General features: G+C 41.8%; 8 protein-coding genes across 13 annotated transcripts; 3 read left to right on the top strand and 5 right to left on the bottom strand.

Moving 5' to 3' along the window:
- Window positions 1-376: 376 nt before the first annotated feature.
- On the top strand, window positions 377-5,900 carry slc6a18 (solute carrier family 6 member 18; the record flags this gene model as incomplete). 2 transcript variants are annotated; one of them, XM_080862489.1, is made up of 12 exons in its annotated part: window positions 377-752; window positions 1,450-1,590; window positions 1,872-2,009; window positions 3,017-3,198; window positions 3,376-3,486; window positions 3,563-3,675; window positions 3,760-3,888; window positions 3,976-4,132; window positions 4,255-4,459; window positions 4,549-4,708; window positions 4,798-4,960; window positions 5,682-5,900. In XM_080862489.1, the coding sequence occupies exons 1-12, from the start codon at window positions 617-619 to the stop codon at window positions 5,898-5,900; spliced, it is 1,854 nt and encodes a 617-aa protein (XP_080718615.1). In that variant the 5' UTR covers window positions 377-616. The 2 variants fall into 2 exon arrangements, with proteins under 2 accessions (XP_080718615.1, XP_080718614.1); XM_080862488.1 differs by having other exon boundaries at window positions 3,760-4,132.
- On the bottom strand, window positions 4,989-18,813 carry tert (telomerase reverse transcriptase). Of its 2 annotated transcripts, XM_080862486.1 has the most exons (17): window positions 18,521-18,813; window positions 16,607-17,882; window positions 16,330-16,519; window positions 16,083-16,236; window positions 15,825-15,992; window positions 15,527-15,688; window positions 14,472-14,573; window positions 14,301-14,386; window positions 14,103-14,219; window positions 13,888-13,959; window positions 13,407-13,595; window positions 13,048-13,174; window positions 11,319-11,380; window positions 10,315-10,439; window positions 8,085-8,222; window positions 6,742-6,904; window positions 4,989-5,921 (listed from the first exon to the last, which is right to left on the bottom strand). In XM_080862486.1, exons 1-16 carry the CDS (start codon window positions 18,734-18,736, stop codon window positions 6,801-6,803), a joined length of 3,288 nt encoding a protein of 1,095 aa, XP_080718612.1. In that variant the 5' UTR covers window positions 18,737-18,813; the 3' UTR covers window positions 4,989-5,921; window positions 6,742-6,800. The 2 variants fall into 2 exon arrangements, with proteins under 2 accessions (XP_080718612.1, XP_080718613.1); XM_080862487.1 differs by lacking the exons at window positions 4,989-5,921; window positions 6,742-6,904; window positions 8,085-8,222; window positions 10,315-10,439 and adding an exon at window positions 10,455-10,877.
- Window positions 18,814-19,347: 534 nt separating this feature from the next.
- Window positions 19,348-26,732, top strand: rbbp4 (retinoblastoma binding protein 4). 2 transcript variants are annotated; one of them, XM_080863380.1, is made up of 12 exons: window positions 19,351-19,645; window positions 20,957-21,107; window positions 21,208-21,353; window positions 21,449-21,622; window positions 21,868-21,983; window positions 24,330-24,490; window positions 24,592-24,718; window positions 24,899-24,976; window positions 25,732-25,808; window positions 25,938-25,995; window positions 26,079-26,189; window positions 26,378-26,730. In XM_080863380.1, exons 1-12 carry the CDS (start codon window positions 19,627-19,629, stop codon window positions 26,438-26,440), a joined length of 1,281 nt encoding a protein of 426 aa, XP_080719506.1. In that variant the 5' UTR covers window positions 19,351-19,626; the 3' UTR covers window positions 26,441-26,730. The 2 variants fall into 2 exon arrangements, with proteins under 2 accessions (XP_080719507.1, XP_080719506.1); XM_080863381.1 differs by lacking the exon at window positions 24,330-24,490 and having other exon boundaries at window positions 19,348-19,645; window positions 24,554-24,718; window positions 26,378-26,732.
- Window positions 26,733-27,450: 718 nt separating this feature from the next.
- sync (syncoilin, intermediate filament protein) lies at window positions 27,451-31,705 on the bottom strand. Its single transcript, XM_080863379.1, has 6 exons — window positions 31,531-31,705; window positions 28,995-30,577; window positions 28,702-28,916; window positions 28,344-28,551; window positions 28,150-28,274; window positions 27,451-28,077 (listed from the first exon to the last, which is right to left on the bottom strand). Exons 2-6 carry the CDS (start codon window positions 30,519-30,521, stop codon window positions 28,029-28,031), a joined length of 2,124 nt encoding a protein of 707 aa, XP_080719505.1. The 5' UTR covers window positions 30,522-30,577; window positions 31,531-31,705; the 3' UTR covers window positions 27,451-28,028.
- A 12,952-nt stretch (window positions 31,706-44,657) lies between these two features.
- nhsl3 (NHS like 3) lies at window positions 44,658-84,205 on the top strand. Of its 3 annotated transcripts, none has more exons than XM_080862606.1 (10): window positions 44,658-45,163; window positions 45,748-46,156; window positions 75,591-75,749; window positions 75,955-75,998; window positions 76,108-76,243; window positions 78,180-78,287; window positions 78,380-78,543; window positions 78,657-78,824; window positions 78,957-82,392; window positions 82,771-84,205. In XM_080862606.1, the coding sequence occupies exons 2-10, from the start codon at window positions 45,925-45,927 to the stop codon at window positions 82,809-82,811; spliced, it is 4,488 nt and encodes a 1,495-aa protein (XP_080718732.1). In that variant the 5' UTR covers window positions 44,658-45,163; window positions 45,748-45,924; the 3' UTR covers window positions 82,812-84,205. The 3 variants fall into 3 exon arrangements, with proteins under 3 accessions (XP_080718732.1, XP_080718731.1, XP_080718733.1); XM_080862605.1 differs by having other exon boundaries at window positions 78,654-78,824; XM_080862607.1 differs by lacking the exons at window positions 44,658-45,163; window positions 45,748-46,156 and adding an exon at window positions 56,418-56,908 and having other exon boundaries at window positions 78,654-78,824.
- Window positions 84,206-84,342: 137 nt separating this feature from the next.
- On the bottom strand, window positions 84,343-89,552 carry yars1 (tyrosyl-tRNA synthetase 1). Its single transcript, XM_080862608.1, has 14 exons — window positions 89,431-89,552; window positions 88,792-88,865; window positions 88,562-88,708; window positions 88,298-88,473; window positions 88,051-88,180; window positions 87,828-87,908; window positions 86,555-86,647; window positions 86,302-86,437; window positions 86,104-86,189; window positions 85,880-86,015; window positions 85,673-85,791; window positions 85,391-85,584; window positions 85,151-85,292; window positions 84,343-85,037 (listed from the first exon to the last, which is right to left on the bottom strand). The coding sequence occupies exons 2-14, from the start codon at window positions 88,846-88,848 to the stop codon at window positions 84,927-84,929; spliced, it is 1,608 nt and encodes a 535-aa protein (XP_080718734.1). The 5' UTR covers window positions 88,849-88,865; window positions 89,431-89,552; the 3' UTR covers window positions 84,343-84,926.
- Window positions 89,553-96,615: 7,063 nt separating this feature from the next.
- LOC308384632 (SOSS complex subunit C-like) lies at window positions 96,616-97,839 on the bottom strand. The gene has a single exon (XM_080863168.1). The coding sequence runs from the start codon at window positions 97,627-97,629 to the stop codon at window positions 97,318-97,320; it is 312 nt and encodes a 103-aa protein (XP_080719294.1). The 5' UTR covers window positions 97,630-97,839; the 3' UTR covers window positions 96,616-97,317.
- A 2,472-nt stretch (window positions 97,840-100,311) lies between these two features.
- mfsd2ab (MFSD2 lysolipid transporter A, lysophospholipid b) lies at window positions 100,312-114,641 on the bottom strand. The gene is made up of 14 exons (XM_080863378.1): window positions 114,390-114,641; window positions 110,975-111,097; window positions 109,924-110,048; window positions 105,969-106,092; window positions 105,569-105,647; window positions 105,310-105,485; window positions 105,106-105,196; window positions 104,434-104,552; window positions 104,126-104,209; window positions 102,506-102,589; window positions 102,257-102,369; window positions 102,009-102,152; window positions 101,576-101,752; window positions 100,312-101,483 (listed from the first exon to the last, which is right to left on the bottom strand). The coding sequence occupies exons 1-14, from the start codon at window positions 114,477-114,479 to the stop codon at window positions 101,429-101,431; spliced, it is 1,584 nt and encodes a 527-aa protein (XP_080719504.1). The 5' UTR covers window positions 114,480-114,641; the 3' UTR covers window positions 100,312-101,428.
- Between the last annotated feature and the right edge of the window lie 7,255 nt (window positions 114,642-121,896).

Here is a 121,896-nt window from a genome sequence, read left to right as displayed (position 1 = left end):
TTGACTTTTATGTCTGGAAAAAATGCCCAAAAACATCATTTGATTAGATCGACTTTCATCACTTCAGATTTAGGTTTGCGTACATCTATTCTCAAACTAGAGCACAGAAAGACCCGGTAACCTTTTCACTCATTTTGCAAGAAGATTGTATGCGAGAACAATGTTTGATTAGCTGTTCGGCACAACTCTCCTGATGTCTCTTCCACCCTGTATCTGATTGCTCTGATGTAGGTCGGTGTAGCAGAGAAAAGCATCACCAGGTTATCCATTAATTCAAGTTTCAGCACACTCCCATTCTGCGGGAGGGAGGTAAAACCACTAAATCACCCTGGCAAGTGTTTCACCAAACTTCCTGCTGGCTGGATGTCTCAAAAAGAACAGAATCTGCACCTCTGACTCAGAGACGGGAGGGTCGCACAGAGGATGAAAGAGGAGTGCTGAACATCACGAAGACCGAACCAATCAGGAGTGTAATTCATCCAAAGTACGGAGCAGGAGGAGAATTCTGGACTAACCACAAAATATATGCAATTTGATCAGACTGCATGCTACAATTCCATTAGGTGTATTTTTGTAACACAACTGGAATTGCACTGAGTCTTTTTTCCAGCTGAGGATGGGAAAAGACGCTGGGCCGGAGGAGAGACCCAAGTGGGACAACAAGGCTCAGTATCTGCTGACATGTATTGGTTTTGCAGTGGGAATCGGAAATGTGTGGCGATTCCCTTACCTCTGCCAAATCTACGGAGGAGGTGAGATGCTGCCCTTTTACTCACTTTACACCATCGCTCCTACTGTAAGAGTATCTGTAAGAGTCCTGTTTAATCATCCAGTGTAGAGATGCTTTAATCGGTTTGCATTTCCATTTTGTTTCAGTAGGTATTAACGAACAAACCGGGTCGGTCCCTGAACCTGTCTGGAAATGAATAACTTTATGTATACCTGATTAACCATGGGAATCATTACATACTGTTTGTGAGGAATATATCCACCTTTGTTTGCTTCCTCATACTTACCCAGAGAGATACGCCGAGTCCTCATGCCACGGAGTTCTATAGGAGCCTGCTCTGGGTCAGGCTGTGTAAACAGCCAGTCCAGAAAATGTGTGTGGGCTCTATCACCTTCACATATTGACTTCCCAAAAGACTGTTTCTCAAATCTGCTGAGCGTCTGTTTAACTTTGGCTTAGTCTGTTTAATTGAGTCACGTTTTTCTATTGTTAATCTCCCCTCAGATTTGTTTGGTTTGGAGCTCGTACGGTGAAGCAGCGAGGTGACACGAGAAGTTAATAATTTTTTAAAAATTTTGTAAATATAGTGGGTTTTTCTTTAAAAAAAAAAAAAAGTCAGCCCGATTTCCAGCAACCCAGTGTGTTTTCATTAGCAGAGCTTTGCACTGTAATCATAAAAATGCCTAACTGTAAGATAAATATTTACTTCATGTCTTCAGGTGCATTCCTCATCCCTTACCTGATAGCGCTGGTGTTTGAGGGCCTCCCCCTGCTCTTCCTTGAGCTGGCTGTAGGACAGAGGCTCCGGAAGGGCAGCGTGGGTGTCTGGAAGACCATCAATCCCGTAATCGGTGGAGTAGGTGGGTAACCCAAAAAGTAATAGTAAATGTTTTTATGTACTCTACAGTTATACTATTCGAGTGTGTTGCTTTATTTTAACGACATATTAGTTAATCTAAGATTCTTAGTTGTTTTTCAACCCTTTAGTCAACTGTATCATGTACAATAATAAAGTAGAAAGTAAAACAGAATAACCAAAAAATAAATGTTTCTTTTGTTGAAATTGACACCGGTCAAAGATTCCTCATTTTTAAATTCAAAAAATAAAATTAATACCTGAAAAAATCTTTCTTATGTGCAGGCATCGCCTGTTTGATTGTATCGTTTCTGGTGGGCGTTTTCTACAACACCATTCTGGCCTGGGTGCTGTGGTACTTCTTCCACTCTTTTCAGGAACCCCTGCCGTGGAGCACCTGCCCACTAAATGAAAGCCGCATAGGTGAGACAGGAGCACACCTCGGTATTATTCTTGCTTGATAAATTTATGGCCGTACGCCGTGATTCTGCTGCTGCTCCACTGTTTGCAGATTTAATAACAAAGATAAAGTTTAGGATTATCAGTAAAGATTTATGGCTGCCTGCCATGCTCTTGGTAGCATTTCAAGAGAGATTCAGTAAAAAAAAAAAATACTGCTGGACAGCTTTATGGCACAAAGGGAACATTGCACCACAACATAAAATAAAAAAGACAATGATTTTTTTTAAAGATAGGTGCAACTAAGACATGAGATGAACAAGTAAATAGCAATGATGATGCAGTGTTGGGACTGTTGACGCTCTGCTGAATTTGTAATTTTGCACACTTTTAAACAAATGAACAGTATTTTGTGGTAGTTTCATTTTAATGGAGAGACACAATACCAAACACACCAAAACATGATTTAGAGAAAATCCTTGTTGGCAATCACAGCGGTGAGACGTTTCCTGTAGTTGGTCAGCAGGTTTGCAAAATTCTCAGGAGGATTTTAGTTCACTTCTATTTACAGAAACTCCAAATCTTTTAGGTTTCGTGGCTGCTGTTTGGCAACTCAAAGTTTCACTCCACATATTTTCTATAGGACTGAGGTCTGAAGACTAGGAAGACCACTCCATGACCTTAATGTGCTTCTTCTTTAGCCACTGTTTTGTTGCCATAAAGATCTGTTTTGGGTCATTGTCACATTGGAAGACCGATTTGTGACCAACGTTCAGTGTTGCAGCTGCGGGTTTCTCATCCAAGATGTTTCAGTACGTGGGCCCATACATTGGCACCATTTACAGAAAAATAGTCCCAAAGCATAATGCTTCCAACTCCATGCTTGAGGCAATTGTAATTTTATATTTGTTCTATTTACAAATAGTCGCACCAGCAGTTATCTTCTCACCAACCTTCTTGTCGATGGTGCTTTGGCCCATTCCAGCCTTATGCTGGTCTACAAAATCTTTTGCGTATGTGTGTCCATGTAGACTATAATTTGGAGTGTAAGAAAAGCACTCCGGTAAATTACTTCTGGTACCGTGAAACCCTCAACATCACACCTGACATCGAGATCAGCGGCTCCGTGGAGTGGGGGATGGTGATCTGTCTAGCCAGCGCCTGGTGCATCGTCTACATCTGCTTCATCAAAGGCATCGACTCCATGGGAAAGGTCAGTGTAACTACCAAAAACATTTAATATTTAATGATAGGTTGCAGAACACTGGACGCCTAACCCTGTGCTATCACGATATGTGGTTTCTATCTTACAAAACTGTTCTCCCAAGTCATTACATCTGTCATTTCCCCCCAGAAAACATGTTATTTTAATGTTTCTATATATTTTCAGGCTGTGTATGTGACATCTACCTTCCCTTACCTGGTGCTGACTATTTTCCTGATCCGTGCCCTCACTCTGCCTGGAGCTACTGATGGACTGTTGTACCTCTTCACCCCTGATGTGAGTTGGAGTGAAATTTTTAATCTTTTGTCCCACAAACAGCTGATTTCCTAATCAGATGTTATGCTCGTGACAGTGGCAAACCCTGACGAACCCACGGGTGTGGTTGGACGCCGCCACGCAGATCTTCTTCTCTCTTTCTGTGGCGTTTGGAGGTCTCATATCTTTCTCCAGTTACAATGAAGAGAAGTAAGGACAGACACTTCTTAACCTCCCCCGGTGAACACGGGGTGATTAGTAAGCTCGTCTTTCTCTCGCTCTTTGTGTTGTTAGAAACAACTGCGAGAGAGACGCTGTTCTTGTGGGAGTGATAAACAGCGCAACGTCTATCTACGCCTCCATTCCGATTTTCTCCATCCTGGGGTTTAAAGCCACCACCGCCTTTAACGCCTGTAAAGACGAGTACGTAAGCATGCCTATTTTAGGTGGGGTTTTGCAACTACGTCTTTGCCTGATCCTGAGTACTTACTCTTCAAATCTTATCTGCAGGAACATCCTGGCTCTGACCAATTACTTTGAGTTCTCAGACCAGAACATAACCCTGCAGAACTACGATTACTGGTATGAATATCTAAATACGACATATCCAGAGAAATTCCAGAGTCTGTCCCTGAGGGAGTGTGATCTACAAAAATTACTTAAGCAGGTACTCACTCCATCTTATAGTCATTCTTCTATCCTCGAGCCCCTCCATCCACAAACACTGGTCATTTTCAGACATTGCCATTTCAAGTATCCTCATTAGCTTCTTGTTTTTTTTATCTTCAGAGTGTTTCAGGTACTGGCCTGGCTTTTATCGTGTTCACTGAAGCGGTGATATCGATGCCAGGCTCGCAGGTATGGGCCGTACTGTTCTTTGTCATGCTCTTTAGTTTAGGTCTCTCCTCCATGTTTGGTAACATAGAGGGTGTCCTCGCGCCCCTCAATGAACTCAAACTATTGCCCAGGTGGATGCCCAAGGAACTCATATCAGGTACTTGCACATCAGCTTGTGCTTTTTAAGTCAAAAACAATTTCCTTTGAATTCCCTCTTTTAAACTTTCACCTTCTTCACTTCTGCAGTGGTCATCTGTTTGATATCCTTCTTGGTGGCGCTCCTCTTCACCTTGAGCTCAGGCAACTACTGGGTGGAGGTGTTTAATGGTTACGTGGGATCTGTACCTCTGCTCATCATTGCTTTATTTGAGATTATTGGAGTTATTTACTTCCGTGGAATGAAAACGTAACTTTTTCTCCTCTTCTTCCTGAACATAACACTGTAAACTTCACTAACAATCATAATTCATATCTGTTTTACGTCTCCTCTGCCAGTTTCAGTGACGACATCTATATCATGACTGGGAGGAGGCCAAACATCTTTTGGAAGGCGTGCTGGATGGTGATCAGTCCTTTACTGCTCCTGGTGGTGTTTGTTGCCTATGTGATTGTCCAGGCACAGACACGTCCCACCTATCAAGCATGGAACCCAGATTATGTAAGCAGGAAAGCCAAGAATTGAAGAATGAATCTACTCATAAGTCAAGATTTTATTAGGTGCAGTTTGTTTGCTCCTCTATTTATCTTCAGAACTGCTCCAATTTTCTGTTCCATCACATCCCAAAGGTACATTACTGGATTGAGATCTTTTAATTGTGGAGACAATTTGAGTACAGTGAAATGATCTGAGCTGTGAGTCATAGCGAGTTATCCTGAAGGAAGATGCTACTAAAAATCAAACTGACTTCTGAAATGAATCCAGCAGCCAGACTTTTACCTGAGAAGCGACTATCTGTAATGTCTGTTAACAAACAAGCAAGAGTTTAAAAATGTCTATCAAAACCTACATTTTAACAAATATGTCGATTAATAAATATAGACCGGCGGGATAAAATGACAGCTCAGTCCTTTATGGGATTTTATGAGCCTGAAATATCTCTTGGTTGGTTTCGATAACCTTAAGTTAGCCCTAAAGCACTAAAACAGCAACCACTGACCAAAGTGCTGGACACAGCAATAAAAAATAGAATTTAAATAAAGTAAATCAATATAAAAAATGAATTGAATTAGTCAAGCTAAGCTAATTGCCTGCTTGCTGGTTGTTGCGCTCTATTTAACCCGAAGAAAGAAAATTAGCGCATTTTACCAATTTTAAACCATATTTTATAATTAAATAAATAAATGTCCTTCATTGTTTCCACCTTGATCTTTCTTTTCAGGAAAAATTCCCTGAAACTGAAGAGAAGCTTTATCCAGACTGGGTCTTTGCCATAATCATCCTCCTCTGCGTGGTGCCTGTGATTTCCATTCCTCTGGTGGCCCTCTACCAGCTGCTTCGTGGCAGATTCAGAAAGTCCTCGGTTGGGATGGAATTGAATCCCTACGACAACGACGCCTTCGTGACTGACACACAGGAACAGAAGACTCAAAGGGCTTAAGGACTGTGGAGAGTAAAAATGCTGCCATACAGCAAAAATCCAGATGTTTATCACTGCTTTTCATCAAAATTCACTAGAATTTCATACAGATTCTGATGTTTACTTGACATATGAAACATTACATTACTTCCCTTGAAAATAAAACAGGAGTTATTTAACAGTGACATTCTTAATTTTCATTTTACATATTTTTTACATATCATATATCCAATATAACATTATATCCATTACACACCTTTCTTTGACTCCAAATATATGAATCTGCACAGTTGAACATAGTAAAAATAAAAGAAAATAAAAAAAGAATACAGAACCCTTCAGGTTTGTTCATTTCTGAACAACTTTAGCATTATCTAAAGAACTGAGCATATGTGATGTAACACAAAAGTAAAAAAAAAACAATCCTTTGGTGAATGGCTCACAACTTCTGTGACGTATGTCCTCACATGCTCTTTATGGAAAACTACTACAAGGTGTAAATCAAAGTCCACAAAGACACACACAGCTATGGGCTGAGACCTGCTCTATTACAGTAGCTGCATGACTTTCAATTACCGATCTTGACAGGTTGCTGTTGTTTGATTGTGTGCGTTTATGACTGAGGTTTAGCACTTAAGTGTTTTGCAGCACACGACTAAGTACTGTGTTTTCCAGACATGTTTCCTGACACTCTAGATCCGAAAGATGTCATGTATTGGTTTGAGGTTTTTTTGGTGATATATATTGTTAAAACACTTACAACTTAAGAATTAAACAAAGCAAAAGAAAAAAAAAAAAAAAAAGGCTTTTAATATGTTTTTAACAAAAAAGGGGAGGGAATCTAGATTAAATAAATCCATACCTTTAATCTCCGAGTATTGTTCTGCGGTCATGTTGGAAACTGGGACTAGGAATAGTAATTTACGTCTGAATGGCCAAGAAGTCGACTGGAGTCCTGGGGTTAGCGGCCTGCCGCACCCTGGCCAGCCTCAGGTCCCCCAGACGCCGCTCCAGACTGCGCTTTCCTGTAAAAAGATAAAGATAAGAAGCTTTTTATTTCCTTCTTTGGTGACAAACTGTAAAATCAAATGACAGGTGCCAATAAACTGCAGATTATACATGTAAAATGATATGTGTATATTGGCTAAATTAGGTGCACCTCTTACAAAGTCCACATTTAAAAAGAATCAGCCTTCCTGGAAAGCGACAGGAAGGACAGCCTTTCGTAGTGAAATCGAAAAGCTTCATTTTTCCAAACTGTAGTACTTTTATTTTGTTTTTAATTATTCTTGCCTAATTAAGCATCCACACACACATACACACAGGCAGCGGTTATTTTATCCTGCTGTAGTCCTCAAAGGTTCACCACAGCAAACAAATCTGCATGTTTGATATGGGACTTTACACCAGATGCCCTTCTGGATGCCCCTCCTAGAAGTGCACAAACTCGTGACCCCTTCAGGCTGTCTCTTCGTGTCTCCTCCTTTTGCACGTAGGGAGGAAACAAAGAGACTCCTACTGATAGTATGCACATGCACTTCTTTGGATGTTATTTGTGACTCTGCAGCAAATTATTTTTGATATGCAAATACAACTTAATATGTGAGCAGAACAAGAGTCTGCAACTGACAAAAGTGTCAGTGGTGTTGGGGATCGTCAAAATTGCTGGGCTCATGAAAAAAAGAAATGTACAGCCAGATTTTATCCACAATGAAAGATCATCTGGAAAGCATCCAATTGGCTTCAGCCTCATTTTTCAGCAACAAAATGATCCAAGACAGACTGCTAATGCAGTAAAAGCAATGGATAGAAAAAACACACAGTGCAGCACTATCAGTTTTGGATTGGCCTCCCCAGAGCCCAGACCTCAAAGAGAAACAGCCAAGATCCAAAGAAGAGCTGTGAATGTGCTTCAAGAAGCCTGGAGAACTATTCCTGAAGCCTCCTTAAAGAAATTACAAGAAAACGTAAAAGAAAAAAGGTAATCATACCAAATTCCAACTGTTTTAGAATTGCACTTTGTTTTGTCTTGTATTTCCATGTATTTTTGCACATGTTTTAATTCATCACTGTGCCCATTTTCCATTTTAACAACAAAATCTAAAGGAAAACTGAGATGCTCAGACTTCTGCAGAGTACTTTGCGTAACATTTTAATTGCATTTTTTGGAAGAAGAATCTGAACATCACTTTTGAGACTACATACGTTTGTGCAGGTGTGCGAGCAGATCTTTATAGAGAAGACGGTGTTGTGACAGCACCAGCAAGAAGCACAGACAGAAAAGCAGCTCCACTGCTTCGTACTGCACAATCCCCGTCTGGGCCTTATCACCTAAAATCAGTCCTAGAGAGGCAAAGAGAGAAGAAATTAAGTTATTAATGTGTTTGCTCAGGTGGCTGAAGGAAAATGGGTTGAATTTTACATCACAGCTCAGTAACACTGCAGCAATTGTGGGTTACAATCCAGTACTATCCAGTGAATAGTTTAGCTTATCCTATAATAACACATGTTAATGAAATTAACATAGCGTTTACTCACTTTAGTAATACTATAGCAACCTGCTAAAATAAATGGTTATATCAATGCAGTACGTATGCTGACAACATATTGTGATATTACAGGATACCATCAGCCTAATATCCTCAAAATCACATTGAAACTGTTTAAACTATCATCCCCAGCAATTTGTGCGCTGTAAATAATGTTTATATTTATTTAAACATTCAAAAGTCTTAGGGTTAATTAAGCGCACACAACACTGCTGCAAACTAGGAATTTACTATGTGGTTTAGTCTAATGTTTAACTTTCCAGGCTGAATGAGGTTATAAATCTCCTGATTCTCCTAAACGTACCATGAATACACAGAATGAACTATAATGGAAAACAAACGCAAATTACTACCATACATCCTGAACACATGCCAAAATAACTGACAGAAGTAGAAGTACTTCTACTTCTAGAACATCAGAAAATATCTGGCTGTGCAAAAGTCTTGAGCCACCCTTCATATTTTTCTTAGCTGGACATTTTAAGCAGTCTTGAGCAGCAGTTCTCCGGGCTTTATGAAGATCTTTTAAAGTTTTTCTTTGGACATCATCTGCTTTTTCACTCATTTTCACTTCAGTCATGACCATTTTCACAGGACTGTTTCTTTGTTAAGCCACTTGACACTGGCCTGAATCGTTCAACATAAAAAGGGCAGCTAACCCAAATGCCAAATTTTAATAAGAACTCAACTGTAAATTACCGGAAACAGGTTTTCCAGAGTGATTAATCCAAATTTGCAATTTGCTGTTCAAGTTATTGAAGCATTGTGGGAGCACCTTGATAGAAAGTATACTTCTGTTACTGGAATTCCCACTGCCTGACCCGACGAAGCCTCGAACCATGTTAACCATTTGCCACACAGTCACCCTGACGCCACTATATTCCTCGCTCCTTTAAACTGTTTGCACAAGAATAATTAGCACCCCTGCGGAGTGTGGTCTCCGCAGGGGTGCTAATAAAAAAAAAAAAAAAGTATGCATTAAATACAATACCATCTATATAATTTAAAAATAAGTGACATTAAACTAGCACGCAGTGATTAAGAAGATGTAGATAACTGAAAATGAAAAAGGATAAAATATAACAGCTCTGAAAGCGTCCAACTCGCAAGTATGTGGGACTCATTAACTCACAGGAGCACATTAACTTGGCTCTGCTGTTATTTGCCAACATCCAGTTTGGAGAGGAGTAAGTTTAACTGCTGTAACTGATCCTGAGTCTGCCGTTTCATGTAATATAATACATTTTTGTATTCTCTCCTGTTTTCATCTGCTCGTTTAACTGGGAGCACTGACATCTCAGGGTGTTAGCGACACAATTATCACACTCTCACTGAGCTTTCACAAGCGACATCACCCGAAAAGGGCGCCCTCTGCTGGCCACGAGCCTGATGCCACTGCTGTTTGCTGTTCGGCTTAAACAAATCTATAGTATGGTAAACAGGACACCACAGCAGTACTCTGAGTGCATCTCTACCTCTAAAATCCAGCTTGTGTGGCTGCTATCTTAAGTAAATATTAAATCTATAAGGAAAATGAGAGGGAAGCATCCCTGTCACCAAAATGGATCAAACCATAAAGTTCCCAGATTGAAGAGCAACCGAGTAAAACTTGAGGAGCAAAAAAGGCACAAAGTAAAATGTGCTAAGGTCCAAAACATTAAGCACATCATAGCAGTGCTGGATTTTTTGCCCTGGTTGTCAGTCTTCTTATACCTGAACATCTTGTTTTTTTTCCAACTACCCACATTACTCTTTAAAACTGCAGGATCTTACTTCACAATACAACTTGCAGAGATGCTATTACTTGATTTGAACGTGTTTATATCAAACTACTGCCCACTATTACCAATCAGTAACAAAGTGCTGCTGTGAAATGCAAAAGTTGCCTTTGTTGCTGCGTCTGATGAGCTTGTTGCAGTACTGGGCCATCTCCCATATCAGCTGCAGAAAGAAGACGGGGTTCTTGGAAACGGTCTGACCAAAGGGCAAACTTTGGGCACAGACGTGAAATCTGAAGAGGAAAAAAAAAAAAAAAAAAAAAAAAACAGGAAGACTCACACAAAAACTGTAAATGAGGACAGGTTCAGTTAGACATTTACATTTAGAGATAAACAACAGGACAATTATTTCTTTTTTTTTTTTTTCTTTTTTTTTTTTGCCTGTCCCGTTTGGCTCTTTTGCCATCAGAATTATTGTCTAAAGGCGAAGAAAGATGCCCAACGGATTTACTTTACCAAATTGACCATCCCAGCCTTGCCGTAATGGTCCATTTGATTCACCTTTTATTGTTTATTTTATCTTCACTTGCTGAATATGGGACAGACTTGACTGGGGGAAAGAAAGAGGGAAAGAGAAACAGCTGAGAAGAGGGACGGGGGAGAAGGGCAAAAAACAAAAAACAACTGAATGAGCAGAGAAAAAAAATGCATATATCGATCACCTGGATCACCTGCTGAGAAAGAAAAAAGAAAACAAGCAGAAGAGAACAAGAGTAATAGAATAAAAAACATCACAATGATGTATGGGAAGATGACAGTAAATACTAAATATTAAACATTATTGTGCAGCACATAAGATCGACAGCACACAGTGTGCTTTGAGGTAGGAGCCAAAAAGGGTGTAGTTTGTGTGTGTGAGCACCCTTGTGTACACCTGTGAGCATGGACGCGCTTGTTTTTTTAAAAGGTTCCTTCATGTAATGATCTGCTAGAGAGTGTGGGGAGCCACGGGACAATTATTTCTAATCTCGGTGCAGGTACTGATTAATATAACCCAGATTTTTACCCAACTGGAAGCGATTCATGTTGAAGGTTCCCAGTTTGTGTTTATTGTCCATGTATTTTGATGTTACAGGTGGGTAAATGCACCAATCTGACACTGACAACAGTACCTGTACGCATGCAGCAGCACCATCTTGTACATGTTCTTGTAGACCGCTTCAAGAGAATTAGTCTGAGGAGAAAAATTTATAGATTAATGTAACGGAAAGCAAGTAGTTTACTAACATACTGATACAAGATTTCTTCATTGATTGCTCAGGTCGGATTTTCCTGTTAGTCAAAACAGAAAGCAGCTCCAAACCCTGCTGCTCCCTCTGCCATGCTTTACAGCTGGGAATTGAATTTGATTGCTTTATGGTCACTTTGGTTTTTCCTCAAAAGTACAATTGTATAAAAAGATGGACATCGCCTCAGTGATATCGCACATTGGTTTTAGGCTGTGCATTTTGAAGGCCCAGTATTCGAGCTTTGACCAGTGCCGTCCTGTTCTGAGCCAAGTGTGACCAAATTTGAGTAAGAGGGAAGGAAAAAAAGAAAAAGAAAAAAAGAAACATGGCAGCGCAGCTTAGCTTGACAAAATTGCATTCGAACAAACCACAAGTCTTCTGGAACAATGTGCTTTAGACAGATGAGACCAGACTGGAGATTATTTTGAAAAGCAATAATCTCCAATTTGTTTGATAAAAACAGCACATCAGCACAAACACCTCATGCCAACGGTCAAACACGGTGTGGAGGGGTGATGATTTGGGCTTTTTTTTGCAGCCACAGGTCCCGGGTACCTTGCAGTCATTGGCTGTATCCCAATTAAGGGTCTGCAGCCTTAAAGGCCGCATTTTAAGGCCGATTATGTCACAGCGACGCGACGAAGGTTGTCCCAATTCGAAGGCTGCTCGAAATGCGGCCCTCAAATGCGTCCTTCATTTCCCTGAATTTTAAGGATGTGGCGGTGTAGACTTCGTGGCCCAACATATCCCAGAATGCATAGCGCGGCGCTGGGTGTGGATAATTTTGCCGAAAAAAAAAAAAAAACAGCGGATGACGGGCTATATTCCGTACTTGAACTATAAGTAAGTACTGAATATTATGTCACTTATTTATGTGCAAATGTTTAATAACGAAGAACACTAAAACATTACTGTTGGCCACATGTCGGCAAAGTTATGTGACGTTTGTACTAACTTGGTTTTAAAGCCTTTACTTTAAAATACACGCCGTCCAATAGCTGACCTTAATCCTACAGAGAATGATCAAAGCTCATGTAGAAACAAACAAACAAATGAACAAAAGATTTTCTCCTTCATTTCTGTCAAACAAAGCTGTATGACACGTTTCCAGCTGTTAGTATCATGGTTGCTAGGCAACCTTGGCAGCACGACGGAGGCTAGACCATCCCATTTTACAAGCCTCGCACTTCCGGCGTTAGCGGTCTTTAAGTACGCGGCCCTTGTGGGCTGTTAAGGCTGCGTACTTTTAGGCTGCAGACCCTGAATTGGGATACAGCCATTGAGACGATAAACTCCCGTGTATTACAAAGTACGCTAGGATCAAATGTGAGGGCATCTGCCTGAAAGCCAAAGCTTGGCTGAAACTGAGCCATGAAACAAGACAATGATCTCCAGGATGCCAGCTAATGTGCAACAGAATGGTCCAGTCGAACATCCAAGTCTTGAAAAAAAAAAAAAGAAAAGCTTTAACAGCATGTTTTGATCTGTGTACTCAGCTTTTGCCAAACTGCACCTTCCCATAATAGTCCACAATCATCAGATCTAAAAGAATGTGTCAATGTTTAACAGTTACGGCATTCTGAAACGTCTTAAAAATATTTTTGTTCCCGACCTTCAAGTCAAAGAACAGGGCATGACACTTGAGCCTGAGGATAGCCATTAGTTTCCTTTTCATCTGCTGTCCTGCAGAGTGGGATGAACCCAGAGTAAGGCTGTAGCGCAGAGACAGTCCAGCATAGCTGTGAAACAAGGAAAAAAGCAAGAAAATTTAAAAACAACAAAACATTCAGAACTACAGAGAGATTTTTGTTTGACCAGAGGATCATTCATCTATGCCAGAATTGGCTCACGTTTATGAGTAGGAACAAAGTTCAGCCATAAACTATAAAGCCTTGACAACAGGCCCAAGGAGACACCACAATATAACACAATAACTGTGCAGTATAATTACAGCTGGAATGGACCTTTCACCTGGAATAGTCTTTATAGACGTCCAGTGTGTGGGTGTCCAGCAGCAGTCCACACCAGGGGAAGAGGCAGCGAGGGGGCAGCATGCGAATGTCGGGACAGGAAGCCGCGCTTCCCGATACCTGAAAGTTCAAAACCACCTTCTGCGGGTTGACTGCCAGACCATACTGTGGCACTCCGGCCAGCAAGATCCTACACACAAAGAGCAAGCGGCATTATAAATGCACTAAAATAAGCAGCTTTGCATGATTTGCAGTTTGAAAAATAAATAAATACATGTAAAAACTCTCTATTTCTCTTATACTGAGACTTTGTGCAGCTCACCAGGTCATCCACTGTCTCAAGCAAGCTGTTCAGAATAACTATATATGTGGATGCATTTATTTGGGGTTATACAGAAAACTGCAAATCCCATTCCAGTCCCCTACTCCAAAATATATTGTGCAGTAACACAGAATATTTAAAACTGAACTGAAAGTAATACTTGAGAAAAGCTTGTGCTTCATGTTGGTCTGGTGTAATCAGAAGGAAGTCATCCACCAGTCTCATCAAACACCTGCAGGACACAAGGAGAGCAAAATAACAGCCACAGTGGACCAAATCAAGAGCTACAGCACAGAAAGAGTGCCCTCTTCTGCCCATGATGGGTAATATGTATACAAGCTGGAGCTGACTGAAATACAGCGAGGTCTAATGTACCCTTTGTGTCCTGGAATATCTTTAAACAGGAGATTCTCCATGTGGCCGTAGCAAAGGCAGCAGAGCAAACTAGATACAACCGATCCCTGAGGAATCCCCCGGAACTGACGGTACGTCCTGAAACATAAAGGGACAAAATAGACGTAACTGCCTTGATGACATCAAAATGTTTTAGAAAACGGTGTTCGAGAATCTTACTTTTTCCCATACTGAACAACACTCCCAGTTAGCATTTGGGTAAAGAACTGCAATGCCTCTCTGCCATGAAGATCTGAGCAAAAGTGCTGCAGCAAGGAAAAGTAATGCGTTCAGGACTTAAGCACACAATTTGCCCAGCCACAGCAAACCACGCGATGAAGCCAGAGTTACCTGTTCAACCAGGATGGCGTGATGAACTTTGCCTTTTCTCTGCAATGACGTCGAAAAGCCCTTCATGTTGGTGGATCCTATGTTATCCTCCAGGAAATCTGCCTGTGTTAACCAAAACAAAAAAAGACCGACTTTCACTCATAAATAATGTTTATATATGGTGGTTTTCACAGATTCTTCTTCTTAAATTGAGTTTAACTTAGTTTGATGGCCATGTCTGCCAAAGGGTTCAGCGACGTGTTTGTTGACCTGTGCGCTTAGATCAGGGTGTGGCACACATTAATTTCCATCGGTTAAAATTAATTGCCCACTGCTGATCTAGATGGTTGTGCTGGGTTATTTGTTGGTCATAATGTCAGTATAGCTGGAGTGACTTGGTTTAACCAGACATGTAACTATATTTATGATAGGGAACAGGCATACATACACTAACTCCTCCTAGATGCACGGATCAATCTGGATGAAACTCATTATATAAACTGGGTAAGGTCGCAGGATTATCAACATCTACATCGCTTATAACACTCTAATCCTTACAAATTACATATAATATGTCTAGCAGCTGAACTACAGCAACATTAAATGTATGCTGCAGGCATGTTGTTGTTCATAAATACATTTTGTTAAATAATTTTAGTACAGTGGCACTTTGAGAGTCACTGGAATGTGTTGTCAAGCATAACTGTGCCTGTGTTCATCTGACGGTGACACTGACAGTAAGTTACAGTGTCTAATAATCAGTCCGACTGACTAGTTTATATAATGAATATGTAGTTTGCACAGAAGAAGAAAAATGTGGGTTTTTTTTATTGATTTGATTGGTGCTTATGAGCAGCCCTTTTTGCAGTCGCACTGTACGTAGCGATATAATAAAAATAAAGAATAACATGTAAATTAAAATGTATGCGTTTTAATCCAACAAATACACCAGGCTAGCAGGTATAACACTAGTTTAAGTAATGTGATGTTAACTAATATTACCATAAATGTCATTTTTGGACTAATTAATACTATGTATGCTCTCAGATAAGCATGTTTGCAGATCGGATGGCTACCTGTCTGACAAAGGCCTTTTTCAGGCCTTCGTGTGAGTCTGCCCAGATCTTGGCATAGCGGCGGATGGTAAAGAGTTCATCGTGGACAGGTGACAGGGCTTGGCCAATCACCTCTATGAGTTTGTCATGCGGCAAACTCTCATAGGCTCCACTCACGTCCATCTTAAACAAAGAGGAAAAAGCTAAATTATACATTACCTATACAATATGTCCATATTAGTGTGCTGAAATTTACAGCTGTATTATCCTTAAAATAAATTGAAAGTTCTCTGCCAAACTATTAAATGTAACAACTCACCTTAACAAAATAGAGGGGTTGTGGTTTTTCTTTCTGCGCTGGTGCCAAAGAGCACAAAACTTTGTGGATGTCAGTCATCCCCCACACTGTGGATCCCAGTAGTGATGGAGTGGCACGCACACAGGCCCGCAGCATATCCAGCAAGTCCCTGACACGACCTCGGTAGAGCTGTAGGGAGGACCAAAGAAAAGTTGAAAAACCAGCCCATGGACACAGGATGTAATAACAGACAAGTCTGAGGTAACTGTTGGTGCGTACCCTTGTTTTGGCATCTGCTCCTATGACTCGTGTGATAGGCCTCATGCCATCAGTCTTGGGAATGAAGCGAAGGCGGGAGATGACGGTGCCTTTGGGCAGGGATGCCACCTGAGCTGGAGTCAGCTCCTCCATCTGGCCTTTGGAAAGGTGACCTCTACATGAAAAGAAAATTTTGTTCCTTTTTTTTGGAAGTATGCCTCATGTCTGTATGTATGCTGGCTACTGTAGTAATGTTGTGTGAGTGTACCTGAAGGCCAATTCTTGCAGTTTGGTCCAGACTTCCTGCCTGTAGAACCTGATGGCGTTCTTCTGCCCAATACTCTCTGTTGCATAGAAACAGGCTCTCACAAGGCCTGTAACATATCCATCCAGAAGCCAAGCCAAGAACTGACCCAGGACCTGTGTCCGATACGCAAGCTCGCTGGGTGGAAAACGGCCTGCAGATGAGTTACATTAGTTAGGTCGGGCATGAAACACGAAGCCATGAAAAAAAAAAAAAAAAAGACCATTGGTGCTAACCTCACCTGTTTTACTCCTCTTCAACCAATCACAGTCATTCACCTTTATCTTCCACATCAGTTCAGCCAGTGAGAGCCTCTCAAACTTGCCACTTTGCAAGAAAGTCCTGACCCTGGCAAAGAAATGCAGCCGGTTTTGATCAGAGCCCCACAGTTCTTGTGGGATCACAGAAGAGAGGCATTCCCGGACAAACAGGTAAACCCTGTGCGGTGCACAGTGCTGAGGTAAGAGTGAGTTTAGTTCTCCCTGTCCTGCATTGCTCTCCTCCATTGATGGACATAACCTCTGTAGTATTCTGGTGTAGGGACATCTCCTGTGTTGTTGTAAGAGCTGCCTAAACAGGGGGACCAAGCCAAAGAACCGCTGGGAGAGTTTTTTAGGCTTCCTCTCTACTCCATTCAAATGCGCTAGTCCCTCGAAGAAGACTATTCTTACCAGATCTTGTCCTTGAAGCCTTCTGGATCCATGAGCAGTCTTCTTCCTCCTGTTAAGAAGAAAGCCACGCATGCCCCTGCCCCCATACAGGAATCCCAGGGTACGGATAAAACATTGCGAGGGTGGTAAAGGGGGGAAAATCCCTGTTCTCCAACTAGGACCACCCTCCAAGGGAAGTACAAATGTTGGCATTTCAACAGGCTGTTTGAAAGCTGTAGGTGGTGCTGATTCCACAGCCACGGCCTGTCCTTCCTTTTCAGAGCCAACTTGTTGGATCGCCTGTTGATGTTCTACAGATGCTACTCGCCTCCTCTTTCTTGAACAAACTGCCACCTCCTCCTCTTCTCCAGTTTCCCGTTTTCTTTTCCCTTTTGTCCCTCCTTTATTCCTTCTTTTCATCTTCTTGCTTGCAGGAGTCACAACTGTGCGTTTCTGTTTCAAACTCACTGACCCTCGACAGCTCTCAGTCTTGGTACGATTATGTTTCCTGACTCGCGGCTGGAGAAAAAACCCACAAGAGGCCGTGGTCATGGACACCCTGTCATAGACTGGAGGGCCGCACACCTGGAAAGCACACGAAGGAGGAACTGCCACAAACACAGAGCAGCTCTCTAGGAGATACTGCGTGATGTCTGTGCCCAGACGCGTTATGACTTTTTTCCACAGGTCACTGCCGTGGATGTAGGCAGCACTCTGTGTTACATCGCCTTGGAATTTGAGGAAATCTGCATCCCGATCCTCCTGAGCCAGCGTCTGAAAATTATACCCATGTGCCAAGACATTCCTTTTTCTTTTTCTTTTTAGAGTGTTGAGAACAAACGCCAGTAGTTCAGGCAGACTGCAGATCTGTGGAAAGTATGAATACATAAGAAGAGGCCATCTGCCATTAAGCTGTTAAATCTTGACGAAGGCAAACTCTTTGCTATATTAGCCCAGAGACAAAACAATAATCTGAGTTCTTTATTCTTCTATGTAATTAAAATTACCTCAAAGTTACAGCTTGCCTTACTAACTAGAGCCATTAAATCAAAGAGTCATGGCACTCAAAAGATCCTGAAATGAAATATCCCACGTATAACTTAGCACAGTGAAAACCCTTTCAGAGTATTATTCTGGGGCCCGCCCCGTGTCCTAGTGTAGAGCCGGACGAATATATCGGGCGATATTAACTATCTGTCATTATAACTGGATACATTTAAACATGTCTAATAAAGGAGAAAAGGGGGGGTGCCCCAAAAGAAAAAAAGAGGACCTCGCTGAAGCTGAAATATCCTCCAGCAGCGCACATTTTACTCCCAGCTTAGTTTCAATGAGAAAAAAAAAAATATAGGAGTGTAACATGGTTTCCTGGCTTTAACATTATAACAGCATGGCAGGCAGAGTTAGCTACACCGCTTCAAACGTCCACAGAGGAGTGCGTGTCAACTCCTCAGGACTAACCTGGGAAATGTACATGTATACTTTTCAATAGGGCGAAACGTTACCTGTTTGCAGCTCGCTACCTTCTGTAGCTCCTTGTCAAAGCACACAAAAACACTCCTAACGAACGATTTGAAACGGTTTGTATCTGTCTGCTCAATGAGAGCTGCTTTCTGTCCCTCTCTGAACACGATGCTGTCCGAAAACTCCTCCAGTGTCTGCGTGTGCCGGTACAATAACCGAAGGATATCCAGCACACCGGACATATCAGTCGCAGACATACCGACTGTGTTCGGAGCACTTGGACAGAGGTTAGCTACTTTACAACTGGATTTAGCTATGTTTCACGTTTTAAGGGCCCGGGAAAGCGGTTTATTAGAGCCGGCCAATCAAAAGTTCTCATACTAAAGGGGGGAATTTACTGTTGACCAATGACAAACAGGTAAAGGCTTGTTGTCTTTTGGCACGAGTGTAGTGGAAAAAGTGACAGTATCACGTGCTATGAGAACTGCTCACCAGAGATCATTCATTCTGTCACCAGCATTATATGGGCACCACAGGCGGTTAAAGCGACATTTGTTTATGACCTTAAAATTACATTTTAATTATAAAAAAAAAAAAAACCCGCAAACGAAGCCTTCAGAAGAACAACAACGATAAAGTTTTCTACCTGGTGTGCCTCTGCCAAAGTCCACAGAAATGCCAAGAAACACAATAAGCACACGGGTGGTGTTTACCTTCATAACGTCCAGTTTGTAACAGTATATTTTAGTAAGGATAACAATACATTAGTTTTCTCAGTATTCGTGTCTGGTGTGCGTGCTTTGACGTAAAAATAGTGTCATTGTTCCTATTTGCTATGGCTGGTGCTCTAGGTTGCCATCGAAATTACTTGCAGCTGCACCGGAGTCTGCGATAGCCACGCGCACAGGTGCTGCGCCGTAATTGGTGGGAAGACGCCCCTCTTTGTACTGAGCGCGCGAATGCACCCACGTCTCTCACAGTCGGCTGCTCGGTTAGCTAGTTCTTAGCGTGCCGTTGTACTCCCGTGGTTTAAACGGTACCGGGGGTCTGCAGGCGCACCGGAGGACCAGCTTGGACGAGGCTCAAGGGGCTCTACACCTTAACCACACTTCAGCTTTCAGTTTTCTGTCAGCTACGTGGGAGAAACATGATGTCAGACAAGGAAGGTAGAGTGAGTACTTTAGTTGTCAGCAAAAAGAAACGATTCTGTTTGATGCCCCTCAGCTAGTTGTCAGGTTAGCTTAGGTGGCAGCTAGGGCAAGCTGCCCGTAGCTCTTGTGTTTTACTCTATAACAGTCAACACAAGCGGGGGTAATTTAAGAGTGTGAAGGTGAACTTTACTGATGTCAAAGCTCAGTTATTGTTTGGGCACAGTCTCTGAAAAGTTGGGGTAATTTGTGTGTGAATACCGGGCAGAGGTGAAGAAATGAGTTCACGTCTTATGGTAATGCTAACGCTGTAGCAAGGTGCGGGAACAATGAGAAGTTTCTCATAACACTGATAAATACCTAGGCCTTGTCACGTTAACAGTCAAATCACTTGATAGCGAAATTTGTTGACTGTAAAGACCAACTTTTAAAGGTTGTTGCCGATTCACCTGAATAATAAACTAGACTGGAGCCACAACACTGATGAACTTTACAGGAAGGGTCAGAGCAGACTCGACCTGCTGAGGCGGCTGAGGTCATTTGGAGTCCGTGGGGGCGCTTTTAAAGACCTATGACTCTGGTGGCATCCGTCATTTTTTACAGTGTGGTATGTTGGAGCAGCAGTTTATCGGCAGCTGAGAGGAAGAGGTTGGATAAACTCATTAGGAAGGTCAGCTCTGTTCTGGGATGCACCCTGGACCCAGTACAGGTGGTTGGGGACAGAAGGACTCTGCCAAAATAACATCTCTGATGGACAGTCTCCCACCCCATGCATGTAAATGTTGCTTAACTGCAGAGCTCCTTCAGTGACAGACTGCTGCATCCTCGATGCATGAAGGAGCGCTTCTGCAGGTCCTTCCTCCCTGCAGCTGTCAGACTATACAATCAAAACCGCTCCCAACAAACATAGTGCAAGTGACAGCGCTGATGTAAACCTCTATTTTATCAACCGATTCACACTATAACCAGGGTTTGCCTCTTAACTTTATTTAATTTTATTTAATTTAATAACGGTACAGTACTCTGTTTTTGGTAACAATTGTCCTTGATGTAAATATGTAAAAATTGTGTATGTTTCTGTTCTCTGTCTTGTGTTTGTTTGTATATGTGTCTTTCTTGCTGCTGTTACACCCAAATTTCCCCTTGTGGGACAATTACAGGGTTATTCTATTCGATTAACTGTAACAGAAATAAATCTAGTATAAACTAACAGCTTGAGTTAGTGAAAGCTATGGATATATCTGACAGGTATTTGTACTTTTTATTTAGTTACAGTATTACTGTGTGGCCAATTATCAATACTGGTTCTGTGACCACTTTGTCTTCCAGCTGGTGCTTTTGATGATGCGTTGGAGGAGAGGGTCATCAATGAAGAGTACAAGATCTGGAAGAAAAACACCCCCTTTCTTTACGACCTGGTTATGACCCATGCCTTAGAGTGGCCCAGCCTGACTGTTCAGTGGTTACCTGACGTCTCAAGGTGGAAGCGCTTACACATTTGACCAGTTAATATATCTCAAACATGCAAGAAAGTGGTATTAATGCATTAAACCTTTTTTTTTTTTTTTTCTCCCTACCAGGCCCGAGGGAAAGGATTACAGCGTACACAGGCTCATTTTGGGCACTCACACGTCTGATGAGCAGAATCACCTGGTTATTGCTAGCGTGCAGCTGCCCAATGATGATGCCCAGTTTGACACCTCGCACTACGACAGTGACAAAGGAGGTGGGTATATTGATAAAGAGAGAATGTATAATGCATTCACTTCATATTTTATATACTCACAGCTTGCAAACATATTTCTCTATATTTCCCTGAAGAGTTTGGAGGCTTTGGCTCAGTAAACGGCAAGATTGAGATTGAAATCAGGATCAATCACGAAGGAGAAGTGAACCGTGCCCGCTATATGCCCCAGAACCCCTGCATCATTGCCACTAAGACCCCCACCTCAGATGTGCTGGTGTTTGATTACACCAAGCATCCCTCAAAGCCAGGTGCAACAATCACACAAAGCACAACACACCGCTGAAGATGGCATGTTCTTGAGTACGTTATGAAAAACTGGATTGTGATTGGTAGCTTGCTGGTATTAAAACAATTATACAACTTCATCAAAACATAAATACTGGGCGTACAGAATCGCTAGTCAAAAACAAACTTGTCTGTTCAGTTCTTTTAGACTCGCACCTCTCTTCCAGTGTCTCTGAATTGACAGTTGATTTTATTATGTCGTCTTTAGATACTCCAGGAGTGTGTCGCCCTGATCTGCGTCTCAGAGGCCACAAGAAAGAAGGCTATGGTCTATCCTGGAATTCAAATCTGTCAGGAGCTCTTCTTAGTGCGTCAGATGATCACGTAAGAGGAAGTAGTTCTTGTTTTATGAAGAAATGGTGCTAAATATTTTTCTGTTTTTAATTTTTAGCAGCAGATATTTCCAACTAGGGCTATTTTACAGATTTGTTATATTAGTTTCAATCACTATATTTCCAGTACCATAAATAAAAGTAAACTGCTTTGCCAAAAAAGTCACACACACAGATATTTTGGTGGGCCGACTTCAGCCTTCATGACCGCTTGCATTCACTGTTTGGTTCCAATCCCTCAAGTTGTCTGTGTGACGTGCACATGGAAATGCTCGTAATTTAACTATTAAACTGCTCTCAGCTTTGTTCATTTGCAGCTTCTATTACTGTAGTTATCACAGAGCATTATTTCTACGATTAGGTTATTGAACTAGCATTTCTGATGCCAGCTGGTGAATTAAATCATTTACTCAGCTGATCCTTTACATCAGGGGTCTCAAACTCCAGTCCTCAAGGGCCGGTGTCCTGCAACTTTTCTACGTGTCCCTGTTGCAACACGCCTGAATACAATTAATTAAAGTCATTAGCAAGACTATGCAACTTTTAGACTGCATGCTGAGGTGGAAATTCAGCCGTTTGATTCATGTTACAGCAGCTTGTGAGTGAATGAACATGGTGCAATAAAAGTACTTTTAGAAGTTCATTTTTCCAAACACTTACATTTACTTAAATTTAGCATGCAGGTGAGTTCTATATTCTCGCTAATGAGCTACTAATTTTATTCAGGTGTGTTTGCAACAGGAACACCGGCCCTCAAGGGCTGTGTCCCAAGTAAGAGACTGCACGCTTGAAGTACGCGCACTACGTACGGTGCGTACGAGAAGTGTGGAAGTGAGAGGCTTGTGAAATGGGAGGGTATACGCTTCGTCGTGCTGTTCAGGTTGCCTAGCAACCATGATACTAACCGCGAGACACGTTACATACAGCGTTGTTTGACAGAAATGAAGGAGAAAATGTTTTGTTAGTCATTCATTTTTGTCATGACATCACTTTGATTAGTTGAGTATCTGAGGCTGAGACCACGGGACTGTAAAACATGATTATTGGGCTTCATTTCTGTGCTGAACAGTCATTTAAGATTAGTTAGTAAATAACAATTAGTTAATGTTGTTCATGAGACTAAAGTCAACTCACTGTGGTGATGTAAATATAATATGGCCAATATTATAGTATTGTCAGAATATTATGAGATTTGTGTGTATATCGATCGATCGATCGTCATATTCAGTACTTTTGACAGTTCACTCTTCGGCCGCTCCATCTTATTAGGGAAATTCCACATACATAAATGTAAATTTCAAAACTCAATCCCATCATTTAATTTGTTTTTGATTGAAATTGAATATTACTTAAACTCTCTTAAATTAACTTCCAATAAAAAAGGTTTATCATTGATTGAAATTCGTTCAGCAATGTTCAACGAATGAGCTGTCACAACTTTCAAATACAAAGTTGTTATGAAGTCTGTCACATCCCCCCCCTTTTTTTTTTTTATCCTTTATTTATCCTTCTTATTTCATTGTACTGTATATTGTTACTCTTATTTGCCTTGTATGTCTACTGTACAAACTGAACTGGAATGACTGACTGTTCGCTTTATGGTTTCAATAAAGTTTGGAAGAAAAAAAAAAACCTCTTCAGCCGCTCGCCTCTGCCGCATTTTGCGGCAAAATTATCCACACCCACCGCCGTGCTATGAATTGTGGGATATATGGGACCACGAATCGTGCACCGGACCACGCTTGATATTTGGGGAAATGGACGGCGCATTTGGAGTATGCATTTGAAGCACACTTCGAATTGGGACAGCCGTCGTCGCTGACGTAACCGCACTTAAAATGCGTACTTCAAGCGTGCAGTCTCTTACCGGTAATTGGGACACAGCCAAGGACTGGAGTTTGAGACCCATGCTTTACATCAGGGGTGGGCAATTCCAGGCCCCGAGGGCCGGTGTCCTGCAAGTTTTAGATCTCACCTTTGGTCAACACACCTGAATCACATGATTAGTTCATTACCAGGCCTCTGGAGAACTTCAGGAGCTAATTTAGCCATTTAAATCAGCTGTGTTGGTTCAAGGACTCATCTAAAACCTGCCCTCGAGACACCGGCCCTCGAGGCCTGGAGTTGCCCACCCCTGCTTTACATTCATAACTACAATGACTTCTGTCTAAATGTTTTTCCACAAATGCTGTCAGAAACTGACCTTAATGAAATGTCAGGAAGGTATTAAAAAATGTGCACTGCCAAAAACCTGCTGTTAACAATCATTTTCCAATTTGACTACGTTTTTACAAAACTGAAGTGCAAACATGAGGTTTGATGTGCTTTTGTCCCTTAGACAATCTGTCTGTGGGACATCAGTGCTGTTCCCAAGGAGGGCAGGATAGTAAATGCAAAGACGGTCTTTACCGGTCACAGTGCTGTGGTTGAAGACGTCTCTTGGCATCTGCTTCACGAGTCGCTCTTTGGATCTGTAGCAGACGACCAGAAGCTTATGATGTAAGGCTCTCAGTGAAATACCACGCGCAGGTGAAGCACACTTACAGTTTTTTTCAAATGCAGCAAAAGGATGAGCGTCACCCTGTGTCTTGTCCTTTAAGTTGGGACACTCGTTCAAACAATACCTCCAATGCCAGCCATGCAGTGGAGGCCCACACAGCAGAGGTCAACTGTTTGTCATTTAACCCTTTCAGCGAGTTCATCGTTGCCACCGGCTCAGCAGACAAGGTGATATAATATTCCAACACTTTTTAATTGGTATTGTTTTATTAACAGCAGGACTTTTAACTGAGTGCATTTTGTAACTGTTGACTAAATAATCCTCATGGTATTGTTAGTTTTGTAACTGCAGTGTTGTTGCCGAAAATGTTGCAGGCATGTTTTAATCTATATCTGTGCCGCCCACAGACCGTGGCTCTTTGGGACTTGAGAAACCTGAAGCTAAAGCTACATTCCTTTGAGTCGCACAAAGATGAGATCTTTCAGGTAAGATGTTTCTTTATATGAATGAAATTGTACTAAAATAAGGACAGTATCTAGTGGTGCAGTGATATAATTTTGTATATTTTATACTGATTTAAATTTTAAAATAAAGCACTGAAATAAATCTTATGTAGTATATGCCTCTTTTGACTCAACCTGCTGCCTTCAGCCTGCAGCAGGTTTGGTAAATTTAAATATTAAAGTAAGTTAGCAGTCTGTCTAAATAATATATTTTAACTTCTGCAGCTTTTGTTTTTGTTTGTATCCTACAAACAAACTTCAGTGGCTGGGAGAAACTGGAAAAATGCTTTTCTTCACCTCTGAGCTCGTTGAGCAAACATGTTGGTTTGATCAAGTACTGCTGCTAGTTCTCTTACCTGTGAGGCTTTTAATCTCGATTACAATAAGACGCGTTGCTGTTGTGGACTGTAGAAAAACTCCACCCAAACTCACCGTCTTGGTCAGAGCACCGCTTCTTTGCTTTTTGCTGTGTAATGGCTCAGCTCGGCGTTAAACTATGACAGCAATGACTTTGCTGCTGATATCAGTGTTCTTGTTGAGAAAATAGTGGCTGTGTGGGTTTCAATATACACTTCTGCATTTTGATTATTATTAATATTCCTGATGATCATTCCGATGCAGATGCCAAGACGTTCTTGTAATTCCAAAGCAGTGAATCACACAGACAGTAACTCAAAGATTTACTTTTATGATGAATGAAATGCTTTTCACCTTCAGCGCCTTAAATTCTGTTTTAGGTTCAGTGGTCACCTCATAATGAAACCGTATTAGCATCTAGTGGAACAGATCGTCGCCTCAATGTCTGGGATCTCAGGTACACAATTATTTGATAAGACCTTCTTAAAACAGATGGCTTTAAAGACTTAGTTGACCCCGGAAATGTGTGGCACAGTGTAGTGACATTGCCTTGTATAAAGTTTAACTCTCATTTCTTCTTCTGTAGTAAAATTGGCGAGGAGCAGTCTCCAGAAGATGCAGAGGACGGCCCGCCTGAGCTTCTGGTGAGACTCGCTGAAGTCTGTAGAAGTGTCGCCATCTTGCATTGATGTATGCCGAAACTTGAAGCTTCTCTTCTCTTTACTAGTTTATCCACGGAGGCCACACAGCCAAGATCTCTGACTTTTCCTGGAACCCCAATGAACCCTGGGTCACCTGTTCTGTGTCTGAGGACAACATTATGCAAGTGTGGCAAATGGTAAGACAGCTGTGACCACATGTTAGCTTTCAATCCCTCTGCCTTGTACCATACGATTTTTAATGCTTTTTGTGAGTGTGTTGTTCCATCTGCCAATTATTTTATTTATTTAGACATATTTTTACTAAAGGTTTTCTCACAGCTAATATTTTTGAGTCTGAATAACTGACACTGATTTGTCCGTGTAGGCTGAGAACATCTACAATGATGAAGAACCTGAGGGTACAATGGAAAGTGAAGCTACCGCGTAACACCTCCACGTGTCGTGTGCATTCACCTACAAGCCTGATCACAAATAGTTCCACTCAGCTACTCCGCCATCCTGCTCCGCTTCCATCGGGACACTAAATGCTAAGAACACAGTGTGACTAAATGTAGCGCTGGATTGTTTTGGGACACTGAAAGTGACTCGTTTTAGTAACTTACTGCCTCAAGAATTTCACTTTTTTCATTTTTATTTCTTTATTGTTTTTTTCAATGCACTTATGTATAATCTGTATTTTTGTAATTAACTGGCTCTTCCTTGTACAATGCTATATTGTAAATGCTTTCTTTCCCTAATAAAGTGTTATTGAACAATTAAAAGTGATTATGTTACAACGTTAAGTAAAATGCCAGCTAGAATTTGACGCAGTCCACAGAACAGTGGCATTGAATGTGACTTTCTTGAAGTAACGTTCCTGAAATCTTGTTGCTCTGGTTTTTGTGGACTACAGATGATTATAGAAGAGAGATTTAGAAGGTACTGTTGTCATTTTCATCCTGTTATGTTTTTTGTTTTTTTTTTTACTGGAAATGACAAGCAATGACTTGTGATAGACAGGTTGTTGGTCTATGAGCACTGACTGCACTGGACACTCCTTTCTGACCCTTACAGTCACCCTAATTTATTAACAAAATGAACTTTGATTCTTTATGACCTCAAAATAGTAACTGAGTGTTAGCAGACTGTTTATCTGGACCATAAAGCAAAGGAGTAGAGGCCTAATTCCACACAGATAAAGCCAGAAGTCTTCAGAGTCATCGCCCTCTGCTGGCCATTTAAAGAAATGCAGGTTTTTACTTTTCAGGGTGAAAAGTTACTGTATGGAGGGCCACAAGTGCCAAAATGAATGAAATAAATCCCTCATTAAACAATTAAACATGATTGATTATTTTTTAAAATGAAATGTCATTAATTAAAATCATAAAATTTTAAAGTGACATGAATAGATATTTAAGTTTATTTAAGCCATACATTTAATGACACTAAATTATTGATATATTATTTGATTCATTTTGGTACTCATGGTACAGCATAGTTTATTCTCCTTCAGCCACAAACGTTTTTTGCATGTTTAATATTTTGCATGTTTAACATCCACTATGCCTGTAATTCTGTGAAAATGAGGATTGTCTCCTTGTCAAACGTGAGCAGTCACAGTTTTTAATCATTTTAGTGAAAGAGTTGATGATGCTTCGTCACACTTTGCTCAGGCCTCTTTTGTGTTGTGATGTTTTGGTACTTTTTCCCGTCTCTGAGGCTTACTCACCCTGTTCGTCTGTGTCCCAGTGTTTAGTTCTTCAGGCACGTTGGCCTTATAAGTACAAGAAATTCAGTCTGCTCTTCAGAGACAGACATTAACTCATCAGTGGCACTTAGATTACAAAGAACACACTGCGTTTATTCATAACAAAAACTTTCCTACAAGCTGCAGTCTAGTTTATCTTTACAAAAAAAAAGATTGTCTTGGTTTTGTCCTATAACAGCATGTATGTTTATATGTGTTAAAGTGCACTGATCAAACCTTTAGTTTACTATGTTTCCTAAAACACAAGCTCATTTTGTGTGAAGAACAGTCATGTTTCCTCCTCATTGTCACCCATGTTATGGTCCTGAATGGCATTTCTGTAAAGAAAAACAATCTAGTTACAGGCTTAAAGGTTTAAAGGTGTGGTACAGACTTGATGAACGGATTACCTGTAAAGTAGGAGCTGCTCGTTAAGGCTATCTCTCAACTCCTTGATCTCTTTGGTTTTTCGCTTCTGAATCTGTAACTCAGTCTTCAGTTCTCTGCTGCTCTCCTCCAGACAGTGCACCGTCTCCTGAGAGGCAGGCATAATGTCAGTGTTTTTGTCGTCATGCCCTACTTTTTCCTCAGTCACCTTGGTTACCTTGTACTGCCCCACGTTTTCTCTTCTTTGCATGTGGATTAGATTGAGTTTCTCCTCCAAACAAGCCCTCTGCAGCTTCAGTTTTTCTATCTCCTCCATCAGAGGTCTCAGCTGGGCTCTCAGCTCCTGGGCCTGCTCTTTGGCTTTAACGATTGCGCCAGCTGTTGCCTCTCTTCTCTTCAACAGTGCAAGCAAAATGGGCTCATACCTGGACAAGCAAATCAGAGAAAGCTTTAGTGTTTTATAGCTGTAACACTGTGTCAGTGGGTTTTTATGTCTTAAAACTACAGCACTACCAAATGTCTGTGTGTGTCAAAAGGAAGAAAAACACGTGTTTTGGTGATTCCACTGACTGCACCTGTCCTCCAATGCTTTCAGGCCACCCTCCACATACTGCTGTATGTCCCCACATGAATGCCTCCTGCATTCAGTCAGCTCCTCTGCAGTGTTGGTAGTCTGACTGGAGCTCTGTTGCTGGAGCTTCGCTCTTACTACTGAGAGCTGTTGTTGTTGGGCCAGCCTGAGCTGGCAGCCCTCTTCTATCAGCTGGAGCACCAAGGACTTCAGCTTCTCCTGGAAGAAATTCATTTAGAAGAAGATGAATGAATGGTTGGAAATGCATGATGGATGGAAATGTAATTATGTTCTTACCTCTTCTCTCTTTAGTATCTCCACTTCACGGCGCTGGTTGTTCAGAGCTGCCTGGCTGTGGGCGCAGCCCCTCGCCATTGCAAATAGCCTCCTCTTCAGCTTTCTAAGCTCATCTTGTAGCCCCTGTCTCTCCAGGTTCACCTTCCACATCCTTCTTTCCTCCTCTGCCCTCTCCTCCCTGAGGATCTCTCTCTCCCTCTTTCTTTCTCCCCTTCTGCCTTCTTGTTCTTTTTTGAGCACATTCATCAGGTCTGCCACTTTGTTATCAATCCGCTCCTCCTCCTCCTCCTCCTCACTTGCCCCTTGGCCCATTTCCCCTCTCAGGCACAGCACCTCTACCAGCAGCTCCTTCCTCCTCTTCTGTAATCGCTGTACCCCTTCAATGCAGTCCTCCATCTGAGTCCCCAAGGCCTCTAATTCTGTCACACTAGATCCCAGATCTAAGGTGTCTCTCTTGAGTTCTTCTGTCTTCTCAGACAGGAGTTCATTGGCATCTACATCAATCTCAATCACATCTCCTGTTGTTTCTGTGCTTTCATCAAATATATGTCCAGGCTTCATTCCCTCGCAGTACATCGTGTTCTCTTTTGTAGTATCTATGGGTGTCTCTGAAAAGCCGAACACCTTGTCTGTTTTTAGATGACCTGGGCTTTCTGATCGGTCCACAGAGAGCTCACCCATCATGTCATGGCCAGACAAATCTTTGTGCTGGCTGCCATGTGTTGCTGAACCTGCTGTCATTCTTTTCCCGGTGTCCTTGGAAACTTGACCTTCTTCCCAGGAGTCCAATTGCATTGGCTGGCTCTCCGTCTTTAATAGCCTCTCTTGCTGAATGGGCACCAGTGTTGTGCCTCTATAAAGCTGAGGGTTCTTGTTGATGTGTACATATTCTTGGCTTTCATCTGTAACCCACTCTTGGGGTTCAAAATCCATGCCAGTTTCTTCTATACAGCCCTCCAGCATGGCTAGCATCCCCAGCAGCTGGCCTTCATACTCCACCATGGTTTTGCTCAGTTTGTTACCTGCTGATGTCAGAGGCATTTCTGCCTGGCGACAGCGTTCTGTGGTCACGCCACACCTGTCGATGACAGTTCCCATGCAATGCGATTGGCCCTGGGCAGGCTTTTCTTCGGCACTGGTCCCATCTATGTGTGTGTCAATGTAGCTAGTTGAAAGATAGGCTTGGGGGTGTTTCCATGCTTCTCCACACTTTTCCACTGTTACTTCCTCTTTTGCCTGACCATGACTGGATTCATTCAGATTTGTTTCAGTATAATTTGCTGAGTACTGAGAGCCAAATGAAATACCGGTGAGCTCTTCACAGCTCTTCAGTAAGTCATCCATCTCCTGGAGGTATGGCTTTATCAAAGCTGATTGCTTTAGCTGTGCGCCTGTGAAGGTGAGGTCATGGAGGTTTGTGTTGCATTCTCCTTGTTCCATGAGGGATCTCTCTGGATTCCCCTCCTCTTCCTTAATGAAGAGTGGCTCAAAACCAGAGGATGAAATGTTATCATCTAGGTCATCCATCTGTTTGGCCTAATTCCCGTTGCCCGTTTTGATGTAGAAGTCCCCTTCAGAAAGGCCTGTTAAACCAGATGAATACGTTAGGCAGTCTCAGGCCTCTTAGCTATATATTAGGTCTGGCTTAAAATGATAACATGTGAGCATACAATAGGGGCTGGGTTAATGTTTTGGCTGGACTTGCAAGCTATGCTGATGTCATTAGCACATGTGGGCATGTGGAGGCATGGTTTAGCAGGGTATGTTTTTGACAGCTGCTCCCTTAGGCTAGGTGCCACGGGCACCAATTCAGTGCATGGCCACGGTCAAACACACCTCAGACAAGTATGCATTCAATGAACACAAAACCTCTAGTGATATAAACACACACAGACAGTTTTCATCTGAAGTTCCAGCAAGTGGCATTACAGAGATTACACCAGCAAGCAGATTATCATAACATGTCATTGTCCCTGTCGATGGATGGGCACTTGGAGTCTCCCCTGGTGAATAATGCAGCTGTAACTGTACCCTTTGAGGTGTTTGCCAAGACTAGCCAGATACTCCCCAAGGGTAAATTGATCAAATTGACCCAATAATGTCATCGGGTAGAGATTTGAGACAAGAGAGACAAGATGCATGTGATAGATGCTGTTTCTTGGTTTGAAACCAACTAAAAAAAGCAAAGAATCAAGCTAGAACTCTTGTGCTTGTATTTAACTAGGTCATTTCATGTAATTAATGAGCATATTTTAGAAGCTACATTTTGTTGTTCTTTCTTTGACATGTTTGACTGCTAACAGAACAAAGCTCAGTAGAAGATATGACAGGGACCAGCTGTCTCACTGCAGGACAGGTGCTGGGATAAGGCACAACACCCAGAGACAGCACCAGCATGCGCCTGATGTCCATCTTACACAAAAACATTTACTTATCAGTTAAGCAAAAGGCCACAGTAAAAATAAAAAACTGCATTATGAACAACAACAGAAAGTTCATGAACGTATAATTAATTTAAACCATCACAAGAACTTACTTCTCAACATATGATTCCTTTTTTCTGCCTTCCTGCTGTATTCCGATGATGAATCTGCTGAGCAAGAATAAAATCAAGGCGCTCTGGTTCAAACGACAAAAGTAAAGTGAGTGTTAAAGAATGAGCGGGAGCAGCGAGTACAGATGAACCGAGAGAGGAGGGGGGATAAAGACAGTTGACCCAGCCTCCTCTCACTCAGTCACTGTGCTGCTATGCGTGACCATGACTACCCCGGGTCTGTTTATGTCTATTAATAAACACTGTGCAGGGGGAAAGAAGAGGCACAGCAGGCTGCCTGTTTCACCCCGAGAGTATGAGGTTCCATTTGTGTCAAAATTTTGCTCATGTGCACAATTTTTACATCGACTGAAAATGTGACAAAACTTTTGTTTTTGAGCTCTGAACTGTTTTTCAAATACTACGAAACTCTTTAACAAACACACCTGCCAAAGCAATTGTTTGTACCAGGAGCTGTAAAGTGCTGAAAACTGCAGTTGTGTGCTGCACTCTGAAGCCCATTCTTTTCTGTGGCTTGCAATAATGTGTTTGCACTGCATTAAGTAAAGTGCAGCATAAGTGCGCCGGCTAAAGAGCATTTATGTGTGCTGCAGCTGAACTTTGACTGCGGCCATGTTTGACTTGTATGTGATATGCATCCAAGTAGACGGGAAGGCCATGAGCAAGAGATTTAATTATGTTGTACAGGCAGGGCTTGGTGACCAGTGACCACAACATGCCATGTTATAAAAAATTAAGAGGTAGGTAACAACAGTGAATATGACATCAATTTGATGTGAACTTTGCCATTTGTGAGGCACCGCACGACGAGTATAAAATCCTAATAGTCATCGCAGCACATCCCACTTCCTGTCTGAAAGATCCTTTAATGTGCTGATCTTTACAGTATGATAAGGCATGTTTTCTGGCTTGTATAGAAAACATTACTTGCCTCTATGAAAAGGGAGGTGCCAACTGTTGACCATCATTATTTCCTAACCGCACCCCCCTGTAAATGGTGTCATTGATTTGTACTGCTGAGGTGTGTTTGTGGTGTTGATGCCTTTTGGTGCTTTATTGTGAAATTATCTGAAAGTCATATGTCTTACGGTGTGGTATTGTTTGTGCTTCAGTTTTGGTGAATGAGATTTAGGGATTTTAGTCTCATCTTAATGAATACTATGTTGTCCGTGTTGTGCTCATAAAGCTTATAAATCTTGGTTAGCTAGCTTTTAACCAAGCTAGCTAACCATGCTTGCTAATAGAGATTGACAGACCACGTGACTTTCGCGCATTGCATTGTAGGTACGAGGGCAACAAAATCAAAACACTGCATCAAGCGCTAGCATTTCCAGCACCGGTAATCATTAATTCTGCGGTTTTAATCCCTACTTGCATTTTATTTGCCCCAAAACCAGTTATGTACAAAACAACGGAGAACACGGCAGGTCTGTACAAAGACAGACTTGACGAAAAGGCAAAAAAAAGTATGAGGAAAAAAAATCAAAGGAGTGAAAGGGTCAGACCCATACAAGTAAGGACGTTAGCGTGCTGCCCGACTTTCATCATGCACATATTTATTATTATATGGTCCTAAGTGTGAGTGCATACACTCACAAAATGTTTAGTAACTTCAGATCCCTGCAACAAGCCCAGGTCCAGTTTACTTTGGTGATTTGGACTATTCCATTTCACAGCTGTTGTTAGATTTTTTTTTCTTTATCTCCTGTACAGGCCAACGCAATCTATTTGTCATTTCAGGTTGTAGTATTACACAACATTTTCGGATCTAATAGAATAAAAAGAGTTATTATTATTGACCTTATTTATAACTGGCATTATTATTTCATTCTATTATAGAATCTTACAGGAAAGACACAAAATTGTGTTCCATTGTGCTTTATCAGCTGCTTCGGTGAAAAACAAATCAACAAAAACACAACATTGCAAAACAACATACTGGAAAACAGTTATTCATCACTTGATTGCTTCAATACAACACTTGGGCACATATATGCAGGACTTTTCGTGGCTGTTTTGATATTGCTCTCCCTCTTAACCGATCAAATCTCGCTGTGGTAGCAGCTTTAAACTCGGTATGACCCAGGTTGATAGAGAGTGCACAGTCTGGATCGCATTCCAGCATTTTGTAGGCTGGTTTTCCTACAAAATACAACAAACATTAGCCCACAAAGCCACCGCGAACAAAGCAGCATAGCGCAACGAATTCAATTCAAATTAAGACTTATTTGTAACCTACATCAATAATTATGTTATGATATATTACGTAATAACTACAACAGAAGACTGACCTTTGTGGGAATGCTTGGAGCAGACTAACATGTGAGCTGGAGTGCTCTGGAACGTTATATTTGGTCTTCGAATGGCTGCAATCCAGGCCATCCGTCGGCTCTTTGTTACTTTGGAAACATGGCTTAAACAATTTCTCTTCCACGACGTAATCAACAACAAACAGCATGTCAGGGCATTATTCTCAACATCCAAATGAGAGGAAGTGTAACAAGATAACAGTATAGTTTGATTTACACAAATGCGAAACAGTGTTTTGTTCATAAACAGTATAAAAGATGGATGTAGGTAGCTACTGTGAAGTCCATCAATATTCATCCGTCAACTGAAGTACAACTACATATTCAGTGGGACGGCTGCACATTTAAACATAATTTTGGCACAAATAGGACCCCATACAGGACAGATAATGGCCTTTCCAAGTAGAAAGTTTATTAGTTCTCTCATTTTAGCTCATTTAGCTGTTTTATTTTCTTGAATTATTCAACATAATCTTGGAAAAGTCTGCCTTATTTTTAATTGCTGCTGTATAGTAAAAACAAGGCCACCAAATTCCCAGGAATCTCTTAGTCTTGACACCTTAGAGATCAGGGAGTGTAGATGCATCCGTTACGGCTGCTGAGAGGCGTGGGCATGTGTTTATGATGAAAGAACACAGCTCCAGGATTCCACCCCTGCCATCTCATTATCGAAAAGTCTTTAAATAGCTGCCTGCATTTTTCTGGCTGTTTCCCAGAGGAGGATCGTTTTCCATCCAAACTCCTGACCCCCAACAATCAACTGGCAGACAGGTGCTGCTCCGGACGAGCAGGGAATGACATGGATACAGATTATTTGGAAAATATGAGGCAGATGAAAAAGAAATGAGATGATGGCGATGATGCAATAAAGAGAAAGATAGTAAAGAGCAGATATTACTGTGACCTAAGCAGCAAAGAATTGCTTTGTGGTTTTTTTACACCAAAAACTATTGTTTAAATTCCCTTTGAGTGACTTTTCTTTTTATCTAGAACTTAAAAAATTAATTCCCTGTATGAGTTTTTTGTATACTGTTGTATTTTGTCAGATTTTATATCTTTCATTTTACACTACTCATATATTAGTACTTTCGTATTACAGCTAAACACCACTAGATGGCCTCATAGCTTAATTTGAACTTTTATGACACTGGGTAACATTATAGAAAATATTTAAGATTTTCTATAATGTTAAGAACAGCTGTTTTATGTTCTTTAAATGCAGAAATGTACTCCCAGCTGTTACTATACCATACTGTGGTTTTTCTCTCTTTTTCGTTTCACATCATCTCAGCTTGCTCAAAACAGCCAGAAGAAAAAGATGGACTCAAACTGTCAAAGATTAATTTACCACGTATCCCCCTGTGATGTGTATTTACTTGACCCTGTCTACTAAATATACTTCATGTGCAGTTAACACCCTGTAAAACAGTGACGGTCGTTCCCCTGAGATCGTGATTCAGTGTTTCCATTGCAAACGTATGTCCCCTGTGCTCAAGAGAAGATGTAATGTTTATCTAATTCACCCTCCTCGACTGCTTCAGCTCTGTGTTTTGGCAAGTCCCGGCTTAGGGAAAGAGACGGTAATTTACGTGACGTTATGTCCAGGGCTGATCTGTTTCAACACATTGTTTAACACTGGGATGATGCACACCCACGCAGCCACTGGGAGAGAGGCTTAGTGGCGCTCCCTCTCTTCCTCAGTTCCTTGCCTGAAAAATGATTAGAGTATAGATGGAGAGGTGATCAGTGTGTGTGCGTGGGTGTAGAGTAGGGCAAGGGGGAAACCAAATATTCAAGGGGGTGTGGTGGTTGGAAGCCCACTGTCCCACTGAGATAGGCCATATGCTGGACTTGCTGCTCCAAACTGCAGTACTTTCCAAACTCACCAGAATGTCCTGTCAGTGTGTCGTCCTCTTTCTTCTGTTTCTCCTTTCCTTCATCTCTTTCATTTTCTCACAAACAGCAGTAAGGTGTCACTAGCAACAGAAAGCTGAACTAGCTAAATATACCTCTTAAACAGCTGTTATATTGTTATATATTTTATTTTCCAGGGTTTCTGGAAGTACATTTTGTTCTATTTCATAAACACTGATGCCATTTGGAGGAAGCAGTTCAGTTTGTTTGGCTTGCATACAGACCTGCAGGACCACCTGTGTGGCACGAGCACAGTGGAGATCACCTGCTTTTAGGTTTTCTCACTCCTGCTCCTGAACTGCATTAACTTCTTCTTTGTAACACACCTAAATAAACTAAATGTGCATTGTCAGCTGTTAAAAAAAAGGAAAAAATCAGGACAGTTTGGGAAAATGTTTCCTGGTGTTTCATGTTGAAGTGTCCTATATGGGTCATTTGTTTGTGGTTGTGCTTGTGTTTGGGGGTCTGATCACATTTGCCATACAGGGAATTAATATTGTTCTTGTTATAAAGTCAAGATTGAAACAAAGCTATAGCACTGTGCAAAAGTCATGAAAAGAAAAGCACCATCAGATTTTGATCCACCGTGTAATATCATCTGGTTGCATTTGATTTGCAACAGCTTCATTTTTTAGCACGATAATGATCCCAAACACACTTCCAGTGCAGTAGAAGCATGCCTGGATAGAAAAACACACCGTGGAACACTATCAGTCATGGATCGGCCTCCCCAGAGCCCGGTCCTTAACATTACTGAAGCAGTGTGGGATCATCTTGACAAAGAAGGGAGTTAATGCGAGACAAATCCAGTCCAGCCCTGGGCACGACACGCAGTGAATTAATCTGAGAAGGTGCATTAAAAAATAAATGGCCGCGCCAGCCGTGCACATCGCAAATTGGATTCTACAAAGACCGGCCCACCAGGTATTAAAGCCATAAAGCCTTTGAATGAAAACAAATGCTGTTGTGACAGTGATGTACAGTCTTGTTGGTATATGTATGATTTCTATACATTTTACATCAGATAAAAACTTTGGTTGTAAGCTTAAGAAAACTATTTAATAACAGCCAGACATTTTAAATGAGAATAAGAAAGAAAAAGAAAAGTATTTCTTTGTGCCCCCCTTTCCCTGTTAATGTTCTACCTGGCCCCCCTGGCAAAACTTTGCTAGATCCACCCCTGCACAGTTACCAGCTGTCAGCTACATCGAAAAGGATCCTGGTGTTATTTGTCTCTCAGAAACAGTTCATAACTTCCCTTCAACTCATTCATGTCACCTAATCCACCACCTTTCATTGTTTATACCGTTACAAAAAAATAAAAATAAAAATAAATCATCGGCCCATAAAAGCAAAAATTCACCATCGGCCCACCGAGCAAATGCCCGGTATGCCCGATGGCCAGTCCAGCTATGGTCGTGCCATCAGTTAACCCTTTGACCCCTGTCTTAGTCTCTGTCTGTGTTATGTTTCCTGTTTTACTTTGGTAGTCTCTTGTCACGTGTGTGTTATGTTCAGTTTTGCTGCCCTTTGTCTCATTTGAGTCGACCTTTGAAGTATATTTTCTCTCTGGAGTCCTGCACTGCTGTGTGGTAGGTGAGACTACACAGCTGAACCATGACAGTCATGGTGGTAGCTCAACAAGGTTTCATTTTGGAAAATATTTAATTAAGAAGACAATTTGAGTGGTTACAATTTTGTTTGGGTGTTTGTAAGCACAAAAGAAATCCAGCTGTGTAAAGCCAAAATAGAACCAGACATGATGCACATATGATAACACTTTTACTCAGAAACTGTTTATGAGGAACTGCCAGTAATGATGAAGCGAGTAACTAGTTGCTGCTTTGCCGGACTCTTAGTTCAGTGTCTTAAAATAAAGTTGCATAATTTGTTATTTTGTGGCAAAGAAACTCAGGAAATGATGGATCCACATCTCTCAATCTTGCCGTTACACATGGGTGTTCTCCTGAACATCCAGTCAAAGTGAACTGCTTCTTCAAACGCACTTTAAAAATGTGTTCTTTCACAGCCGGTCTGGAGATCTAAAGCGAAGACTATCTGTTGACAACCAACTGCGTCCTCAGGTTAGACTACTGACTCGTGTTGTTCCTGCCCATCTGTCATGTCTTATAGTCGTGTCTTACTACAGCTGAGTGTGTTTTAATGACAGTGACCTTATGTTGTGTTTACTTTGAACAGAGTGCTTCTGCTACGTAATTGTCATCTCTTTACCATCTTCAGTCACTCGCAGTCTGTACCAGTAGGCTTTTTATGGTCGTAAAGCATCACTTAATATGATGAAGTAGGCAGCCTCGTGACCTTTTTTCAGTGTGTTTTTCCACTGTTCTGGATTAAGCTTGTTTCCTCCAGTTGACAATGATGAACATGCTTACCTTTAAAAAGGCACAGAGCATCCACGGCTTGTTTGACCCCTTCATTTATCTCACCCCAGCCTCCCTTCAAAGACAATCACTTCTCTTTCAAACAAAAGCAGATTTTTTTGGTATTACATCATCTTATTGTGACTGCCGTTCAGTGTAATCCTTGTAGGCTTCTTCACAGGCACAACCAGTTCCCATGAAGGAACGCTGCAGATGAAAACAGCTGATAAGGAAAGACGACACAAGCTACGCTCATGTTGACAGTCAGGATCATTCAGTGGCGTTCAGTCACCGGTGACGGAGCTTCGGCACAGAGTGAACAGAATCAATAAAGAAAATCATTATAGGATATGTTCAGCGCAGGTCTTGCGTTTTTAGATTTAGAGATTTTGTGTGTTCATGAGGTTGTTTGTCTGCTTGAGCTTGCATGTCAGCTTAACCTTTGCTGTAGGTGCGTGGAATTTTTAGCAAAGGAATTCATCTGATAAGAAGACATTTCTTTGAAGTGATCTTGATCAGCGATGGAAGGAGGATACTGTCGCAAGAACTGGATTTGCAGCTCATTTGTTTTAGGGAAGTGTTTTTGTACTGTGAGCCGTGAAATACCTGAAGCTGACAACAGCAGCGCGTCTTAAAAAAAGCTTTCAAATGACGACTTGCTGGGATCTTATCTAAGGGAGAGCATCCTCTGTTTGGACTGAAGTGTCATAACAGCATTTAGTGCTAATACTACTAAACTACTACTCAGGATATCACTCATCTGCTCTCGTCACAAGAGGCTCAATTGGTGCCACTGTTTTTCACAACTACAGTCATTTTAATACAAAAGCCCCTCTTGCCTTTTAAAGGGTTTACATTACAGGACATAATAAAAAATAATCTGTCCATAACAGGTGTTAAAATTAGATGACTACAAACTATAAAATATGACATATTATACTGTGTTAGAATTAAACTGAAATGCCCAACAGTGTGTGGAAATCTAAGTACACCCTTACTCTCTCCATTGAAATTAAGAGGGTAGCAACCACGTTGTGCTAATTAAATGCAACTGTAGTGTTAACTGATCATCAGCAAGTGTGAGCAAATCTATAAAACAAAAGGTGTCAACAATCAGCTCAGAGAAGCAGTTGTTGCTGGCCATCACAGCAGTCCATCGTTCTGCAGTGAGAAAGATTACTCAGTTATATTTTATTTATTTATATAGCACATTTAATTACAACAGGAGCGTTGACCAAAGTGCTGTACAAGAATACAACATACCTAATAAAATAACTTAGAGTATTGATAGCACTTTACCACTCAGAAGTGGAAAACATTTAAGACAGCTGCTGGGACCAGCAAACTCACCTCACAGTCATTCTGCACAATGCTCAAAAAACTGCAACAAACCCCAGAGCTACATCTCAGACTCTACATGCCTCTGTTATTGTGTTAAATGTTAAAGTTCATCACAGTACAATTAGAAAAAGACTGAGCAAGTTTGGCTTGTTTGGAAGGGTTACCAAGAGAAAGCCTCTTTTCTCTACAACATGGCAGCATAGCTTAGGTTTGTCACGTTGCATCTTCAACCACAAGACTGGAACAATATGCTCTAGACAGACAAGACCAATGTGGAGATATCGGACCATAATGCACAGCACAGCGTTTGGAAAAAACCCAAACAATACCAACTTTCAAGCACGGTGGCAGAGGAGTGATGATTTGGGCTTGTTTTGCAGCCACAGAACCTGGGTACCCTGCAGGTATTGAGGCAGATGTGAGGCCATCACTCTGACAGCCGAGACTTGCCTGAAATTGCATCATACAGCAAGACAAGCACAGCAGCAAAGAATAACCTGATTGAAATCAATGGAGAGACCTTAAGAGGGCTGTGCATAAACGAATACCTGCAAACCTCAATGAACTGAAGCAACGCTGTAAAACGTAGGCCAACATACATCCAGGATGACTGAAAGTCACAGAAAATGAGTCCTTTTAGTTATCCCTGCTAAATGTGGCTCTGCAAGCTACTGAATCATGTGGTGTACTTCATTTCTCACTTTTGTAGTTTTTGTTAAATAATTAATGAAACAGTGTAATATGTTATGTACTGTTGTTCATCCGAGGTTGTATTTAAACAACCTTTAGTGGGTGGTAGAGGCTAGATGATTATTTTTCAGTCTTTAACGAAACAGTTTGTTGTTTCAAGGCATTTAATGGTGCATATGTAATGCACATGACAATGCAAAGGTTAATAAAGATGTTGTGCACAAATCTATTAATCCATATTTTTAGATATGGATTTACTAGAGAGTGACAGACTGCTGTTTTCAGCTCTCCTAATCTGATGTTGAGCAAGTGGCAATCCTGTTATTTTATTAGAGAACTGGCTGAGGTCACCTCAGGTTTCCTGTTGTGAGGTCGGAGCCTCATCTGAACGACCCCCAGGGGACGCTCAAAACAGGCAGATGGGGAAAGAAAGACAAACGGGGAAGAGAGACACAAAGAAAGAAAGAACGAGGTGGATGGAAAGCTGAGGCCTGTTTTTGTCCAGCCCCAACAACCCAGCGGTGACCACACCCTCTCAGGAATTCCTGCTGCAAAAATATTTCATGGCATGTTTTTAAAGGAGTAGTTCATCCTTACAAATATCTCATTTAAAAAGCCTTCATATTGAGGTTAATGCTGCAATATTCTGCGTGCAAAATGTGATGCAACAGTAAAAACACACAAGGAAAAATGAGGACAAAAATAACAGTAAAAAATAGTTTAGAAAAACTTGATGCCAGAAAATAAGGAGAATGAAAAAGTGTTGCTTTCTAATGTAACTCAGTTAAAGTAGCGTGCTCATGGGGCAGTAAAGCTGAAACAAAAATAGAACAAAAAGTAGAAAATTGGGTGTTATTATTTGAGTCAATTCTGCATGTAAGTGTGTTTTTCTGTATGTGCGTTTGTATGAATTGCAGGCCAGATGGCTCAGTACACAGCCAGTGTGTTTTGGCTCTGACTGCTTCCAGATTCTGAGAAATACTTTGAAAACTACAAAAACAGCATTATTCCTGACGTCGGACACGCAGAGCTTTGTGTGTTTGCCTGGATCGTGTTTTATTATTTTACCATCTGCCATTTATTTAATTTGCTTAACCCATGGCCATGTTTGTGTATTCAAGAAGGGTCATGTCAGCTTAAACTGGTCATCTTTACATGCTTCCTCTCATGAAGGCATGAAACAGAAGTAAATCCTTTAAACGCTGATCTTGGTTTAGTCACAGGTTTAGTGACAGTCATTTATAATAATGACAATACAGATATCCACACTGCAGCACTGAGAAACTGATTTCTTTCGGTTTCACTGTTTTTCGAAATGACCCCTTCATCATTCAACTCTAAAAAAGTGTTTCCCAGAGGCACAATAAACTCTTCCAGCTTCATTTTCAGTAGGTTCAACCCTGTATGACATGACTCAGTGATATTTCTGGTACTTTCCTTTTGCATTTAGAGGCAGTAAAATGGGCAGCTTCTTCTAGCTTTTACAATTTATAACCCAGTCTTTTTTTTGCCTACATAAGAGTGGGGTAGTAACAGCAAGTTGTCCAAGAAGAAAAGAGACATGCCAGGAGAGAGAAAACCAGCATTTTTATTACATTCTCCTTCTTTTTCTTTGCACTTTTCCCCTCTCAGCTTAAATTTCTTTATTTCCAAAATCCCTTATCAAACCGAACTCATTGCCAACAGAGTCTCTGACTTCTATTATAACCATAGACTGGTTAGACAAAGCTTCCTCTGTACAGAGGAATCCCTTCTGCTCCCTTCACAGCTGAGTATCAACCTGGAATCTCTCCCCATGCTTTAAAACTATTATTACTTATCACAATTCTCTCTCTGTCCTCATGGCTTAACATCATCTTAGCTGGTTGATGTTATAAATAATTGGACTGTGGAATGTATTTGGACTTTTTTTGGTCTTTTTCACTTCTAAATTAATTCCTAGAAATGTATTCCTAGATGACGAAAATGCACATGTTAGATTAGAGTAGTTAAGACCTATTTTGGTGTTTGGTTTTATTTTGTGCGTTTAAATGTTGTATATGCCTGTTTGAGAACTGGATAGAAACAGAGAAACAGTCGGTGCAGAAAGAATGCGTCTGTCGCAGGACAAAAGCAGGTCGAGAATGATAATGCCGGGTCGAGAGAGCTGGGCTTATCCCAACCGGCAGTATGGATTTCCTGCCTGCAGCCTCCTTTCAGTCACATCCAACACAAACACTCGCACACATACACACAGGTCACTCACAAAGTGTTGTGCAACTGTGAAATTAAAAAGTAGCTTCCAAAACTTTTTCCAATATCTATATACTGCTATAGTGTTTAATAAACATCTCCTCTTGGTGTTCCATTTCTACAAAACAATTCAACAAGATAATTTACACTTAAGTTGCATATTTAGAAGTCATTTTGAGTAAGATGCAACTCTATACCAGTAGCATTCTCTCAGGGCAAGCAAGGAAAGCAGTGCTTGTCCAGTGAAAGCTAAAAATATACATCTATTTAAAGTACCAGAGTGCATCTCTTCTCGTCACAGCTCAAACTGCATTCAGGAACCGTCCCCCACCTGGCACGATCTGATATCGTCGTGTTGGTGTTGTTCCCAGATCATCATAGTAAATGTTCCAGGATCAACATTGCAAGTGAACAATCGGAATGTTGTGACGTCATACTTTTGCGACTTCGGGAAAAAACGCCTTAAAACAAAAAACTGTACTTAAGCTGCGAGAAACCGCCTCTGTCCGCCGAGGCAGAAAGTAACGAGCGAGTTAACTCCCAACACTGGGGAGGAGTACAGAAGTGGATTTACTCTTTCAGCATATATAAAAGAGTAAAATGAATTATAAAAATATTACATTTAAATAAATTGTTTCAACTTAAGCTTTTTTGCCCTTAATGCCATAACATTATGAGTTTTTGAGACCTCGAGTAAGACCATCATCACTTCACTTGTCTCTTGTAATGCTTGTTAAAGGATAGCGGAGCATATGTAGCTGCAGTTGTTACACAGAGAGCTACATATGGGAACAGAATGAGGGAGGATAGGTGACACATTACCCAGCAGGATCATGATGTTCTCGTGGTTAATGATTTTTACTGCACATGCACATTTCACACAGGCGCTCCGTAGCCCACTTGCAGACATATTGAGGGTAACTGTTTTCTCTTCAATTGCCATAGAAACCTTAAAACATTTCAATCTGTTAGGCCTGAGTGAACTAAACGATGACTCATTTTAACCCCTCCCAGGACTCCAACACACACATCCAGCATGGACCCCTCCACCACTCTCTCCCTCTCACACACACTCACCAAGCAAAACCTCACCATGAATCATCTCACATTCATAACCGGCACACAGGTCGAATTTTTGAGAACAGCTAACCGACTGCCGCCCTGTCTTTACTGCAACACAAGTGACACGGTGCCTCAAAGCAAATTCCCTCCACATGTTTTAATTTACTTTTGGCTTGCTCTTTTCCATGATGTGAGACAGAGAAAGACCTCTGACGAGCGCTGACAGTACATGATCGGCTTGAGGGATGACGGTCATTAAAGCTGTTAAATATGAGAACCATGTGCTGAAAGAAAAAAAAAGCTGACTGACAGCGATATCTTTAGATCGTGTCCCAGAAATAACCCAGGAATCCCAAGAGACAGGTAATTTAGCTGCCTCATCTCAGGAGCTAAATCAAGACCGTGGCCCACAGCTCATGATGAGGCCGACCATGTGAATAAGAAAGACTTTAATCCCGTGTTGTTGGGCTACTTGCGTGTACACGTGTACCTGAGGAGCTTTCTAAGATCTGCATCACAATTATACCTGCGTTTGGCATGGGATGTATTAAGTGATGTTTTTGCTGGATCTCTGCTCTAACCAGCATGTTTACTCTTGATGATGATGAGTATTTGTGTGAGTTACAGGCTACAAAATACAAAAGGTTGGTTTGGGTGCTCATAGTATAAAATGCCAAAATTACAGTAAACTCCCTTGTTGCCAATTAACCAGATGCATGCGAGACTGCAGTCACAGGCTTGCCTCAGTCTGTTCCCAGAAGGCTGCGACACCACCTTCTGCTTCCTCTTCCTTACCCTACTGGGTCTCCTCCACATTCAGACCAGACGAGCCAGTCCCACAACACAACAACATGCTGTTGTCGGCTCGGCTCGTTCCCCACCACAGTGAATTTTGAAGCTCAGGTCAGGTTTCTGAGGTGAGTACAGCTGAATGCTGCTTAAAGGTGCTCCCCTGTAACTTGCCTTATTGCCCTAATTTCTGTGTGTGTGTGTGTGTGTGTGTGTGTGTGTGTGTGTGTGTGTGTGTGTGTGTGTGTGTGTGTGTGTGTGTGTGTGTCACATTTAACAAGTGGTGTCAAGTTTCTACCTGGCCAGAAAGAGGTAGAAAAGAGAAACCCTGTCTTTCAGGTGAAACGGCTGAATCACTTCACCCTTGACAGGTGACTGTTCGGTAGTCTCCCCATGGAGCTTTCCTTTTCTCCAAATAAATAAGACAAAATGAAGCCCAGGAAGGAGGCACAGTAGTGTTGAGCGCTCTATTTATGGTTACACGGCTCCAAAGGGTGTATTTTTGTTTCAAAGCTTCAATGATGGATCATCACACCAGGGTTCCTCTCCAGAGGGAGACGACTGAACCTGATCCACAGAAACGAGGCTGGGAGGAAAGACAGAAAAAAACCTAACTGTGCAGCTTCAAGTAAAGGACTCAACACGAGAGCTAAAATGTGACAGCTGGCTATGAACATGAAGAGGAACAAGCAGCGCTGTAATGGCTCACTCCTACCAGCACTGTAAGAGGGTGGAGGAGAGGCTGGCTCCGATACAGAGGGAGGGACTGTGTTCAGAGAGCATGGAGCTTCATTCACTGTGCTAAACACACACACACAGACACACACATGCTCTGTAAAGCTGTTCTCAGGCGGAGAGAAAGGAGTGGAGCAGAGGAGAGGACAGCATGCTCACGCTGTAAGTTTACAAATGTTTGATTGTTTGTTAATGTGACACGTACAGGAAGCTTGTGTGTGTGCGTGTGTGTGTGTTGTTTGTGTGTATCTCTTTTTAAAGTAAAAGAAATAGTTGACTTTTAAACTTTTTCTTCCACTCTTTCTCTTCTCTAACTCAGCCGTACGCACTTTTCTGCTGATGTGAACCACATGGCTCACGTGCATGCACACACATACAGAGACGCTGCAGAGGTCTGGAGCTCCCGTAGGGCCAGGACATATACAAGAAAAGTGAGAGAATAGAAAAGGGAGAGTGGGGGCGACTGAGTAACAGGAAAACTTTGGGAGAACAGGGTAGAAATACTCTCGGTTCACGGTTATACTTTCTTGTTTTCTCTTCTTTTCTGTTTATGTTTTATTTCGATTCCATTCCTGATCATCTTGACTGGGTTTGGATATTCTCATTAACCCAGCCTTAACTTTGTTCCTCTGTTCTTGAGTTCCCATGCCACTCTGTCCTCCCTCTGACTTTCATTTCCAGCCTATTTTTATATATTTCTCTTCTGCGCTCTTTGTCTCATCCTGCTGATCTCATTGTTGTCCCAGGTGGTGACAGACGGGGGGGGGGGGGAAAGGATAAACGGACACTAAGAGAGGCCAAACAGGGAAGGGAGGTTTCATCAAACCCGACATACCAGGGAGGTCCAGGTCCTGTGACAAACAGTAAGACGCCTTGATCCAGGTGGAGGTACAGTTCCTTAGCCTCCAGGACCAACCTCCAGGATGTCCCGGAGGAGGTCTACAGGTGACCTGGTGCCCAGGGACATCACTGAGATCTTAGCCCGTGAGGCGAAGGCTCAGCGTGGGCAGAGGAAGCCAGGAAGCTCCCTTGGAGGCGCCTTCAGCTGGTTAAAGGGGAGCCGGCGGAAAAAGAACGCCGGCAATGGACTGAACCGCAATGGGAGTGCTGTGACAGATGCCAAACTGGGACACCAGAACCATGAGCCTGCAAAAGGTGAGAGAGGAGTCATTTTGAACTTGACCTTTTTTAAGTGTCGCCAAACACAGTAAGACTAGAAGAAATTCTAGCTCATAAACAGTTTGCTGGGGGACATTTAAAGATTTTGAATAAATGTTTTCTTAATATTTAATATAAATAGTTTAAAATAGAAGATAAAATAAATATTGTTCATCACACGAGGATTGATAGCTTTAAATCAGAATGATTTCCTATTTCTAGTACAGTTTGCATTTGTAAGCAGCATTTATACTCTAATTATACGTTTGCACTAACAGTGGATCAGATTATGTTTCTGTTGTTCAATTATAAGATGTTGCTTGTCGTGACAAACCTACACAGACTCTGCAGTTCCCCTCAAATCCGTGTAGTGTTTTATCGTCTTTTAGCTCATCCTTTTGGTTTTACGGCATGTAACTTTCCCTTGTTACCATAGCAACATGCTGTTTTCTGAAAAAAACAAACCAAACAAACCCAGAGACAAACAAAAAACAAACAAAAAAAATCCCATCTGAAGCTTGAGACAGTTAGCTACTAGCTTGTGGACTCCCTGTTGCTACCATTTGAAGTAGTGTTATTGTTCCTAGAAAGGCAGAGAGGACTGTTTTAACTTACAAGGACTGATAAAGTCCCTGTTTGGAAGCAGAGCCTTCAACCAGCAAAATATTAGTCCGTGTTACTTTTTCTTTCACTGTGTGTTTACTTTTGTTTTTACTCAAAGTCTAGTTGGCTTGAGGCACAAACCCCCTTGTTTGCTGATTGGTTAGTGCAAAAGCACCTTTCAACATTGGTGAACATGCCAGAAAGTGTCAGAGAGAATTCTTTACCTTATAATCTAAAGTGTGCTGAGATAACCCTTTTTGTGAATTTATGTGACGTAGGGGGAAAAAACAAGGCTCAGCATCTTGAAGCCACTTTTGGTTTGTCTGGTGAGTCTGCCGTATAATTTTGTCCTGTTTTGTTTGTCATGACCGCAGACTTCGTGGTCATGATGTGTTTTTGAGGAATGTTGACTTTGAGATTAAGATGGAAAGTTACAAGAGATTTTGTTATCATCGGGACATCAGTCTTTAGATTTAAAACCTGGCAAAACCGACACACACAAAGTCTGACTCCAGGGTCTAATCCCCTCTCTTCTGTTTACTCACTGTTTGCTTGCTCTACAGCACAGAGATTACCCACAGTTCCCATTTCCTGTTTTTGTTCCACCTCTAAACCCATCCATTTCTCCTCTGTCATTGCACTTGTGTGTGTTACTGTAGCAAGTCTTGGAAACCCAGATTCTGAGTCTTTTAAACTTTCTTGGTCACCTCCTTTGTGGTTTTTGTGCCTCTTCTGCCTAAATAGGGCTTCCACAATCCCTTACCGTGCCTAATGCTATGGTTTTGTCACATCCGTGGAGAACTATGACTACAGGATGGGTAACAGACAGTGACTTCATTTGAAAGCAAAGATTAACTTGTAGTAGTGCTAATAATTCCCGGGCAAAGGATGTGGTCAAAGGCTGATGCGAAGAATGTGTGGGAACCCTGGTTTTGGCATCATGTTTTTTTTTCCATTATAAAGGCTAAAAAGGGAGTGATGTGAATATGAGAAGACTCAGATTGCAAACAGAAAATGAGCACACATATTGATGCAGCTTTGTGTTCACTAGCTGTGTTCTCTTTGAGTTCAGTTGGTTAAGATGGACTACAGTGGGATCGTAATGCAGCTGCACATGTGTTTGTTATCATCTGAAAGTTTCATTTGAAAGAAATCCATGATATCTGAAAAGCAGAAATTGGAGCATTGACAGGACATAGTTCCCTGTTCTAATCCTCCAAACATTGCTCAAGCAGCTGTTTAAATTAGTCAGCATCTATTCAAAGTTCACATGCATTCACCATGCACAGGGGGTCTGAGGCCTCTGCACTTCCATCTTATTCTAAGGGGAAAAAAAACAGTCGTGCTGTTTCAGAAGCATGAACTGCAAGTGCTTTCTGTCTCACCTGTGGTTGTGTGTGCATGAACACATCGTTAGACTTGAACTGCTTTTGTTTTCTTTGGCACTTGGTCTCCTAACTGTCAGTAATCGGTGCATTGCACCTTTACTTTTCTTTCACAACAGTTCATTCTTTCAGAACCAGCTAGGTGACTTTTTCAATCCGAGGAAACAAAAAATCAGTCTCCACCAAGAAAAGTGCACTCACACACAAAACTCCCTTTTAACAGGAAGAAAACTCCAGCAGAACCAGGCTCAGGGAGGGGCGGCCATCTGCCAAGACCTGAAGATAAAATGAAATAAAATAAAATCAATATAATACACATTACTTGTTACTTTTGTTATGCATTATGTTACTTAATTACTGCTTGGGGAAAATAATGTTACATTATGTTTGCATTACTATGTAACATGGCCTGTTAATTTAATAATATAATACTAAGGTTACAGTGCCGCACACTGACACAAATTGCCATCTTAATGAACATACATACAGTCTTTGTTTTAGTGATTATGTCTGAACACAATGCAACACTGAATCCCAAAGAAGCGTTAAAGTGACAACCAGTGTAATTTCACTGTAGAAACAAGTGCTAAAAATGGAGGCTAGAAGCTAACTGCGCTTCGCTGCTTCTCTTACCGACTAAACTAAAGTCTTGTTGCAGGGCTGAGGTGCACATACATCCAGCATCATTCCTGGTTCTTCCCTGGCTTTGTGCTGGCATGCTGTCTGTTTTTTAAAGGGCAAAGAGTTGCCCTGTTTGTTTTTGTCCTGGGCGCAGTTTTCACATTATTGTCACGCTCTTGTTCTTTAGTTCACAAAAAATAAAAGTTATCTTCAAATCTCCACTTACTTCATTTCGGTTTTTTATTGGTGTAGTGTGTCTTGAAAAATATCAGATTGTGCATTATGACAGTAAACATGAATGTAAGCACTGGTTTGTGGATGAACATCATGAAGCCTTGTGTCTGGCTTCAAGTTTGTCAGTCTTGTTGGTTGGGCATATTTGGTTAAGAGGTTATCGACTGATGCTAGCTAGCTTGATAAGCAAGGACAAATGTCTGCTGACATTTAAATAAAATACCCTTTGAAGCGTTCTTAATGGAATTATTAGGCAAATATAAATGTAGCTTGCTGTGCAGTGAATACTATAAACAGATCAAGCTCAAAGCCACTGTGACATTAAAGTCTTAAAAAATGTCAACTTATTAAAAATTATTTGTTTTCTCAAAGGCGTAAATTAAGTGTAGAAGAATAAAACAGTTTCCTCAACCCGGTTGCAAACATGTGTTTCTCTGCTGTACAGTTGGGTGCGTGGTTGAGACAAGGGAGCTAATGGGGAGTGAGTCGCCTTTGAAGCCAGCCTTGTGTGACCGCAGGAGGGACTGAACGAACCAGACTCACGTTGCGTCTCCACTGCATACGAACGTTTGCTTAAAATCCCATAACGCATTTGCAGTTCCTGTAAATTACAGTGTTTCCATTTGTCTTTGTTGATCTGCTGCACTTTGCGTCATCCGTGCACATCTTTGTTATGTGCGGCACACTTACATCTTTGCTGGTTTACATTAGCTGCGTCATCCGTGCATGACTGATTCAGACCGTCTCCTCTGAAAGGGAGCGCTCTGCAGTTCAACACCGACTGCTGGCTACATTTTACAGAGACTCCTCTTCTTCTTAAAAAAAACAGAAAAACAAAACTGTCTTTGATGTGCTGAATTCCTGGGAGTCTTGTATCACAGCGGATTGTGTGTGTGTGTGTGTGTGTGTGTGTGTGTGTGTGTGTGTGTGTGTGTGTGTGTGTGTGTGTGTGTGTGTTAGCCTGGATGCCAGATTGGGCCTAGAGTTATGTGATGTAGAGGAGAGATTACAACGAATCACAAAGCTCCATTCAGCCTTGAGAGGACTCTTCGGGAACACTCTCTCAATGCTTTTTTAATTAGAGCAACGTCTCAGCACAAACACATGCACTCAGACACACACATCTCTGTGTCTCCTAGGTTTTTCAGCCTCTTTTCACACTCGTTAAAGAATATTTTTATCTTCTAATCACTTCTCAGATTGCTTAACGCTCTTTTCAGCACCGCTGTGGGTGTGTTGGCCTTCGCTGATTGTTACTGTGCAGTCAGCATGTGTTTATAGTTGGACGTCTGCTGAGCTGCGTGTGAGGGCGTGTGACCGAGAGCTGCCCTGTATCAGAGGGTATCTCTGTGTTTGTGTGTCAGCGGCATATTGCTGGGCTTAGGGCGGCGCCAACATTCATTACATCACCTCCACAAAGAAACACACACACATTCGAGGTTGAGTAGAGCCCCCCGCAACTACCTGCTTTGTCCAGCACAGCCCATCTTTGGTTGCTGGCTTTTTGTGCAGTGAGGTCATTTTGCGCAATCCCCGGGATTCCACACGAGTGCGTCTGTGTGTGCAGTCACTGTTTTCTGCATGTGTACAGCCCCGTGTGAGCCTTTCCTTTTTATTTTCTTTTTTTTTCCATGTGGCTTTCTAAATGTGTTTGCAATGGAGCCCACTCAGTACTTGAGTTTCTGGATCTGCTACGGGTTTATATGTGTGTGTTCGGCTGCCACATCACAGAATACAGTCAGGGTGTGTATATTCACAAACTGGGATGTAGATTACAGACCTAGCAGGGTAATAGAAGAGCAAACATCTCATTACATTGAGAACATTGTATACAGCCCACGCTTTATTACAGGCCACAACTCAGGGCTGGTTTAATGCAGTTTGACAGGATGAAGGCAGTGAGTGTCGGGCAACGAGAGGGTGTGAAAGTTTAATGCATCCCCACTGCGTCCCCCCTCGAACATCATTCATCACCAATGCGCACACACTTTGATGAGTGTGTGGTAATTTCACCTGGGTAAGCAGATACCTCATCCATCACCACAGACCTAAAGCCATGTCGCTGAGGTAAACGTCTCCTAGGCAGCAACACTGTGAGGAACGCGTTGCTGTGGCAGCAATAATAGGGTGATGTTGTCGTGAAACATTAAGCATTTTCAGGTCGTGGTTAAGGTGAAGCGTACCTCATTCCTTGTGAATTCCCATGCAGGTCACATCAATGCTTTATATGTACGTAGGAAGAGGTTCCTAAAATTACTTGTGATCATTATCCGATGTGCTTGCAGGGGTTATGTTTATGGAATAAAAGGTAATGGTTGTTTTATAGGACATGGAGTGTGTTTGATGTGGTGGGGAAGCAGCTGGAAGACATCACTGTGGGACTAAGGGAGTGGGCATCTGTATATACAGGGAAATACAACTGATTTACCCTCAAGAATGTGTGTGTGTGTGTGTGTGTGTGTGTGTGTGTGTGTGTGTGTGTGTGTGTGTGTGTGTGTGTGTGTGTGTGTGTGGTTCAGTTATGTAATATGTTGTAACAGATACACCTGTTGAAAGCTGTTTACAGGATACAGCTGCGTCTTTGTCCATTTTTATTTCTGTGAAGAGAAGAAGACAATGATAGCACAACTCAGAACTCAGCGAGCCTCGAGTAAATTAAGGACTATAAAGTTCTGATAACTTTCACTTGATGAAAGACCTTGGAATAATAACTAATGTCACCAATGTTTGTTTCTAATCTAGGCTTTTGCCAGCTTCTTGTGGTTCAAGCTTAGATATTTACCAGGCTGCAGTGTTGTCAGGTTGTGCTATCCCACATCGGCACTTGTGCTTGACAAATGTTGATCTGGAAATACACTGTGGGGTCAGGTCTTTTTCATAGCGACTTTGACTAAGACATGCTAACTACTTAGCTTGCTATGCTGACTGCCTGTTGGTTTTCAGAGTGTAGCTTGTTTTTGCTGAGATTAATTATTCATCATGTTGTTAAAGTTAGCACGTGGTAGATGGTTTTAAACAGCTGATTCATCAAACCACCTGCCAAGTATTTCTTTGAAACTCCCAACTCTTCTCAAACAATTTACAAGGTCCACTTCCACGACGCTTGTGTGAGCTTGATATTTACTTAATATCTCCAGCCATGAGGAAAATAAGCATAAGTGATGAGAGTACATAAAAATACTTGTTTCCTACATATAAAGCCAAATTAAATTCTAATATGACACAGACTTTGTACTGGAGAAATCAACACCAGCATAATGTTGCTTTTGAATATTAAGTTCTGTTTGGTTCAATGAATTGTCACTGGTTTTCTTTCAGCAAACAAACATGTACAAATTAATCACTATACTCTTATCTCTAGTATATGTGAAATAGCACACAACTGGCCTGGGCTTAATGTTAACCTTTTATTTAGTTATTTCATAAATTTGACCAAAGAACCAAGTTTTAGTTGTTTAGAGCTTTTGCTTCACCAACTATTCTTGCAGTGGCATGTGTTGACTCTTACAGAAAGGCAAGCAGAGACATTTGTGCTGTCTGTCTGTATGCTACATGGACATGTTCACCTTTCTGCACTCTTTTCTGGCTACCACTATAGTTAAATAAATATCTAGTAAATTATCTGTTACCAGGACAAATCATTGAAGCTGGTTTACTTGCTAATGCTAGCTGTGTTTCCATTTGAAGCGCAGGTCGTAACTTTCTTTAGTTCACAAAAAATAAGTTATCTTCATATCTCCACTCCTGAAAAGTTGTAGACTGCTCCCCCATTTCACTTTATTTCATTTTTTGGGGGTGTAAAGTGCTTTGAAAAATATTAGATTGTGCATTATGACAGTAAACATGAATGTAAGCACTAGTTTGTGGATGAACATCTTGAAGCCTTGCGTCTGGCTTCAAGGTTGTCACAGTCTTGTTTTATGCCCATATTTAGTTAAGAGGTTATCGGCTGATGCTAGCTAGCTTGATAGGCAACTGCACAGGTGAATCGGACAGATGTCTGCTGACATGTAAATAAAATACCCTTTGAAGCGTTCTTAATTAAATTATTAGGCAAAAATAAATGTAGCTTGCTGTGCAGTGAATACTATATACAGATCAAGTGAGTGAATCGCTTTTGAAGCCAGCCTTGTGTGGCCGCAGGAGGGACTGAACGAACGTTGCATCTCCACTGCATACGAAGGTTTGCATACAAAATCCTATAACATATTTGCAGTTCTTGTAAATTACAGCGATTCCATTTGTCTTTGTTGATCTGCTGCACTTTGCGTCATCCGTGCACATCTTTGTTACGTCTTTGTTACGTAAGCGCAGCTCAAGGCTCCATGCACACAATAACTAGCAGGCGAGGAGCTTTATCACAGTGATGTCTGATATGAAAGGAGAGAGATCGCATTACTTTGATAAGTTTCAAATTATGTCTATTTTTAGATTTGACACGGCAAGCACTGCTTACCTTGCTTGTCCCGTTGGAATGCCAATGAGGCGAGACACTGGTTGGGGTGGAAATGAGGCAGGTATAGGTTTGAATGAGGATCTCTAGGTGACCAGAATGAAATGAGGCGAGTCATTCCAGTCAATGTAAAAGGCAGAATGGCAGAAGAGAGCTGACACTTAAAACACAGAATAGAGGCTGATTGGCTCACAGAAGGTAGGATTGAAAATGATTAGACCAGATTGATGACGACAGAATGAAAAGTGATGCAAAGAATAGACTGGCAGGAATGCAGGCTGACACAGGAATAGATATCTTTCTTACTTAACTTGCCCATAAGCTTGAGTTTTACATTTTGACACTTGCCATCCGGTTTTCTATCTTTTAAGCTGGACATGGCCATATTTGGAGAAGACAGTAGAGCTAGGGAGTTACAAAGGAAAACATGTATTTCCCAACCAGTTGACAAAAACCTCCCTGACACTGCTAACACCAGCATATTGTTGCAGTTGTACTTTGAAAGGAAGTGGAAGACTTGTCAACAAAATAAAAGGAAAAATCTCTGAAAGCTGTAGTACAAATGTGAAAAGTGCTACACAAACTTTTTGTCCCCCTTTTTCAAGGTTTGCTACCACTTGGCTAGTAAGTGTTTGAAAACAAACATGAAAAAGTAGAGGCAACCGTAGCAATCTGCTAGCAACCAAAACAGTCAGAAGGAGTCTTTCGTGCAACACCTTCTTTACAAACGATTTCACCCAACCACATCCAGGAGCCTCTGCCTGACAGTTTCCCAAGCAACTGGTGGTTGTATGACATCCACTATGGCAGACAACTCTTGAGCGATGTGCTCATGAAATCAGCTCAATGCCAAAGAAAAATACTTCAGTTGCACCTGCTTTTTTAGTCAGCAGATGTCACCGTTTAGACGGGAACTTCAGGATCATACCTGAAACTTTCACCTTCGCTAGTCTGCAGCTCTGCAGCTGAATGTTAATGACAGAGTGCTTTTGCAACACCAGCGTTGTTTGTCCTCAGGAGTTTAAATAGTGATAGCAGAGCATTGCCACAAGATGGAAGTGCTGGGCTGATGTAGGCAGAATTATTGAGCTTGAGGATTTCACTCTAAATGTTCGTGCCACGGTGAAGGGATAGGATCAAGGTCATACAGCACAACAACGTATCATGACGAGGAGGCTTTTAATTTGCAACTTCTTTAAACAGATGCTGTCTGACGGGGCGCTTTTGATGGGACAGATATGCTCACACACACACACACACACACACACACACACACACACACCAATAAAAGTGTAAACAGTAACATTTAAAGAGAGATTCCTTAGTCCTGTTTTGAGACTCTGGTGATGGTCTCCATGACAACAGCATTCCTCTACACAAATGTCCTTTAATGTACGCATGCGCACATGCACGCACATGCACGTGCACGCATGTCGACTCCCCTTTGCATGTTTCTCTTTTTTCAGTTCCCTTCAACTGTCAGATCCTCAACTGTCTCCTGACTCTGACACACGCTTTCATCACGCTCATATTGAAATGTATCTAGGGCACGTTTGCCACTATGCTTTGCTGCTCACAGGTGAAGGCATGTTGCAGAGCATCATCCCTGTGCGTGACCTGAGTGAGATCTCATAGTTTTATGAGGGATGAGACGAGGAGCTCAGTGTACTCTACCAGCGCAGATGCACTGGGTGTGGTTGTGTTGGCGATGCATTAGGAGGCAGCACATCGTTCTGAGTGTTTTAGTGAAGATCGTTTTACACTCTGCAACAGGAAGCTTGCTGATATCATAAGCGCACTTCTCTCCTTTCTCCTTCCTCTGTATGCAGACACAATCTAACACACATATAGCATGAGCATTCATATTTCATATTTGGAAATTCCCAGTAAGTCCTCCTGCTCCTCAGAGCCAAATCGATTCCTCTTGTAGAAAAAGAAGGGATTGTAAATTCTTTGCCCAGCAGCTCTCCCGATCCACGCTCCCCCTCCCCTGACAGTAAATCTGCTTTTTTCTTTTATTGGAGCCTTTTTTTTATCTTCTTCTCTACACATCAGAAGGAGCAAGGGCTGGAGGGCTGTGCATGAACAGGGCTTCGCTCATGAGAAGTGCGCATTTTTTCTTCACCGAAATCTCACTTTCACCTGATGGGAGCACCGTGCTACGTGGTGATGGTGGTGATCATCATCACCATCTCTTTCTCTCCACACGCCTTCCTCTCTGACCTCCTTCTGAACAACTGCAATCGATCCACAGGCTCTGGGAATGGTGTCATTCCTATCTGGTGACAGCAGAGGTCATGACATCATCACTCCAAGACACATAACCTGCCAAATCGTCACTCGGTGTTCATTTTTAGGGTTAGACGGGGAGGTGGGAGGAGCCAGAAGGAAAGGGAGCACAGGGAACGAGGAAGAGGATGTTACAGGAAAAGATTGGACTCGACACAAGTGATTTAGTTTCCCCAGAATTCCCCATTATCCCTATTTCTGTAACTCATCTGTCTGGCTCAGCATTTGTATTTCCTCTAAGCGTAGTCGGAGTGATCTCATATCAAAACAAGCTTTGATCCTCTGACTATAGTTTTTATATTCGGTTTGTGTTTGTGTGTGTGTGTGGGATGAAGGGGAATTTCAAAGAGTGCCAGACAGAATATCTTCACCTGTCAAGATCGGCTGAATTATTAAGCATCCATATGCTGTTCTAAGCCCACACTCTTTCCTTTATTTCAGTATTTATTACTTATTCTGTGTTACTCATTCCCAGGCAGTAAATGCTACAGACCACCCTTCTCATCGGGCAGCTTTTGGTTTCTGTTTGCGTGTGAGGCTCGAAATGATGGAAATAAGTCTAATGTGGTGCTTGTGTGAATCCTCTGCTTTGGAGCACAGCGATCACAGTGGGAGGGGCACACACACATACACACACGATTCCACGCATACATACGTACACACCCACAAACTGAGGCTTGTCAGTGCTGAGTGTGTCTTCAGTGGCTGTGCTTGACTAGCAGTGGTGAACGGCAGATTTGAGTGGACATTTATGATTTATGGAGCTTTTTTTTGTTTGTCGCACAGGAATGGTGTCAGTGGGTCTTTAGCAAAGATAGTCCACACTGTGGCATGTGTGTGTGTGTCAGCAGGACTGAATCAGCAGGAATGATTTGAGCTTTATTGACTTTGACTCAGAGTGTATGCTCATGCTGGAGTAGAAAGGATTTAAGAGTAAGGATACAGATGTAATGTCACAGGAGGAAAACATGGTAGAGCCACTCTAGGGGCCAGAGGACTGCCCCCCTCTCTCAGAAAAAAAAAGAAAAAAAATGGGAAACGGTATCCAGAAGAAGAAGAAGACAGAAAAAAGCTCATCTTCCTCTCCATCCTCGTGCCTGAGTCCCAACAGGGAGAAACCTAAAGGCGTCTGGCTGTTTGGGCACGCGGACAAACTGACAACAGGTAAGGTTTTGTCATTTGCTTATTGTCATTTTAAAACTGAAGGAGGAGTTTGAGAAGAGATGAAGCTGACTTTTAGTTGTGGCTACTCATGCAAGGTTGTGCAAAGTAGTTCCCACAGTCAGCTTTTTATGTGCAGGGTGAATATTCCCATGCTGACTTCACCTTAGTCAGCTGCAAGGGTTCCTGCTTATTGCACCAGTGTGCACAGGAGGACTGTGTGTGGGTAAAGTTCTGTGTTTGTGTTGTGGAGATTTCTTTTCCTGCTGACAAATGATCAAGTTAACAGAGCGTTTTATTTTAGCGCTAACTTTACTCTTTTTGTTCCTCACTGCTCCTCTACCCCACCCTTCCATCCATCCTGAACCACCCTCAGTGTGTGTGTTATCTTTGGGCTGAGAGTGGGGGATTATTTTATGACTGTCTGACCGCTATACCTGCTGTGGAAAATAGAGCTTGGCCTGTCCCACACTGATCGTTGTCTCTGTTAACTGTCCCCAAAGCAAAAAAAAGGAAAAAAAACCCTGACAAACAGGTTCAGCCCTGACACAAACAGATAGATAGTCAGATAGCGCTCTGCTACTGAGATTTGTTTTTCCACCAGGGCGCCATGGCATAATCTTTTTATTTATTCCTCTGGAGTGGCTTTGTGTTTCATGCTTTCTTCCCTGAACCAGTCCTATTTTTATTCTGCTGTTTGTAATGGTGACTGATAAAATCTGATCACTTTAGCCTGTCTTCTTCTCTGTCTCTGTATTCTTCTTTTAAAGTTAAGAACAAACTAGATCTGGGGTTGTTAGGTTACAACACACATGGTTTTATTTTGACTAAGCCTGGGTTTCCTTCATAGACTGTATATAAAAGATGGGCACATCCACTGTGACATCACTGACTGGTGTCTGGCTCCACAATTTAGTCACCAATATGTTTATATTTTCAGACTATAAACATGGTTGTTTGTGCTGTTTAACATGGGAGTCTATGGGGGATGGAGTTGCTTTTGGAGCCTGTCTTTTTCATTATGGGGAGATTAAATTGTCAATGCTGACCTTGCAAGATCAGAAACTAAAAAAACACTTTATGAAGGCAGCTGGCTCACAGTCTCGTAGACATCCCACTCTCAACAAACCAAAGTGTCTTCATGCTTGTTGCTGTTAAAAATTTGAACAAACTGTGTGGTTTACTGTGTGCTTGCATACACGTCTGCGCTCAGGGTGGTCAGTGTCTTTGCGAGCATGCGTGGTTATCGTCTTCTGTTCTCCTGTTCTCATTCATGGGGGGGTTTATTCAGAAAGACTGTGAATGCATTCCTACATTCCTGCTGATTTACTTATGCATGAGCACTCATCCTGCACACAAACCCACAATTTTGAAGAGCAAGTCAAAGTGAAGCTTCTGAGGTGATTGTAGCTGCCCTTTGCAACACAAAGAGGCAAAATAAAAACAGCCTAGAGAGAAAGAGAAAGGGAAAGAGAGTGTTGTATTGCATACTGTTGAGCTCTGTGCTGTAAGTGTAAAAGGGAAACACACAGAAGATGAACTTGGTTAACTATGTTTCTGTCTCTGTGGTTCTGGGTACGTTGCAAACCGGAGCCCTGCCTCGCTTTCATCTAACACTTGAGAGCTTTATATCTGGGATTTTGGCACCCGACAGAGTGAGAAACGACTGGATGTCACACCTACACCACCTCACTTGTTCTGTATTTTTGATCAAGGTCATCAACTGGAATGTGGGATGTTTCCCAAGGCTGGTCAAACTCTGTTAAACATCTCAGACTACATAATGTGAGAAAAAGCATTTGCCGCTATCCTGAGTTCTTAGTTTTTTGCTTATTTTTCAAACTTACATGTTTCAGATTGTCAAAAAAATCTAATATGATAAATTAAATAATCCAAATAAATACAAAATGTAATTTGTAAATGATGAGTTCATTTATTGAAGGAAAAAAACTATCCAAATCTGCCTGGGCCTGTGGGAAACAGTAATTGCCTCATACTGTTAAATCATGAGTTAACTGTGACTAGCAACACCCAATCAGGAAAGGAGCAAATGCTTTGTCATGGCACAAGATAAATATATATGCACTGTCCTGCAGAGCCCTCAACCCCTTGAGCCAGCTCATCACCAAAACTGGATATAGATTTACGAGTCGAGTGACCATCAGCCACCTCCTGTATATGGATGACATCAAGCTGTACACCAGGAACAAACAAGGCATTGATTCACTGATCCACCTCACCGGGATGTGCAGCAAGGGCATAAGGATGTCACTCAGGCTGGATAGGTGTGGCTGAATGGTTGCAAAGAGAGGGAAGGTGATCCAGACTGAAGGGGTGGAGTTACAGGACAGCTCCAAGTACTAGCAAGCTGAAGGGTGGTAATAAGATTTGAGTTATCAATACAAATGCCATACTGGTCATCAGATTACTATGCTGGGATGATAAGCTGGCCACAGGAGGACATACATGTCACTGATGTCAGGACACCAAAACTCCTCAAAAGCGCCTACAAGAGGGCCTCAGGCAGCTGAAGACAGATGGTGATGAGGAATAGGAAGAGTGGGCCGATGGCGCGATATGGCAGCCTCGCTTTTGTCAGTCTGCCCCAGGGCAGCTGTGGCTACAACTGTAGCTTGTACCAGTGTTCCTCCACCAGTGCTTGAATGTGAGAGTGAATGAATAGTGGAACTGTAAAGTGCTTTGAGGGTCTCAAAAAGTGCTATATAAATGCAATTCATTATTATTATTATTATTATTATTATTAAACACACACACACAGCCCAGGAGTGTGAAACAGAGGTTTTATATACAGGAAGGATGGATGTAGCCACCACTGCATCGTGTACTGGTTAGTAAAGTCTCACGGTGAAGTCTTGACCTGAGGTAGGGAGGGATACTGGGAGGGACACCGCATAGTCACAGGGTAGTGACGAGTTAATTACGCACTTAAGTCATACCTTGTTCTTCCTGACTTGTTGGTTTTAACAGGAATTATAATTTACAAAATAAATGTAGTGTTCTTTCCACTGGATTTCTTTTTGCAACCAGAGGACCAAAATAAACCATGCTGGTTTGAGGCACTTTTGCTTTGGTTTCATTTTTCACTCCTATCATTTAAATACAGTCTGTGTTATTAAGTAATTCAATTATTTTTTTCTTGGCTTTATCGACCCTGACAGAACATATTACAAGAAAGCCGTTGTAGCAGATTTATGGCACATCCACTGTACATCCACTGATGTCAACTGTAGGGCAGTGGCTACAGTGGATTAGGTTAAATTATACACACACAAACACACACACTGACTGCTGATGGGCTTGCAGATGTTTCATATTACTTTCTAATAACTGTCCACTGTGCTGGAAGAACCTCACAGCTGGCTTTTATCACGGGGAAGTCTGAGTTCATCTTCGCTACGATGAGGTGTCAAATAACACATGGAACAAACTGGTATTACTGTAAATTTCAAATATCAGTACATATCCTTGAACCACACCACTCCTCTAAATCTTAGTTCGGCTTTCACTCCTCTGTTTGGTTATCTTCTTAACCTTGGACTCTTGGCGAGTTATTTATCTTAGCATTCAAAAGGACAGATATTTACCCTGGACTGGGCAAAACGGGAAAAGAATGTGGTGTTGTAGCTGATAAAGGCCAGAAAAGTGAAAGAACGCAGATGACAAAATTAGGGTGGGAGAATAGAAAGAAGGTTATACTGGTAGAGGATATAATTGGGACAGAAGAAGAGAGGAACACATCGTATAAATTCGTGACTAAGGCTGCCAGTGTATTTCCCTCCCATTCTTATTACAACTGTCTTGTGCGGGTAGTGATATTCCATATTCCATTATCCAGCCGGGTAAGGCTTGCCTAAGCCTTTTGATTTCTGTAAGCGGGGCTAAGATGCTTTCTTCCTGGTCCTCCTTTGAAGATCTCATTTACTGTGCGCCACTGTCAAAGTCACGGACTCCCTGCAGAGGAGCTTAGCAACACACAGTTGGATAAAGACTAGATGACTCTTCATCTCCGCTATCTATCCCTCCTCTATCCTTCTCCCCATCTGATCCTTCAGCACTGATCGGTTACATTGTGCTGATGTTTCTGTGTGCATCTCCTCTGGTTTACATGCAGCTAAGTGACACAGATCAGGTTATATTTATAGTTCACATCTATTCACTTCCTTTCAGTTTCTTTCCTGCTCTCTCAGAAGCTGCGTTTCCCACCTTATGAGAAAAAACAACGGGGAGAAACAGGCTGATATTGCCATTCTTAAATCTCTTTCCTCTTTACCTACAACTTTGTGTCTGCACGTCAGTACAGTTTGCAGAGACAGACAGACCCCTGTGTTTCATCGCGGTTTCTCACAGGTATTACCGCCTTTTAGTGTCTGCCCGTTTTAGCAGCACAGCTTCCCACCTGTAACATCATGTTTTAACTTGTTGCACAAAATGTCACAAAAGTGATGAAAGCGGATCGTTACCTCCTTCCTTTAGCCTGTCCTCCCATGCCCTTTAACCGTAGAAACGTTTGTTTTCTTGCCCTTGAGGAAGGGACAGTTTCGGCAACATACAATTGTGGCAAGTCTGAAATTTCTAGCCCTAGATGCCATTTCCAGAATAGTTTGAAGCAGGCATGCTAACTGATATAGAGCCAGTTTGCAAATGCTTTGCATGCAAAAAGAGAGAGGAAGTGCAGTTGGTTTTGATTTGTATCACTATTTAGTTAAGTTTGTGCAGTAAAACTGTTTGGCTGGAATTGAAATACACAATTTATTATACCAGTGTTCTCTGTAAAGGGGGACGAGCACACATTTTCTATGCACTCGCTCATTCTCAGGGCTGCTAGCTCTCTGTAAAATACAGTTGTAGGTCCCAACAATACCCTGCACAAATACTGACCACTGCAGTTACTTTTAGGGGAAGATCATCTCAAAATCTTACATGAAGTTGAGGCACATTCAAGTCATTGCTAACTGATTGATGCACTTCCTGATATTAGTATCAACGCTGGCTAGAGCTGATGTATATCACAGTTGAAAATCTTGTCTTGTGACTACATGTCACACTGTCTCTGAAGCAGAGAGTTGAATAACGAGCTTGTAGCAGAGAAAAATAACAAGATGTTTAAGAAAAACTAAACACAATTGTTGCAAATTGCATTAATAAAGTTTCACATGTCCTTAGATACACTCCTAATTCGTGAGATTCATAACTACTACTTAAAGTAAAGGACTGCACGTTACTGATGTAATAACACTCACTTCCAGAAGGGGGAGACAAAATTGGCTCTTAAATGCCGTCATTTCAGCCGTGCTAGCATTACTCTACTTAATTAGGTCAGATTCATTTGCAACTTTTTTTCCTAATCACTGCTACAGTCGTCTAGAATCCTGCATTAATAATAACTAAAATGGTGTGCATCGTGTCTAAGAAGGCCCTGCAGTAACAAACCCACAGAGAGTTTTCACACAGCTCTGCAGTTCTTCACTGCTTAGGGCCCGTTTTAGTTTTCTCATAATTGTCTAACCTGCAAAAGTGAGTTGAAATAACACAGTTTCCTGAGGCAGCGTCTGACCGTTTGTTGTTGTTGGGTGTCTTTTTTTCAAAAACTTGAAAAACACCGGCGTCGTGTTTCACGCGGTCCAAAAACACAACATTAAACAAATGCTTATGTTTAACTGTATCTACACCGAATATGCGAAATGGCAATTATTCCAACAACGAGTGGTGATTGAAGTAATGTATTAATGAGTAATTAATGTTGCTTTCATTTGGAGAAAGGGCAATACTTGTGTTATGGGGAAAAGCAGTGTTGACATTGTTGGTTAGAGCTGCATCTCTGGATTTTTGAGTATATTCTGAGTAACAATCCATCGGGTTGCTAAAAATCTTGTAGCTTCAGTGCAGCTGAGTGATCCCTCTGTCTCCAGTGCAGAAAGAGTTCATGCATTAAAACATAAATTCAGTCAAAGCGTCTTCGTCTGCACAGACAAATGCAACCCATGGTGTTTGTGGGAGAGACATCGTAACTCAGAGGTCCGTGTTTTTGCTTCAGACGTGATTGTAGAATTGATGGTTTAATGATCACCTTTTTAAAATAAGAACAAACTCATACTTTATGCTTTCCTTAAGCCTCGCTTTCTGACATCACTCTGTCCGATCTTTAATTCAAAGCTTGCGACAGTTTCATTAAAGCTGGTCCTGCCGAGCCAATAGATGAATTTTCAACTTCACCACAGTGGCTTTAATTCAAGTTAATCATCCGTGAAAGGGGCTCTTTCATATAGATTTGTCCTCTTATGTAGATAAAATAAATCTGGTTTGTAAGCTGCTACAATTGCTGCTGGTGAATGTTCTGTCCAGAGTTAGAGGACTAACATAGAAACTTGGAGTTATTTTGCAAAAGCATCGAGAAAATTTCACCAGCAGCTCAAACAAACTTAAATTTCTTCTCCTTATCCAGTTAAGTGTGGCCAAGCATTGATAATATAAATGCTGCTGATGTTGGACACATGTGAGACAGCATGTGAAAACTACTACATTAATATGCAAAAGGCCAGATGTCATTCATCTGTTTCTGTGTATTTTCTATGAATTTTTAACTAGAAGATGTCAAACTGTGTCCAGTCTTTGATTTATTGTGGTTTGCCTATGAGCCAAATAGATAAACATTCATTTGTAGCAACAAGAAAAAATGATTAAACCTTTGATAAAAACATAACAAGGTTTACAAGAACCGGTTATCACACGGCATCATCAAAAGTTGCCAGTCTCAATAAGAGCGATACATTGGCTAATTTGTGGTGTGTGTGGCTGCAGTGAGTGTGTCGGTTTCCCCCTGATAACTGAGAGTTTTACTGAATGAGCATTTTGAACAGAAGTGAGCTGTTTGTTTTTAATTTATCCATCAGAAATTGTCCGGTAAGCTAAAGTTTTTCAGGCATAGTTTTGAGAGATATTTGCAAACAGTGAAAAACACTGGAAATTTTGGAAAGGACAGTTCTTTGTGATTGTGTCATTGCTTGGCTGTTTATTGTGGACAGTCGGGATTCTGCGTCTGCATGCATCTCTTTTCCCGTGCTGTGCCACATATACAGAATGTTAGGATAAAAATGTGCTGTTTTTACCCCTCAGCTGTAAAAGGACATGTTGGCGGATGGGTGAGCGGTGAGGTCACTCATGTTTGTGAATGAAAGTAACTTGAGAATGAGGATAACTTCAGAACGATGTGGGATTTTGAAATTCATACCATAGATGCATCTACAAAAAATCTCAGACAACTTCGAATCTCAGTGACCTTGAACTCAAAGTCAAGGTCAGGTTTTCTGAAAATCTTTGAATGTGATAACTTGTGAAGGATTTTCAAATTTACACCATATACTTGCACCTATACTAGCAGGCTGACGGGAAGCACTGGCAGGTGCCAGCAGGGGTGCCACCAAGGGGGGACCGGCAGGAGGTAACTGCCCCCCCCAATACTTCCCTATGTTGATAATTTTAATAAATGCGAGCACGAGAGAGAGGAAGATACCCTACAATGAGCTGAAGCATTAGCTTATTCTTTATTGTTATTTATTGGGCTCCATCACTTTGCAAATTGGGCAACTTAAACAAGATGACATGTGTGAAATTGGTAAAATAAAAAATAATTATTTGTGGCTGTAACTAAAATGCGAGCACCATCGCTTCATGCTCGACTCTCGGGGTTCAGTAAAGCTCTCTTATTGCATGTTTATGGCGGCAGGATGGATGTTCACAATTAAATTTATTTCATTCACAACCAATTCAGTCTTCCTGTTTTTGATCAAATTTTCCCCCGTCTGGTCGCCCAATTAAAAAATAAATAAATTCTAGAAATGCCCCGGGTCAGGAGACCTTGGATTCATGCAGGCACAGGTGTTATACACTGAAGCAGAAGGCTGTGAGGTGGTGCCAGCTTCAGCCTCTTTTTCTACTCCAACATTTGGCAGCAGGTTTACTCAAACGCCTTTTCACACACATTTAAAAGTGTTTTCAGGCCGATTCAGTCCGAGCGGTTCTGACTTGTTTACGAAAGGGAGGCTTAGCTCATCGGCCGTGCATAATGGGATCTCGCAGAGGAAGAGTGATGAGCAAGAGAGAGTGTTTCTAAGACTTTAATGAAGGCTCACAGCTAGCAGAATGAGCTGTTGTTCTCAGTGGCTAGAAGTCACTCGCAGAAGTTAGTAGACACATGCTAGACTCATTCTCTGCACTGCTGGTACATTTACGTGTGTGTTTATCACATGTGTGTTGTAGTGTACGCTGAAAACAGGCTGCGTCTGTTCAAGCCTAATGCGAACGGTGTGATTCGGATGACGTGCACTTAAATGAAGATGTCCGCCCCCTCGTTGCACCTCACAGCCCTCTGTGCAGGATGTCAGCAGATCCTCTTATTTATTTATTTTTGCTCCATGTAAACTCTGCTTTTCACATTTAATGGTGGCAATACAAACAAGTTTATCTAAAGTATACCACAATGCCTTGGCATATTCCACAAGTGGACTTGAAACACAGCTATGACATTTTCCACAGCTTTGACAGCCTCTCTCACAGCAGCTACTGGCTAACTCTCATGCATTTATCCATCATAACAGACTGATGATCCATTTAGAGGAGAAAAACAAGGGGTGATTGTTTTGAAGAAAAAGAACTCCTTTAACTTCTCGAGGAAAATAAGTGCCTAAAATTATAGAAATGGCATTTTGGTTAAATAGGAAAAAAAGAAAAGAAATGCAGACATAGCTTTTGTCAACCGATGAGTCAAGCCAGAGTTTGACATTTACATTTTGTGGCATTGCTGTCATTGAGAAAAAAGGTCGAAGAGGTTGGGAGTTTGAACAGCTGCTAAACGTCAAGCAGTTTACTCTTTATCTCGGCTGAAGTTTTATTGTGAAATTTCAGACAGGATCCTTATCTGAGACAGCGGTCACGTTATCCTGTGAGCTTTCATTTTGCAAGCGAATTTTGGGAACGTTCCGAGGAAAATGATAAGCATGAACATGAAACACGGGCTGTGACAAAAATCAGTTTTCTTTGTAAAGCTTACAAATTCAGATAAAGGAAAACGAAAAGAATTATGCATCAGAAACCTGCATAACTGTGGCCATACCATTGTGCAGGAAGATGGTGGGCTGCCCCCTACAGGTGGATAGCGAGTTAAGTTGTAAAGCGCTATACAAATACAGACCATTTACCATTTACCAAGTTAACCACTTAAATTGATTTCTGGTGTCTTCGGGCAAACCCTGCAGATTTGGACCTTGGTTTTACTTTTTTGTTTTGTATTTTTGCTGATCTATTTCATTTGCAATCACATTTTACTGTACTTTGCTGCATTTGGGTAGGTTTAGCCATTAACAATTGCTTGGTTAGTGTCCGGAAAAGGTCATGCTTTGGGTTAAAATGCACCCATTCACAACAGCAAACCCCACACTGAAAAATTATGATCCAGCCCTGCTCAGAGATGAGTCCTGACTCCTCACCATTACAGGTGCATGGGCTCAAACAATCTGCCTCACCTGTTTCCGTTTTCATATCCAGCTGTTTCTTTCAGGTACATTAGACGTAATAACTCGGTTTCACAACACACGAAACTCTCATTTTATGTTTAGTTCAAAATGAACTGAATTTTGATCTAAACAAAAAAGTGAGATGCCACTTGTAACAGTGGAAGAATTTTCCAAGGTTTTAGCTTCTGTGCAGTTGTGGTTTTGTCGGTCCATTGGCATCCACCTCTGTGTGACTGCACACTGGGCATTATTATTGCAGTATGCTTTACACTTGCACCCTTTTGTCTTCTCCCATGGCAGATTTCTCTGGAGGCCCACATTGCTCTGCAGGAGTCCGGGGTACCCCTGCACTCCCTCCCACACACCAGTTGGAACGAGATAGATTTATTATCTTGTTTGGAGTTTGTAGATGAATGTGGCAAATAGCGGGTCAACTGTGAGTGTGCTGTGAAACATCCATATGTGTTTATAGAGCTTTCAGTCTGGCTCACAAAAAGCTTTTAAATGGAAGCGACAGGCAGCACAAACAGCTCACGACTCCTTCAAGAAATATATGCACAATCCCCTTATCTGGTTAAGAGAGACAGAGAAGAGACAGAGGGGGGAAAGAGGGATAATTACAAAAAGAGTGACGCTTTCTATTTTTAAGCACAGTGGCTGGTGTGGCTCCTAAGTTTGGCTCTGTGTTTGTGTGTGAGTCCATTCACCTCGGCTGAGGTTTACACCTGCTTCAGGTCGGGATTAGGAAAAGCAACAAATACAGGATTTATCTCCGGTAAATAGGCACCGGTGGGTTAAGACGACACATGAGCTAACAAGGCATTGCATTAATTTAATTGTGCTTAAGCTAAGTGCAGAGAGGGTCTAAATGAACCAATTTTACATTTCAGAACCTGTATCAGTATTTGTTTGAGATCTCACCTTTATTACATGTTTTTTTGTGTATTGTTGGCCCCTGAGTCCTAATTTGTTAAGTGATTAGTGCTGGTAAAGCACCTGTAAATATTCTATTACTGGCACTCACTAAACCTTCACTACAATATTTCAACTATGAGTAAAAATGTTGTTTTTCACATAAAACCTATTTACCTACTAAAATCTTGACGTGCAATGGCTAAACAGTAGCACACTATAGAGTTTGCATTTTAAAGCACCAGCATTAGAGTCTTTCCAGCAATGATCACTGGTTGTACTTCAAGTTATCCGTGTTTGATTAAGTTTGGTTAAGTGTAAAGTTACCAGCTAATTCCATCGAGACTGGTTAGTAACCTCCAACCATAAGCTGCCATAAGATCAACACAGACATAGATACCTACCAATTAGCGCTAAATTACAGACTAATAAAATACTAGAATTTCATGTACAAAAACCAAAATCCAAACTTCTATGGCAGGCAGAACCACACAACAAGGCATTATTTATCAGATAATTCCTTTAAAAATGCTTGAATAGGTACCAACATCACCAAAATAATGATAGCTAGCAAACCTAGCTGATAGCTAGCAAACCTAGCTATCAGTTAGTGCTGCCTGTGTTGGTACACATGCTAGCTTTTAGTCTTAGCAAAATCCAAATGTTACAGAAAAAAAAAATCACCCACCTCTTCTTCGTAGAGCGCTAAATCATTGTTTTTCTGTTTTTCTGTAAGTTAGTTGTTAAACTACCTCATATCGCTGAGTCACCAGTGATGCTGACAAATGGGAGTTTTTGCCTGCCTGGCATAAAATCTGGGCTCATTATTGATGTTTGTGCCTAACCAAATAACCTGTAGTTAAATGATCTAGAAACTGTCATACTCTTTCAATGACATAATTTTGACCACAACTCTTCAGATCCTTGTTTGCTTCAGTGTTTCCTTTGCCCTTCTCATCCTCCTCACCACATCTATTCAACCCACTGTCTTCCTTTCATGTTCCCTCTTCAGCTCACCACCTCTGTTTCTCACCCAGAGGAAATCAGAAATGTGGGTGATTCATGGGTAGCGACATTTACCGTACACAGTGATTTATGTCCTCTCCATATCCTCCTGCCCTCTTCCCATTTCCTCCGCCCCTCTCTACCTTCCTTTAGTCCTATTTTCTTTCTTCTGCTGTCATCTTCGCACAATCGCCATGATTTTTTTAGTACAGGTTTTCGTTTTTGTCTGTTTGCATTTTTTTTCGTACTCTCTGAATGTCAAATGTAATCAGATAAATAAAGTGATAAATGAGCATAATATAACAATGCAATGTTTCCAGACACATTATCACAACATACATGAAATATTCCAATAGATATGTGTGTAAGGGCTGTCGGGCTAGCCTTCATCTCTCCTTCGCCCTGGTAAATACTGCACAACTAAAAGCTGAGGGGAGCTCATAACTCAAGTCCACTACAACAACCACTGAATACAAATCAGGAGTGTAGCAGCCAGCTTGAATAATGACACCTGTGTGTGTGTGTGCTCCTGTGTTGGGGTGATTGGAGGTTTATTGCTGGTCACACTTTAACCCTCTCTTCCTGTACTGTGGCAGCTTCATTTGTGTGTACAGGGATGGAAAGATCAACCTTAGAAGACTCAATCGACTGCAAACCTTACACTTTCTATCTGCTGATAATCACTAAACGCTGAATCATAAGACAAGGCAGGTGTCATCTAAAGTCCTGATTGTGTTACTCTGTGGTATAGAGTTCAGTTTTTGTCCACAGACTATTTATTGAAAAAATACAGATCCACTGGCTGGATGCTGTGCTCTATGTAGTTTATATGTCACACACCACTGTGCTGCTGTAAATATTTACTACTTCAGCAAACGTATGTTTATCTGACTGAAAATAGACTCCAACGAAAGCTCTGTTTACTCCAGCTTGATTATCTCTGCTACAATCTACTGCTAAAACATGAATGTTTTGTATCTGTACCTCAAAGGGAGCCTATCATGATCATTTTGAGCCTCATGTTCTTGTTGTTGTTCTCTGCTAGCATAGCTTTGTGTCATTCACATTTCAGAGTCATCCTTATTTATCCTGGACTGGACTTTGGAGCGGCTCCTTAGTTAATTCACTGTCTAAAACAATCCATTTTTAAGTCCATTGCTCCACCCTTTGAGCTAGCTGTCTTCTAATTGGTTACTTTTTGTTAAACAGAAGTTTTGAACAGAAAGTGGGTGGGGCTTCTGTGCTGACATCATACAGAGCCATGAGTGCAAAAAAATGCCCGAAAGAAAGCATTTAGAGACTCAGATCTGACTAAAAGCACTTACTTATCGTACATTGAGCCTGGTCCTGCAGGAGGTTTCTTCCTGTTAAAAAGGATTTTTCTTCCTTCCCACTTTCACCAAGTCCTTGCTCATAGGGGGTCCTCTGATTACTGGGATTATCTTTCTAATATTGGAAGGTCTTAACGTTACAATGTAAAGTGCCTTGTAAAGCCACACACAACCAGTGGAAAACATTACTTCTACATGCCACTGTCACCTGGTGTCCCCCCCTCTTTTTTTCTAATGAGCCCAGTGTTAATGTAGTGAACCATACACCCAGTAATAAACAAAAGCACTTTTGAAACCCAGCCAGGCATGAAGTGGAAACCCTGTACCTCGTTGTGGTCCAGTGGCCCATGTGCTCACCTGATACGGATTTTGAGGTTGTGACAAAAGCAATACAGCTATCACTTCTTAGTCTCTTCTCCTCATTTCTGCGGTGTGCAGCAAATGAGAGGGTGAGCCGAGGATGTGTGATGAACCACTATGAAAATATAAAATTTTCCATCAAGGGTATTTATTTCTGTGTGTGTTAGCATCCATGGTTGGGCTTGGTCAGCTCACTGGGAGTCATATTTTATATTCAGCTGCTTTTCTTTTGCCACTATCAATGCAAAGTGGCCATGTGTATCTGCTGTAAACATCCTCATCGAATGACCTGCTTTTTTTGCAGTCTCATACTTGCAGTCCAAGCAGAATCAGAGCTGATATAGCACTCTCTAGTGGAGCAAGACGCTATATGGGTGTGTTACATGTTTACCAGAAACCATAAAAAGCTTATGTCTGTGTGCTGCTCTGAGAGATAAGGTAGCTGTGTATAGTAACATTGTTATGCTTGCAGCTTGTAAAGTAGGTCAGTTTCGAAGTTTTTAATAATGTATTGTCTGTTTTGTTTATTTTCATATTTGAAGTGATTTTTTTTATTACAAACGGGCAACTTTGGATAAAGAGTAGAGTTAATTAATCTCATTAGTTTGGATTTAAAGATGCTCTACAGTTGTAATACACATGCATTTCATTTAATTGTGATTAGGGCTAATCTATCTGCTCAGATTATAGACTTTACACACAATATCTATGAAAATAGAGGCTCTAATGATAGTTTGGGAATTGAAGGAGTCAGTATTTATTATTTATTTTGTTCCCAACCTAAAACCCTGTGTAGTTTGAAAGCCTTGTCCACTTCTAGGATAAAAAAGAAAATAATATTGGCCAGGACTAGAACTAATAATTGTTTTCCTCTTAAATAATCAGTTGTTACATCACTAAACAAAGCTGCTAATGTAGCAGCTAACTGCCCAACTTAGTTTCCTTCCCTGATAATGTTATCAGTAGTTAAATGTTATTTAAAGACATATTGTAATTCAGTGTTTCTGCCACTTTGGAGTTTGTGTTGGAATTGTTTGTTGATGTTAGTGGTCAGTACTGTTTCTAAGCTCACTGATTAATATTATTCATTTCCAATTTAAATTAACAATGTATTCATGTATTTTGTGTTAAATACATAAAAAAGCTGAATCAACTTTTTGGGATTTCTTTACCTGAATGATTGAGCATGCATCAAGACACATGAAAAATGCTTCACGTGGTTACACAGAGAAACTTTGAATGTGTGGTTTTATTTGATCAGCAGTCAAACATCTGTAAATAACAACCCTATAGGAAGGTTTATTATGACAAATGAGTGTGAGAAGAGATCTTAAAAACCATAAAATATTGAATTTAAATATATGAGTTTTAAAAAAATGGGATGTTCAAATAAACAAATAGACATTTTTCTTCCAAACTCCACACACTTTACCTTTTCAGCAGATCACACACCTGGCTGGAGCTCTGATACAAGATGTAAATCAGAAGGCTAAAGGAAAATAACATCCCAAGTCATTATCGTTATTTTAAATGTGACTGTTGCTAATGAAGCATGGGCTGTATTTTTGTGCCTGTGACCTTTTAACAAGCAGGTTTTGTTGGCTGTCTGAGCTCTGATTATTCTTTCACAGACTATTTGACCTGCAAACAAGCCCAACAGTCTGGCACTGGTGATTTATGATATTATCTTTAGACTCACAAAGACAAGGCTGTAAAACAACCTCTGATTGTCCCCTAAAAGGCACACCAGTTGATTTAAAAGTGCTGAAGGAAATAGGCTACGTAGCACTTTACAAGTAAATATTTGGCTTTTTTTCCCCATCTTTTGACCTGACACCTTGAACTGATTTGGAAACCTGCGTTAGAAAGGCTTTAGTGTCCGTTAGTTTCTGTTTTGTTTAGCTTATGCAGTGGAATGGTTTGTTGTGTGTACTAAAGGCCCTCGCTCCCCTCTGCCCTCTCCACCAGGACCAGATGGTGTCTCTTTAGGCATTCTAATGAATATTGATATGAGGGGTCTTAGTTAACAAGAGGGGGGAGGGTGCATATGTTGGGCCAGGGACCCCCAAAACTGGCATGTAGTAAAGGTCTGTGGTGAGGGGAGTGGGTGTGCAGGGGATTTATATCTGAAGAAAAGGAACGTTTGCGACTTGCAACAAAGCTCCTTTCTCATGCCCGTAAGCTCTCTCTTGTCTCATATTGGTAAGATATTAATATGGATTAGACAGTGATGAGACTGAATTAGTTGCCTGGCGATGTCATCCAGACACTTGAAGATGAGATGCAGAGCAAAGATGTGGTGCAAAGTGTGATATGGCATAAATGGGTAAGACAGAGAGATGACAAAGGTGAGGCAAGTGGGAGCACGAGGTGAGGAGATGGACAGGTTAATCTGGTGGCAGAGTTAATCCTCTGGCACGGCTCCCAGGTCTAAAGCTCCTGAATGCCTCTGTATATTCCAGCCTGGGCTCACCACACTGAGGTTGAACCACTGCCAGCACCCCGGGCTGGGCAGTCTGACCCTGGGGCACTGGGGTGCAGATTTCTTTACGGGAGAAGCTCCACTTTTATTTTACCAGTGCCAGGATTCCTGTATGTGGAGGGATAGCAAGTGAATGATTGAAGGTAATTGCATTACTACCCTCCAGCTGGTGCAAGCCAGCTGTAGCCCCCTGCTGTGACCCTGTTATTGTAGAAAAACCCCCATTCAGGGGGCAAGAGAATCAAAGTGCTGCATCTTCACCAGCAGGAAAGCAATCCCGGGATGCAGTACTGATCGTTTGTTTGGCACCGAATCCACATTAACTGAGTTGTCCTGAAGCCGTGTTATATTTCATACCCTCTGCAGTTTGTCAGGAAACATTAGCAGGAACTCATCCGCAGACAGATGATGAACTGAGGCGCTGTCAGCTATTTATAACTCAAATTAGACCTTTGTTAGATATAAGGCTAAAGGGGCAGGCAGGAAGAAGGAAGAACTATAGAAAGATGTAAAGGAGTTGAGATTGGCAGAGACAGGCAGGGGAGTGAGGGTACTGGGAAAAAAGTGATGGAGGGAGACATAAGAGAATAAAACTGGAACGGCATAGCTTTTCATCGTGAGGACACAACCTTTACTGTCAAATGCAGCCCCTGTAGCCCTTAGATAATGAGACACAGTGTCAGACACATGCATACTGCTGAAGGCTTCCAGTAGGGATGTAGAAGCTCCACAACTTCAGATTATATCAGTGACCAAGCGGGTAGTTTTAGAATCTATGGTAGAATATGCAGAAATTAGCTCTCTTATATTGGAACATTTTTCATGGGTAGCTTTGTTTTAATTAGCATAAGGAAGCTTTAACTGGGTTTGCACTGGTGGAGTGTGTGCACAAAGCTCCACACGTGTCTGTCTATACTGAGTGAAGTGGGGGGCTGGTCGCCTCCTGAAAGCCAAACTTTGACAGCCGTCTTGCTGGCGGGAGGGGTTCATCATTTGACAATGGGGAGGGAATAGCAATGGAGGGAGCCTGTGTGAGCAAAACAGACACGAGAGAGAAAGAGCAGCGGGGGAAGGGAGGAGGGTATCAGACTCGGGGATAAGGCAGCTGGGCTGAAAGCAGATCTCATTGTGCGCTTGTCCTTCCCAAGTCCCTCCAAGTCTCTGCAGAAGCACCTGCGATCATTGCTGTCGAGCTCTGCCTCCTCAGTCGAGGCATGCGGATCTCAATCGCAGGTCAAATTGACAGAAGGACGACTTGTTAGACTCTGTTTTGCTTTGCTCTGGCGTTTTGAGTGTGGGTTTTGTTATGGCACTGGTGTAGGCATGGTTGTTTACTTGAGGAAGAGCATCCACTCTCTGCTGTCCATCTTCAAGAAAAAGGGTGAGTGCCGACTCACGTGGAGGCTGCAGTAAATCTCTTTAACTTTGCTGTGATTGATTGTTTAACCAAGCTTTTTATCATACTAAATATACCTTAAAAGCAAGTACTGTTTTTTCATTTTAACTGACATCTACCTCAACAGTTCACAAACACACCGATGTGTAAGAATTAGTGTTGAAGGTAATTTGGAGGTCCTGTCTAATGAGATAAAGCTCTTTGCTGACTTTTTGGGGGGGAATCGTATTAATCAACCCAAATCCCTAAACCTCCTGCAGGGGTCTGGCAGAGTATCAGGGAGGGCTGCTTCTTCGGTTATTTGTTGCTACTGGTTAAAGTGTTACATATTTGAGTAATTGTCATGAGATGCTCACAGTTGTCAAGTGGAAGTTTATAGACTAAACTGAGTGTAGTCCATCCTAACTGGGAACCAGTGGGAGCGATAAAGGAAGGAAAAGGAACAACTCACGCTGACCCTTGCTCAGCTAAGATTTTAGCCAATTTGCATGACTGATTTCCCATGGAAATGACTTCCCAGTTCATACACAGTTGTGCAGATTTTCATGAATTTGTGGTTCAGAATCCTAGATGTAGCACTGTGATGTAGCTGCCATCACTGTGGTTAACACAAGAAGGCAAGAAGCCCCAATTTTATCCCACATGCCAAAGACATGAATGTTTGGTCAGTTGATTCTACGTTAGCTAAAGGTTTGTATTATTGCTTTTCTCTCTTTTTGTTTGCCTTGTGATGGACTGGCAACCTGTCCAGGGTGCCTCTTACCCAGTGTCAGCTGGGATCAGCTCCTTAGCTGTCATTTGACGTCGTGCAAAGCAGTCCTGCAGAGAGACAGAGCTTGGTCCAGTTCCCACACAGGAGTCCTGTTTTTGTAATAGTCTGTTTATTTGATCAGTAAGAGGTATGTGTGTTGTAGTTAATATTTCAGCAGGGTTTCTTGCAGCATCCTTGCATGAGGACAGATTATCGGCAGTAATCCCTGCGGGGTTTACAAGGAAGCAAGATACTGCAGGAGATTAGCCAGGCCATAGTTTACTGCCGAGGGCCTGGCCAGACTGGGATGTCTGCACGCCAAACTTGGATGAGGAGACTTAATAAGTGCGCTGCATTAAAGGTGCGCTGACAAACGCACATTCTTATCAGGTGGAAGTGAAGCAAGTTCTCTGTCAAGTTGATAAATGTCTGTATTTATGCTAACACCACTGCTTTCATTGGGATAGTGCAAAGAGTTGATGTCTCACTATTGTTTTAATTCTGAATAATTCTGGATAAATGCTGTTGCCAAAATTAGTAGTTCTGATGTTACAATATGTGTGAATAAAGGTTCTGTCACACAATAGGGTTCCAAAACAAATTGATATAAACTCGATATAACTCCAGTTCTGTGAGTGTGTTGCCCCTGCTCTAACAGGCATAAACCGGTGGTTTTGTGTCTTTGTTGTTAGCTGTGCCATCCCATTGACCTTGCCCTTGAGCAGGACAGTGATGGGTAGACATCACAGTTGTTGCAAGACATGGTTGGAGTGCAAAAATCGTTTTTTATAATATACCTGGACGTTTCAGTGCACGTTACAAAATTAAGACCATTCTTTTTGGTGAATTTCAGGCATTTAAAGGTATAAAATACCAAATAGATTTGACCTTTACTATTTTTTCTTATTATATCAACAGCTGGTCCCAAGGTGAATGAAGACCAGAAGAGGTTGACAGTCCATTATACAGCCTCGCAGCACTACCAGGAGAATGTTTTCATTGAGGGCAGCAGGCCTCAGTACTTGGAAGACCTGCACACTGAAGCTCAAGAGGGACTCAAGATACAACAGCAGGAAGGTAAGGCACATTCATTTGATTCTTCATATCAATATGACATAACATAACATTTTGTTAGGTCTTAAACTGAAGATTTTTGTATATCCCACTTTATTTAAAAAAAAAAAAAAAAAATCTATGGTTACATAAATGATTGCATGTCTATATAAGAGTGATTGTATATGGAGCTTCAGTTTTTTCAAACTTGTCTGTTTTGATCTCTCAGAACACAAGAATGGAGGGAACTTTCCTGACAGTGAAAGCATTGCTGTAAGTGCCCTAAAAGCTCTGTGGATCATTTTACTCGTTATTCCTCAAAGCAAAGACAGCTACCTAACTACACACCTCTATGTGTGTCGGTGTGTGTGTATCCCTGCAGTCCACAGACACTCTTCATCCGGAGGATATCAACTCCAAGGATGGAGATGCATCTCCAGAGTCAAGAGCCAACTCTGGGAATACTGATAGCACAGTAACCTTTGCTGCGATGACTAGACCTGCACTTACCCGCCAAGGCAAGAAACAGCTCTGCTTGTGTGTGTAGAACTTGGAAAGGAGGGATATGTATTGCCTTCATCTTAGAGGAATAGGAGCTAATCATAGTGCCCATGAGAGCAGTTTGAACTTTGTTCCTGAATTTACTGCTTTATGGTGAATCATAGGTGGGTACTTATTTAGCATGCACGTCTCATTCCAGCTACTTGGTGCCTCTGCAGTTATGGTGTGAAATCAAAGGAGGAGGAACTCGATACACAGACACACACTCATACTAACATACTCTTATGCACAGCTGAAGATTTTTTTTCTGTAACTCAAAGAGTTCTAAACATCTAAAGACATCACAGCAGCTCTACACATCACAACTGAAGGGGAAAGCGTGCCATTCTGTGTGTGCATGCAGGGAGTCTAATTGGTATTCAGATCATATATTTACAAAAAAAAAAACTTAATTATCAAGAAAAGAAAAGTGCCTAATATATTTTACTTTATATATAATATATTTCACTGCTCCCAGTATTTAAGCACTGTTCTTACTGGCCACTTTTTTGGGTGCACCTGTTCAACTGCTTGTTAAAGTAAGTATCTAATCAACCAATCATATGACAGCATTCCATGTAGGCATGTAGACATGGTCAATATGATCTTCTGAAGTTCAAGTCTCAATCTCTGCTGCCATATTAGGATTAGGAAGGTCAGAATTTGGCATAAATAACATGGAAAGCGTGGTTCAGGTTGGTGGCAGTGGTATAATGGCGTGTTGGATATTTTCTTGCCACACATTCTTGCCCCCTAAGTTCCAAATGATCATTGTTTAAGTACCACAGCCTCGCTGATTATTGTTGCTGACCATGTCCATTCCTTTATGACCACAATGTGCACTTCTTCCAACAACTGGAGGTTGAAATTCCATGTCACAAATCATTTAAAATGGATTTCCTTAATATAAAATTGAGTTCATTGTACTCAAATAGCCTCTAAAGTGACCAGATTTCAATACAGTAGAGCACCTCTGGGATATGATGAAGTGGGAGATTTGCATCATGGCACATCTGCAGCAACTACATGATGCTATCATTTCAATACTGAGCAAAATCTTTGTTTCTAGCACTTTGTTAAATCTGTGAATTAAGGCAGTTCTGAAGGCAAAAGATGTAACTATTAAAGTGTCCAATGAGTGTACAACTTTTTTTAGTCATGCCAGCAATCTGGCCCTAAGATTGATCATCTCCCTTAAATATGTCAGTACATACTGGAAACATTACCATTAATCCTATATAGATATCCATGGCGCCTACATATGTTGTTGAAACACTGACCTTTCCTTGAGTGCCATCATAAAATGTGCATACATATTTAGAATAAGCTGCTGAAACTGGCTGCCAGCTCGGAATATTTAGGCATTAAGTATTTTTCTTAAATTTGTTTTTATTTTTCCAGAATCTGTTATGTATTACTTGAAAAACTAATGACATTTCCATCCATTTTATTCATACTGTTTGGTACTAATTGTCACTCTAATGGGCTACACCAAAAAGTAGAAGATTTTTAACCGCATACTTGCATCCCATTACTATGCTAGGATAATCATTATAGGCATGCTAGCATGTTGGTGGTAACATCTAGCTTAGGTAGAGCCTTAAAGAGCTGCAAATATAAGAGTAGATTCTTAGGAAGGATTAGCATAAACTTGCTCCTTCTCCCTGGTTGTGGGAATACCTGAAATTTGCTGCCACATTTGTCATAATGACCATAATTAATCACTATAAAGGACAGTCAACAGAATTTCAATTAGCAGTTAGCATGAACATGAGATGGGGCTTTGGCAGTTCTACAGCACAACCTGCAAAGCAAAGAATTCACAATTCAGTTTTTAATGTGCGGCGAAAAATCAGACCAGAATATTGAAGCCTGAAATGTGCACATGTGAAAGTTTTGTTTTTTTACTTACAGGTTCTACATTCAAGCCCCTGAATCCAATCAAAAGACAAGATAAGAGCAGGAAGAAGACCAGGAGAACCACCATCATGGGTATTCCCAACCAGGTCCAGAAAGAACTTGGTACGCTCAAAGTATTGTTCTTTGTTGATGATGAACTAAAACTATATTACCATGTTACTAATGGTGCTAACAGTGATATACCTTTTTCACAGGCCTAAACAGAAACTCCACCTTTCAGCCGCTTGTTTCTACTGAGGTCTCTGTCAACACACAGATCAGTAACAGCCAATCATCAGGTGTCATCACCATTTCTACAGATGATGGGACTCCAGTCGCAAATAAGTTGGGAGCAAGGGTACATGTTTCAGAGCTGGAGGTAAAGAGTTATTCAGAAAGAACCTATTCATTGTAAATAGCTTTGATATATGTTATAAGTTTAATATGCCTTTTATATTTCAAGAATGGTCCACTCCACTCCACTCTAAGCAGGCATTCAGAGGTGAAGAGCTGGTGAGGAAGCATCTCCAGGACCACCAGGACTTTGGTTCCCAGCTCTTTCCCACCTCCAACCTAAGACCCAAGTCTCTTGCAGTACCTGGCATGACAACATCCACCTCTTTATCTCCTTCAATGTTTAATTTCCTCCAGGAACCCCAGGTAGGAATTAAATCAAGCTGTTAGATAAGAAAACTGTCTTTAAATTAGTTGTGTGAACTTTGTTTTTAATTCCTAGTTGATTATTGGCAATTTGTCACATTTACATATGAAACATTTTCTGTTTTCTTTCAGGGGCCAGTGATGTCTATCTCTCCACAGGCCACTTACTTGTCTACAATCATTCCTAATGCTGTAATGCCAGCATCGATTGAATTCATTGAGATTGACCGCAGTACCAGCCGGACTCGTGGCAGCAGTGTCAACCATGGCAGCAGTGTCAACCATGGCAGCAGTGTTCGCACTGTAAGCAAAAGCAGCCTGGCATCTGGGGACTCGGCAGTCAGCCCCTTGCTATCCAGAAGATCAGATGGTGACACTTCCCAGACAAACCATTATCACAATGACTCCACACTGGCCACATCAGCTTCAGGGTCAAACTGGAGTGAGTCAAAGTCTTCTGAGACCATTATTTCAAACTCATCCCCACTGTCCTCCAAGGGTAGCACACAAAGCAGTAACTCTTCACAGAGAGTATGTCTAAATGGGCAAACCAAACAAACTGCTGGGGATCAGGACCTTGTTAGTTTCCGTAGCTCTGTTCATGCGATTAGCAGCCCTAGCGGTAAAGGTGAAAACCTTGTTACAAGACCAGCAACAGAATCTGGTGAATCGGTGGCGGTGGCTGCTGGAGAAGAAGCAAAGAATAAAAAGAAACGTAGCCTTTCAGTTATGAAGACCAAGCAACCTCCAGCACCACCACGTAGATCAAACTCTCTGCACAGTAATAAGATTAGAGGTAACTCCAGGGTGGTTATTGTGGATAACAAAAGTCTTAATGACTCTGCTTCTGGGGAGGTGACATTTACTAGAGAGAATATTGTACCAGAGGATGAGACAAAGTTGGTTTCTACAAATAGCACTAAGATACCCGAAGATGTATCAAACTTCCTTAGGTCAAGCTCTCCAGATTCTTCCACCAATCCTCTGAGTTCTGCTAAGGCATCTTCAAATGAAGATGGGCTATCTCCAGAATCTAGTTCCTCCCCACAGAAAGTTCCACCAGAGGATGGGAAATTTGAACGGACCATTTCTCCATCTAGTGGTTATTCTAGTCAGAGTGGCACGCCAACACTTTCTCCAAAAGGGATCTCCCCAACCTCCCCAGAGAAGCAGAAGAAGAAACCAGTCAAGCCGGAAAGATCAGCGTCGCGAGCCTCATCCTCAGCAGCATCTCCTTCATCCTCAGTTACGTCTTTATCATCTGGAACATCTGAGCTTGCCAATACAGAAGTTTCTGTGTGTAGCTCAAATCAGCCTCCACAGGGATCTTCACCAACTGTTGCTACAAAAGACCTTGCACTGAAGAACAATACCTCAACTTTTAGAGAGGAAGTAAATGAGCTATTGAACATCCCACCACCTCCTAAAGTCAAAGCACCATGTCCTCCTCCTCCAGAGACATGGGTCCACAGCAGACGCACCTTGGAGCTCCTCTGTGGGCCTTGCCCTAATGTTAAACAAAAAGCAGCACAAGTACAGGAAAGCACAAGTAACGACACAGGAACCCAGACTGAAACTAGGAAAGAGATGCAGGTTTTGGATCAAATTCAAACAGCTACAGACAAACCTATCATAGAACTGTCCAAAACTCAAGCAAAGCCTGAGTTACTATCAACAATGCATCCTGACAGAGTTCATGTGGTGCAGGAGGGTAAGGAATATCCAGAACAAGAAACATCTTTCGTCCAGGACAAAAGAAAAGCAAGCGTAGATGTTCAGCAGCAAGAACAGAGTAGTAGCTTTGTAATGAAGGAGCCAGAGAGTCAAGGGACAACTCCAAAGAAAGATCCCCCTCCTGTCATGAAGAAACCCATGACACTACTGCACAAAGGGGAAATGGTCTTGGCGGAGAAGTCAGTGGAGAAAGAGAACAATGTAACGAGTGGCACAGCAGAGGTCACTATATCTGTGGAGAACTACATGTCTTTAGAGAAAGGTGTGACAGCTTTATTTGACGAGAGCAAGGCTGAGATGGACAGAAGTGAAGTCCAGTCCATGCAAACACTTTCAATAGAGGTCCCCAGAATCAATAAGTTTTCTCCGCCACCTACCCCTCCCCCAGCATACCACCCGACACCGCCTCTATCAAGGAAAACACCTCCCTCAGCAGTATCTACACCTCCAAATGATTTACAAAGGGTACAGGAGGAGATCCACATTGTAGAGTCCTCCTGGCCACCTCCACCACCTCCTTTGGAAGGGGACTCTGTATTTGATGGAGTGGATGAGGTTGACTTTCCTCCACCTCCTCCTCCATCCATCATAACCGACAGTGCACCAGATGTGATGGCTGGTTGCGTCACAGAGTTGGGCAACCCTAATGTGCAGACTGTACAGAGTTCAGATTTGCACCCAGTTGTTCCACAACCAGTTATAAACGACACAGAACCAGTGATTGACGTGCAGGTTCCAAAATCTATAGCTTTTGAGGAGATTTCTTCATCTGTTTTAGAGACTGTATTGCCTCCACCAGTGGAATCGCCTCTTATACCAAGTATGAAAAGAGCAGAAAGCCCAGTACCAAACACAGCTGTAGATCCTCCCGGCAGTTTCCAGAAGCGAGGTTCTCTGCAAATTGAAGATCCCCCTGTGTCCATCAGTACTCAGTTTTCAGCTCTGACTGTGCCTGTAGCGCCTCCTTTACCGTCAGATAATTTAACTCATGGAGTTAATTTCAGAAGACATTCCAGCCTAGCAAATCGAGATGCCAGGACCAAGGAGCTCCTCTCCCGCCACAAAAGTGTTCCCATTCCCAAAGAGGATGCTAACATACCTCTTGTCACCCCTTCCCTGCTTCAAATGGTTCGCCTGAGATCAGTCAACATGACCGAAGATCAGGTGCAAAGTCCGCCAGAGGACAAGTCCACAAATGAGGAAGCACCAGTTAAGGATAATTCCCCAGTTTCTATCCAAGGATCTCAAAACATTCCTCAAAAACCCATCCGCAAGTCTTTGTCACTGAAATCTCCCCCTCAGGCCATTAAATCATCCTCTGTGACAATGACCAGTCCTTCAATGCGCTTACAGGAAGCCATACGAATGAAAACTGCAGCAATGTCTTCAAGAGATGGTCTGCCCTCCAAACTGGGTGTGAAATCATCGACATACAGCTGCGTCAGTGACCCAGGAGCTTTGCCACGGAAATCACATGAAGGATATGACATGCACAAGTCTCCAGCTTCTACTGCTAGCTTTATCTTCTCTAGGAGCACAAAAAAGGTTGTCATAGAGACTGCCTCATCCCCTGACGCTCAGGCAAATCTAAAGCAAAGCTTGGCAGCTGAGCTCATGCAAGTGTCCGATCAATCCAAGGCTGCTGTGTTTACATTTGATGGAGTGAAGTGTGATAAAGTTCCTCCACCTGTAGCCAAGAAGCCGACGCAAAGCAGCATCAACTCTTCACCGAGTCTTCCGAATTCTTTGTCAAAGATGGAGGTCAATGTCAAAGGGAATGGAGCAGTAGTAGGAGGAGAACATAGGAGTGGAATAAACCTGTCTGAAACAACAAGTAAGTTTATCATTATATTTGTGCCTTCATTGGTGTTTTTGCTGCTGAGTTTGCAACAGCTTCAAGGTTTGTTCTGTACCAGCATGAATAAATAACTCTTCCAACTCTTGCCATGAAAAAGCAGAATGCAAAGCAGAGGTTGCAGAATAAGAGTCACCTCCGGCACAAGCCCAGTACAGATGCTGCTGGTTTGCCTACAGACTTTTTTTTTCTCCAGTTAAATGCGCAAGCATGTGCTTTAATTAACCGTAACCTGAAGCTCGTGATCATGTCTCAGTAATTCGATTAGATTAGGAAGGAATACTCATCAAGCGTGTTCCTGTAACTGTATTATGGTGATGCTATAATGTCTAACCACCACTTGTCTTCCCCCTCCAGCAACCAGAGTAACAGCGGACACAATTGAAACACTGTTCTGAAAGACTTCTTTGGTGATTAAACAAGAACCAGGCTGATACCAGAGGAACAGAAAAAGGACAACTCACAAGAGAGACTGACTGGCATTAAGAGACATTAACTAAGTGTTTGTGTGCATTTCCTCCAAAAAGCCTTAGCCTGTATTGGCCTTCCTTAATATTTATGCAAAAAAAAAAAAAAGTATCACTCCCAATTTCTTAAAATAGCTTTATTCTGGAGTATTTTTCTAAAAATATAGTTTATGTCCTACTGAGGCCCCTCAGGGTGAAGCACTGTACATTGGCTGAATTGCAAATATTTAGCTTGTGTTAGATCGCCTCCCAGAGGTTCCATTAGGTAGTTGTAATTTCAACTCAGAGAAAACGACTTGTCTTCGAAAAAAAAGCATTTCTGTACATAGATGGTCTGTTTCCCCCTCCTCTTGTATTATATATATTGCAATATTGTCTGACAAAAGCATCCACTGTAGGACAGGATATCCATTCCTTACTTAGACTGAGTGAAGAAATTACTGAGCTTAGCATCATTCACGCTTTTTGGTGTGGAAAGCATTTGTCAAAAAGGGATGCCGCATACTTAAGAATTCAGTGTTTTTGTTTTCCCGAGATGCACTTTTGTAAACAACATATGCTAAATAGTTCAGACTTAACAGAATAAAAGCATCTAAATACGGGAGTAGGTGAAATATCAAGTAGATGCTTTTTTTTCTTTTTTTTTTAGCAATTCTTGGGTGACTGCAAAGCCAGCTCATCAGTATCCTATTTATTTATGTGTGATTGTTTTCACCAGTAGCACTGTCAGTCACCTTTTCCTACCAAATATGAAATATTTAAGAATTTGTTTCATCTGAAAACCACCTTTAGGGCTACGACTGGGGTGACTGGCCCTGGAGGACCATTACACTGGAGCAGGATGTCAGTGTTTTCAAAAGCGGACCTATTATTGTAATCCCTGTGAACCAAAAGCTCAGACATCACGCCTCAGTTTCAGATGGCATTTTTTAGTTTTGGATGTTAATGTAAGTGAGAGTGGGGAATCTCAGGCACACAGCACTGAGTACACAGGCCTGTTAAGGAGCAGCCAATCAGGAGAAAGTTTGCTTAAACTGAGGGGAAAGAGACAAAAACAACTTGTTTCAGATGGTTGATGAATTAAAGCCTGGGTTTTAAAAAAAAAAAATCATTATTATTTTGAACTGTGAATCATGCAAACTACTTCATCCATTGATAAAGACATGCAGCTGAAACTGAGCACGATGGGTCCACTTTAATACATGTTCTGTAACTCTGTAAGCCTTTTTATGGTGGAAAACAAATACAGCTCAATATATTTGCACAAAACTTTCCCCCTCTCAGAATCATTGATGAGTGAATTACACGGACTCCTCACACAGGGTCAAAAAAATCTCTGTTTTGCTGATTATAGAGAAATATGTGCAGTTATTACTTCTATAAATAAAATTTAAGTGTATTAAACTGTTTCCTGTGTTCATAGTTCAAAAACTTTCTCACGGATCACAAATGATATTCTCACTCAGACTTCAACCAGTGTTTATTACACATTAGAGATGATGATGCATGGTTTGATTATAACAACTAATGTTCAGATCTGGATTTCTGTGCAACATTAGTCAAAATACAACCGTCATATAGTACAAGGCATATTGATTTTTAGATACATAGGATGTTGGGAACCCATAAAACTATGCTTAGTAAGCAGATTTGGCAGATTGGCCACAGTCCTGATGTTCACATTTACCATGAAGGCAAACAGTAAAACAGGTAACTAAGGAAACGTTCAGTCCCTTTTAGGAAACCCGAGATATTTTTCATTGGCTACTTCCACGAATAAGCTATAAAGACCAGAGTCCTTTAACTGAAAAGGCCCTTTCTTCCCCCATATGTGTACTAGTAACACTAAACAACTTCAAAGAAAGGAAAAGTAATGAATCAGGTTTTCAGAATTTGTCTAAGAGAGTTTAAAACATGTAAGACACAAGGCATCATGTGCCGTCACTCTTCAGGAAACATCCAAATGAAGCTCGATGCTGCTGCCATGGCGACTCGATGGAAGTACTGTTGCTGTGGCGAGCAGGAGCAGCTTCAGCGTTTGCGTGTTTAACTGATGTTCCCTCCTTTGAGCGTCTTACATGTGATCTGCCCCAGTTTGGTCATCAGCTGCTTGTCTTTCCACTGAGCTACACACTCGTCTGATATCTTTAGGTCAACCTAAAATACCAGATAACACACATGATTTTATAGTCTGTACTTTAAATGTTAGCTCTTTAGTAGAGGGGGAAAAATACAGCGGTTTAACGTTAAACATACATAAAGAAACATACCTGGAGTTTCTCCCACACCTTCTTCTTTGGGTTAAGTCTATCATCTGGCTTGCCTGACTCATACCCTTCCACAAAGACCCTGTCCCCTGGCAACGAACCTTCTGGAGGATCCAGAGGCTCCACCTTTCTGGGCTCGCCCTCACTGGAAAACAAACAGAGATCGGAGGAGTTGGAAATTTAAGCTAAATTTCACTTTGTGCAAAAAAACAAAACAACCCAGCCCCCAAAAATGAAACTCACATAGAGGCACACAGCAGCATGGCTTGAGACTCGATCCCACGCATCTTCTGGGGTTTCAGATTGCACAGCACCAACACCAGTCTGTCCTGCAGGTCCTCCTGTGAAATGTAGGCCACCAGCCCACTGACTACCGTCCTCGGCTCAGGCTCTCCTACATCGATCTTCTCCAGGTACAGAGACTCAGCGTCTGGATGCTATAGAGGGGGGAAATTATTTTTAAGTTCCACAGTGATTATCCAATGATGTAAAAGTTCTGATTATAATGAAATGACAATAACTTACCTTCTCCACACTGAGGATCTTTCCCACTCTGATGTCCAGTCTGGATGGAGCCAGCTCATCGTCCTCTCCTCCACCACCATCTCCTCCTCCTCCGGCCTTAACGCCCTTCCCTCCTGCTTCTAATAACACACAAGTAAGACAGCATTAAGTCTCAGTATGAAGCCACTCCCGCTTTAAGCAACAGCAGCCACACGGTTTGACACTGACTTGTCTTTGAGGGATCAGGATAGGCGTTGCTGGTAAGTTTACGGAGCTCAGGAGACTCGAACTTCTTTCTAATTGGCTCCAGTAGCTCATTTAGTGCATCCTCCACAGAGGCCTTCAGGTCTCCAGGGTGGATCATCTATAAACAGCAGTTAACTACAGGTTAAACCAGAGCTCGTTACGGGAAGACTTCATTGTTCAAATAAACCAGTTAAGGCGTCCTTCACCTCTGCAACGAAGTCCTTCTCCACTTCCTCAAACACACTGTAAACTTTGTCTCCGCCCCACTTTGCATCTCTCTTGATGGAGAACACTGAAACACAACAGTACAAATGATCAACTCATTTGATTATTCAAATTGATTTGCCGAAAAAAAAGGAAGTCTGAAGCCAGGTTGCAGGAAGAGATTGAAAAATTGTTTCTACCTCCTCGTAGAGGGAAGAGGACATATTTGACAAAAGAGAGAACTCCATTGTTCTGGATGTTGCCCGGCTCACAGAAAGCCTTCTTCAGCTTCTTCTTTACATCCTCTTTGGAGTCCAGGAGATCGATTTTCGATTCCTGGAAGCAAAAACAGATAATAAAATGAAGATGGACGGAGTGTTGAGAAAATTTCCCGTCAAAATCTTGAACTCCAATCACTTCCTTCCATGACAAACTAAGTTTATATGACCTTACCTCTTCTGAAGAGCTCATCTTAGCCCCCGTCAGCCCCGGCACCATCGGGTTCATCAGGTGGGCACGTTTAGCGTAGCCGAGAGAGGGCAGGTACTGCCGAACAACACAGGTTAAAAGCTTGAACAGCTGAACGTTATCAATTCTGTACTAGTCTGTTATCACACTTTCATATGTAACTAAATATAGAAGCTGACATGAGAGAAAACCTTAAAATTCTCAGAAAGGTAAAGAACTGGATCTGACGCTCTGATAATAACAGAATAAATGTTCTACATCTTCTATAACAGAAAAACTCGTTTGGCTTTTTGTGAGAGCACCACGACCTTTGAAGCATCAAAGTCAGGCTAACTTCGGGGTTAAAAAAGTAATCCCTACAGCACACTACATTCATAAGAGTGCAGGAAGAGGAAAGTAAATGAACTTCCCATTCCTCTCTGGATGTAATATAATATATACAAATAGCTCAATTATGAATATCCAGAATATCACAGAGATGAAATATATATGACTGACAGTTAACTCTAACCAGTAAAGTTGGTTTATTTGTTACTTTCACTTTAGAACATGTTTAAAAAGGGTGTAACTATTGACTTTGTACTGTGCCTTAGATGGACGAGTTGTACTGGGATATAAGCCACAAGCAGGAATGATTTCTTTTGTCACTCGGTGGTGCATTTGTGGAATCTCAGTCTCTCGTTGAACGTGCTCCTGTGACTAGCCAGCACGTCATGGAGTGGGTGGGAGGTATTGTCCACTATTTTCCTCATCTTATATATTATAAGAGATATTTTTATATCTCTCGCGGATTTCCTCCTTCAACTTTGTTTTCATATTCTCAGTGCGTTTTTGCATCAAGTAGTGAAACCGGTTTGATGTTTACCGTTTACTTTCATAGTTTGCAAAGTGCGTGCCGCTTACAGGCAAACCACTACCACACTATTGGCATACAGCTGCTCCCTTTTTAGGTAACAAATCGTCATTGGAAGCTCACACACCGCTCTCGCACTCAGACATAAGTGGGCTTAGGCCATTGCTGCCCACACTAGCAAACAGAAATGCATCACTATATCACCAGTTTCACAAGATACACCAGTGTTATTGTGGAAGGTATGATAAGTCACAGCACTAATGTACTGGATTCAAAGGAATCCAGTACATTAGTGCTGCTAATGACTAAAGAGTCATTAGCAGCTGTGCGCTGCTGGGAGGCTGCAGAGGACTTGAGCTAAAACTAAAGGAAAAACCTCTGTAAATGTGCAAAGGTGTAGGATACCTTCTCTGCCAGAGTGAAAATCTTCCTCTGGTCAACACCTCCAAACTGAGCATCCACTTTCAAATACTCCTCATCCAGAGCCTGAGGGCATGAGGAAAAACACAAGATACAGTTACTGTGAATAATACTAAGCTGTGACACGGACACATCTGAGAAACTTCAACTACTGCATTGTCACAGTGTGATGACACCAGCGTCTCAATTCTATGAACAGCATTACTACCTGTAGGCCGGGGTACAGCAGACCACTCAGGAGAGGATGCTCCACCTGTTTCACCACCTCAGCTCCAGCCTTCTTAGCATCGTGCTCTGTCACCATGGAGGACAGGCGGTACACATCCAGAGTGTACTCCCTGGAAAACATGGTAACACCTACATGTTCAGTATGAGCTGCAGCTACAGGCAAGTTTTAAGAGACTGTAAAGTTGAACGAGTGGATGTCAGATCAGCCTCTGAATCAGCAAACAGACCTGCTGAGCTGGAAGTCAGTTCCTTTGACAAACTTGAGTTTATCCAGAGGCACACTGATGCTCTCCAGCATGGCCTTGATAACCTGCTCATAGTATTTGACCCTGAGCTCCAGCAGCTCCCAGGGAGCTTTCATGTTGTCTAGGTAAGCATGCAAGTCTGCAAACAGAACAGTGACCTAAGGAAAGGTAGAAGAGGGAGTAAAAAGGCTGTTTTAATTTAATAGCAACTACAAATAAAACCATAGTCAGCTCTGCCACACCCACCTCACATCCAGCTTTGAGGAAGTCTGCTATCTTAGACATGGGGACAAAGTAAGCTACGTGGGGTTTGCCAGTGGTTGCTGTGCCCCAGTAAACCCTGAGCGCTCTCTCCTGAAGGACCTGCTTCACCTTCTCCTCTCCAAGGACCTCCTGCAATACACACACACGAGCAGAAACATGTGAGTGTGACCTGTATGCTCCAGTAACAATGAGCAGCTGCCTGCGTGTCCCACCTGGAGGTTCCTGGTGATGAGGTTAAATTTCTCATCTGGACTCAGCTGATCTGCCATGGCGCTGGGTACTCCGACTGTAACACAAGCACAGTGGTCATCCTCCTGGGGTTCTTAATAAGGGAGTTCCAGTTAAATTGCTTTCGGTTTATTGTTGATCTTGGCTACAGACAGGTATGACTAACATTCGCCTGACTGCCATGTTTTTTTCCACTTAAACAAAACAGTAATGCATATAGATTTTGCGCGTTTTAAAAAATTAAAAATACTGCAGCTCAGTTTGCTGTCTATAAGCCGTATTCATGTAATAAACTTCACTTTGATGCTCCATAGGCTGTGCAGGCTAGCCAATGAACATAACGGTAGTTTTGAAAAAGACGCAATTAACCCAAAAATAAAAATGAAAAAGCACATCTTTCCCCGGTAAATTTGCTAAAATTCAGCATGTAGCCTATAAATTTAGCTAACTTCCACCGATGAATGAAGGATCTAATTATCGAGAAAACCATGTGCAGCTAACGTTACCTATCTCCTGTGGTTATAATCGATTCAGCTGCTTTTTTCTAATTGCTACATTTTTTTTGTTTATCTCACAGCAATGTCGTTCTACGGTAAAATCACACTGCACAGTAGCCGACTTACCTCAAAACCGTCTCCTTTCAAAGAGTCCTGGGTGAGAGAAACCGGCTGAACGGACCGGTCAGTGTTGCATCAGCGACAGCCTCCGCTCTGCTATCGATTCTAGGCGGAAGTAATCGAGTTCAGAGTGCAGGTCCTACCGGTTGGTAAAACTTTTTTCTTTTTTGCCCTCCAACATCCTTACACTAGGAAATGAGATTTATTGGAAAAACAACGATGATAAATCATTACATTTCATATAATGATCAGAGTGTTAAAAGTTAAGTGTTAAAAGGCTCTGTCCACTTGTTTTTTGGTTTGTTTGTTTTTTTAAGAATTGTCTAATCGTTGTCTGAAACTGAAAGTTTAATTCCTGTCAGAGTACAGTACTCACTTATATTCTAATTTTTTCTTCTACTCTTGTCAAGCATTTCAGAGAAAATCTTGGGAGTGATCAGGTAATTATGATCTAATTACAATTGTGATACTTAATAATTTAAAGACAATGGCAAACAAACTCTTTTTTTTCTCCCAGGGTGGCCAGAGGTTGATGGATTGTTGGGGAAATGCTGGCAATAGTTCAATGCACCAGAGAAGAGTCGCTGACACCCAATGCAGTAGCAGTAGAACCTGAAAGATTCCTCCTCTTTAAAAAACAAAACAAAACAAACAAAAAACAGTCCTTGTTAGGACTGTAGGAAGCTTTTTACGCACTTTTTTTTTTACGCAAGACAGATATATGAATGAACAGAGAAGCGTTCCAAGTAAAACTGGTCTACTAAAGTTTCTGACATCTGAATATTTGCTTAGACTCAATTCTTTCTCTTGTCAGATAAGTCTAAAGGGCCTAAAGAGTTCACTCTGCCACTTTTAGATCTGTGCTTGTAGTAAAATTAAGAACTCATTCTGCTGTTGGAATTTGAATTTCAGTCACCTCCAGGATTTCTTGGGTGCGCTTTAAAAGTGCTCCAGACCCTCCTGTCACTAAGGCACTCGGTGTGTTGTGTGTATGACCAATGTCACCCTTGACTTTTAGTGAACTGTTTCTGGAGCAAGAAAGAGGCGGACCCCAAGGGCGTAGATTTGGCATGAACGGAAGGGACATGTCCAGCGATTATTGAATTGTCCCCACCAATAATTTGATCTCTTCGAGTAAAGAAAAACAAACCCGATAGAAAGAAAAAAAAAAACGATCTGTCAACGTCTCATTCACCCAGTGGTGCAGAAAGAGTCCTACGTCATGTGACAAATATGGCCAATGTGATTGGCTGTGCCTTTCAGGGAGCTCTGTTTAGTTTTAGCAGCGGCAAGCCTGCGCAGTGAGGACCTGCAAGGAGGAGAGCAGGATGGCAGCAAAAAGGAAGAACCTGGATATAATAAAGTATTTTTCAAAGAAACCTGTAAGTCACTTAAAGTCAAGTTCACTCATAAAATGTGTCCGTCATAATAACGTTACAGGCTATGCTAGGCTTTGGCCCACATCAGTCTAAAATTGTATGTAGCCATGAATAACGTGTTTTGGAAACTAACTGCACAACAGGCGGCACTATTAGTTCTCTCAGTCTCAGAGTAGCATTTCTAATTTTGATTGAAATTGTCAGAGAAAACGGCAGCCTCGAGCAGCCAGGATATTAGTTTACAGAGGCTGTTAAAATTATACGTCTAACGTTAAAATGTTGGTGACACAATAATTTCATCCTAATGGCACTGACATATTCACAGGGTTAATTTTTGAGACAATATATCATGAGGTAGTCATGATTTTACAAATATTCCACCTTGTAGTGCAGTTTGCACAAATTGTTTTACAAATGCACTCACCCTACAAACATTACTGATGAGTCAAGATCTGCACAAATTGACAGAAACACTGAAGCAGCTCCACATTTTATTCTTATTGTCATGTTTGTCCTATTTGTCAGGTGACAGAAGAACCAACACAGAGCTCAGAGAGTAATGGTGATACAAGATCACAGGTGGAATTGGATGATGACTTGTTGGTTCATGACTGTATTTGAAGCACATGTGTGACTGCATGTATTTGGAATGTCTCACTGTTGTTTATCAGGTGACAGAGGCAGCTCTGCCATGTTGTAGCTCGGACAGAGGTGAAGAGGCGAGGTCACAGGTGACTGACTGATGATTTGGTGCTATAGATTAACTAGTATTTATTATCATAACAATTGTTAGGCTGCTGATGTAAATATATTCATTAGTGTACATTTGACAAAGAATCTGAATTGACATGTCTCACTTTTTATATGGCACGAATCAATGTGTTATTTTATCAGGTGGCAATATGTCCTAGTGCAGTCAGAGGGGAAGAGCCAGGGCCAAAGGTGAGGCACATCAAGCACATAATAATAATTTTAATCTGAGGATAAAACGCAGGTACTGAGGCTGAAAGAAGCTTCAGTGCTCTCAGAAGACTAAAAAGATGGCTACGGTTAACAATGACTCAAATGAGATTAAACAATGCTGCTGTATGCCATGTCCACCAGGAGAGACTGGACAGTATAGATGTAAAACAAATATGCCAGCAGTTTATCTCAGTTAATGAGAGGAGAAGGCATGTGTTTGGCTCCTTCACATAGTGGACATTGAGTTGTTGTGTGGGGCACCAGTAGCTGTAACAGTAGTTCCTGTTTAGAATAAGAAATCCCAGCTCACTGATTTGATCGGGGCAGTAGTGCCTAAAATGTTGCATAATTTTGCTGAGAGATCTTTTACTTTGTGATAATCTTAGATGAGTAGTTTTATGGACAAAAACCACCAGGTCATTCAGTGTTCCCTTAGTGCTATAACAGGTGTTGGTGCACTATAACTGAAGTAATGTTGTTAAGTCCTTAAAGTCATATTCTTTTATTGTCATGACTGTATTTGAAGCTATTGTTATTTTTGTATGATACCTGATTTATATGGAATATGGCTGAAGTAAACTAAAGCCTAAAATACTTAGTCATTTCTTTAATAGTAATTTAACATTATATAATTCACATACAGTGGGGCAAAAAAGTATTTAGTCAGCCACCGATTGTGCAAGTTCCCCCACCTAAAATGATGACAGAGGTCAGTAATTTGCACCAGAGGTACACTTCAACTGTGAGAGACAGAATGTGGAAAAAAAATATCCATGAATCCACATGGTAGGATTTGTAAAGAATTTATTCGTAAATCAGGGTGGAAAATAAGTATTTGGTCAATAACAAAAATACAACTCAATACTTTGTAACATAACCTTTGTTGGCAATAACAGAGGTCAAACGTTTACTATAGGTCTTTACCAGGTTTGCACACACAGTAGCTGGTATTTTGGCCCATTCCTCCATGCAGATCTTCTCGAGAGCAGTGATGTTTTGGGGCTGTCGCCGAGCAACACGGACTTTCAACTCCCGCCACAGATTTTCTATGGGGTTGAGGTCTGGAGACTGGCTAGGCCACTCCAGGACTTTCAAATGCTTCTTACGGAGCCATTCCTTTGTTGCCCGGGCGGTGTGTTTTGGATCATTGTCATGTTGGAAGACCCAGCCTCGTTTCATCTTCAAAGTTCTCACTGATGGAAGGAGGTTTTGGCTCAAAATCTCACGATACATGGCCCCATTCATTCTGTCCTTAACACGGATCAGTCGTCCTGTCCCCTTGGCAGAAAAACAGCCCCATAGCATGATGTTTCCACCCCCATGCTTCACAGTAGGTATGGTGTTCTTGGGATGCAACTCAGTATTCTTCTTCCTCCAAACACGACGAGTTGAGTTTATACCAAAAAGTTCTACTTTGGTTTCATCTGACCACATGACATTCTCCCAATCCTCTGCTGTATCATCCATGTGCTCTCTGGCAAACTTCAGACGGGCCTGGACATGCACTGGCTTCAGCAGCGGAACACGTCTGGCACTGCGGGATTTGATTCCCTGCCGTTGTAGTGTGTTACTGATGGTGACCTTTGTTACTTTGGTCCCAGCTCTCTGCAGGTCATTCACCAGGTCCCCCCATGTGGTTCTGGGATCTTTGCTCACCGTTCTCATGATCATTTTGACCCCACGGGATGAGATCTTGCGTGGAGCTAGTGATGGCCCGCTTGAAGCTGAAGCTCCGGCGCGTGTGTCAAAAAAATCAACACACTGCTTCAGAAGCACTGTATCGAAGCTTGATTCGTTTGGCCAGAGTCACGTGATCAGTGACGTCCGAAGCTTCATTTAGAACCTAACTGCTTCGATGTCTGATTCAATGGTTTATAAGGAAGAGAATCATTCACGGGATTTGTGGAGTGTTTTGATGGTGACAGCGAACCACTGATCATTCCACTGAGAGATTTGGAGCCAGCGAGGAATATAGAGGAGGTTCTGTTGTGTGGGAGAATTTTGAGTTGATTTTTGTCAATCGGGTGGGTTTTACAGCTTTGTGTTCTGGCCGTTTACTTTTGTTTTGTGCGTGTTTATTATATCTGAAAACGGGAAAAAGGTAAAATGTCAAAAATCTGCCTCCATAATATAAATATCATTAAATAACTTTAGAAAAACTTTCACTTGACTCTTTACATGTAATGTTGTAAAAATATATATATTATTGTTTAATTAATCTGAAAATGTTAGTCTGCCAAATGTGCAGCAATTGAATTTATTTATTCTCTTTAGCTGATAGTTTGTGGGGCCCAGGTAGACTGTAAAACTGCATCTCTACCAGTTTCTCTGCACTCCAGCCTCCTCTGGGCCATGTGAAGGGATTTTCCTTAAGGCAGGATAAATGATCTCCACGAAAAGGAACAGGTTCGGCCATCGCACATTAGAACAAATTCTCTTTTTAAATAAAAATGAAAAAGGGTTACCTTAAATGCATCATGTTTTTAATTTGCAATTTCATAAGCATTTTCCTTTTCCATTTCACAATCAATTCTACCCCCAGGTCAAAAATATGTCTGGGAAAATTTCCCTAATATAATATTATTTATAGATACACCTGTCTAGCGATTAATTGCATAAGTGCATGGAGGCAGGACCTCAGAGCAGAAGCATACTCCATAATGTGTTGTACATTATTATATGTATATATTATATGTAACGTGGTATTTTTCAATTATTGTATTTACTAACATCAAGAAGTCACAAGCAAAGGAAGACCACACCATGGTGCATATTTAAACAAGGAGAGTTTACTGGTCAAAACGATTTATTAAACAAATAAAACACATTTTTTTAACCACCAAAAAATACACGTTCAAAGCAACACAACAGCGGCCCAATATCAGACAAAACTCCACTCTGTAGAGTAGGCAATCATAATGAAGCAGTTGGTTTTATTTTGTGGATTCAAGCTGCTCTTCATATTTTTGGCCACCAGATGTCACCAGAGAGGACTGTTGAAAAGCTTCGAGTAATGAACCGTTTTTCAATACAAGCTTCAGTGCTTCAGAAAGCTTCATTTGGCCATCACTACGTGGAGCCCCAGATCGAGGGAGATTATCAGTGGTCTTGTATGTCTTCCATTTTCTGATGATTGCTCCCACAGTTGATTTTTTCACACCAAGCTGCTTGCCTATTGTAGATTCACTCTTCCCAGTCTGGTGCAGGTCTACAATACTTTTCCTGGTGTCCTTCGAAAGCTCTTTGGTCTTGGCCATGGCAGAGTTTGGAGTCTGACTGTTTGAGGCTGTGGACAGGTGTCTTTTATACAGATGATGAGTTCAAACAGGTGCCATTCATACAGGTAACGAGTGGGGGACAGAAAAGCTTCTTACAGAAGACGTTACAGGTCTGTGAGAGCCAGAGATTTTCCTTGTTTGAGGTGACCAAATACTTATTTTCCACCCTAATTTACGAATAAATTCTTTACAAATCCTACCATGTGAATTCATGGATTTTTTTTTCACATTCTGTCTCTCACAGTTGAAGTGTACCTCTGGTGCAAATTACTGACCTCTGTCATCATTTTAGGTGGGGGAACTTGCACAATCGGTGGCTGACTAAATACTTTTTTGCCCCACTGTATAAAACTATGAATTGTGATTTTAAATGGTTTAAAAGCATGTAGAATAGCATATGTAGGCAAGTATATTTCTCCTTTTTTTTTATCAAGAAGCAAAGACAAAAAGGAAAAAAATAAGAAACAGGGCAGAGTTCAGTGGTTGAATCATCCGTCCCCACCAATGCCAAAACCAAATCTACGCCCTTGGCTAATACTGTAAAAAGCAACCATTAGTTTTCTTTGTAATATCGGAACATTTGTTTTGATAAATACATAGGTCAGTATCAGGGTTCATATGAGCTATTTTAGCAGTAATGTTACACCTCCACTATGATAGTATTTAGCTGTTAATCATGTTAGCAAAGAAGCCAGGGTTTGTAATTCATTCTTAATTTAGCCACGCTGCATGAATTTGGATGATAACATTTTTGAAAATGGCAGTTTACTTTATCGGGCAATTATAAAATCACATTTCTTAGGCTGGCTTTTAAGGAAGGAGGAAAGGTATGTATCAGGTGGCTGAGAAGAAAGATGGAGGTGGAAAGGATGTGCAAGCTATGGGACAAAGTTTCTGAGACTAGGTTAAAAAGAGGTGATGATCATGCTGTTCTTGCAACAGCATGAGAACTGACAGAGGTGAGACAGCAGAAAAGTTTTTATTTATTTTTTATAATAAGTTAAGGAATTAAGTGAAGAACAGTGATTAATTAAATTGTTTCTTGCATTTTTGATTTAAAAATGAAGCCAACAAGGAAGCGGCAAAAAAAAGAGAACTGCTGTTCCTCTTTAAGCCACTTGAGGCTGTCTCAGAAAGAGACAGTGAAGTGAGGGGAGTGGTTGCTTTGACTGACAGGTGTGTTGACACAGGTATGTGTGTGAGCACTCGCTCTCCTCTCTCACTCTGCATTGCCTGCATCAGTCTTCTCTGTGGCCCTGCTCTTTTCCTCCTGCCTGGAAGCTCCACCTTCAGCATCCTTTATACCACCGCCTCTGTACACACATCCTAGCAGGTCTAACTACTATCTTGTAAACATTCCCTTTCACTCTTGCTGCTATCCTTCTGACACACCCACTCCACCCTCCCTTCTCTTCTTCACCTGTAGGACACTGTCCTTCGCTTTTGGATATCCTGATAGTCTTCTGTGTAAGTTGTTATACAAAGGTTTCAAATCTATTTCTTTGGAATGAACATAAAATGAGGAAATGCAAAAGAAAATTGTATAATTAAACATATGAATTATGCCAGAATATGTTTAACAGTTTATTTAAACCCATCTCATGTTTGTGCTTCCATAGTAAGTCATCTGTTGAGGGATTCTGGGCAAATAACTGTTGTAACCTACACAGATCTCATAGATTGCAATTATGAGCCCAGATATTCACAAACCAGTCAGTACCCCTGGGCTGAAATGTGCTATGTTAATAATACTGTGACATATGAAAGTACAACACACTTAAAAAAAACGGTTCTAAAATACCAGGAACAACAAAATGAGTTGGTGATGCAACTGTATGCAGTAAACTTGGGGTTTTCGGGCTCTTCCAGGACGTCGGTAACTGTTTCCATCTGGTTATCCAGACTTGCATCTTCAGTATTCAGTTCCTTTTGAAGACACAATTTCTGAAACTCGTTTTACATCCTGTTGCTTCTTTGGATTTTTTCCAACTCTCATAGATGAAAGCACCTGCCACGTAAAATCTGTTATTATGCCAGCAGCAGACTTCTCATCCTGACTCACACTGATCTGAATGAAACAGTCATGATCGCATAATTAATGAAGAATAATCTGTGTGAGGGCTTAACACAGGACATTACGCTCAAATATTTTATTCTGTCTGTGACGTCTTTTAGTCTCCCTGGCAGAATAAAATATAATATCAGTCATCAGATCAACAATACCATAAAATAACCAGTTTTAATGTCTTAGGGGTCGGGGTCAGAATTTAGAGTCAGAAGTCGGGCTCCAGCCGGGGGAGCACCGGGAGGATGAGGTTCCCAAACGAGGAGTCCTGGGTGATGAAGAACCCGGAGGAGTGGACGTGAGCGTGCTGCAGGGCGGCCTTCTGTTGGGCTGCGATGTGCTGCTGCTCGGCGCTGTCCCTCACCTCCTTCAGGCTGGGTCTGGACGACAGCGGGATGTTGGCTCCGGGGCTGTTCATGGACTGGCTCTGCAGCAGCCGCCTCTTCTCCTTGTCCAGCTCCGCCAGGATGGCCACACGGGTCTTGTTCTGAAAGCCCTGTCCCGGCGGGTTAGCAGCCATGTTAGCTAAGCAGTTAGCAAACACCGGTTTCACGAGTCCACGAAGCACATAAAGCCGACTGCCGGGATTGCTTCTTTAGGGTATGTGGGTATATAGAATATCTTCGCTATGGAGAAACACAAAGCACGCACTGTCAGAGATAAGACATAAAATACCGCCTTTAGGCAAAGGAACTGGACAACTTCCGGCTAATAGTTCTCCTTTCAAAATAAAAGTTCACGGAAACGACATCAGTTTTTTTTTATCGTTTTATCTTACGGCAACACGCAGATGACAACGGTTAAATGTTTATTTATGTAATGATGTTTTTTTTTTAAAGTATAACTTCTACCAGGAAGAAAATATTCATCCAAATGTCGCCGTTTATGTGTGCGAAATAAAACCAACATTCACCAAACAGTTATTGCAATTTCGTGACTGAACACTAGATGGGATCAGTTCATTATGAATCATAAACCATGTGAATGTGAAAACTGGGTTTCACTAGAGCCACACCTGAAAATACGACGAGGACTCTCGTCATAGTTGGAGTGCAAAGAGTGGCCAAATTATATCACTAAATACACCATTAAGCAATTAAATGGATGAGTACGTAATTAAAATGGAAATAAATAAATAGTGTATTAAATACATATGTCAATTAATCTTTTTTGAAAACATATTTTATTATTTCACCATTTAATTGATTATTTCATGGTTCCTTGGCAATCTGCAATCTGTCAGCCTTACCCATTAGAGCCAGGGCACAGGGATGACGCTGATCTGGTCAAATATGTCAGCAGGTGTTTCTCAATACTAAGTACACACAGTTTGTACTTGTATACTTGCACACTCGCTTCCCCGTTTGAGGACGGGAAGACACGTCTTGGAGGCAAACAACACAGCTGATGACATAAGCTGGGCCTCATTGTGTACTTTACTCCCCCTTTCCCCTTATAAATATTTACAATAAAAATAGCAAATAACAGCCTAATTATGTTATATTTTAAAAATATGCATAATCATAGTACGATTCTCACCTAAAGCCTCATTGATGTCAAATTACTTTGAAAGGTCATAAATTGATTTGAAAGAAGTTAGTAACGAATTATGTATCATTATATGAAATTAAACATTACTGATTAATCAAGACGACACGGTTCAGCAGATCTCTCTTAAAACGCTTAAAATACAGTTGAACTAATATCAAAACAGATCATATCACTCTTCAGCACCTAAACTGCAAACAGCTGCCTCGGGCTTCTCTAATCCCATCCACCCAGCTCTGGTTATGTTTAGGCTTCGCACTGTGAAACACCGTAAACCTAAAGTTCATTCATTCGCCTGCTGACACACTAACACTTTTCATGGAGTTCATGGTGGGTTTTTTTTCCCCTTTTTGGTTAATAAATTAGTATAATTTTGACTGATGCTGCGCCTCTTCTGTTACCTGTTATTACTCATGACTTTTCTTCTCCAGTGGGTTCCACTATATATAATATGGGACTAATTTCTTGTGCAGAGTTGGTAAATGACTCCTTGACATATTTGACCTGCTGCTGAGCTGTGTAACCACTAGATGGTACTGCTGCATCGTGTCAATACAGCTGGGGTGACTTTGTTTGGACAGAACTAGGTATAATACTGAATTTTTGTATGAAGGTATTGCTATCAATTCCACTGTCTGGTCCTCATGTTTCCCAGACCTGAATCCTTGTGAGAACCTCTGTCACATCTTCTGTGTCTAGTCCCCACACTCTCCTAGAGCTCCCTGATGCTATAATACATGTCTGGGAGGATATCCCCTAAAACACCATCCACCGTCTCATCAGTAGCATGCCGAGGTATTAGTGAGAGTGCATCAGGTCATTATTATTACCAGAGGCCCAAACCAGTGTTTGTGCTGGCTATAAACTTGCTTCAGCTCTACAAATCCTGGACCAGAAAGACCAAAATCCCCTCTGATCATAGAGGGAGACAACTGATCAGCAATGCATCTTGGAATCTCATCCATCCACATGGGATGTGTGGATGGAGAAGAAGTTCCTTATTTTTAATCCACACAAGGAGGAAGTAAAGACTACTGCCAATTTCTTTTTCCCCCACAGTGCACAATGGACATTTATCAGTTAGTGTTTATTAACATATTTTTCCTCCATCACAGTATTTTTTTTCTTAAATAGCTACACCACAGTGTAGATGGGTTCATCCCACTTGCAGACACAAATATAACAAAGATATATACACAAGTATATACATATGCACAGGAGGCGCCTGTGTGCCTTTGTCGGGATTAAAGCTTCACACATTTGGCTACAGCCTCACTCAAGAGTCAATAATAAAAAAAATAAAAAAAAAAAACAAAAAAAAAAAAACTACACAACAAATTAAAACAAGACAGCATTTACAGGATGTAGACTAAACCTGTAGTAATTGTAAGGATGTACGTTCTCTGTCCTCTTCAGCAGAGGGTAAAGAAAACGAGCATGAATGAAATAAACATTGGCAACTCAGTTGTCCGAATCAAATGCCAAAGATGTAACATTATGTATAACATATGACACTCAATGTACACATTTCCATATCGACAGACATGAAACATAATCCTCGTGATGACAGATTGGCATGTGCTTCTCCAATAAAAACATATATACAGATAAACATAAACACCCATCGATAAGAGCTCCGCTTTCTATCTTCATCTTTTTCCCCCCCCTTCTTCTTTCTCCAAAATGATGCGCTTCCCTTTTATAAAATGCATATGAAGCAAAGACCGCAAAGGAGGTTAAACCTGAATGCCCAGTTGGCAACAGCTTTACAGGCCTTAAATAGAGTTAAATAATCCAAGAAGCATGGCTTTCTAGAAAACATGAATTTGAAAAGGAAAAATGAAAACTAATAAATATTTAAATAATGATATCACTAAATTACAGGGGCCTGTAGTAACTTAAATTTAAAGCATTGAGAGAGAAAAGGTTTTTCCTGCCATCAGCAGCTGTCCTTATAAATAATGGAAATAATGTAGCTGCTGAATATACAGACATCAGTTATGTTTTTGAAAAATAACTGCTTTCACTCCTGTAGTGGTTTCAGTGTGACGGTGGAGTACTATTAGAAGCCCTTTAGAGCGCAGGTGTTCCTGTTTGGCCACAAGTTCAAACATCACCATTATTTATAACCTCTTATAAGAAAAGCCAGTGGGATGGGAATAAGATGAAACAGGCTGGCTGATTGGATTGTGTAAACTATGAAGTGAAAATGTAAAAATACAATTTCTATTTTAAAAAAAACAAAACAAAAAAACCCCCCCCGACGTTTGCATCAGCTTTTTAAAACCCCGTAAACGGGGGAACAAATTAAAGTTGTACCGCTGTTCAAGTTCCTCGTGTCGAACGCTCACATCTCAGAGCCTCCTGAGGTCGCTCACGTTCGACGTGCGTACATAGCACCATTAATACTAATGAAAACATGCTCTTAATGCTTTTCATAGTTCTTGTGTGATTTTTGACTCAGAGAAAGACCAACTAAACAAAGAAAATGAAAAGGATCTTTTCACAGTACATCTAAAAAATAAGGCTTTTTTTCCCCACGAAAAACAAACAGAGAAGTGTGCCAGGAAAATATCACAGATTCACAGATGGGAGGGTTGTCTTTAGAAAAGGCCTCAGGGTGGCTGAAACAATGACACTTGAGTGAATCAAGTACTTCTGGAACAGCAGCATTAGTGGACAAGGCAGTGATCCGACAGTCGCGGGTCTGTTGGTGCCGTCCGGTGCAAAAGTGCCATTCGTTCACCCCACTGGTCTGTCTGGAAAATGAGCTAGACCACGTTGGCTAGTTCTGCTGAGTCCGTTTCAGAGTCCGCCTCATTCTCCCTGTGAGACGAGAGACTTCGGTTGGAGGGTTGCCTCACACAGATGCAACACACACACAGAAGATGGTGAAGCGTTTGGGTCTGTGCACTTACCTCAGGTCCTGTAGGAGTTTGCGGTTAGCTTGCCTCTTCTCCTCATTGATCGGGTAAGAGTAAATTATGGACAGGCCAATCGCCATCAGAGCTATGGGTGCCGCCGAAACCAGTAATTTCAACGTCAAGTCCACTTCCTTAGGTTGAGAGCAGCCTCGGCTGATGTAACCCGCAAAGCTAAAAAGAAGAGAAATAAAATTATTAGCTTTTAGCGCAGCAGAGATATTGATGTGCAGGAAAAGTAACAAATTACTCATCAAATGAAAAACACTGCTGTGGTTGCTCATGTGATATGTACCCACATGCACTCTATAGCCTCACTGTAATCTAATGGAACGGAAAGGAACTCCTTGCTTTGATGTGGGATTTTAGGTGCTGAGAAATTCAACTAAACAAATCGCTGCAAATGCTTAAACTTGGTGCCAGTGCTTACTCTAAACTAAGAGTAGAGATGCCGAGAGAGACTCCAGAAGCAAACTTGGTGAAGAAGACATAGAAGGAATAGAAGAGCGCTTCGTGGCCGGTGAAGTCAGGATTTTGCACTTGGAAGTCGTCGACGACATCGGGCAGCATAGACCTGAACAAACAAAACGTGAGGCTTGGTCATTTATGTGCATTCCTGATAAGAAAAAACGTTTTTATCTATAAAGTCATCAAATACGAGCCAGCGGAGAGGCATACCAAGGTAGCAGGAAGGCGACAGCCACTCCAACGCCAGCAGCAAAGGAGCAGATGTAGGTGACAGCCAGGTTACTCTTCAGGGACACCACCAGGATCATGAAAGGAATCACAGCCTGGAAATGACAGCAGTGAGAGATTTAAATCCCAAAACAGGTCTCTTAATGATACTGCATCAGTTTTCCTATGAAAGAAAAATTCCCCTAAGTTTTATGGTTTGTTTATACTTTTAACAAGATTTCAGGGACTTACCAGTGTGCCAACGTAAACCGCTGTCTTCTTTCCAAAACGAGTCAGAAACCACTGCCAGAAGGGAATGGCCAGAGTAGCGGAGAGCTGAAAGAGGGGGGAAACAAAAAGCAAGTGTGGTTAACCAACTGTTTTACCAAAACTCAGAGAAGTTCCTGTAAGTTTCTCCAACGCCCCTCCGTATTCCAGGTCAATATCGGGAAAAACAACAACAACAAAAACCCTACTTTATCTGTGTTATATAAAAGAAGAGAAGCATGTTAGACATCTGATGATGCAGTCACAAAGCACTTCAGATATCATCTGACCTAAAGAGGACATGAAGAGGCGGGACAGCCCCCAGATCGTCGTGGCGAGAACACCCAGCCATTGTGCACAGTGTTCTCGGTATTTCCCCACCTCTCCTTCTGAATGCCTTCGATAGGAAGTACATGAAGGACTCTTCATGTCCTTCATGTACTTCCCGTCACCTCAGTCTCTCTGTGCAGTCATCTGTAGCTTTCAGACTCATTTCATGTAGTTTCACTTTAGTATACGAGCACACACTCTGTTTTAAAATGTATGCACTTGAAATTAGTCTTGCTGTTCTGCAAACACTTCTCTCAAACCTTTGCCCCCATGAGCCTCGCTGTTTTTTTCCTTAGAAATCAAATATCAACATCACGCATCAGCTTTCATCTTCTAAACCAACTTTGAAGAGAGTTTCACACAAACTGCCTTCACTGAAACTGAGCAGCACAACATTCTCATACAAACATCCTTAAGAACGACTGCACGTGCTGTGCATCCAAGCTGGATCTAACATGAACAGGCGCCACACAGGAGGCTTTTTCTGCCTTCCTCCTCTTCCCTCAGTTATTCATTACTTTTGACCTTTGCTGCTTTTGCTCCTTCGACTGACAGCCAGTGTGAGGTACATGTGCTTTTATAACGTGTGCCAATTTGATTTGGTTTATCTTATCGTTGCCATTATAAGATAATGAGATCACCTCACACATCATCAAGGATTACCATCTCTCAGTGCTGATTAAACAAAGTCATTTCAGTGACTGCACGTACTGGTTAATGGTCACTACCTTGGCTACATAATCCTGTCCGTGAAGTAAAGGCTCAAAGCATCTAATCTCTTCACCCTTGCTAACCTGCACTTTCTCACCCCATACCGTTGCGTGAGCTCAGCACATCTGTGGATTAATTAGCTTTAATACTCGTCGGGAAGTTTGCGTGACTCTTTGATATGAAAGCTTTTTGTTCCCCTTATACCACAGGTTTATATAAAAGAGACATGAAAGCAGAGGTGACTGTGGCTTCTTTACGGTCTGTGGGAACGGGGTGGCATTCGGGCCGAGTAGTCACACATCACTGAAACAGCCATGCAGGAGCCTTCCTTTCTGACCGAGTACAGAGTGGATTTTGTAATTGAAGACCATTTACAAGAGAAGGCTTTTGTCTGCATGCTGACGTTAATGGCTCATTTTGTTCCGCACAAACGGGCTGCTCTGGGTTTCACCTGCCAGGGGTGGCTGGAGTCATTTCTATGGGAACAGTGCACCTAGCTGTCTGTGTCTATGTGTTTGTCACAATAAACCACCTCCCGGTCACCTCCTCTGTGTCTCTACTCACCATGATGACCAGCAGAATATTCTGGAAGTCGTTCCTGAAACCCAGTGTGGCGCTGCAGAACAGGGCAAAGTTTCCCTCCAGGAGCTGCAGGATGAGACAGAGAGGTCACTCAGTGTATTGCTTGAACACACAAACACGCACACACATGCACATGGGGCCAAGAAAACTCTGGCTGGGAGCACAAACATGCGAGACACTAAACAGGCTGAAGTTAGTGACTGAAAAACGCAAACATGGAAAGTTATCCTGTATACAAATTCATTTACAGTAAAATATACAGAGTGTGTGTGGCTCTTTCATGTACGCACCATGAAACCTAGTGAGGTAAAGAGGAAGGCCATGACCAGTTTGGCATATGGTCCATACCCCATCACCAGCTTAATCCCCTGAAAGAAGGACATGGGCTCAGACCTGGGACGAGAAGACTCTGAAAAGAGAAAAGACACGAGGGAGTGAACCAAGATGCAGAATTCACTTTGAAACGTTCTGATGTCCCGTTTCTAGCTCAGTAGGTAGAGTGGTCGCCCCATGATCGGAAGGTCGGGGGTTCGATTCCCCTGAACAGCTACCCTGAGGTACCGTCCCTACACACTGCTCCCCGGGCGCCCAATGGCTGCCCACTGCTTCACTGAGTGAATGGGTTAAATGCAGAGAGGGATTTTCCCCACGGGGACCAATAAAGTACACTTTCTTCTTCTTCTTCTGAGCTTTTTTACTTTAAATGACACTTTTCATGTGCAGCTGCCTTTAAGCCTCACCCTGAAATAGCCAGACATCTTATTACGAGGTCATAAGGCTTTCACTTTGAGCAAACTTTGTGTGCTTCCTCAGCCCATAATCATGGAGCTGTAATCACACGAAGGAAGCGTACATGTGCGGCCCATCGGGAATCTGACATCAGTGATTTTGGCTTTGGATAAAATCTTAGTCTGTTAAAGGATCCAACAACAGAAGGATGGTTGATTCTGATAAACGCTCACCTTTTTGTTCTCTCACACCGAAGAACAGCACGACAGCACAGATGATGTAAATCAAGCAGATCACACCCGACGCGATCATGTAGGCTGTTCTCTGCACAGGAGGAAGAAATGCGCAATGAGTATTCAGAAGATTTCACAAACCGCCGTCATCAGCTCGCATCTAATTAGACGAACTTGTTAATTAGCCAACTGATAAACGGTTACCGTGTGCTCCAGGGAGATGACAGGCTTAGACTCATTAAGTCCAGGGGACGCAGAGAAGTTGCTCGGCTCCGCCAGGATATCGGCGGGCCCCGGGATGCAGGGAGCGTTCGCCAAGCCGACGATCTGGCCCTGGATCGCCGTACCGAGCAGGGTGCCCAAAACCTCCACCGTCATCCCTGATGAGGAGACAAGGAGGCATCGTAAAGAGGCTCCAGGAGGTTTATCTAAGAGGACGGCGCTTTAACATGCCGATACTCACTGTAGGCAGTCGCAGAGTCTCTCTCTTTCTGCTCTGAGCTGATGAACATGGTGAGGGCTGAGTATGGCACATGGAAGCACTGCGGGAAATCACAAAGAGTATGAAGGTGAGAGAACAGCTTCAACAAATGATCGATACTTAGATACCACAAGCGCTGCACGAAGACAGGAAACTGTTTAAGTAATCCAAATATATCAGACTTATAAAGAAGTTGGGGTTAATCTTCCCATGAGGTGCTACATACTAATATTATATATACACGGAAGAAGGAAATACAGAGGGGAACATTCTTTCCCTCCGACATCACCAAAGACCACAGTTAGGCTGCAGGCCATACTCTGAGAACCCTACAATGAAAGGTTATAGTGAACATGTTTGTGCGTGCACATGTGGTACTCACAGTTTGGAGGCTCTGGAAGAGGCAGTAGAAGAAGAGGTACCAGATGATTTTGCCATTCTCAAAGGGAGGAACGTACCATATGAGGAAGTAGGAAATCACAGCCAGAGGGGTTGACAGTACGATCCTGCAGATGAGATAAAGCAGGAGGGAGGGGAGTGGAACAGGAAAACATGACAACAGCAACAGCGTCAGTCGGTGTAAAACGTGATCTATTCAAAGTGTGGAACATCTCATTTTGTAAACAGTTTCCAGGCCTAAAAAGTCTCTCATTGCGTAACTACTCATGGCTTTTCTATTCTGCTCGTGCCAACACTTCTTCAGTGATTCTGCACTTTAGTTAACTGTCTCCTGATGAATATATTGTGTCTATGTACTTTACATGCAAGGAGGCTGAGCCTCAGATATGGCCTGATCTGAGGGTTACTAGAGGATGAATGACTTGGGGAATGCTGCTGAACGACATTAAAGGCACCTTTTGTTTTCATGAATTCACACAACATACAGGAACTTTAACTGAGCATAAAACCCCACAGAAGTGAAATTCTTTTACACACTTCCCACCCTCCAGTCACCTCCTTCCTATGGTCAGACAGCTACAGTCCAATGAGATGTGAGATTTTGCCCTGCAGTTACGCCTCTGTGGATGCGTCACATTCCAAGAAATACACATGGAATATGACAGTTCGTGCCATCCTGCCAGGCCATTCACTGACAGGTCCTGTCTGAAAAGATCAGACAGCGAAATCATGCTCGAGTCAGAGTGGCCCAACAGCTAGAGCAGGCCTAACTTCTCTCCACAGTGCTCAGAAAGCTGAACAACTCGCTGCCAATCAATTCGAGCCCTTGCGAACAATTATCAACATAATCACGCACCGCAGCGAGAGTTTGAAAGAGAGAGAAGGTCCGGCGGAGCAACGTGCTGTCTGCTCTCTCGCCCATGTGATGTGATTAACTGTACCCTTGTTTGAACACAGTGTGGGAGTGTACAGAAAGGGTGGACAAGCTGGAACACATGATCCATCCACATGCAACAATGCGCTCAGGAATGCTTGCTCCTTTTTTTCCCTCCTTTTTTAATACAGTAATCAACTCCAACCCATGAGATGAACACAAACGCAAGGAATGTCATCCACACAAGTCACCAGCAGAAACTGTGTTGCTTGGTTTGTTTGTTTTTTTAAGGCACGTGTTCACTGTCTGCAAGCCTAAGATAAGCTTCGCACCATCCTTGCAGAACTCCGGAGGCACACTGGGCCATACAAGCATTGACCTACATCACATTTAAACATCTTCTGAAACAGCCGTGCTGACAAGAGCGAGCGTTATCTACTTTGTCAGCGAATTAACTCAGCGAGTGGCAGCTTTAAGTCTATCAACAGTTTAGTAAGAGTGAAAAGCTATCTTAAGAGCTTCTGCGTGTGAGAGTGACACAGTTATCTCTCCATTTTCTCATTTTTGGCTTGGCGGCTGAAGCAATAATACATTTTTAAAATTCAGTTTTTGACTTTGTGCTTTCATAAGTCAGAAATCACGGCCCCCCCCCAAAAAAATTTATATCACTCTTTAGGTGAAAGTCTTCAAAACTGGCTCTTCATACTGTAGCCAACTGCAGAAGCTGACAGTGATATAAGATAAGCAACAGGAAGGCCTTCGGTCTGAAAATTCACTGCTAGAACTTGAACTCCAGTAACCTCCTGGATTCCTCAGTCACTCTTTAAAACGTAATACAGGCACTGAAAGCTGAGCAGCTATTGGCTAAAACTAGTGGTGTGTTGTGGGCAGGACCAATGAGAAGCTCAGCTCCGGTCACCCTCCCCCCACTGTGGCTTCCAAGCATTAAAGACAGAGCAGCTCTGACTGCATCTGCAGCTTCCTGCCTGCTCTCTGCACATGTGTCTGAAATGAACTGAGCCATAATATAACCAAAAATGCCAAACCCACCCCCGCTACAACCAAAAGCCCACGCCCCATTTCTGACGAGAAGTGGAGGATGCACTTTATCCCCCCCCCCCCCTTCCTCTGTGACCCACTTTTGAGATTCAAACATCAGCATCTCAGCAGTAATTACAGTAACGAGATAAAATCCATCACCCTCTTGCACATTCGCTTCTCAGTCAAAATTTTTTGACAAAGAAATAACTCTTAATATAATTTTTACATCATCGAGTTCAGCGCTCCTTTACGGGAACTCCCATTAACGATTTCATCACTGGTGAGGAACATTTCTATCACCGTCAGCTCTGCGAACCTCAGTCTCGCCATTATGACATTTCTTCTGCATTAGTCATGCAGGTCTACTTGCGACATACACACCCACATAGGCTGCAAGATTAAAGCTAAAAATCACAGCCACAAATACTTAGATTATTTACCACAAACTTTCTTTGAATGAGCTCTAAAACCACGGCCGTTTAACTAGAATTCATTTGAGCATCAGCAAGAAACTGTCTTTCTAAAACATTACATGACCTTTACCTCCTCTAGAAGATAGTTTCTACAGAGCCAAGCTGAACTACGCGGTGACAAAAGTAGCTGCGCTCTACTTGTAACAAGCTAAAATTCGAGCTGTATAGGAATTATTGCAAAAAGGAATTTTATCTTGATTATCTGCTTTCATAGCCTTTTGCAACCATTTACCAAGAGGTTGCATTAACACAGGGAAAGACAGTAGTGGGCAGGCAGGGGACCCTCTCCTCCCACTCGTGCCACTTCCTACCCAACGCTCATTTCCTAACCAGCTTGGGAAATTATATGTTTAATCAAGGAGGCAAGGGAGTAAATACACAGGTGCAGCACACACCCCACACCTCCTCGTGGTGGTTATTAAAGAGATGCCTTTGCTCTTTTGTTGTTCTTGACATATCCTCTCTCTCTGATACCTTTTACCTCCGGTGGCTTATTTCTACCCTCGTCACACTACAGAGTACTGCATGTACTGAAGGGACAGTGGCTCTAAAACGTCTTCTGTGCTGACAGCTCTATAACTAGCAGCTCCGCTGACACCCCAGTAGTCTCTTACATCAGCGGAATTATATCAATTACATCTCCGTTGACACAGACCACAGGTGTGCAACGGTGTGGGGAATAGGGGTTTAAAAGTCATTAGACTTTAGAGCTGATAAGACTGTGCAAGATGCCCATAGACAGAACAATGTGGTGGTGGGGGGTGGGTGGGTCAAATCTGAAAAGAAAAGCGATCAGTAAGCCTTTTCAGGCATGCTTTACAGCCCTCCTACACACAGACAAGCTGAATTCAAACCTTAATACAAGATGGGTTTTCATATTATTCTCTGTATATTTAAGGTTTTATGTCAAATAACCACACAAAGAAGACTTCCAAAGAGTCTTTGTGCGCTTCCTGTAATGCGCTGGAGTTGTATTTGTCACCAAAAACTACAATGTGGGTTATGTGCAAGAGTATCTCCTGAAGCAACTTCCTGTTTTTGTTTAACTTAAAAAAGAAAATGGCTTGACATCTTTAGGGGGTTTATAGTTCAAACAGTAGCAGTTAATGTGGTCCACTTCACCTAAAGACAGTTCTCAGTATGCTATTCTAAATAGCAAGAGGTGAATGAGAGACGGGGGAAGGAGAGTTTGAATGGACACATCCGCACATGCTGGCAATGAGGAAGTAGTACTGCAGCAATAGCATGACGCGTAGTAAACCCTCCTGAGAGAAGTCTCTGGCTTTTCAAAAGTAGAGAACAAAGCCCCGCCCTCCCCAAACACTGACATCATACAGTTGGGAAACTTCCACCAGGGCTGATGGGAGACCCTGTGATCACATGCTCCAACAGCAAATACGCAACAAGTGTTTGAACTGCTTAACCTGGCTTTATCAGTAAGGTAAAGGAAACAGTTTGTCAGAGACCTCACTAAGGAAGTATATTTGTTATGCACATCAAATCAAATGGACTGTGTAGCACCACGAAACTAGGAGGGAGTAAAAGCTCACCAGGGCAGCATGCGTCCAAAACGCGTCCACGGGCTTCGAGAGACCAGGAAGCCCACTGTGGGGTCCGTTACGGCGTCCCAAGCTCGCCCAACAAACAAGATGATGGAAGCATAGAAGGGATCGATCTGTAAAAGCACAAGAAAAAGATTAGAGATGTCGACACGTGGCTGTTATACACATGTATCAGCTCAGATAAATGAGCACAGGTTATGTGGTCGTATAGCTAAACAGTAGCAGTGAAGCTGTAAAAATATGGGCATTACACTTCGCATTACAGTGGGAAAGGTTTAGTCACTATCTTTTATTAAAGGCAGCAGTGAGAGTAACTCTTAACACATATTAGTTGCCAGCTGGCTGTTAACAGAGGGGACAAACTCAGACAGGGTGATGAATGTGTGACTTCTAAATGTACAATCTGTACCACACTGTGTCACCCCATAGACTGTTAATTAATAGCCATGGAAGGCGAACAAGACCGAACCCTGGGAAGCCTTTGACTATCACTGCCATCATGGCCATGACCATCAGATTACTGTCAGAGCTCATTAATGCGAGCTCCCCCCCTTTATATTGTGCCACCACTGTACCCCTCCCAAAGCTTTTCAGAACAAGCTCCTGTAAGCCTCTTAATACACTGGAGCCCCATCATCGAGCCAATAATAGCAACAAGGCAGAAACTTTTTCCACAACTTTGCTCTGATCTGTGTAAAGTCCTGTATGAGGGCTTATAAGAGCAGGGCTTTAAGACTCAGCATTACTACATTACAGAGAACAGACTGCACACTTTGCTCTCAATCCCATTTAACCTTGTGAAGTCTAACCTTACTCCTATCCCTTAATGTTTTGGACACATATAGGGTTAGGCTTTCTTATTGGAAAATTTAATAGTATTTAATGAGTGTTAAATTGAACATATATGTATTTTTTTTTCCCCTAACCGTCGAAATTGACATATTTTGAAAGCACAGGTTCAGGTTACTTATCACTGATGGTGAAGCCAGGTGGCTTCATTTATCTCTTTGGAGTTTGGAAACAATTTCAACCTCCTCACCTGTGCTACGTCCAGTAGATAGATCTGCAAAAAGAAGCCCAGGGCGCATCCTGTGATCTGGTACGGAGCTCCCCCGATGGCATAGCATATCTTGTTGCAGACTGATAACCTGTTCTGCTCATGCTGCAAGTAGGCAATAAAAAGAACAGAAACACAGATTTAGAACGTGCTCAAATACATTGATCGTAAAAACAAAAGTAGGATAAGAACATTTTGTTCAACAGGCACACCTTAGAGCAGGCCTGAGACCTGCTTGTCATCTGGGAGGATCTCGCTTGACAAGAGGCAATAAACGGCTTCAATGATAGCAAACTTTTGAGGAAACTGCCCTTGGGTATTTGCAGCTGTCTGCAAACGTTTTTGGACTTCAGCGGGGCCAAGTTTTTGTAATTATAGGAGAGGTCACTTCCCCGGAGTGGCCAGCAGCAGCTTAAGCCTTACACAGCCACTGCAACACACCTACAAACAATTACACTCCCCCTGTCCCCAGAAGACAAAAAAAGAAAGAAAAAAAAAGAAAAAAAAAAGGAAGCAGATTATAAATCGGCAACTTTCTCAATTTCTGTCTGAGGACTTAATCTGCAGACTTGCTTCTTTCTCACCAGTCCCATTAAACAATAAAAAAATTTTCCGAGCCTCACGAGGAACGTGGCCTAAATTCTTAATCGCCAGAGGGTCTTAAGAGCTCGTGAGTTCTGCTGGCAAAAAGCTAACCACAGTGTAGTGTATTTGGAAGGTGTCGGGGACAGCCGCCAGGGAAACAAGAAACCCTTGGTTCGGTAACAAGCGCTTATTCTTCAAGAGTTTCTCCGCTGAACATGTAATCATTTCCTCAACAGACAGACTCCAAACAGATCTCCTAATGGCAACACAAATCCACGATTGGTGTGAGCGTCTGACTACACCATTGTGTCACTCACCCCAAAAGCCAGGGCGACAGCACCTTGGCATCAGTTTGAGATGGCTTAATTCCTCAGTGGATGACTGCCACTGTTTGACCAGAGCTTTGACCACTGCTGCCCAAAGAGAGGCGAACACACACCCTTATCCCCGACCAATCAAAAGTTTGAGTTTTCTGCTGCTTAGTCTGACCCCTCTCTCTTTATTTATTTTTTTTTTTTAAGGGGGGGAGGGGGGGGGGTTAATCTCTGGTGCTGAATGAGAAAAGGGCTCTTGCTGATAACCTTAAGCAGAAGAAGAAAAGCAGAAAACCTATATCAAGGTACAATCTGTTTAAAGTAACCTTCGGCATATTTCACCACTCCTCATAAGGATCAGGAAAAGGACACGGAAATGAAGCATTGCTGTCATTGCATGCAAATAAACCAGTCTTTGCCCCACTGATGCGCCCAGCTCTGCTTTTCTTTAGGTCAAACACTCTTCACTGCAAGGACAAACCAGCAGAAGAAGCAGTTTTAACCATAATAGCTGGAAATGCAGTAGCTGCAGTAGCTCTGGTGTCCATGGCAGCAAATGCAAAATCTCAAGCATCTCTCACCTTACATAACTCCCCTGAACCCACTCTACCTGAATGCAGAGCACTGACTGTACCGACACAGGTGTGTAACCATCAAGTAACTGCCACAGGAATGTGTTAATGTGACAGTGTATTCGTGTCACACACATTTGCATGGTTGTCAGGCAGTCTATTTAAAACACACAACCATAATGGATCTTAACTGAGCTTGCGGCCACACGTGGACAGATGTCTTTGGCAAAAAAGAAAAAGAGAAAGGAATGTAGCTGAGTTTTATAAACAGGACACTGAATCTACCTTCACTGATATTACTTCCAGGGCCACACCTGCTATCAGAGTTCCCACTAATGATATGTTACTACTGTAAATGCGTAACATGCGTAGGTGAGACGTTTTTCCTGCTTTTTGGGTTCACGTGTCACTCCCTTAGTTTAAAGGTGCAGACACACAAAATCCCGAACACTCATTTTGTAGTCTGTTTTCGGGAAAGGTCCTCTGCCTGCTCCTTCATTATCTGACACGTCGCCTTGGTGGGTGCTCCCTGTGGCGTTCAGTGCTTTCGGGAAAATTGTAAATTTAATGGGAATTTTCTTCAGCAGTGTGTGTGTTTGTTTGTGTGGTTTTCTTTTTTTTTGGGGGGGGGGGGGGGGGGGGAGACGTGAATACCAAAGCAGTGAAAAATTAAACCATTTGTTTAACAAACCACTACTATGTGAGGGAATTTAAAACATCGTGCAAATGAACTCTACCGCATTTTTGTTACTACAATGCAAATTATAGTGTCTGATTATTCCAGCCTCAGAAAGACAGGCTACTTTCTCTTTTTCGTTGAGTGTTTCTTCCTTGCAAAGGCAGAGCTAGTGGGGGTTTTAACAGAGCCCAGTGAATGCAGCACATCTATCTGAGAATGCTTATTAAAACTGATATGAAGGATAAGACAAACCACGCTGGTGTTAGCAGACTATATTCTGCGACGTTTTTGGAAAGGCGATATCGATATTCCCAGCGTGATTTAAAAAAAATGTGTAATTATTTTAATTAAAAGTAAGCCACCTTTATGCAAAGGTTAAAACCCAAATTTATAACCTAGCTTACAGATTCTCGGCTACTTTAAGGAACAACGTCAAAAACCAGCCGAACGTGAACTGAATTTGAGGAACTGATAAGACGAGAGGTATTACATTTTTTAATTCAAATGTAGCTACACGTTGCTGGCGAAATAAGGGCACAGAAAATCTCGAACATTGCCTTCCACACACGCAAACTGTGAATTAAACCCGTTTGTGTAGATGTAGCCCTCCAAAACCACGGTTTTTGGTTTAAACTATTTGAAGAATGCGTTCTTAGTATAATTAAGGTTCAGAAGAAGGAGAAAGGGCTTCCCAAAGGCCCAAATAACACTCACGTGCCAAATAACAATAATTACATTTTATTAAATTATGCGTTTATCCATTTTTTAAATTCCGTTTATATCGTTTCCGAGTTACTAATGAGACAAATGTTGGCCCGGAATGGCGCGCGCCTTATTTAAGCTAACATGAGTCACCCTTAAAGTGTCAGCTCGCTGGTATTACCCATTCATTTAAACCAGGGGTGCCCAATCCCGGTCCTCGAGAGCTACCGTCCTGCAACTTTTAGATGCATCCCTACTCCAACACAGCTGAATCAAATGGTTTGATTACCTCTTCAGCATGCCATCGTGTTTGGCAAAGGCCTGATAACAAGCCATTCATTTGATTCAGCTGTGTTGGAGTAGGGATGCATCTAAAAGCTGCAGGACGGTAGCTCTCGAGGACCGGGATTGGGCACCCCTGATTTAAACGATCGACACCCATTCCTATCAAAGCCTGGCCCTTTCTATTTTCGAGAATTCGTGTGAAAGCGGGCCAGAATCAACCCGTACCTGAAGCTAAATTTTGAATAAATGAATTTACTCACCCTTTTAGCGAGCTGGATGCCATCCGAGTTCCCCGGTTTATTCAACAAACTGGCGTTCGAGTATTGTTCAGCTCCTTCTCCTTTCGCCATGGCAGAAATAACTTCGTCCTCGGTTGAATTTGCCTCAGAAATAAATACACAAATAAACCACTATCCTCCCTTAACAGAAAGAAATACGGTCCGGTAGCGTGTAAATTTAATGAGGACTGATGAGATGTGGTGCTGGCAGCAAGCAAGCTTGACTGGATGTAATTTTTTGGATGTCCCCGCCCTCTAACGTGAGCCATTCACACCACTACTATACCACGCCCCCTCGGGTGTGTCACAGTCATATGTTTCTTCATCAGAAGCCTTTCCTTGAAAATTCTTTGTATCCGTTTTCATCCAAGTGTGTTTACATTTACAAACGAGCTGTGACTGATCGCTCCTATAACGCGCACGCCTACTAAAAATCAAAGCTGGTGGATATATATATATATATATACACACACATATATATATATATATATATATATATATATATATATATATATATATATATATATATATATATATATATATATATATATTAGGGCCTGATTATTTGAGACCTTGTAATTAAGAAAGATTTGCCAATACTAGAGAAATATGCTCTCTCCATGCGTTTTCCCTGAGCTAATCATTCAAACTGGATACGCTGGCGCAGGTCAGAAGACAATCAAAATAAAACAGGAACACTCAGACAGAAACTCAGACTCAAGCAAACAGCTGGTTAAAATGTAATCCACGACATTTAGCCTACACATTGCATTTAGAGTGAAGCTGTGTCGTTCCTTCATATACAAACACGTCTTTTAGCAGCTGTTTTGTATACAGGGAATCAGCTTTGGGAAAACTCTCGTGCAACCTTTCATGAGTCCTGTATGGCGATGTCAAAACTCAAAGTAACCCCTCTGTACTGAGCATCAGTGGAATCAGTTCAAAGGCGTTGATCACCGTCAAAAATGGACACACGTATCTCCTCACTGCTAAACAGAGGCATACACGAGACGCCTCGTGTGTGGTAGAAAGAAAAAGTTTTGCTTGTGCAGTTGACTGCAGATCGCTCGATTACTGCTTGACGTGGTCTCGGATTCTCAGGTCTATATTTGAAAGGTGTTTTATCCTCTCTATTCCAGTATATATTCCCAGATTAGCTGAGCATACATTCCATAAAGCCTGCAGTATACATATGCTATACACACACTGCTACAGGTATGAATACCCACCTATGTAGCAGGAACCATTGGACTGCTGGAGATGTAAACAAACATTTGCAATATTTGCTTATGGCTTTTCACACACACACACACACACACACACACACACACACACACACACACACACACACACACACACACACACACACACACACACACACACACACACACACACATAAATACTTGCCCTCCTCTTTATCTTCGCACTAAGCAATATTTGTTTGCACACACCCTTTAAAAGGAGACTCTCCCTTTGCCTGATCAAACCTTTGGTTTGTGAACCCTAACCTTGCCAAGTGTGCAGTCAAGTTTAGACCATTTGCACATGAGGTGCAAATCTGTAATGGTGCAGGCAGATCAATATGTGTCAACATGCTGCAGATTAGATAAGAATTTATGGCCAAACATAGGGATTGCTGGTAAATGTATGGGATGCTTACGGGAAAGAAATGAAAATATATCAAGAATGCTTTAGCAAGCCCTTCCCTTTGCACACCACATTAATTGCAAATAATTGTTTGGTATCAAAATGCTGTTCCCCTTAACCTCATTTCAATATTACTAAAAGATCTGATGCAACGACTTTTGCAAAGATCAACCAGTTGCTGCAGAAACTTGTTATGAAACTGGATGATTCCTAAAAATGGAAATAATGATTTCCTCTTACAAATGAAGTTAATGGACTCTTTGCTTTCACACAGTTCTTGAGTTTCAATCGCCTGCATCACAATGTGCAACATTTCAGACGTTTGAGCATCTTAGCTGGGCACAAACTTTTCCACACGCTCTTATCCCGTTTAAATGTGCCACTCTTAAAGTAGGGCTAAGACAAACGACAAACTGTCCTAACTGATTACAAAGTACACTGTTTTGTGTGTTGTTGCAGCGAGACAAAGAGTGTACTCTGCATTTCGTATCTCAGGAGACCTAACTGTAACCAACACATCACTTTCCCATGGATCGCCTTACTCAAACCATTTCTTTTAGCACAGCTATACCGAAGAAGGATCCAGAGTAATTAAATGTACTTCAGCAGAGGAAAAAAAAAGAGAAGATGCTTGGATTTCACTTGGGGTGCTTTGTTTGTAATCTTGTTCAGTGAGTGCAAGCAGAGACAGAGTTACACTGGAAAAGCTTGAACCAGACAGTCGCACGTAGCTTGGCACATGTTTGGCACATGTATATGTTTATAAGGGCACAGTTGTGTGTGTGTGTGTGTGTGTGTGTGTGTGTGTGTGTGTGTGTGTGTGTGTGTGTGTGTGTGTGTGTGTGTGTGTGTGTGTGTGTGTGTGTGTGTGTGAGGAAAACTGCACTCTTTGTACTGGAATTCTGAGATGCTGGTGCTGCTGAAGTCACTGTAATGTAGACTAAACGTCACGGTGGCACATGTGATTACTATTCTGTGTATGAGTGGATAGGGTACAATGGCTGTGGCTCAAGAGGTAGAATGAGATTAGGCATCTTTGGGCAAGATAATGGACCCCAAATTGCCCTTGATCCGTTTTTGTGATTGTGTGCATGATAGTTAGAAAGCACTTATTACATGCATAGAATAAAAGCTGTATGAACGCTTGCAGCACAAAGCGTGTTGTGCAATGTGTGTTGTGCAATGTGTGCCTGAGGGGAGAGTATGACTGTGTGTGTGTGTATTTGTTGCCAAACACAGCATGAAAATCTGATTGCACTGCCGTGAATTCAGAGTCCATTTAACACGCTGAACTTTGCATGCGTCAACCAAACAGCGGGGTGTGCATAGCTGTAGGTGGGATGGAAACTTAGGAGAGTACACTCACACAGGCAGAAATAGGCATCAAACCACGTGAGGGGAGTAACAGGGGAAAGGGTAGGTGTCATGTGCTCAAACTTATTTGAAAGGTCGTTCGCTTTCAAATAAGTTTGAATCGGTTGTCAGTGTTTTGGGCCAAAGGAGATTACTGTTAGTAGTTCTCAGTAAGCATATTTTTATGATTGCGTAATCCTCAAAGGCTCAAAGGTAGTAATGAAAATGTATTACGTACCTTGCCTGTAGTGACTTGCATCAAAAGATATCACCTACACCTGAACATACCTGTGTTTACTCTGCTTTGTTATTTTGATACAAAACTCATTGCAGATTAAATTGGCTCATTTTATCAATGTTAAGATGTCTGAACTTGGATAGTACAGACAGACCTTACGCGCCAGGCTTTCATAAAAATAATTTGGTCTTAAAATCTGGTAAATACAACGTTAGATGAACAACAACATAAGACATATTACGCTGTTTCCTTATTTATTTAACAAAAATTAGACCAAAATGCAAAATCAGAGCACTCTGTTACTGCTTTGGTAGGAATTAAAAGAGTAAATAGCTGCCAAGTGCTGCTAATCAAATGGACTTCTTTCTATAAAAGCAGAAGTTTTGTGTTAACGCAATGCCAACAAGGGAAGACATCAGCAACAACCTTAAAGAATCCAGTTTTGTTGCTCATCAGTCTTGGAAAGAGTCATGAAGCCATTTTCAAACAGTTTGGCGTCCATCATTATATAGTGAGAACAAATATTCAACAGTGGAAAACATTCAAGACGTCTAATAATCTTCTCAGGACTGGAGATCCCAGTAAAATCACCCTAAGGTTACATTACACAATGCTCAGAGAAACTGGAAAAAAATGACAGCACAATTAGACAGGATGGTTTATTTGATGGGTTGCCAGGAGAAAAGCTTCTTTTCTCTGAAACCAAACACTGCCTATCAGGACAAACACTTCATACTAACTGTCAAACACAGTAGTGGAGGGGTAATGATTTCCGCTTGTTTTGCAACTATGGTTACCGGGCACTTTGTAGTCACAGAGTCGACCAAATTCCTCCACAACGACGTGAAAGACTGATACAGTCATGCAAAAATAATTACTTCAAGTTGTTACTGCTAAAGTTGGCTCAACAAGGTACTGAATCATGGGGTGTACTTATTGTATTATGTACTTATTGCGTTGTTTGCCAGTAAAGTAGGCCTAACCCTAACCCTATGCAAGACTGAGCAGGCCTTAGTTATATCACTGGTCATGTCTGGGTACTCTGAATCTTAATTTTTGTCTTGTTTGTTTGTTTGTTTGTTTGGTATGTCATGCATTGCATTTACCTCATTTTAAGAAATCAATACATACAGTAAAGTTCACAGACAAGTGAGCTAATGTCTCTGTAGTGACCCCGACTTCTAATGCAGACACAATCCATGTGTACAAAGACACTGAGGTGACCGTGTCAAAGTCCATTCGTCTTGATGCTGTGGCTCAGAGCGACAGAACATTGAACTTTACTTGCTGTTATCAGGGAAGACTGGCCTTTAATAACAACATGACATTTAACCCAGTTTGGTGATGTCACTGTGTTTACGTTGGCAGTGCATCTACCTGCCCAAATCCTCGTCTCGCCACCAAAAACAGGCTTGAACGATCTTGCGTTGTGTATGTGCACAGTTACAAAAGTTGCCCAGAGCAGATAAGCATCCTCATCTATATCTGGCCAGTCTCCCCTTAAAGATCATTTCTGGATCTCCTTCACTGCATCGCAACAGTGACAGCGACCTGATCTAGCCCCCCCGACCCTGGAAGAAACAGGACAGATGGATTGATAGATGGGTGGATGGGAAGGAAACAAAGCTGTAGTGAGATAAATCTGGTATGTAGGTCCACTGGGGACAACGATTATGTTATTATGGTAAACAAACTCTGAGCTGGCAAACATTGGTGCGCAGTTTCCACAATGGCACATGACTGATGTCAGGTCTTTTGCACTGAATGCTCTGCCTTGGATGCCTTATGATATTACAGCAGAGCCTAGCACTAACAGAGTGACCCTCAGGGACAAATCTATGATGCATGCCCCTAGATGCACTCCTGTCCTGATGCGCTGCCTTTGGGTTCAGAGATGCAAATCTTGTAACAACATGTGCAAACGAGCTTTGTTGATATCAATGGTCATGTCTAGGTAATCAGAAAACCCTGTTTCTAGTTAGACAAAAAGCATCTTAATTTGTGACCAGTTTGTTTATTTGGTATGGTTGAAAGACCTCTCTACTTCTGCTGCAGGTTCTGCAGAAGGAGTTGTGAAGTACAGGGTAATTAAACAGCTTCTGTCCAAAAGCAGAACTCCATTAACTCCCAGCAGAAAAGCATGCGTTGGTTAAACACATGTGGCATTGTTACATTTCTGGTCAGTAAGTAAACCTTGAATTATCTTCCTTTGTGCAAGCCTCTGTGACAGTAATGATGTTGAAAAAATCTTGACTCATGCCATTTTACTTAACCACTGGATGTTTGGCAACTTTAAACAAAGATTGTGTGGCAGGGGACAGTTGATGATGTGGCACACTTCCTTGCTGGCATACTCAGGATGGCTAAGAGGGAGTGTTGTCTTTCAAATGTAAATCCCAGTTAAAAATGATCCAGACATTTAATTTGTGAACTCTGTTTCTGATATTATCCAATATTCCTGGTTTCACATAAGCCTAAGTCTACAGACACGTCCATCCATCCATCATTCTCTTTTGCTTTTAGTGTTGGGGTGGGGGTGGAGTTCAGCTGCCACAGGGTGAGAGGCAGAGTACGCCCTGGACAGGTTTCTAGTCTGTAACATGGCCAACATTGAGAGACATACAGCTATTTACACTCGTGTTCACACCTATGGGTAATTCAGAATAATCAGTTAACCTAACCCGACTAACTGAATGTCTTTGGACGACTATCCTGCCCGTCTACAGCCACACTTGGTCTTAGTTAATGTCAAAAAGCTGAAGCTGCTTTGTGTGAATGACACTGAAAAGATTTGTGATCAAAAGCTCACTAAATTCCTACAGACGCTGGCAGCAAGATAAATTTGATGTGAATTCACAGATGGACTTATTACTAAGCTGTCCTTCCTACTCTACCTCACAGCGCACACCTGTCGGTTTAGCCTTTGTAAACACATATGGACCACAGTTATGCAGTTTATTGCCACGATACCACTGGGAAAGCCCCAAGGAGAAGACTAAATTAATAGTCTTGTCAAACTGTGAGCTGATTTACATTTATGTTCAATGCCACACAGCCCATCAGCAATTAAATAAAGCATCTGTTTGATTCAGTTTTTTATTCAGGGAACAGTCAGATAGAATAGAATAGAATAGAATTCAACTTTATTGTCATTGCACATGCACAGGTACAGGGCAACGAAATGCAGTTTGCATCCATCCAGAAGTGCTTTAGTGATATAGATATATTACAATATATATTAGCAATAATATAGATATGTGAGTATATTACAGAAATGGGTCTATTATGGTATGTTATAATGTACACGGTATGAAGTATGTTGTGAATATTCTATAACTATAAGTATGTACAGGCTGTAGTGAGTACAAGCTATGTACAGGATATGAACAGGATATAAATATGAAAAACTATACAGAATATGAAATAAATAACTTTACAGAATCTGGGATATACAGCTATACAGAAATGGGAACTATGCAAGTTGTAAACAGTTGTAGGATTAAAGATTATCGAATGTACAGAATGATTATTTACACAGAGCTATACAGTAGTGCAGTTAAGATAAGTGAGGGTGTAGATAGTTTCTACAGAGGCTATATAAAGTGCTAGTGGTTGTGAGTGGTGGTTCACTCCATGTTATTATTGTGTTTGAGGGTACAGTTGTCCATTGTGGGTGTGTGTATGTTCAGTCCATGAGTTTAACGTGGGTCAGATGTCAGGAGGCAGAGTTCAGGAGTCTGACAGCTGTCGGGAAGAAGCTGTTCCGGTACCTGGTGGTCTTAGTCCGGAGGCTCCTGTGGCGCCTCCCAGAGGGCAGGAGGGTGAAGAGTCCATGTGATGGGTGACTGGGGTCTTTGATGATTTTCCCAGCCCTTTTCAGACACCGCTTCCTGTAGATGTCTTTTATGGCAGGAAGTGGTGCTCCGGCGATGCGCTGGGCAGTTTTCACGACCCTCTGCAACGCCTTCCGGTCCGAGGCAGAGCAGTTCCCGTACCAGACTGTTATACAGTTGGTCAGGATGCTCTCGATGGTGCAGCGATAGAAGTTCACCAGGATGTCTGAGGACAGGTGGTTCTTCCTCAGAGTCCTCAAGAAGAAGAGGCGCTGGTGAGCCTTCTTGACCAGCTTGGAGCAGTTGGTCGTCCAGGTGAGATCCTCGGAGATGTGGACTCCCAGGAACTTGAAGCTGCTCACACGCTCCACAGCCGTCCCCTTAATGTGGATGGGTGGATGTGGGTCAGCATTCCTCC

Source organism: Rhamphochromis sp. 'chilingali', assembly GCF_963969265.1.
Source record: "Rhamphochromis sp. 'chilingali' genome assembly, chromosome: 17".
Taxonomy (NCBI): Eukaryota; Metazoa; Chordata; class Actinopteri; order Cichliformes; family Cichlidae; genus Rhamphochromis; species Rhamphochromis sp. 'chilingali'.
The sequence above is the reverse complement of the archived record's forward strand: the minus strand, read 5'-3'. Positions and strand labels throughout refer to the sequence as shown.

Coding starts and splice junctions, on each gene's coding strand:
- tert (XM_080862486.1), bottom strand. CDS start 18,736: ATGTCTGCGACTGATATGTCCGGTGTGCTGGATATCCTTCGGTTATTG. Junction 16,237..16,329: donor CTGCAAGAATTGGCCTTCAG/GTACACTCACAC, acceptor CTTTTCATGTAG/AGGTCACCTTTCCAAAGGCC. Junction 11,381..13,047: donor CCCTGTTCTTTGACTTGAAG/GTCGGGAACAAA, acceptor TTTTCTCCTCAG/ACTAATTCTCTTGAAGCGGT.
- rbbp4 (XM_080863380.1), top strand. Junction 21,108..21,207: donor TGGTTACCTGACGTCTCAAG/GTGGAAGCGCTT, acceptor TCTCCCTACCAG/GCCCGAGGGAAAGGATTACA. Junction 21,623..21,867: donor CAAGCATCCCTCAAAGCCAG/GTGCAACAATCA, acceptor TGTCGTCTTTAG/ATACTCCAGGAGTGTGTCGC.
- sync (XM_080863379.1), bottom strand. CDS start 30,521: ATGGATGACCTAGATGATAACATTTCATCCTCTGGTTTTGAGCCACTC. Junction 28,917..28,994: donor AGATACTAAAGAGAGAAGAG/GTAAGAACATAA, acceptor AATTTCTTCCAG/GAGAAGCTGAAGTCCTTGGT. Junction 28,078..28,149: donor GAGCAGCTCCTACTTTACAG/GTAATCCGTTCA, acceptor TTTTCTTTACAG/AAATGCCATTCAGGACCATA.
- nhsl3 (XM_080862605.1), top strand. CDS start 45,925: ATGTCCCGGAGGAGGTCTACAGGTGACCTGGTGCCCAGGGACATCACT. Junction 46,157..75,590: donor GAACCATGAGCCTGCAAAAG/GTGAGAGAGGAG, acceptor TTATATCAACAG/CTGGTCCCAAGGTGAATGAA. Junction 78,825..78,956: donor ATTTCCTCCAGGAACCCCAG/GTAGGAATTAAA, acceptor GTTTTCTTTCAG/GGGCCAGTGATGTCTATCTC.
- yars1 (XM_080862608.1), bottom strand. CDS start 88,848: ATGGCAGATCAGCTGAGTCCAGATGAGAAATTTAACCTCATCACCAGG. Junction 85,792..85,879: donor TCCTGATCCCTCAAAGACAA/GTCAGTGTCAAA, acceptor GTGTGTTATTAG/AAGCAGGAGGGAAGGGCGTT. Junction 85,585..85,672: donor AGATCCTCAGTGTGGAGAAG/GTAAGTTATTGT, acceptor CCCCCTCTATAG/CATCCAGACGCTGAGTCTCT.
- LOC308384632 (XM_080863168.1), bottom strand. CDS start 97,629: ATGGCTGCTAACCCGCCGGGACAGGGCTTTCAGAACAAGACCCGTGTG.
- mfsd2ab (XM_080863378.1), bottom strand. CDS start 114,479: ATGGCGAAAGGAGAAGGAGCTGAACAATACTCGAACGCCAGTTTGTTG. Junction 104,210..104,433: donor TTACCTCACTAGGTTTCATG/GTGCGTACATGA, acceptor CTCATCCTGCAG/CTCCTGGAGGGAAACTTTGC. Junction 102,370..102,505: donor CGGTTTACGTTGGCACACTG/GTAAGTCCCTGA, acceptor TGTCATTTCCAG/GCTGTGATTCCTTTCATGAT.